The 144,179-nt window shown below is 39.4% G+C and overlaps 1 protein-coding gene and 1 long non-coding RNA gene across 2 annotated transcripts; one reads left to right on the forward strand and one right to left on the reverse strand.

Annotated features, from left to right (window-relative positions):
- Window positions 1–33,115: 33,115 nt before the first annotated feature.
- On the reverse strand, window positions 33,116–117,887 carry LOC120303752 (RING1 and YY1 binding protein). Its single transcript, XM_039333489.1, has 5 exons — window positions 117,754–117,887; window positions 116,524–116,649; window positions 47,938–48,114; window positions 47,298–47,393; window positions 33,116–37,157 (listed from the first exon to the last, which is right to left on the reverse strand). The coding sequence occupies exons 1-5, from the start codon at window positions 117,783–117,785 to the stop codon at window positions 36,905–36,907; spliced, it is 684 nt and encodes a 227-aa protein (XP_039189423.1). The 5' UTR covers window positions 117,786–117,887; the 3' UTR covers window positions 33,116–36,904.
- A 287-nt stretch (window positions 117,888–118,174) lies between these two features.
- On the forward strand, window positions 118,175–120,643 carry LOC120303753. The gene is made up of 3 exons (XR_005555532.1): window positions 118,175–118,308; window positions 118,733–118,867; window positions 119,846–120,643. It is a non-coding gene; the product is annotated as an uncharacterized LOC120303753 (long non-coding RNA).
- Window positions 120,644–144,179: the final 23,536 nt, after the last annotated feature.

The following is a 144,179-nucleotide window of genomic DNA, read 5'->3' on the forward strand; positions in this document are numbered from 1 at the left end:
TGCTCGGGCATTTCCCCTGGACCGGATCAAGACGGAGGAGAAGAAGGTGAGAAGTAAGTAGGAAGGTTGAGGTGAAGGAGGAGAGGGGGTGAGTGAAGAAAAAGAGGGAAAGAAGTAAGTTGGTTGGAGGTGGGATGCGGTTTGGGGGGAAATGGGCAGGCAAGACCGAATGTGGTGTGTATCAATTTTTTTTATTTTTTATCTGAAGTATTTGTAAGATTGTTATGTATTGTAAAGTTGAAAATAAAAAATTTTTTAAAAAAAAAGAAAGAAAGAGACTGAGGGACTAATTCTTAGTCCAAGCCTTAAGGACAAATGCATATAAAGTCAAAATTGAGAAGACAGCAACAGACAGTAAGTGCCGCCTATGCAAAGAAGCTGAAGAAACAGTGGACCACCTGGTAAGCTGTTGAAAGAAGATTGCACAGACTGACTACAAGCAGCGGCATGACAAAGTAGCAACAATGGTGCATTGGAAGATCTGCAAAAAATATCATTTGCCTGTAAGCAAAAACTGGTGGGATCATAAAATAGAGAAAGTCATAGAAAATGATAAAATTAAACTGCTCTGGGACTTCAGAATTCAAACAGACAAGCACCTGCAACATAACACCCCAGACTTACCAATTGTCGATACGAAAGACAAAAAAGTCTGGATAGTGGACGTGGCAGTGCCTGGAGACAGCAGAATAGATGAGAAAGAACTGGAGAAGATAACAAAATACAAAGACCTACAAATAGAAATAGAAAGACTGTGGCAAAAGCAAGCAAGGTAGTACCAATAGTAATAGGCTCCTTGGGTGCAATCCCAAAACAACTGGAGCACCACTTGAACACCATTGGCATTGACAAATTCGCTATTAGTCAATTGCAAAAGGCAGCCTTACTAGGAACTGCTTCCATCCTGCAACGATATCTGTAATACCATCAAACATCCACATCTGCCTAACCCAGGTCCTGGGTAAGGACTCGATAGGTAGACAAAATGCCAAATCCAGTCTGAACATCTGGCTGACTGTGCGATGATCCATCATCATCATCATCATCAACAACAACAACAACCCCCTGCTCAGGCAGGAAACTATTCTATAGAATAGAACAGAATAGAATAGAATAGAATAGAATAGAATAGAATAGAATAGAATAGAATAGAATAGAATAGAATAGAATAGAATCTGGAAGGGACCTTGGAGGCCTTCTAGTCCAGCCCCCTGATCAAGCAGGAGGGCCTATACCATCTCAGATAAGTGACTGTCTAGCTTCTTTTTAAAAATCTCCAGTGATGGAGCATCCACAATTTCTGGGGGCAAGCTGTTCCACTGGTTAATTGTTCTCACTGTTAGGAAGTTTCTCCTTAATTCCAGGTTACTTCTCTCTTTGATCAGTTTCCAACCATTGTTTCTTGTCCTGCCCTCTGCTGCTTTGGAAAATAACATGACCTCTCTTCTTTGTGGCAGCCCCTCAAATACTGGAACACTGCTATGATGTCTCCCCTATTTCTTCTTTTCTTTAGACTAGCCAAACAATGTCCTGCAGCCGTTCTTTGTATGTTTTAGTCTCCAGGCCTTTGATCATCTTAGTTGCTCTTCTCTGAATTTTTTCCAAACTCTCAACATCTGTGATATGGTGACCAAAATTGGCTGAAGTATTCCAGTATATCATGAATAGCCAAAGAAACAAACAAATGCATCATTGAACACAGCAGTTCAGAGTTCTCACTGAAAGCACAAATAAGCTCAGACTCAAGTAAATACATTTTGGAAACATTATACAAAGATCTAGCTTGTTTGATAAGTACCAATAAAGGAGAATATTTGTATTTTTCTTGCAGACCTTTCATTGCCCAAACTGAGTAACATCATCAGTGTCAATTTAACTCTTTCTTTTATAAAGTTGAACTAATTTGAGCCAGTTACCTGTTTCATAACATATATTTGGAAGTATTCAAGAAGTATACTTGAATGCTTGTCCATGTTTCTTACAACTGAAGTGTTTTTTTTTTTGCTATTGCATCATACCACATCTACATATATGATAGTCAGTTTACTGTAGTGATTAAAGCATCAAGCTAGAAACCAGGAGACTGTGAGTTCTACTGCCACTTGAAAGCACAAAGCCAACTGGGTGACCTTTGGCCAGTCCCTCTCTCTCAGACCTGTGATGAAGCAATGGCAAACCATTTCTGAAAAACCTTGCCAAGAAAACTACAGGGATGTTTCCAGTCTCTTAGAATCGAACATGATTGAATGGAAGAAAAAAAAAATTGTGAAAGGAAGCCAGTTTTTATTTGTCTAAGTTTTGCATAAATAGTAAGAGATAATCCTGCAAAAATGTTGAAATAATAATAATAATAATAATAATAATAATAATAGTAATAGTAATAATGAAGTTGGAAGGGACCTTGGAGGTCATCAAGTCCAATCCCCTGCTCAGGCAGGAAACCCTATACCATTTCGGACAAATGGCTGTTCAGTCTCTTCTTAAAAATTTCCAGTGTTGGAGCATTCACCGCTTCTGGAGGCAGGTTGTTCCACTCGTTAATTGTTCTAATTGTCAGGAAGTTTCTCCTTAGTTCTAGGTTGCTTCTCTTCTTGATTAGTTTCCATCTGTTGCTTCTTGTCCTGCCTTCCGATGCCTTGGAAAATAGCTTGACTCCCTTTTCTTTGTGGCAGCCCCTGAGATATTGGAACACTGCTATCATGTCCCCCCTTGTCATGATTGACACTTAGAGAATCAAGTGATCAATAATGATTTTCAAGGGACAACCTTTTTTGGATCTGAAAGTTAAAACCCAATCAAATAAACTGAAATTAGCTAAATCATATTTACACCACTGATTTTATCTGAAAGCCTGCATATACAGTAATTTGCTGGTTTTGGCCTATTCGCTTTCTTCATGAGTAAACATAAACTTATTCATATAGATAAAAGCTAGGTTACCTTGTTTTAATTTTTTTCCTGGACTTATTCCTTAAAATTTCTATTTAAAACCACATACTTTTATAGAAATATGTCGTACTCTTTGATAAAACTCTGTCTCACCTGGAGTTAAAGAAAATGGAAGTGTGGATTCTTTCTTTTTCATTAATTCTAATGCTGAACACTTTCAAAACAAACCAAAAAAAAAATCTCTCCCCTGGGAGTGGGGAAACTTTAGGATCAACCAGTGAGACTATTCTATCACTTCTTTTGGAAGCCACATTATACTTTGCTTTCCCAAGAAACAAATAACTTCCTCCAGGATCTGTTGTGTTCACTTCTCTTAGGCTGGAGATGAAATTTTGTTCCACTGCCTTTATATTTCATTATTTCACCTATGATGAATGGATAAATGAATGTGAATAATGGCTGCAGAAACTACCTTATCACCCATTTAAGTTGTTACTAAATCTGTAAAGTCTGAAAAACACCCCTAATATAAAGAGGGTTCTTCCCCTACACATTTTCCATCACATTTTCATGACATGCTGTTCTCCTTCATTCATTACTGAATAGTTCATGCTAATTGTTGGGCCTGCTTTACATTACTGTTGGTTTAAAAGCTACTAAAAATAATGCCATGATTAAGGAACATTAATAGTCTGCCATAAACCAATAAGCATCACAGCAAACAGCAGGGTATTGTCTAATTATGGGTAGGATGACGGCTGTGCCCTGCTGCAGTATCTTCTCATCTTATATAGAACAGGAGAAGATTCCGGTCTCCAAGCCAGCTGTTAATGACATGACATTTCCACACTGTAACAGCTACACTGCAAAAACACCCAGGTTAATTGTGGCATTCTCACAGCAACAGAAAAAGAATGAGTTATTGGGCTGCTGGATAGTGAAATAACAGCAATAACCTTCTACATTACTCATCACCTGAGGCTGAGCTGAATTTCTTTGGAAGAAAATTGCTGAAATAATTAAGATTAAAAAAAAGTGCACAAACAAACCTACTACACTCACTAAATCATCAGTTTCTAACTCTTTTTGCATTCTTTCAGAGAGGTTCAATGCTAATTCTCAGTAACAGTTATTGTACTGTATCTTCATACTGGGGATAGTTGAGATAGACCAAGCTTGAATTTATTTGTCTGTATGTACCTGTTAAGATCCACTTGCAAAGAACAGTTTTGATTTGCTGGGGATTGAATGATTCATTCAAATTATTTGTACAAAACATGATTTCTTATGTACATATTTAATTTCTTATTTTAGCTCCCAAACACTTACAAAATGTAAAATCAAAATGGGAAAAATGTTGATTAAAACAGTAAAGACATAAAAAGACACATATTAAGGAAAATTTGCAGCTGGAAAGGCCAATTTTAAAAGTTAATTAAAAAAATGTAAAGTGGTCTTTCTGCCCAATACTTCAGAGGTAGTAAATCCATAGAGCAGATGAAGCTCTACCACAGCCTTGTTGTCAAATAGAATCTGCCAATTATGGCAGTTGTGAAAACAAGACTTCATCAAAAGAGCATCAGGATCTGAATGGGTAAGCCATGGAGAAGTCTATTTTTGATCAAGAGGTACCAAGATTCAGGTGGGTTCACATTGGCAAATAAATAAAATAATAGAATAAAATAAAATATTAGAATAAAATAATAAAATAAAATATAAAATAAAATATAAATAAAATAAAATAAATCTGCATTTCTTTCTATCAGTTCTCAAACTGATTAAATAAACATTACTTCCAAATTATTAAGCAAGAGAGTTCTGTAAAGTTCTTATAGATGGAGAACAATGAACTGTAGAAGTAGCCACTGCCCTGATTGCCACCACACAATCATCTCTCTGTGGCCTACAGCCTCCCAGACTTCTCAAACTGCAGTGAAATCCCAAGGAAAGAGATCCTGAGGAAATTCCTCCTGTTGTCCTGTGTTAGGTGGAAAATAAAAGAAGCTTCAAAATCATGAATGAACTTGCATTAGAAAACACCAGCACTCTGCCACCTGTAATAAACACAAGAAAATAGAAAGAAATATCACAAGAATCTAAAAAAAGTATTTGTGAAGGGGAAAATCTTTTTAGGAAAATGAAAAGACATAGATCAGTCCAGCAATATTTCAGATCCTCTCTAAACTCATTATTTCCTTTAATATGCTAGTACTACTCATTTCAACAAACAAGTACCACTCATTTCAATCAACAAAGAGACTGGAAGCTAAAACATATAAAGAATGATTTCTGGAATTGGGTATGTCTAGTTTAATGAAAAGAAGGATGAGGGGTGACATGATAGCAGTATTCCAAATCTAAGGAGTTGCCACAAAGAAGAGGGAGTCAAGGTATTCTCCAAAGCACCTGAAGGCAGGACAAGAAGAAATGGATGGAAACTAACCAAGGAGAGAAGCAACCTTAAACTAAGGAGAACTTTCCTGACAGTTAGAAAAATTAATTAGTGGAACAACCTGCCTCCAGAAGTTCTCGGTGCGCCAATACTGGAAGGTTTTAAGAAGAGATTGGACAACCATTTGTCTGAAATGGTATAGAATTTCCTGCCCGAGCAGGGGGTTAGACTAGAAGACCTCCAAGGTCACTCCCAACTCTATTATTATTATTATTATTACTATTATTATTATTATTATTATTCATCACACAGACAGCCAGATGTTCAGACTGAATTTGACATTTTGTCTACCTATCGAGTCCATACCAAGGACCTGAGATAGGCAGATGTGAATGTTTGATGATATTACAGATATTGTCACAGGAGGGAAGCAGTTTCTAGTAAGGCTGCCTTTTGCAATTGACTAATGGCAAATTTGTCAATGCCAATGGTGTTCAAGTCATGCTCCAATTGTTTTGGGATTGTAACCAAGGAGCCTATTACTATTGGTCAAGGCTTTTTTTCTCATAGAACACCCAGAACGGAGTTCCGGCACCTTTTTTGGATGGAACCTTGTAGAGTAGGCAAGGCAGGTTGTATGACGTGTGTGAGTTCTGGCACCTTTTTTTTTTTTTTAACAAAAAAAGCACTGCTATTGGTACTACCCTTGCTTGCCTTTGCCACAGTCTTTCTATTTCTATTTGTAGGTCTTTGTATTTTGTTATCTTCTCCAGTTGTTGTTGTTGTTGTTGTTATTATTATTATTATTATTATTATTATTATTATTCCTTTGAAGGTGTCAATTGCCTTGGCTCACTCTTGGGAAAAGGACTCTTCCAACATATGAACTTTTCTTACCTTTTAACTTTACAATAAAAAAACTAAATCACTGAAATAGAACTGTTTGAATTTCCCCACACATTACTGGGCTACACATTTCAATGGAGAGGAGGATTTATAAGATTTATACTGAGAAAGATGCCCAGAGAAGAAAAAACAGCTGAAAATTAACTTATCCTCAACTATTAGGACCATATGGAAAGGGTTAAATAGTCCTGTAGCTCTAATCAAAATCAGCCCAGCTTTCCAGCAGTATATCCATCTTATTCCCTCACACCAAAGCCCAAGGAGCTGGAAGAGAAACTTATCTTCCTATGGAGGCAGCTGTTTTTCATGTTGTTTTGTATTTGGAATACTTTTTTTCTCCTTCAGAGTTGGGGGGAGAGATGGGGGGGTTGGATTTGGCAGGAGGGTGTATTTGGCTGGTCTGCAAAGAAAATCAGAACCCTGAATGGAAGACTGAACATAAACTTGAACTACGGCCCCCATGCTGCCAATTTAACCCAAATACTTTGGGAACCAACTTTAAAGAATGATTGTGATGATTAAACATATTCTGGAAGAAGATTGAGGTGCCAGCTGGCAGGATTTATAATGGGACCAAGATGACATTTTATTTTATAATTGTTTTCTGCTTTGACCGTTCAACTATTTTTCTCTCTTAAGATTATTCTTGATGCTAGGTGGTTTGATGAAAACAACATGAATTCAGCACTGCAGTATATATGGTACGAGAGCAGACAAGGGAGGGAAAGATAATTGAAATATGACCCAGTTCTTATTTAAGAAGGAAGACGCAGGAAGATTACTAGCACTTTTTCCTTTCATCCCAACTGTCCATTGGAGTCTCAAGGTGTTTGACAGAGAAGTATACAACAGTGGCAACTTCATGACCATCCCAAAGGCAAATCTAAATAGTCTTTTATGCCACTGTGTTGCCTCCAAAGCTCTGCCATGAATTTTCCTAACACACTGCAACAACCCTAAACAGCAGGAAAATGAAACAGGTCATCTATACATCTTCCAAAATGGATACCCATGCAATTTTATCAACTCCATCCACTACAGCACAACCACCGCAACCATTAAATGGATAACAACCTGCCATACATCAAAAATACATCTCAGAAACAACCAACAGATTATTACAATCACATGCTATTACTATAGCACACAAATCAACGAAAGCCCTCCAAAACATCTTAAGTAAATCAAAAGAAACAATATCCCAGAAGAAAAAAAAGGAGTCACTTACAACAATCAGTGTAAGGTCTGAAAAAGTATTATCTAGGACAAACAGGCAAAAGACTAGCAGAGCATATCCATGAATACCAACCAGCAGTTGGAAGACATGCTTAAATACAAGGACAGACTTCACCATAATTTCAGCTTGGAAACTGTGAGCATCCTTGATCAAGTCAAGTCTGAAAAATGCCTGAGAATTCCTAGAAGCCTGGCACTTAGACAAGCAATGGGGTGGCGCAGTTTTGCTATGATGCATCCAGCCCGTGGGCTGGCAGTTTGACACCCCTGGCCTAACTCTATGTTCCATTTGTGGGTTTCATCCCACCACGTTTCTGTAATGGCAACAATATCATATCTGCCCTCATTTACTTGAATTTCTAATTCACCTTGTTTATTGTTGGTGTATAGACATTTGAGTCCTTTTTGACTGAGCCTATGTTTACTTTCTATATAACCTGTGCTGTGCCTGAGTTCCCCTACTTCCTTACTACCTGTTTGATTAGTGCACTTGGTATGGCACTCACTATTAAAAGCCTGATTTTACTTGACAACAAGGTTGATATTCTTACCCACACAAACATCTAGTTACATGCACTGATAACCCAATCAACACCCATATAAGCAGAGATTAACATGAAGATTAATATTAGACCAACAATCAAGCAATAAACAATACCCCCAATTAAGGAAATACCACCCCATACAAGCAATGCAACAGTAAACAACATTCTAATCAGGAACCATCCAGAGCACTTCCACAAACACTGAAAGAGAGAGCCACTTGTATATAAACAGAGAGTCAATCCCACTCCCTTCTAGCACTGATGTTGTTATTTAGTTGGGTATTGGGTGAAGGGTAATGAAAATCTGCAAGAAAACAACCAAACTCAGAGAGTACCAGCTACTCCACAGTTCAATACTGAACTACAAATATTCTTTTCTATTGACACCATTTCCAAAAGGCAATGCATATCAATTCCTCTACCTTTCAAAAATACTCTCATTTTACTTTTCCTTTGGGACACATGGTGGTGGCAGATTTATAAATATATCATGTTAGCACCTAAAAAAGCCTCTAAATTCTACACTGTATTATTAGGGAGACAGATCATGCCAAAAGCTGATGTTTGGTTTTGTAATATGTCAACTTTCCAACTGCTTATTTTTATCAATTAAAATAATCTTCATGAAATTCAACTAATTTCAACAGGAGGAAGCTACAAAAAAAATATTGATCCTTTCAAGTGCTAAACTGAGAATTCAGAAACACTAAAAAGTAGAAATGTGCAACACTTTGCATTCCAAGGCAAAAAGGTGCTTAGGACAGACTGGAGTGTGAATATAGCCTCTGTCAGCAACTTCTTACGCCAAGCGTATGCAATCCTGGGAAAAAGACTTTTGCAGGATCAGAACATCTGACAAGCACATCTGAGCCCTTTCTCCTCAGCCATTTTCCAATTGTCTCCTTTTAGCTCCAGGCCTCCCTGTCTTTTTTCTAATGCAAGATGTAAATCAGAAAGGAGAGGTGAGTGATTGCACTAGCCCCCACCTAAGCAATTGGAGTGCCATAAATCAAGCCAAGCTAAATAAATAAAAAAAAAGTGGATGAATGATGCTCAGCAGCTGGAGCTTTTGCCTGATTGCTATCAACTTCTATAATTCAAATCAGATGCCTACCACTCTTCTTGGCTTTTACTCTAATGGCTACCTGAGCTTCCCAGTCTCACAGAGAAGAAAATCTAAGGGGACTTTCATTACTGCAGCAATGGGGACCTGTTCCGTTTGGTCTTCCAACATTCTGATTTATACTGAGACTGTGTGTGCAAAACCAGAAAATGAGTTTGTTTTCTGAATCTGTTAGAGGGTACATTCCCCTTGGGATTATGCCTCCTGGAAATTCTTGTATTTAATACCTAACTTCAAGGTGAAGATTGCAAAACCTTACGCTGTGGTCTCCAGGCAAATCCCAGAGCATGGTCTCAAGAGACAATATCTCGTACCTACTCAGCTATGGTGGTTTAAGACCAAACATGAGCAAAAACATGAAAATCCACCAGGTATTCATTTAATTTTTTTTTTTTGCCACTTGTTGAATATTGGAAAATATGAAATGCTTGGAAATTTTGCTCTTGCCAAAGCTGAAACTTCCCTGAGATTCTTTGGGAGTTTATTTTGGGAGTCTTGTCCCAGCAGGGAGTCAATGCTAACTATGCCTTTAACCCTGAGTCAACATCTGACAATGTTAGCTGCCACATATCTGGCTTCAAATTTGAGCACATTCAGTACTTAACCAGCTGAAGAAAAATAGTTGTAAAGGCATTTGGGGAGAGACATCTGGGAGAAAAAGGGTCGAGGACAGGGGTAGGCAACCTTGGCTCTTTTATGACTCGTGGACTTCAACTCCCAGAATTCCTGAGCCAGACATTTGGGGAGAGACATCTGGGGGGGAAAGGGTCTAGGACAAGGGTAGGCAATCTTGGCTCTTTTGTGACTCATGGACTTCAACTCCCAGAATTCCTGAGCCAGCCATGCTGACTCAGGAATTCTGGGAGTTGAAGTCCACAAGTCATAAAAGAGCCAAGGTTGCCTACCCCTGGTCTAGGACAACTTGCTGCAACCAACTCGCCACTGCCAACATGCCATGACCAACTCACCATGGGACAACTCACCGCAGGACAACTTGCCATGGGACAATTCAATGCTGTATTGTTTTCATTCAGTTACTTTTATCATTGGTGATCATGTTTTCTTCAAAATTGTAACTATTGTATTTCTGGATTGACTTTATTTTAGTATTGTTGACCACAGTTCCGTCGAAATTAACTTTTGTATTTGTTGAATTCTCCTGTGGCAAGTTAGCTGTGGTGAGATAGTCATGGCGAGTTGCCCCACTGCACACTAAACATGGTTTATTAAAAGAGGAGCTGTCAACTAGGGGAGAATGAAGAGCTGGCACACAGGCTAATTCTTTGTAATTCCTCTTGGTACAAATAAATGACTTGAGATTGCTCACAAGTGCTCCATACAGTTGTTCCTCATGAAGAGACTGCAAGACAGTGGTCTCCAGCAGGTTTAGATGAGGAAAAGCTTTTCTTTGCACAAACTACAGTCAATATTTCCTTTTCTAATTGATTTTGGAATTTTTTTTGTTAACTGCTTTTCAGCTAATAGAAACCTTTGGATACACATATTTTATAGCACTAAGTGAATTTCCTTGTTTAAAATACAAATTTAAGTACTTTATTAAAAAGTCTTGTTTTTTTGGGGGGGAACAGCAAAAAGGTGATTAGAATGTAAATTTTGGAAAGGTACCAATGGACTAAGGGTCCAGAGAGATTTGAAATAAAAAAATGAAATTAATTATAAGAATTCTTCTAGTGGGAAAATGCTGTTGTGGTATTGAACTTTGAGGATTGGATATTACAAGGAACCAGAAGGAACTAAAGATTACAATTAAAGGAGAAGAACACTTACATTTGATATAACCAACGCATAATAGAGCAAAATATTTTAACACTGGATGTATTGAAGGATATTTATGAACAATGACCTAAGACAGAATGCCCTACAAGTGTCTTTTATCATATTTAGTGATAAAAATAACAACCTGGTGCCTTAGGCCTCTGCCTCATTCTATATAACAATAGTATAGTAGTACTACTATAGTATTCTGGATAGTAGTAGGATCAGCTCAATAACTTTCTTGCTTTTAAATGAACTTGGACATACTCAAGTAGTTCAAAAGCTCATTAAATGCATGAATTTTTAAAAAGCAACCTAACAACATATAGTCCAATATGATCACATTCTATTTTATGGAACCAAAGATACATTTTTAACTTTTCAGTGTTGTTCTGGCTATTTGTACAATTGCTTATTTGGCCATTATTCTATTATTTTCCATTTGGTCAGGATAGTTTCTGATGGGATCCATACTTTTAAAAGATTTTCACTGCTGTTTTTTTTTTAAATACACTGTACAAAGAAAGAATAGCTTTTGAGACATCTATTTAGCACGCCCACCCAATAATAAAACAGCTTTCTTCAGATATTTTAGACCAGGCATGTCAAACTGCCGGCCCACGGGCCGGACGCATCATCCTAAAACCGTGCCCACCCCATTGCCGGCAATGGAGAAAAAGCTCTGATACGTTGCGCGATATCATGTGATGTCACGAGTTTGGCATGCCTGCTTTAGACTATAATCACCCATATGATTGTGCTGACTAGGGCCAATGGAAGTGAACGTCCAATGCACTTTAAAATGCTTGATAGGCTAGAGTTGGAAAGTTCATTCACTAGCTCTGCAGGCTGTCCCTGGTGTCTGCACACATAAACAGTATGATACTGTGTGGAAGGCAAGTTATGCAAACACACATGCAACAGCCTTGAAAATGGATACAGAAGGATGCCACTTTACCTCTTCAGGCAGCAGTGCTTTGCAAACCACCTTTTTCTGATGCTTTTCACAACCATAATGCTTATTGAGAATTAGGACACTGTCCAAAAGTTTTCCCAGGTCCTAGACTTAGAAAGCCACTCCTAGGCCATTGAGTTTAACTTTCTTCCCAGTAAAATAATTGAAATGAAAGCATTGCTAACAGTGGCTGTTCAGCCTCTGCTTGAACTCATCCGGTAAAAAAAAAAAAAGCTCAATATTTCCCTTGGTAATTGGCTCCCCTAACAACCCCTTCAGCTGAAATCTATTTCCCTGTAAGTTCATTATTGTATATCCTGCACTCTGAAAGACAAAGAACAGGTTGGGTTTTTTGAAAGGGCTCTTTTCTCACTCTTCAGCTGCTTTTTTCTCAAAGTCCCCTTGATGTGTTTTGAAAGTTTCAAAAATGCCCACAGGCCCCCAAAGTAGTAATTTTCAGAAAAGGTGCTAGGATTGACTGTTCCACTATCTTTGGTCAGCGGTTCAAATCTCACCGGCTCAAGGTTGACTCAGCCTTCCATCCTTCCGGGGTAGGTAAAATGAGGACCCAGATTGTTGGGGGCAATGTAAATATATATATACATTGCTTACTGGTGTACACCGCTTAGAGAGTGCTTGCACTTAAAGCGGTATATAAGTCTCATTCATAAATAAATAAATAAATATTTAATCCATCTTCTTGCCTATATTGATTTTGTAAAAAAAAAATAATTAGGGCAAAGGGATGTAATTAAAAGTCATAAATCAAAACCTCATTTCCATTTCATTTTCTCCAAATCTTATTCTAAGCTTCTAGTTATCTGAGTCATGGTCTATATATACTATTATATAGCCATACAGTGGAGATGGCCCATGGGCAGATGCTGATCAGAAATGGTTGTAGGACATCTGGATTCAATGGAAGACAATGGCAAGCCATCCTTAGCTCATGTTTGTGCTGAGATAATGTGCTGTGGGAGGCTACATATCTCTCTCACCGTTTATCATTCATATCCTTCAGTCCTAATATGCACATCTTTGCTATGTTCTTTCTTCGTTCCATTTTGCAAGCAGTGGGACTGACAGCTCTCCTATTTTTTCCTTTTTTCTTTAAGTTTTACAAGATTTTGCTTGAGTTCTTGTTTTCTTCCATAACCTGAACACAGGGAAGGGAGTTTACTTAATTTTTTCTCTCTTCTTCTCTCTTGGCCAAAATAATATACAATCAGAGAGCCTAGTAACTTATAAGAACTATAGTACTTTATGGATAGCAAACAATAACTCACAGAACCACTGACCCCTAAAGGGGCTAATCTGCTGTTGTGTCCTGGTAAGGTTCAACTTTTCATTGTAATAAAGTAGAAAAAGAAACAGTTTTTAACTGCGTATATGCAGTTAATTATTATTTGAAGCATACTCATCTCATTTGCAGATATGTGATTGTTTTTTTAAAAGATTATTGATTACTGTTTTTCATTAATTAATTTAACAGTTATACAGGTATCAACTTGGAATTTTGGCTCTTTTGAGAAAGCACTGTGGTATATAAGGCAAATCTGTGTTTAAAAACAAATCTACAAACTGGGATCACTTTGTGAATAGAATACATCTGTTCTAGGTAGGAACAATTGGTAGAGGTTTATGCATGGATTTCTTTCTGCAAGACTCTCAAAGCAGCAGTCAAGTTGTCACTGTAAAAGACGATAAACATACAAATTAAAATATTCATGATGTGAAGTACCTTGTAACTTTCTGTGGAGTCATGTCACCAATCTGCCTTGCCCCCAAAGATTTGTTTCAAACATTTCAAACAATTTGCTATCCAAATTGTTTCGCAGCGCCCTCCTTTATTTTTGTACTCTAATGCCTGCAAATAGTGTTATTGTCACAACATGCTTGTCAGGCACCCATCACACATGACATCTCTGTTACTTAGAAACTTCCTACTGGATTGATAAGTGCCGCTCAATGATTATTTTTAAAATCCATCCTTCCGAGGTCGGAAATATGAGGACCCAGATTGTTGGGGGCAATAGGTTGACTCTGTGAACTGCTTAGAGAGGGCTGTAAAGCATTGTGAAGTTGTGTATAAGTCTAAATGCTATTGCTACATACAGAAGGCATTTTAGATCCAATCATGATACCTGCCATCAAATCCCGTGTTAATAAGTAAAGTTTCCATGGGATAAGTGGAAAAAAGCAGCAAACAGTGCTACATGTGATCTATTAGATACTGTTATGTACTGTATCCTGATTTTTTTTATAGGAAGCTGCATTAGTTTCCAAATATTTTTGAAGTTATATAATGCATATAGCATAGGGTTTGGCAACAGGATGCCTCCAGATGTTTTGGCTACAAGTTCTACCAACCCCAGTCAGCATAACTAACATGGTAGGTTGAAGTTGAAATTGTAGTCCAAAACTTATAGAAGCCTCCAGATTTCCAGCACTTGTTATAAACTGACACTATGACCTTTTAGTGACTAGTCAGTCATCTTACTTGCCTTTAGTTAATTCAAAAGCAGTGTTGTTACAAGACACAAACAATTCATTCCCCTCTCTTTATGAGGAAACAAACTTGTTTATAAAGTTCAGCTAGATTTAAAATATGGATAATATGTGCGGGCTATAGAACCAGGGCTTTTTTCCTCATAGAACGCCCAGAACGGAGTTCCAGCACCTTTTTTGGATGGAACCTTGTAGGGTAGGCAAGGCGGGTTGTATGACGTGTGTGAGTTCTGGCACCTTTTTTTAAAAAAAAAAGAAAGAAAAAAAGCACTGTATAGAACTAATAGCAAAGTTGGAGAGGTAAAGAAATAAATGGAACTGGAACAGCTTTGGTATTTTATTAGTGAAAACAATAAAAACTAATGAAAAACTTGTGTAAAATGAAAAGGAAAAGCAAGAGATTAAGTCAAGAGAAAAGAGAAGGGATAATAGCACTCTCCAGGTAAGAGGACTACAACTCCCAGAATTCCCCAATCAATGTAGGCATTGTTGAACATTTTGAGAATTGAAGTCTAGGCATCTGGAGGGTAGCGATATGCAAGGAATCTGATATTGCTCAAATCACTATTCCCAGCCAATTGTGAGTATTAGGAGTTGTAATAACTCACCTGGGCTTGAGTTCACCATCCCTCCTCAAGAAAACTGGTCTTCAATAACTGTTTAGGGATCCAATTCTGGCTCATAATATATGAAAAATGACTTACATAAGCAACATTACTTCATAGAAATGTGCAGTTAAAATTAAGAAATGGGTCTTGGGACTGAAGATGGAAAAGACCAAGTTAGTATTAAGAAGAAAACTATTTTTTTTCCACTCATCATAGTGATAGATTCCTAATCTGTCTGGAGACTCTGAATGGATAGACATGGCACCACTGTCTGTAATAAGCATCTTTTAGTGTTTGAGGATCACCTTTAATTCTGGTAAAAGACAACAACCACACTGATTAAAGCAAAGAAAATAGATAGGACAATACTTTTCCTTTAGTCAGGGACAGGATTTTCATTTCCCTCTTTTCTGTGGGGTAGAAATTTTGGGGTTTTCTTTGATTTTTAAAAAATGTAATAAACTTACTTTAGAGCAGGGGTCTTCAAACTCGCCCCTTTTATGACTCATGGACTTCAACTCACAGAATTCCTCAGCCAGACATGCTGGCTGAGGAATTCTGGGAGTTGAAGTTCATGAGTCATAAAAGGGGCGAGTTTGAAGACCCCTGCTTTAGAGCTTATGTTTCATTTTTTTGACAACTGTAGAGATCTAGAGGGCAGAAAAGCAAGTGTGGGATCCTCCTTTCCTCCCTCCCATGTTTACACCACCAATCCTGCCTAACTGACTCTGGGCAGTTTACAACAAAACATAACTACTATAGTCTGTTTTCACTATGTCAAAATCATGATTTATAAACCTCAGTGAGTAACTTGAGGCATTGCACAAGGCAACATGAAACAAGTTACATTATTATTTAACAAGATTGTAAGCCTAAAGAGGGTATTTGGGAGGAATGTGACTTTTACCATAATTGCCTAGTTAAATAGTCCCTTCACTTTAAAAGATGACAATCCTACCTGTGAAAAAACTAGTATATCTAAAAAAAAAATAGCTCTGGATTTACCTTCTTCTAATGGGCCCTTTTTGTTTTCTGAATGTAAATAATTTTTTTAATCCAGTAAATACCTAATCTAGTACCATGAATTGAATGAGTATATTCATTAGAAGCTGTATGCTGTTGTTATTCTGAATGTGTACAGGTACCCTCATGATGTTATGATCAAAGTCTTGAGTCTCATAGCCTTGCCTTTGTCTGAAAAACATCCAGATGATTTAGTTTCTCAAGCATCTACTCTAGAAATCTAGTTTATTCTTATTAAGTTATTTATCATATTTTTTGGCAGAGCTCTCGGACTCTTGCTGATGCCTGATTGCCTCACATTATATAATCAGTTTTGTTCATCTTGTTACATCCACATACAATTTTCAAGCAACGAGAAATTCCATGGGCTACATGACTAGGTTTAATTTGCTTCCACTGACAGTATACAGGAGACTTATGCTGCTTTATTTATGCATAAGCAGAATGGGAAGAAATAAATAATGAGGCTTTTCCCCACCTTTGTCTCTGTTTCTAATCACTCCTTTCATAAAAATTAAGCTTTTACTCTCTTTGTTGTCAATTAGTTGACTCTCTTCTTTAGGCTAAAAAAAAAAAAAAAAAGAACTGCCCTCAGAAAACTCTGCTGGATCATTCATTCCAAAAATGTAAGAAATATTCCCATTTCCATTGAAGTGTCTTCTACAGGTGAAACATCAATGAAAAGCTATGGGCTAGTAGTCATGAAACAGTTTTCCAAAATAATAATGGAGCAGCAGCATAGTATTATGTGTGAAACAGAACACATAGATCTGAACTATGCACAAGTAGACAATGGATTACAGGATCCGAGATGTTACTGAGTAATGATAGGCAGCATATACATTTAATAAATACATAAAAATAATATAAGAACTGCTTATTTAGAGGAACCTGCTACCTACAGGCAGCCTACAGAAACCGTGGCTTAACAGTATTTTTTAAGTTCATTTTTTAAAAATCCCTTATAGCCTAGCCTTTCTACACAAATAGCTACAGAATGAAACTCCCACAATCAATAACAGCTGTATTCAATGGCTACACAGATGGATTTACTTCAACACAACCCATGAACAAAATAACAAAGATATATTATTCTGATTCTTGGATTAATTATTTTTCTTATAATCCATAAACAGTGCAAATTTTTGTATCTGGCAAAGAGCCTGAAAAATATATCAAACAATGTACATTGAACAGACAAGAACTACAACTCTTTATAACAACTCTAACTCTGCTTTAAAAGCAGCAGTAAATCTTTTTATTAGAAGGAGGCAATCTTTTCCTTGCATCCAAAATTGTCCTCAATGAACATATCCTCAACTGACTTATATTCTCTCCCATCCCACTCTCCCCTCATCTACTGCCAGTCTGCATGAGGATTAGAGTTTCAAACAATATGGGATGCATTGCTGAATGAAATCTCTATGTTGACCTCAAAACATCAAGCTGGACATTGCAGACTTGAAATATATATGCTCCAGCTTGATATGCAATCCTGCTGATTCAATTTGATTCTTGTATACCTAGAAGTATTAGCTAGAGTTAAAGGGGGCAACATCAGACACATAAGAGTCATGCTTAACTCTGCTCTGCTTTTTAATATAGAGGGTTGCTTCAAATTTTAGTGATAAATTAAAAATCTACAGTTTGAGATTAAGTGCAGTTATATAGTCAAAAATCAATGGGCTTAGTTAGACTATAAAATAAAGAAAGTAGTAACTGAAATGCTGTCTCATAAAATTGGAAGGTCTGACTCTGAAGAACCTAAAGAACAAAATGAATTTTCCCTGTGATCTAGGACTTCTCAAAAATTTCATTTAGTAGTAACTCACTAAAATTTTTAAAAAGAGACTGGACAGCCATTTGTCTGAAATGGTATAGGGTTTCCTGCCTGAGCAGGGAGTTGGACTAGATGACCTCCAAGGTCCCTTCCAACTTTATATTATTATTATTATTATTATCATCATCATCATCATCATCATCATTATTACAGATCATCGCACAGTCAGCCAGATGTTCAGACTGGATTTGGCATTTTGTCTACCTATCGAGTCCTTACCCAGGACCTGGGATAGGCAGATGTGGATGTTTGATGGTGTTACAGATATCGTCGCAGGATGGAAGCAGTTCCTAATAAGGCTGCCTTTTGCAATTAACTAATAGCGAATTTGTCAATGCCAATGGTGTTCAAGTGGTGCTCCAGTTGTTTTGGGATTGCAGCCAAGGAGCCTATGACTATTGGTACTACCCTTGCTTGCTTTTGCCACAGTCTTTCTATTTCTATTTGTAGGTCTTTGTATTTGGTTATCTTCTCCAGTTCTTTCTCGTCTATTCTGCTGTCTCCAGGTACTGCCACGTCCACTATCCAGACTTTTTTGTCTTTCTAATAGACAATTGTTAAGTCTGGGGTGTTATGTTGCAGGTGCTTGTCTGTTTGAATTCTGAAGTCCCAGAGCAGTTTAATTTTATCATTTTCTATGACTTTCTCTATTTTATGATCCCACCAGTTTTTGCTTACAGGCAAATGATATTTTTTGCAGATCTTCCAATGCACCATTGTTGCTACTTTGTCATGCCGCTGCTTGTAGTCAGTCTGTGCAATCTTCTTGCAACAGCTTACCAGGTGGTCCACTGTTTCTTCAGCTTCTTTGCATAGGCGGCACTTACTGTCTGTTGCTGTCTTCTCAATTTTGACTTTATATGCATTTGTCCTTAAGGCTTGGTCTTGTGCAGCCAGAATTAGTCCCTCGGTCTCTTTCTTCAATTTTCCTGCTCTTAGCCATTGCCAGGTTTTATTATTATCTGCTTTCCCAGCTATTTTTTTAATGTATTGGCCATGTAGTGCTTTGTCTTCCCATGCCTCTATTCTGTTCTTCATTTGGTCTTTCTTGTAGGCCAGTTTGGTCTCTCCAGTAGTCAGTAAGCCTTCCTGATATACTAATTTCAGTGCATCTTCATTATTGTTCTTCAAATATTCTTCCAAAGCCATTTTTTCTTCTTCAACCATCTGATGTACTTGTAGCATTCCATGCCCACTATTTGCCTTGGTAGATAAAGTCTGTCACTATCACTGCATGGATGAAGGGCATGATTCATAGTCATTATTTTTCTGGTCTTCCTATCCATTGCTTTTAGTTCTGCTTGAGTCCAGTCCACTATTCCAGCTGTGTACCTAATGACTGGAATTGCCCAAGTGAGTGATTGCCTTTATGGTATTTCCTCTATTGAGTTTGGACTTTAAGATCTTCTTCACTCTCTTGATGTATTCACCTCTAATCTTTTTCTTGACTTCAGTTTGCTTGATGTTGTCAGCTTGAAGGATACCCAAGTATTTGTAGTAATCTTCCTCATCCAGACTCTTAATGTTATTTTCGTGGGGCATCTTGATTCCTTCAGTTTTCACTATTTTTCCTTGTTTGATAGTAAGTGTGGCACATTTATCCAAGCCAAACTCCATTACAATATCTTGGCTATATATACAGACAGTGTTGAGCAGCGATTCTATTTCAGATGATGTTTTTCCATACAGCTTCAGATCATCCATGTAAAGGAGATGGGATAGTCTGGCAGATGTTTTTGATGTTTGATAGCCATGTCCTGAGTTATTCAGTATTGTTGACAGAGGAAACAGTGCAATAACAAATAGTAATGGTGATAATGAATCTCCTTGAAATATTCCTCTCTTGATATTAACCTCTCCCAGCTCTCACCATTGATCTGCAACTGTGTCTTCCATTGTGCCATCGATCTTTGCACAAATTTTCTGATGTTTCTACTGACTCCTGTTATTTCTAGGCACTTGATTATCCAGTCATGTGGCAGAGAGTCAAATGCCTTTTTGTAGTCAATCCATGCCACATTCAGGTTGGTCTTCCTTCTCTTGCAGTTTTCCAAGATCATTTTGTCTATTAGGAGTTGATCTTTTGTTCCTCTGCTATTGGGGCGGTTTCCTTTCTGCTCAGGTGGAAAGAGATTGTTTTCAACTAGATGCTGTTGTACTGCATCAGCTACCACACCAGTTAGTAATTTGAAAGTTGTTGGTAAGCAGGTAATTGGCCTGTAGTTGCCTGGTGTTGCCCCTTTTGCTGGATTTTTCATTATTAGGTAGGTTTTCCCAGTTGTTAGCCACTTTTCAATTTCTCCTCCTTGTAGTATATTGTTGAACTGCTTGGCAATGAGTGGGTGTATAACAGTTAGATGTTTCAACCAAAACCCATGCAGTTCATCTTCACCTGGTGCTGACCAATTTTTGATTTTCCTTGCTCTTTTTTCTACCATTTTTGTTGTTATTACTAGTTCTTTCATTTCAACTTCTGTTTTATTTGCATCCACCTCTTTTAACCAAGCCGCATCCTTGTTGTATTTCTTTGGGTTATCCCATATCTACTTCCAGAACTGCACTGTTTCTTCCTTGTCAGGTACTGACTGATTCCTTGCAGTTTCTCCATTGATGGATTGGTAGAAATGTTTCTGATTGGATTGAAATTGGAGGTTCTGCCTATAGTTTGCAATTCGAGCTTCATATCTACTGATTTTCCTGGCTACAGCTGTTATTTGTTGCTTTATTATTTCCAGTGCTTCCTTGATCTTCCTTGTTTCTAAGTGGTATTTCTTGATTAGGTATTCTTTGGTCTTCTTGTTCTTCAGCTTCTTTTCTTTCATCTGTTCTAGCTTGCTTGCATGTGACCTTAACTTGCTGATCTTATTTTCTAGTCTAACCTTCCATTTTTCTGGTGCACTGTTTGTTTGTTTTTCTTCTTTGTTGATTTTGCATCCCAGGTATTCAGTTATAACTGCAGCTGTGCTGTACATTAGTTGGTTTGTTTCTTGCAGTGAATTGGTGCTTATACTTGATATTGCAGTATTTGCATCTTTTAATGCTTGTGCTAGCTGTTTCTTTGGAACAAGCTTCAATGCAGGCAGCCTTATTCTGTTGTTTTTGTGCTGTTCTAGATGCTCAGTTATTCTTTGTTTCAATTCTTTTATTTCTTTAGTTAGAGGGTTTTGTTCTTCCTGAGGAAGAGGTGCCTGGTTTCCAAATGAGAACAGTTGTATATCTCTGCTGGATTCCTTCACTGCCAACTCCCCCTGGTTTGCCTCTACATTCTGAATTACTTCTGGTAAGGCTTTGATTTCTTTGCCCTGGGTAAACCTTTGCAGTTCGTCCAATTCTGTTTCTGTGAATACTTTATTTTGTATTATAAATCGGCGTTGATCTGCTAGTCTCTGTTCTGTTATTTCTGATTCTGGATGTTGTTCTTTCCAGAACTGGTGCATTCGTTTTAGATATCCTCTTCTTGTTGGACTTGATCTGTAGTAACAGATCATTATTTCTTTGTTTTCCATCACTGTGTATCTGCGACGGGTAAACACCTTTTCTTCCAGTAGTTCTGCAGCTGCTGGCCCTGGTTGCTCAGCCAACAGTCCTGAGTCCTGTAACCCATTTTTCACCAGATATCCAGGAACTCCAATATCTAGCGCGGACCTTGTTAACCCGGGCGACATCCGATCCGGTATGGCATTCTGAAATATTTTCAGTAGAAATAGAAGTGATTAGAGGAGGCTGTTCCTTGGTTCTCTTGAATCTCAGAAAGTTGAGAAACAACTTAAAAGAAAGATATTGGTATTAATGGTGGGTAAAAAGTAATCATACAGAGTAGTGCAATCTTGCATTTACCAGCTCACAGAAATAAATCTCCTTGAGTTCAGCAGGGCTTGTTTCCAAGCAAAGAGCTTGAAAACTACAACCAAAATCGATTGCTCTGTTGAAAATGTTGGAAGGGGCAGCTGCTGTTGATTGTGAAATTTTGAGCTGTGGTCCATCCCAGGGACAATATTTCCCACGATAGCACAACTGTGCATTTTCCTGTTCATACTAGCTGAAAAATTACATGATTTACAGGAGCTGTGCAGGTAACATCAAAGTTACATGACTGCTGCATTCTTCTTCTTTGCCCTGGAGTTTTACAATCAAACAAAAATGTAGTGAATTTCTTAACAAGAAGTAACATTCTAACTTTGGTGGCTGACAGCCTTTGAAAACAATTCAGAAGGAATGGTTTAGCCTTCTTCAAACCCCCTCCCCCAGAAACATCACACTTCTCTCCTGTTTGTTAAAGGAGCTGCTTTTTATGAAACTGAAAAAAAGTGTAGTCGCTTGAAGAGTTATACCAATTTTACTAAGAATCTTCCTAAATCTGTGGCATTTTTATTTAGACTCAAATAAAGAAAAGAGGGCTGACAGCTTTAATAAAGGACAGATGTTTAAAACATATTTAAGCATACATTTTCCCCACTAGCCATTTTTAATGAAACACTGGAACATCCATGAGAAGATAACTGAATGAATATAATGAATAATTATAATGAAATTCACAAACTTCGATTTCCTGTGGATCAAGCAGCTACGATGGCTGCTTTTCACAAAGCAGCCCGTTCCTGGGTTGTGTAAAAGCCGCAGGACTTTTACAATCAGCTGTCCGGCGGCTTGAATCTCTTCCCTGGGAGAAAGGGAAGAGAAGAGCTGCCCAGGTAAAGGTAAGAGCTCCCCTGGGATCCCCATAATTTCAGGGATCGGAGGGTAGAGCTCCCTCGGAGCCTGAGCCAACTCCGCACTCCAGGACGTCTTTGTCCCGAAGTTCTGGGATGAAGCAAGGCGCCGCTCCCACATCTGCTTTTTTTGGAGGCTTGTGAGTATTCAAATGCAGATGGAGCAGACCAGGAGAAAGTGGATTTAAGATTTATTGTGACTTCTGCATCTTCCCCCCCTTTTTTTGTTTACTTTCCCTTTTGAAGAATGATGTTTTTTTTCTTTTTTCTTTCTTTCCCCCCCTTTTTTATTATTGTTAACCTTCTTATTAATAACCCTGTACTCTGCTCTGGGAAGCGGGGGGGGGAGGGTTGAGGGTGGGTGGGTGGGTGAGTAATGATAATATAGTCATGGCAAATGCTTGGACATTTCCCCTATGCTGCGTTCATGTGTGTGAGAGGGATGAGAGGGGAGGAAGGAGTAGGGAGGAAGTAGGATGGTTAGAGGAGATGGGGAGGGGAAGAGAGTAGGAAGGGAGGAGAGAAAGAGGAGGGAAGTAGGGAAGGTTTAGAGAGGGTGGACGCAGCTTGGGGGGAATGGGCAGGCGGTACCAATGGTTAATTGTATTTTGTATGAATAAATGGAAAATAAAAACTTTTTTAATAAAAAAAAAGAAATTCACAAACTTAAAGAAGCAGCTATTCTGAATAATTTCCCTTTAATTCCCCTCTTCCATGTGGGTTCGTCTGGACTATTATGTCTTATTTCTTCATATTGAAACATTTATCTTGTCCCTCAATACAGATTCCACAAGCTTGCATCTTTCCTGTTTTTAAAATTTAGCCTATCTGACTAATTATGGCCACTTAATACATCCTTAACGCTATTGGTTCTGCGGCACACAAATGTGTATTACGCAGTGAGTGTCTATGGAGGTTCTCATTCATTCACTCTTCTCATTCATATGTATTATGCAGGGAATTTCACAGTACTTAAGTGAAATCTGACAGCATTACATGCTTCAGATACTTCCAAGTCATCAGCTTACTAGAAGGCCAAGAAGCAGTGATGAGAATTTTCTGTTCTAAAGAGTTATGTTGAGGAGACAGTTTTATTAAATCTCAGGACAGCTTCATTTCAAACAGGCAAGAAAGGAATGGCCTTCAAAATCCAAACAGGATCCACCAATATTTGTAGTTTTTAAACCAGTGCTTCCTAAATCTAGGTAAAATACTGAAAATTGGATAGAAGTGGGGTTTTTTTTGGGGGGGGGGGAGTAACAACACAGGAATCCATTAATGGCTTTGTAAAGCAAATGACTGAGCTTTAGTCCATCAGTCAAAGCAAAATGCTATTTGAAGAAAAGACAGACTATTTAAAGTCCTTCTGGTTAATAATTCATGATGAAAATCCTGTGGTATCTGGAAGCCATGATGCAATATTGCCATTCCCAACCATCTACATGCACGAAGTAGGATTTTTCTACTCTTGCCTTCACGAAGAACACAAAATAAAAATGGTTTTGGGTAATGAAGGAAAAAGTTTCAAAATCACTTTAAAGGATTGGGGCACAATGGCTCAGTGGTTAAAGATGCTGAACTTGTCAGCTAGAAAGCTGACAGTCTGGATTTGATACCATGTGACCGGGTGAGCTCTCTTTACTTGCCCCAGTTTTTGCTTACCTAGCAGTTCAAAAGCATACGAGTAGATAAATAGGTACCACTTTAGTGGGAAGGTAACAGCATTCCATGCACCTTGGTATACAGTCATGCTGGCCACATGACCACGGAAGTGTCTTCAAACAACACTGGCTCCCTTGGCTAAGAAATGGAGACTTTTACCTTTAACTGCTTTAAAGGAAAAGACGGTCCAAGAGACTTGGGATGTTTTTAGGATATAAAATCAGACAAGATCAATTTTATTTCTGCCCCCATGGTATGTAATTTTTAATTTACTTTTAGATCTAGGTGCCATTAGAAATGGGGGAATGTAACAATAATAATAATCTATACTTGAATCTGCAGTATTTCCTTAAAATTTCAAATTTATACAGTACATATTATTGTTCAATCCACTTAATGATAAGAAGGTTAAGATTGTCTATTCCTGCTCTTCAGTGTCAGGTGTTTTTCAGTAATGAAATGTTCAGATTCTCTTTTCCTGGTAAAGATACCTCATAATGTGGAAAACAACACCAGCCTATATTTTTTACATCTTTTTCTTTGGTCTCTGCTTATAAGTACAGTAAGTACGGTACAAGACCCTTTTTTCAAGAACAACAATCTTATAAGGTAGGTTGGGCCAAGGGATCATGATTGACTCAAAGTTTCCCAGTGAGTTTCTATGGCTGAATGTGGAGTAGAACTTAATCTCCCTGATCCTAGTCCAATACCTTAATCCTGGGCTGCACTAGCTGTTACTAATTTGTGCAGATGCAGTGCAAGAGGGAAAGTAAGCACCCTGTGCTGTCTCCAGTGTATCAGAGTAAAAGTTCAAATGGTCTTCAGAGAGATTTCATTTCATCCTAGATCTGATCTGTGCTAAAATTTCTTCTACTTTTATTATGGCAAGCATCCCAGCCCTTTTCTCTATTTCTTACTAAATTAAGGAGTTGCTATGATCCTATAGGTATGTTACAGTAAGAGGGTACTTGGAGAGATAATGACAACCTTGTGAGCTCACTTTGTAGTCAACTGTGCACTAGGGCATTGACAGAACTATTGAAAGATATTGGAGTGATTTCCCAAGTACTTTCAGGAAGGCTATCTATCTAACTTGAATCTATCCAGTATTGGATGGGTATTATTTTAATGGTCCTTCACCTCTGCTGAAGTTTATGCCAACTGTCACTCTAAACTGGGTAAAGAATTGTCTGTCTATATCAGCAAAGTCAAAGAAGAGTCCTCCATTTTCAAATCAACAACTCTACCCATATAAAAATGCCCTCTTGCATGTCTGAAGGAAAACACCAGCTGGGACAGGCAAGGACCATTCCTCCATAGTCATCACAAGAATATAAAATCCTGAGCAACTCGTGATTGAGCAACTTCACTATGGACAGAAAATCCTTCAAGACAAGGAGCCCAAGACAATCCAACACCAAGCCTGAGATTACCTGTCATGTTCAAGAAGCAGAATGGTTATGTAGAAGTGTAGATAGTACATTTACAATATAAGGCCCTGATTCCAAATAAAACAGCAAGAATTTAAAAATGGCAGATTTCCAAATGGTCAATAAAATAAAATTCCTACAGCTAATAATTTATCTCCTGATCTCCAACCCTAGGCTACTGTAATATGAAGGAGCCGAGTAAGCATGGATGGGTGTGTGGTGAACAGTTCTTTTCTGTCGGTCAGGTCAGCATTTTCATCCAAGATTCAATCCTAGATAACAGATGTTTTATCAGCAACCAGCCTAACAATGAAAAATGGGACCTTAAAGTTGGAGAACCACTATCGGTGTCTGGTAGGAACATAACCAGCACCCTGCTGGATCAGATCCTAACTGATCTAGTCCAGTAGTCACACTCTCACAACAGCCATCTGACTTCACAAGGAAGCCCACTAGTCTCCCAGCAGATGTTTTTCAAGGTAGTTCCATTGCATCAAGGCTAATAGTCTCTTCGGCTTCCTTAGGTGCAATTTGAGAGGACAGTTATAGGTCTCTTGTCCTCTCCCTGTAATGGCTGGACATCACTGTTCCACCATATTTCCCGTCAATTACTTCTTTAATATACTCTGCTAGGCTGTTTTCCTCTCTCTCTCTCTCTTTTTTTTAAAAAGCAGTTTTATTAAAAATGGCAGCTAAAAAGAAAAAAACTAATACGAACTAAACAAATTAAATAAAAAAAATAAAGTGCAGAAAAAATTAGAAAAAAAAGTCAAGAAAAAAAAACAAATAAAAAATGACAGCCCCCATCATGTATAACAATTTTACCAACTTATCACTTTTTTACAAAATACAACACATGATCTCTTCTTCCCCTATCTCATCTCTTATCTTATAAACAAATTCTTAAAGATTCCGTGTTCAGTCCTAATCAGCAAAAGTCCATTAAGGGTTATCAGAGATAACAACAAATCTATTTTAACCTTGATAAACCAAACAAATTTGTATTCATAGCTTTTAACAAACTTGATCCTCAGTCTCTTCAAATAATGTCCTAAAAATTCATTTCTTTTCATTTTTTTCTTTGTCTCTTCTCAAGTTCTTCAAAACTTAACTAGTCTCTTTTATAGATCTCATGTAGGAAAGTTGTCCAGGTTGGTTATTTGTATATCCATTTTAATCATTAAGATATCAGCCAGTCCAGCACAGTATCTTTTCCCTCTTGTATCCTTCTTGGAGCCTGTTGTTTTTAAATCCACTTATAGATCAGTCAGTCTTGTCCAGCAAAACTTTTCCATAACATCTTTTAAACACAATCGAACTATAGAGACAGACTCTCTTAAAATTCTGGCTCCATTATTCAAAAATGTTCTTCAGTATGTCCAATGTTAAAATATTTTGCTCCATTCTGTACTACTAAATTAATGTGTTTTTTTCTTTGAAATGAAATCTTTAATTCTCTCTCATTCCCTTTAGTGTTAAACCTTCAGTCTTACCCTGTTATACATTTTTTAAAAGAAAGCATTTTTCCATGGGAAGGATTCTTATAATTCATTCCAAAATCTTATTTCAAATCTATCTAGATCTTTAGTCTGTTTGTAACTTTCCAAAATCAAAGTTCTAATAACCCTTTGATGTTTATTCTAAAAAAACCCACCAAAATTAAGTCTTAAACTTGTATTTAAAACGTCTTTCACTAATGATTGAAGGTGCTGTAAAGTTTTACATTTGGTGCTGTAAACCTTATGTATCCAAAGGTTCCTAATAGCTGAAGAGCAGTTAACAATTTCCAAAAGTGATTAGAAAAAAGAAGTATGCAAACCCAGCATCCTTTCGAAGGTGCTGACCAGAGTTTGAGAAAAAAGATGACTATTTCATCATCTCCCAGAGCTCTAAACCCACTAGAGATTGCTTTCTTGTGATCTCTTTATGAGGATCAATTCCATAGCCCACTTGCTTTCTCAGGTCTCTTCCTTATCCAATAAGAAAATATGAAGAGCCAATCTATTTGCCAGGTCTTCATTTCATCATGGTCATTCACTCTACTTTTAGTGGAATTGATCTTCAGCTCACCATTTGTTTCCTCTAAGTCTGCCAGGTCTGCTTTTATTCCGACAGATGACACTCTTTAAAATAACTTTCAGGCATTCTTTACCTTAAAGAAACTTTTATTCGAGAAACAAAGTATCGGCACTGCATAGTCAAAACCAAAAGCTAAATTCCCCTCCCCTGGGTAGGATGTAACAAAGCACAATTCCCTCCTCCAATAAACAGTCATAAATCACATTCACTTGATGGCTTTCTCCCCAGCTCTCAGAAACTCTATCAACTCAGGGCCCAATGACCTTTGGTTCCCATGGCTGAGTTATTATTGTTATGACTAGCTGGAGTATCATCCACATTCCCCCTCCCAGCATCAACTAACTCTAAAAGCAATAGAGGAAAAATGGTTGCATTTCCATCTGTTGTCAAAGCAAGAACATCTGATTTTAGCAGCGTTGACACTAGGAGGAGGAGAAGAGGAGGAGGAGGAGGAGTAAGAAGAAGGGAGGAAGAAGGAAGAGGAGAAGGGGAGGGAGAAGAAGTAGTAGTTAACACTTAATTTAAATAACAGGTTATTTTTTAAAAAATGAAGTAGATGAAGCATAACACATATAGAATAACTAAAGCACAACAAATACAATGTTTCATAGAGACATTCTTTGTAATGAATTCATTAGGGATTTTTCAGGAAAGCATTCAGTTTGAATGGCAACCCACATTGTTCTTGCAATCATCATCAAAGTCCTTATTTTGCAAGGGAGCAGTTTTCCGTGAAGATGACACAGCATATTTCCCCACTTTGTTTTTAGGTCTTCTTCTCACCCTCCATTCACAGAGTGCATGTTGAATTTCTGTACAGTATATGCTACTTAGCTACTGGATTATGCTTATATAGCATAATCCCCAAATAGGCTAATTTCTTCATGTAATGGAGTAATTTGAATGATTCTATCTTGAATTTTCCATACAAAATGCAAAGAAGCTAGGGAGGAGAGGAAGAAGCTGTAAAGTTTTTATTGTTTGGTTTCAACTCCTAGAATTGCCATCCAAGAAATGCGAATGATCTTGGTGGCCAAGAATTCTGCAGTTCTCACATATCTAGATGGCCCAAATTGATGAAAAATGCTCCAAGCAATGTAATTCTCTCTGTATAGGCATAATTAAGCAATCAATTCTACTCAAAGTAAAATTAAATACAAAAAGTTACTAGCAACAAATATTAACTTCATAAAAGAATGTTAATGCAGACCAGCCTTGAGATGTATAATCATATTTTTACACTTAAGACAGAAATAATAGTCTATTTTGAACCTGTATTAAATGCAACTGTATGAATAGCAATTAAGAACAAGAGGAAAAGAGGAAAAAGTGCAAAATGAAAGAAAAGAAAAAGGAAAAATAATAAATAAAAATGACTTCCCTTCACACAAGGGAAACTTTTATAACTTAACACCTTCTCTAGTATTAAAAGTAAAAAAGAAATACTTTCCCCCATCTCATCTCTTTATCAATAAACATATTGTAAAAAATCATTATTCAGTCCTAATCAGCACAAAATCATTACTAGAAATAATAACGTATGTTGCAGGATCCAATCTGCAGTGGTCACCAGGACTAGAGGTTTAGTTTTTAAGCAAAACCTCTGGTCCCAGTGACTGACCAAGATTAAATCCTGCAACATTATCCTGGGACATGTATTCTTTTGTATTCAAACTTACCATTTTCTTTGAAAAATAAAGCAAAAGAGGTCTTTCCCCATTTATAAACAAATCTTCAAAACCTCATCATTCATTCCTTTTTTTTTTAAAAAAAAAATGTTAATACTGATCAGAACCCACAACAGTTGTATTTTAACCTTGGTTGAATAAGTTGATTTGATATTCCTTCTGTTTACTTTTTAAAAGCTTAATCTTCAGTCTAGTTAAATAATGTCCCACAAGGTGGTTTCTTAATATATTTTTTTCTCTTTGCTTCCTTTAGGGATGGCTTCAGTTATTTAACACATCCCTTTTGTAAATCCAAGATAAGATAACTTTCCAAGTCACTCTTGTGATTTATTATTTCTATGTCCCCTTTAGTTATGAATGCATCCGCCTGGTGTTAGTTGTAAATCCATTGTGGCATCTTTTTCAACGTCACTTTGGTAGTCTAGCATTTTAAAATCCATTTTCAAATCCACAAGACCCATTTTTCTTGTCACCCTTGTAGTCTGGCATTTTTTTTCAAAATCCATTTTCAAATCCACATGAGCTTCAGTCTCTTATTTTATCCAGTAAAATCTATTCCTCTTCTATAGTCTGTTAAATACATTCTTATAGTGTCAGAGATTCTTGAAAGTAATTTTTGAGTACATTGTTCCCAAGCAGCCTTAATTTCCCCTGCAACCAAACAATACTGTCCCATTATGTTAACAAGTGTCTCCTCATTTAATTGTAATCCTTGTTTTGTCTCTGGTTCCCTCTAATCAACCTTCAAAGTACCTTCTTGTCTGTTTGTTTATTTTCCAATCAATACAACTTTTCCAAGGGAAAATTTCTTATAGTTAATTTTAAAATAGCCATATATACTTTTACAAAATTTTAAACAACCCATAGGAATTATTCTTGCAATTCCAGCTGGTCGCTTAGCTTTCCAAAATCAATGTTCTATTCTCCTTTTCTAATTTCCAAAAACTCTCTCTTTTTTTTTAAATAATTAAAGCTTACACAAAACTTTTTTCATCCAGGGTGGAAGGAAAGTGAGATGATATTTGCTTTTCAGGAGGTTCACAACATCCAAAGAATCAAGCAATTCCTAAGTGAAGTGGGTGAACCAGTGTTCAAATGAAGGCGCTGAATGGGATGAATTTCCTCTGGATCCAGAGCTGTCAAACAGTTGGAGATTGCTATTTTATGAGTAGCCTCTGAGCAAACCTGTGGATAATCCTAGTGGTCTCCTTGATCTGGAGAGGAGTTTCAAAGAATCCGTCCATTCACTGGCTCACTTTTCCACCACAGTCATTAGTTCGGAAAGAGTCACCTTCAGTTTGCCATTGCTTCCCCGGAAGACCCTTGTTTCATAATTTTCGTAATTTTTTATGATAAGCATTTTAAGTTTGCTGCTCTTTTAAACCAAGGATTCTCTTATTGCCCTATAAGAAACAACCCCATACTATACATTCAGGATTAAAACTTAGAACACTCCTATGAGTCTCATGCATTACTTTACCATCTTTTCTTTGGTAGTGGTTGCTCAAGGGAAATTGGCTCTAGCAGAAAATATATATTCACTGCTCTGATAAAATATATTTTGTATCCATTTTAAAATTTTGTTATTAAATGGCACTTTAGATGTAAACAACTTATGTTTTCCTTCCCCATACTTATATTCAAACTTGTGTCACCTTGTTTTTTCCACTCGTACTTTTTCACACCATCCTTAGTGAATGTGTTTACTTTTTAAAAAATAAGTTTACATTCCTGCTTTTTCATTCTTTTCACTTACACTTGAGAGTTACTTACGCTTCAGTCATCTTTTTTCCTACACTATTTAGTTAAAACTATGATTAAGTCTTTCCATGTGTTATGAAATTAAGGTGAGCATAAATGCATTGCAGTAACCCAGGAAACAGAGCACCTATACAATGTCAAAATGAATACCCACACAACTTTATAAAAAAAAAATCCCTGACGAGTCAACCACTGTAGCACAATCAATGCAAGTTATAAAAAACAACATTAGGAGCCCCAAAGGGGATGTTCACCATTGGAAGTGGCTGACTGGATAAGATCTCATCTCCAAGCTGTCCATTTCCTTGGTTCTAGTTTTTATATAGTTTTAATTTTTTTTTCATATTTCATTCTTTTTACTCTTTGTAAGCCACTCAGAGTCGACTTGTCAAAGAGATGGGTGGCATATCAATTTGATAAATAAATAAACACTACCATACATCAAAAATATCTCAGAAACAACCAACAGACAATTAAACCACACAGCATCACAGTAACACATAAACCATATATAGCATCACCTCAACAGATAGACCAGCTAAAAACTTCTAGGACATCATAAGTAAACCAAAAGACCAAGAAGACCAAGAAAAAAAACAGGAGTCATCTACAACATACAGTAAATGGGCTGTAACAGCCACTATGCAGGACAGGCAGACTGCATCCAGGAACACCAACTAGCAGTCAGAAGGCCCAATGGAAACACCTTAATTTTGCAACACATGGACAGACTTAAACCTCAGTTTCAACAAAGAAACTGTGAGCATTCTAGACCAAGCAAAAAATAAAAATTAAAAATTAGGGAATTCCTGAAAGCTTGGCACTGAGACAAACCAGCCATCAATAGGGAAATAGGGATAAACCATCTTTATCCATTATTCAATACATTAAAAAAGAGAAACTAAAAAGAAAACAAACACACCAGAATGCTTCCTCTCCAGTCATCAACATCAAGATAAACAGGGATTAACACCAGATAAACAAGCAGTAAACAATATCCTAATCGAGGAACAACCAACTTAATCAAGCAGTAAACAACAGCCTAATCAAGGAACTACCAAGGAGGAAGCAACACCCCCACCAACAATGTCAGGGTAAGCTACTATTTATAAGTAGAAACAAACCCCACTCCTTTCCAACACTCAAGATGTCAAACAACCAAGATCAGGATTATATAGATTTCCACAAATTACTTTATAGCTGAAAACCGTCATGCACATTAGAACAGCTCAACAGAAACAAACTTCAGATCCCTAATGATAGCGTCTACATGACATACTCCTTGGGTTTAATGATTTATACTTTATACAATTCTGTCTCTGTAAAAAGAGTAATTCCCTGACAGTTGAAAGTCTGAATTGGCAGTTGTGATAGGATATAGAAGCAACCATCAAATCAATCTAGACTGTCTGTATCTTTATTCTTATAGTCCCTACTGTTTGAACTAACTAGATACAACATAGCCAAAAAAGAGTGTTTCAGAGAACAAAAATTTAAATTTATCAGTGTTCGTTAAGTATATTTCAAAATTTGAAAATGTAAGTGCCTTAGGTACAGAGTTTCACAAACCTTCTACAGTAATGATTTTTTTTCTGTACAATTTGAAAAGGATATCCACTTCAATAGAAACTTATGCCTATTAATAATCTGACAGAGCATTGGATCCAACAAGGAGCATGTGGAAGAAAATTCTCTTAACACATGTCCCCAAGATATTAGTATTAGTAATGTATATGCTTTTACTGGAAAGAATGAAAATGTACACATTTCCAAGCTTGGCACATCATGGATATGATCAAGTGTAAGAAGCAAAAGCGTTAATATAAATGGCTTATCTGGATCATCAGTACCCCAAAACATGCATAATTTTCATATATAAATGTCATGTTAAACATGCAAAATAAAATAAAAAGTTTACCTAGACAGATACTAGCACAGCAAACTGACTTGGTCCTTTCCTCAACACCAAAGAATAGAAAATCAGATTTAATTAAATGTTACTATTTTATTTGTGAAAAAACTACAAGCAGAATTCATAAATAGACATTTCTATTTAAAGCAAGAAAATGATAAAGTGGCTTCTAATAACAGTCGTGCACATGCCGGTAACAGGAATATATTAACATCTTTTATTTGCTAGACAAAGAGCAGTGTCCAATATAAATTTCCCGAAAACATTTAAGACCTGTGAATTTTTCTGACCAGTTCACAAAATCACCATTGACACTTTTAGCATGAAGATTAAAAACAAACCTAACAGGACTGTCAGCTCTAAAGACTTTACAGAGCAGAAAACTTCCAAAGCGTTATACAAGCTGTCTTTCTGGGCAAATGAAAAATATAGCTCGTATAATACATTAACATAAAAATTCACAAGATAAAATTATGTTTTGACATACTTAAACAAGCATTCTCTATTTGTCTCCAAACAAACAAAGCTAAAGAAATAATGTAACCATCTTTACACAGTAAATTAAGGTTACAAGTCGTACACAAGAACAGAACTGCTTGCGCATTAAAAACTGTTCAGCTCCATTGTCATATTGTAAATGTTGGCTCTCAAATCATTTTTTTCAGTTACATACAAGCAAAGGTTATATAGTCAGCAAGTAATAACTTCAATAATTTATGGTAACAGTTTTAAAAAAGTAGACTGGAAATGGTACTGGTAAGGCAGATGTATTTCTATGAATATAGCCACTGCCCAATTTTAAAATAGAAACTGAATTTGAATAAGCAAAATGCTTTCAATTAAAACTGCCCATCTTAAACATTTTTTTTGCTTTTCATTGTTCTCTTTGCATGACTTATTTAAAATATTCAAACAGAGGAAGTCAAGCAAGCTGTTGTGTGCATGGGTGTAAGTGTAAAAAATTAACTTTGAAAATGTAACACTGTGCTTTTTCCTTACCTGCTTTCTGTGCCACTGGCTACGAAGCGTTTCTGGCGCCCTTCTTATACATGAATATTTTAAAGCATGCTCTCCAACTACTGAATAGTTAAATGAAATGCAGGAAGTTAAGATAATCCAATTTTTTAATCTCATGCTTTTAAAAAAAAAGGATGTTTGCTTGGTTACAACACAACGGTAAGAAATGCGGCCCAAGAAAGTTTGAATGCTTAGCTGACAATTTCAGCCAAATGCAGTTTCAATCACTCCACTTGCGCCGAAGATGGATTTGCATACTTTATTCTAACAAGCTAATATAGCACAGAGGCACACATAGGGGGAGAAAAAAAGGAAAAAGAAAACCCAAAGAGGATTTCACTGAATTGGTAAGCCAATGAGCAGCTCATTACGGTTAAAGCTTTTATTCCCTAACCTAAGGGACAGGTTTCATCCACCAACTCCTGTTGCTTACCCACTGGAATGACAGCCCACAAGAAGCCACCTTAGGAATGAATGGAGCAGCAATAATTGGAGGGTGGTATTCGGTGTAACTGGTCTTCTTAACATACACACTGCTTCCTCTACCCCACCCAAGGCTGTATTCTAGCAAGTACAGAAGGAAACACACCATTTGTATATACTGGTGCACTTCCAGCAGACATGCTCAGAAATTGGGTCTCTGCTGGGAAGGAGCTAAATGCATACAGGTCTAATTCATTCAGATGTAAGTTTTTTTTAAAAAAAAAATCTGTGCAAATCACACACATCTGGGACTAAGTTGAAAACATCTCTAAAAATTATTTTTTTCTCCAAAAATAAATTATGGCTGACCAATTTACCCTCCCTGAGATCCTTTAAAGGAATAGTCAAACTTGTAAAAGGAATGTTTACCAATGTTAAAACGTGGATTGATGTGGACTATTAAAAACTACAATAATATTGTATTATCAGAGCTTAAGAAACATCTGTTTTTCCTTTGGTTCTTTTTTTATTTTTCAATAAATACATTAAAAATAAGTTTTCAAAAAAGGAAAAGAATAGATATAAGAACAACTGAATGAGAAACCCATCAAAATGGATGCAGCTGCAAAGGCACTGCTCTGCTACTCTACCTCTTTGAGCAGAATTACTTTATTCAGTTAAGCATAGGTTAAAATTTTCAGACTGATATAAAAGAAGTTTGTGTTTGCGGCTTTAAAGTGATAAAACACAACCATTTCATGCCTCTCTAGAACAGAAATAATTTATATTATTCAAACAAGAAATGAGTACAGTAATTGTCTAGCACCAAGTTCTGCCAAGTGGCCCTTTGAGAACACCTATATGGTAATCATTCTGATAAAACTAAAAATGGTTACTGAAATTATAGCAAAGCACTCTGGGTCGCCTAAAAAGCACACAATGAAGAGTTTGAAGGTATTTTTTAAGTGTTCCGTCTTCTTTCTAGTGTTTTATGCAGAAAAACATACCGGCTAGATAAAACTGTAAGACTTTGGATTTGTAAATAAACATTCTCCTAATAGCTTTCAAAGCGAGAATTGAAGTCCATTTGCCATTCTGATGCTCCCTTATTAGTATAAGATGTCTTCACAACTTTAGCTCTCACATCAAGTTATGTTAAAGAGATATGTCTAAGCACTGATAATCCTAAGGAAATGGAATTAAATGAATTAAATTACTAACAAAAAAGCAGAGTCATATATAGAAAATTTGCACTGAAAACAAGTCATGTGACAATAGATCTCGGTTCATGTTATTATTAGGGGAGCACTTATTAAGGCTTTGGACTGCCTTCTACTACAAAAGCTGTCTGACAAATGTATCCCCACGGATATTCAAAAAACTTTCCCATCACCAATATAAATCTGGACAATAAGAGAATGAGATTTGTTATTCAAAATAGGCAGTGTTAATGTGTGCAGCCACAAGGTACATTAATACTAAGCATTTTGAAATTGGTGTTATTATTGTTTTTTAAAATTTGTACACTGTGGTAGGAAAGGGCTAGAAATTTATTGTTTTCCGATATTCTAACTGGAAATGACTTGGAGCACCCTTTTGGATTTCAAAAAGAACAGAAAATAAGAAAATAGATATCTATTTTTGTCCAGTACTCTTCAGCCAAAGCACAAGAGAAAAACCAGGTCCTGTTTCTGTTAGAACCTCTGGGAACACTTTGTTGATCTAAGACTGGTTCCAGTTCGGTTTCAGCACTCGTGAAACGGCACTCACTGTCCCAGATCTTAAATTGCTTAGCTTCACAGTGTTTCAAGCACCAGCGTTTCCATGTATTGGTTTCAAATAACCCTATATATACTTTATTTATATATATATTTATATACTTATATATATATATATATATAATTTATATCAAAACTGATAGTACACAGTATAACTGGAAGAGGGAGATTTGAACTCAAAAAATATGCTGAAAAAACAAGGGGGAGTTTGTGAATACAATAAATAAAAACCCTCCTATAAGCCCGCCCTTCCCCTTACATCACATTCCCTCACCCAAAACAAAACTAAAACTGGTGGTAAGATTCATGGAAAAACTGTGCACAGCAGATTTATAAAAAAGTAGAGTCAGGAGCACATCCAATTATAAATGATTGTTAGGAAAATCATATAAAACAATGGAATACATAAACATCAGAAAGTAATTCTCAGGGTGCGAAATTCCTTGGTAGCCAGATGCCCACAGTCAGACCAAAGCGTCCCGGTGTCATCAATTAAGGGAAGGATATCCAAAAAGCATGTTGAAGCACAAGGAAAAAAGAAGAAGTGGCACTGGCAGCTTTCTCAGGTTGTCCCAGTGGACAGGTGGAACATTTGAATTTCATACCCTGATTTCATAAGTTTCCCACAATTCCATGTGCAATTCTCAGAAAGATTCATCGTTGACTGCTGACATGTCGCCCTTTGGCGTAGAAGAGCGGGATGAGCCCTTGTCTGTGCTCTCGGAGCCCGAGCTACTCTGATTTTGCTGTTCAGATCCAGCACTGGAGGTCACTGTGGATGAAGATGTGGAGGAAGAGCGAGTCTTTTCTTTAAAGTCTGTGATAATTACTGTGACATTCCCTACTGTGACTGCCAGCTGCTGAGCGGTACTTCTGTCCACATTTTTCAGTCTGGGCCTACAACAACAACAGTAAAGAGTAGTAATAGTGGCAGCAACAATGGTAACAACAGCAACACAGAATATAATAATGGATGAGCCTTCTGCTAAGACACTTTTATTCAGCTTATACAGAAGAATTCTAAAAACTGCAGATGTTCTACATTAAAACAAGAGAAGAAAGAAACACTATTTTCTCCTCCCAGCCCCTACAGCATCTGATCATTTGCTGTCTTTAAATGCTTAGTCTAAAAAGGCTGTGCTAGCAGCATTTTCAATTCCCAATGGGAAATGTAGTTTGGGAATCAATTTTGGAGCTCTGGAGTTGTAGAAAATTATTCTCTGTTGCATTCAGCCAGAAGTATAGTAATATGCTAAAAATACAAAGGTATCAAGAAAGCTTTTGAGAGTCCCTTTTGGAATACAGACATTCTGTGCTTGGAATCCTTCAGCCTCTTAAGCTCCTGAAAGCTGCAATTTTGTAGGACCCCCCCCCCCCAAAAAAAAGCATCTGCATGTGACAGTGTAAAGGGCCAGGATCCCAACTGTTGCAAACCTATGAATGCCAGTAAAATTTGGCATATTTCCCAACGGCTGGAATGCACAAGAGAAAAACCCCACATAACCTTATAAAAATGGCTTACAAAGTCTTTTCTGAATGAACTGCTGAACACATGCTATGGAATATAAATACTGGCCAACAGAACTGCACAATTTAAAAAAAGGTCTTAGAACAGTGTAAGTCTTACTATAATCTTACATTTATGCCATGATATTAAGCAATCAAACCAATTAATAAAGCATTAGCTCACATTCACATATGGTAAAATGTTCAGTTCATAATTTTAATAGAAATGCAAATTGATACTGTTCATTATTTGAGAAACTAAACAAGATCTCCGTTATCATGTCAGAAAGAAAAAAACAAGGAAGGTTTTGAGCAAACCTGAATAGCTCCTTTTAACAGCCAAAATAGTTACTTTAAGAGACAGTATAGGTTTATTTCAGAAACAAAGCTTTAAAAATTAAAATGCTCAAAGTAACTATTATTTATTCAGACAGTAGCAAAAATATTTTTAGAGTTGCCAAAGTGATCCACTTGAGCTGGGAATCAGCTAAGTTCAATAGGTTTTTGCCAGAAAGCAGACAATGTGGACATTAGTTCTTATTACCCACATTAATGAAGTAGCATCTGAAATAATTTGGTAGGCACTGAAGTTGGAGGTGAAAACTAACACTGTTAACTATCAGATGATTTTTGATATGGTAGCTTCTTTCATTGCTTATTGCTATTTTATAGTATAACAAATGGGATGACTGGAAAACTTAGAAGAAAGATTTCTTTTCTATATAGAGTGCACCAAAAGTTAGTTGCACAGACCAATCACAATGTTTTATTTTTTTTCAGAGAAAATGTTATTGTACTTTGAAATGTTCAAAGGTTATGAGTTAAACAAGTAAATAAATGTTTAGAAGAAACTGGAAACCATTTGAACAATTAATTTATATAATAAATTGTCTATGGAGCCCAATTTGGATCTACTCTTTATATGCTACTGTCATCAAATATGCAAGATAACATTTCAAATTGTGATTCAAAAAACCTTGTGCAGGTCTATTGACTATTAGTCCAATACACCCAATATTAATGAACCAACAAAGGTAAATCTTGGGAATAAACAGAACCACAAGGCATTTATTTCAGGGAAATCTTAACTCAAGCTATGGCAAAACATTCACCAATTATTTAATGAAATCTGAGAATTCTCTATGCTGCTGAAAGAACAAATATAATCAAAGAAATTAAACTCCTACAGTGCCTTTCTTGACAGAAGTAAACAGGGTGTTTCATTGTTTAAAATCAGCCTTCAATCTAGATTTAAAGAGGTTTATATTCCACCAATCATTCTGTTACATAACCTGGATCTCACCAGAAAGAAAAGCACTTGAAAACAAAGAGGGATTCAGAGGCCACTGTGAACAAGTGCAGTTCCATTCTTATAGCGAAAGCAGAGGCACAAACACACATTCATAATAGTCAATTACAATATTAACGCATAAGAGGATGTTATAATTTTAGATATAGTTAGAAATATTTCTACATAAGGTATAGACAGTATGGAAAGGGCTCCTTGTAAGGGAGGCATTCATTCCTTAAGCAGAGGCTTATTAACATGATGCTTAATGATTCTATGACTTTCCGGAGCCACTGAATAAATTGCCTCTCATTAAATGACTATTCCAAACTATTTGCAAAGATCAAGAGCACCTCCAAGGCACTATGATAAACTGTTCAAGAGGATGAAGCAACAATATAGTAGTATAATTCAGGAAAAGAGAGAATTCTGAAACTGGGGTAATACTCATAAGTAGAAATAAAACTTACTCAACAGGAATGGGTCAAACTAAAGGAGAGTAGGAGTGACATGCACGAAATGTATTGAGAGCCAGGAATTGGAACATGAGGTTCCTGACAAAAGCATTTGGGTAACAGAAGGAAGGGGAAACAAAAAGTATTATTGTGATGGTGTGCTACATACTATCAAAGAAGAACATCAGGATTATACAAACCTGGTACAGGTTACAGAATCTCAAAAGGAGAGACACAATAATAATGGGAAATTTCAACTACCCAATAATCTGTTAGAAAAACAACTGTGTCAAGAAGAGTAAGATCTTGAAATTACTCTTATCTTGCTGACTGTTTCATGTTCCAGAAAGCTAAAGAAGAGACAAGATTTTCCTAGTTCTGCTTGTAATCAATAGGGAAGAGTTGGTTGAAAAAATAAAAGCAGTTTGAGAAGAAGTCGCTTTGAGAAGAAGTCATGGCAACATCTTAAGATTTAAGATACTATAGAAAGAGAAATTGGAAGACAGCTGTTTGTGCACAGTAGATTTTAGACAGCTAATTTAACAAGCTAGAGAAATACGATTTCTCAGGGAATACTTGGCCACTGAGAAGAAGATTAAATATCTAGACAAGATTAATTACATCTGAGAGTCATCTCAGAACCCTCTATTTATGATTTTTGAATAATCATGGAGATCAGGCTAAGCACTGGAGAAGGACAAATATTGTTTCTATCTACATAAAAGGAAAAAATAAGAATCAGATTAATCAATGACAGCGATATTACATATTCAACTAGAATCGTTCATTTAACAATAGTTTGAATGTATGACCATCTTGGAATAACTGCTTACAATCTTTACTGGCATCATCCCCATGGTCATGTGATCGCAACCCAGAGTCTTAGCAATCAGCTTGCATTAACTATGGTTGCAGTGTTCAGTGATCATGTAATTGCTATTTGTGATTGTTCATTGAAGTTGGATTTGCTTAACAACCACATGCTTTGCTTAATGGTCATCATAAAAATGGTCACAAAATCAGATTTAATCATGTGGTGACTCAAGTTATGACTCCACTGATTTACACCTGCAGTTCCAGTTCTAATACATAATACTCTTTCCTCCTACTTATCTTACAACAACAATCTGGTGAGGTGGGTTAAGCTGAGAGGAAGTGACTGTTTAAGGCAGGACTAGACCTCCTGGTTTCTATGCCAGGACCTTAACCACTACACTAAACTAGCTTTGTTTTGGATTGATCAAATTAATTTAAATTAAATTAAATCAAATCAAAATAAATTGGGTTGACCAAATCAATACTTCTACATTTCTACAAATTGGGTTGACAGCTGCCAATCTAAATCTCACCAGGACAAAGTTCAATTTTCATTGGCTCGCTGGTTGACTCAGATTTCCATCCTTCCAAGGTTGGTAAAATCAGGACCCATATTGCTGGGGGGCATATGCTGACTCTGTAAACCACTGTGAAGAGGTATATATGTCTAAGTGCTATAAAGTTCTGTGATTAATTGAGTCAACTGATGATTTAATAATAATAATAGTAGTAAAGTTGGAAGGGACTTTGGAGGTCATCTAGTCCAACCCCCTGCTCGGGCAGGAAACCCTACACCATTTCGGACAATGGCTGTCCAGTCTCTTCTTAAAAACTTCCAGTGTTGGAGCATTCATTTACTGCTTCTGGAGGCAAGCTGTTCCACTGATTAATTGTTCTCACTGTCAGGAAGTTTCTCCTTAGTTCTAGGTTGCTTCTCTCCTTGATTAGTTTCCACCCGTTGCTTCTTGTCCTGCCTTCAGGTGCTTTGGAAAATAGCTTAATTCCCTCTTCTTTATGGCAGCCCCTGAGATATTGGAATACTGCTATCATGTCCCCCCTTGTCCGTCTCTTCGTTAAACTAGACATACCCAATTCTAGCAACCGTTCCTTATATGTTTTAGCCTCCAGTCCCCTAATCATCTTTGTTGCTCTTCTCTGTACTCTTTCTAGAGTCTCAACATCTTTTTTACATCGTGGTGACCAAAACTGGATGCAGTATTCCAAGTGTGGCCTTACCAAGGCATTGAAGTGTGGTATTAATACTTCACGTGATCTTGATTCTATCCCTCTGTTAATGCAGCCTAGCACTGTGTTGGCCTTTTTGGCAGCTGCAGCACACTGCTGGCTCATATTTAAGTGATTGTCTACTAGGACTCCGAGGTCCCTCTCACAGTTACTACTATTGAGCATGGTGCCACCTATGCTGTACTTGTGCATTTGGTTTTTCTGGCCTAAATGTAGAACCTTGCTTTTTTCACCATTGAATTTCATTTTGTTAGTTAGTGCCCAGTGTTCAAGTCTGTCCAGATCCTTCTGTACCTGAAGCCTGTCTTCTGGAGTGTTGGCTATTCCTGCCAGCTTGGTGTCATCTGCAAATTTGATGAGTTCCCCATCTATCCCTTCATCCAAATCGTTGATGAAGATGTTGAAGAGTACTGGGCCCAGAACAGAGCCCTGGGGCACCCACTACACACTTCCCTCCATATAGATGCAGTTCCATTGAGGACCACTCGCTGAGTACGGCCGGTCAGCCAGATACGGATCCATCTGGTGGTGGTTCTGTCTACCCCACATTTTTCTATCTTGTCAAGTAGTAGGTTGTGATCTACTTTATCAAATGCCTTACTGAAGTCCAAGTAAATTATGTCCACAGCATTCCTCTGATCCACTAATTTTGTCACTTGGTCAAAGAATTTGGTTCAAAGGGTTCATCTGCCAAATCCCATCTTGCTCTACTGAGCAGTAATATCTAAGGGAATATTATTAAATGGTTCTTCCCAAATTATTCACTCAGTTCTCAAACAAAACATTTCAAATTAACCAATTCCTTCATATATAAACAGCAGACTAGAAGTTGACAGGGTAATTTAAAGCTATCCTAAGCCTATCTATAAATTTCTGTTGTCATGGGCAAAATGGTACATCATAGGGCAACAAAATTTTGAACCAAAGCAGTTCAAATGGGCTAACTTCTAAAATGAGTCCAAAACGTGGGACCCATGACTCCTGAGGACATTAAATTTGGAAAAGATATGATTGATACTGCACCTGTGGTTACCTGATCTTCACTTTCAACATGTGACAATATCTCAGCCACTCTTGCACTTTCTTATTCCCTTCCCTGGAGGAACGTTGTCCATGGGGTCGCGATGGGTCGGACACGACTTCGCAATTAACAACAACAACAACAAATGTAGCAGCAGCCATTTACCTGCCTGCTGGAATGGAAAAGAACAGAAGGGAAGGGAATCTGCTTCCTATCAGATTCCCACAAGAAAAACCATGTATCTCCAAAAATAAGATCAGATCTTATATTAATTTTTGCTCCAAAAAATGCATTAGGGTTTATTTTCCTGTTAGGTCTTATTTTGGGGGAAATACAGCACTAAATGCGTCCATCTGACTGATGATCTTAACTGGGGCTTAGTTTTGGGGTAGGGCTTATATTACAAGTGTCCTAAAAATCACACTAGGGCTTATTTTCTGGCTGGGTCTTATTTTCAGGGAAATACAATACAAAGGGAAATCTGGAAATCTGTCCTGCTTCCATTGTTTTTTTTGCCTACTCGTGGTCTTTTTGTTTCTGTTTAGGTAAGGAAATATCTCTGAAAGGATTACCCAACAAGGCCCAGGTTGTCTACTAGCTTTTAAAGATAACAAAATGGCAGCAAAAAAAAAACAACAATTCTGCTTTTATTGTTCTAAACTTTGCTTGCCCTATTTCTCTTATTTCAACTACAATCTCTTGCCATCCAATCTCTCTTGGATTTTGTATTACCAAATCTTCTATCATCCATCTTGGTTTTCAGAGTTGTTACAACAGACAGTTTCAATCTAGCTATGATGCTTCAGAAAGGCCAAATAGCTATATCTTATTTGTTCTGATTTTGAAAATTTAGACCTGATGGAAATGCAGGCTGAAGAAAGTCTGCTTTCACTTTATGGGTAAGATAGAATTTCAAGCCAGGACTTGAATAGCTCAGTATCAGCCTCTAAACTGTCTAGTTAGTTTAGCAGCAGTCCTAGAGGACGACTGCTAGAGGAGGGGAACATTTACTGCAGGCTTCTTATAGCTTAAGTAGATAGAATATCTAAAAATTATGTCACAAAGACAGAAAAATGACACAGAAAAAATGGAAAGACTATTCCACCTCTTTTTAAACCAATAAAGCTTTGCAGTATTTGCCAGCAGTGTGCTGCAGCTGCCAAAAAAGCCAACTGAGTGCTAGGCTGCATTAACAGAGGGATAGAATCAAGATCACGTGAAGTGTTAATACCACTTTACAATGCCTTGGTAAGGCCACCCTTGGAATACTGAATCCAGTTTTGGTCACCACGATGTAAAAAAGATGTTGAGACTATGGAAAGAGTACAGAGAACAACAACAAAGATGATTAGGGGATTGGAAGCTAAAACATATAAAGAACAGTTGCTGGAATTGGGTATGTCTAGTTTGATGAAAAGAAGGACTGGGAGTGACATGATAGCAGTGTTCTAATATCTCAGGGGCTGCCACAAAGAAGAGGGAGTCAAGCTATTCTCCAAAGCACCTGAAGGCAAGAGAAGAAGCAACGGATGGAAACTTACCAAGGAGAGAAGCAACCTAGAACTAAGGAGAAATTTTCGTGACAGTTAGAACAATTAATCAGTGGAACAACCTGCCTCCAGAAGTTGTGAATGCTCCAACCCTGGAAGTTTTTAAGAAGAGACTGGACAGCCCTTTTTCTGAAATGGTATAGGGTTTCCTGCCTGAGCAGGGGGTTGGACTAGATGACCCCCAAGGTCCTTCAAACTACTACTACTACTACTACTACTACTACTTCTTCTTCTTCTTCTTCTTCTTCTTCTTCTTCTTCTTCTTCTTCTTCTTCTTCTTCTTCTTCTTCTTCTTCTTCTTCTTCTTCTTCTTCTTCTTCTTCTTCTTCTTCTTCTTCTTCTTCTTCTTCTTCCTCCTCTTCTTCCTCTTCTTCTTCTTCTTCTTCTATCTCCTCCTCCTCCTCGCACAGTCAGACTGGATTTGGCATTTTGTCTACCTATTGAGTCCTTACCAAGGACCCGGGATAGGCAGATGTGGATGTTTGATGTTATTACAGATATTGTCGCAGAATGGAAGCGGTTCCTAGTAAGGCCACCTTTTGCAATTGACTAATGGCGAATTTGTCAATGCTAATGGTGTTCAAGTGGTGCTCCAGTTGTTTTGGGATTGCACCCAAGGTGCCTATTACTATTGGTACTACCCTTGCTTGCTTTTGCCACAGTATTTCTATTTGTAGGTCTTTGTTATCTTCCCCAGTTCTTCCTTGTCTATTCTGCTGTCTCCAGGCACTGCCACGTCCACTATCCAGACTTTTTTGTCTTTCTTATCAACAATTGTTAAGTCCAGGGTGTTATGTTGCAGGTGCTTGTCTGTTTGAATTCTGAAGTCCCAGAGCAGTTTAATTTTATCATTTTCTATGACTTTCTCTACCAGTTCTTGCTTACAGGCAAATGATATTTCTTGCAGATCTTTCAATCATCATCATCATCGTTTGCACAGAACTGTATTAAAAGATTATAAACAAAAGGAACTTCCAGTGCTGCATAATGCTAAAATATTTTCATTCTGTGACTGTTTAATTGCCAGCATCTCATGAAAGGCAAACTGCAATGGCAGTTCCTCCTGAAGAAATTAAGTACTGGAAAATTTAGTTTATCAACTGAAAGAAGCCTTTAAATCATGGGTCTTCAAACTTGGCCCTTTTATGACTTGTGGACTTCAACTCCCAGAACTCCTTAGCCAGGGTGCCTGATTTATATTAAGCAAGATGTTACCATTTTTGGTGGGCACACTATATACTTGTTTAATAATGAATTTAGATAGCATTTAAGTGACACTAATAGCTATTTCATACACAATCTTTGTAACAAGTAGTTTATAGCTTCTCTTCCAAATTAAATTATGATGCAATTGCCTTTATTTTGTTTCTCTATTTTCTATTTTGTTTCTCTATTTTCTATGTAAGAACAAACGAGAAAATGATTGCACTTTTCTTTTTTGTAGTAAGCAAAAATAAAGTTTATATATATACAATTGAGACCAAAATTTCTGTTGTTAAGTGAGACATTTGTTAAGTGAGTTTTGGCCCACCTTTCTTGCCACAGTTGTTAAGTGAATATTGCAATTGTTTAATTAGTATCACAGTTGTTAAGTGAATCTGGTTTCCGCATTGACTTTTCCATATCTGAATTTTGATCATGTGACCATAGGCATGCTGCAATCATCATAAGCGTGAAAAACAATTGTAAGTCACTTTTTTCAGTGCTATTGTATCTTTGAACAGTCACTAAATGAACTGTTGTAAGTTGAGGACTACCTGTATTACATTGAATAACAATTTTGTTTCCTTATCAAAGATGTAATGTTAGCAGCCTTTAGCCTCCACAGCCTACAGTGGAGTAGCTCTTACTCTAAGTTACTAAAGAATGGAATGGAATTAAATAAATAAATGAACTTTATTTGCATACCTTGTTTATATAAAGGCATTCAACCCAAATTCAAAATATAGGGACTACCCTTTCTCATTATAGTAAGAAACCAATAATACCCAGTTGGATAGGTATCAAATAACTCATCAATGTTTACAAGGTGGCTGATCTTGTAATATTAATCTGGCTAGCAATCTCTAAATCCCAGAAAATATAAATTAGGTATTAACCTAGACCATGGGTCTGCAACTTTAAACACTCAAAGAGCCACTTGGACCCGTTTCCCAGAGAGAAAAAAACACTGGGAGCCGCAAAACTTGCATGCGCGCGCACACACAAGGGGTGGGGAGCTTGATTGAAGAGTTTAATTAAAAAGAAATAGAGGCTGCTGTCCATGAGTTCTCTCTCTCTCTCTTTCCTCTCCCTCTCTCTCTTTCTCTTTCCTCTCCCTCCCTTTTCTTTCCCCCTCTCTTTCACTTTCCCCTTTTTCTTTCTCTCTCCCTCTTTTTTCTGTCTCTCTTTTTCTCCTCTCTCTCTTCTGTTTCATCTGTCTTCTCTTTGTCTCCTCTCTCTCTTTCTCTTTTTCCTCTCCCCCCCTTTCATCTCTCTTTCTCTCTCTCTGATCTTCTGCTCACCTGGCAAGATGGCTTCAGGCTCTTCTCCAATAAGGTTGGGTCTCTCCTGGCCTTCCTGATGAGACGCAGCAAAGGGAGGAGCCCCGCCCAATAAGCTTGTCAGCTCATCGGAATAGTGTGAGGCCATTCTCTTTTTTACACACACACACACACACACACACACACACAGAGAGAGAGAGAGAGAGAGAGAGAGAGAGAGAGAGAGAGAGAGAGAGAGAGAGAGAGAGAGAGAGAGAGAGAGAGAGAGAGAGAGAAGGGAAGCGCTGGGAACTGCAGGTTGCCGACCCATGACCTAGACTTTGATGTGGACCAACAATGTTGACTTGGGCAGTTTATTCAATTTATGCTCTAAAAGGTAATCTGGCATATTTCAATTGAAAGTTCAGGTCATCTCTGATGATTATGCAATAGTTACAAAATGCTCACTTATGATTTAGCACAAGTTAATATTTCACATTTTAATTTACTATATATTCTGTGTGAATGAATGAAACAGAAAAACTGATAAGGTTTAAAGAATTATCACAAATATTATCACAAGCCTCAAAGTCGTAAATTAAAGGATGAGCTGCAGGGGGGAAAAACTAAAGAAAAGTTCCTTTATTTCCATAACCTTATTATACTCAGGCAATTTTTTATCTTAAAAAGTTACCTTGAGGTGTGATTTGAGTCACTGGTCTTTGTTGTATTCCCAGACTGTATACTGTTTGCTTCACTAGGAGGATCTTTCACAATATCTGACTTTGGCCTGAAAGAAAGAATGCCAGATGAAAAATTAACACATTATAAAGATACTGGTATTCTGGGAATATCATTCCTGAAACTGGGATAATTGGTAACCCAGAGGTAAACTTTCATATATACATACACACAGATACATTATTATATAATGGATGCAGGTTTTATGCATTATTCATCTATGAAGCAATGAGAATAACTCAATAAAGTCATATGGACAAGAAAAGAAAAGAAATTCATCTAATGGTTTTAATAAGACTTATATTTCTTCTTACTATGGGAAAATTTGAAATTTAATTTAAAATTTAACTATGAAATGAGGGCAGCATCCAGGAAAAACTTAATTAACTTGAATTAAGTGGTAGAGATGACATAGGGAAGGAGAGAATTACTGTGTGATCACAATTTAGAAATCATTGCAAATTAGGATTGAGAATTCATCAAAAATTTGTCTAGAATTTCAAAGCTGGGAGAACAAGTATGCACATGTATAAGAGCTACAGATACAAATACGTTTGTCCGCATAACTTTTAATGGGGGATCCAGAAACATACTTAGTCTTCTTGTTGGTATTCTTCTTTATAACACTTTGACTAACTTCTTTTTCTTTGTCTGTTTTTTTCTCTTCTTGCTTTTCCACTTTTTCTTTCTTTTCCTTTTTAGGAGGTGGTGGGGTAGCATATTGCTGAGCAACTTGTTGTGCTACAAGCTGAGAATTTATCCTAGGTTTCCTATAAGATGAGAGAAAATAGAAAAGAAATACTCATTGTCAGTGACTTTATTAAAACAAATGGGCAACTGGTGAAAAAAATATCAATAAAAGAAGTGTTTTACCAAGTAAGCAATGCTTAATCTTAACTAGCAAAAGTGTAAGGTCTAAAATTTTAAAACACTACATTCACCAAAATATTGAACATCCTTTATATTAAAATAGAATTCTAGCCCATGCTTGTTTTGAAGAATACTCATACATTTTTCAAAAATATATGAATGTAATAATTCAATTTAAGATGTGCAGGTATGAAGTTGTTCTCTGTGGGCCACTGAAAGCCAAGAAACCATACTCTGTACATCATGAACTTTTCAAAGTCATTTCATTATTTCGTTACATGGACATTGCTATTTTGTTAAACGACTAAGAATAGAGTTAGTCATGTCTCATTTAACTATAATTCTTCAGAATAAATCCATCTTCCTTAAATTTAAAAGACTGACAATTACAGCTTAGAATCTGTCAATCAGAGCAAAGTTAAAAACAAACAATACATTCAGAGTATCATAATTAGAAGTCATGTCTCTACCAGCCTCCAACTGGTACTGATTCTGAACAGTATTTTCTGCAATTATTATAACATACTGACACTTAAAGCTGAGAGCAACTAGAAAACTACAATTTGCAAAGACTTTTTTAGAATTTCTGCAAACAAAAGACATAACATTGGCCAGTCATCATCACTAAGAAGGAACCACTATGTGGCAGCTAGTAACCTATAATCCAAGAGTAGGAAAACAAAGTTCATAAAGTCTTTGATTCAGGTCATGGTTCCTTTCTTGGCTATATTCTGATTACCAGATTTTTAAGAATATGACAGAAATGGAAAAGTGCAGAAGTGTGCTACAAAAATGACTGAAGGTTCAAAAATCTTCCTTCCAAATACCATTTGGAACGTTTTAGTCTGGAAAAAGATTTGACAGGAGATGTTATTGAGGTGTATACAATCATACATGACTTCTTAAAGAACTGTAGTGAAGGAAAACTTGCCACCTCATGTAACAGCATGTTCCCTCATTGGCAGCTTGTACAGACAAAACGCTCCTCCTGATATCTACCCGGAAGCCTTTTTTTAGTTTTAACCCAATCTATTAATCTCTGGAGCAATAGGGAATAAGTTAATTTCTTCTCCTGTATAACAGCTCTTCAAATATTTTAAGATTACTATTGTATCAACTTTGTCTTCTGTGGGCTAAAAATACCTAGATCTTTTAATCATTCCTCACAGGGCTAGGTTTCAAACCTTTCACTATCTTATTGGTTTTCAGCTCCACTAGATATACTAGACCAGGGGTGTCAAACTGCCGGCCCGCGGGCTGGACTCTTCACATGAAAGCCACGCCCACCCCATTGCCGGCAATGGCAAAATCAGCCCAATACGTTGCGCGACGTCACGTGATGTCGTGAGTTTGACATGCCTGTACTAGACCATGAAATCAATCCCACAGGATGTCTACAGCAACTTTGTAGCCCCATTGCCTTACCAACAGACAGCTTATCTCTGCAACATCATCCTTCTTAGTGTCTACATTAGTACTGCTCTGAATTTGCTCCAATGTTATTGTCATTTTTGAATGTGGTAAAAATGTGGCAAAAATTGGACACAGTACTTCAAACAGAATCTAACCAGGACAGGATAGAATGCAGCACTTACTTCCTGTAATTTGGACCCTCTGGTCCTGTTGTTGCACTCCAAGATAATATTTGCCTTTAACAATTGCATTACACTACTGACTTGTTTAATTTGTGGCCTACAAGGATACCCATATATCTTCCATAAAGATAAAGATTCCTCTGTCTAGTTCTGTCTGATTCTAGGGGGCAGAGCTCATTTATGTTTCTTAGCCAGGGAAAACAGTGTTGTCCGAAGACACTTTCGTAGTCATGTGGCCAGAATGACTATATACTGAGGCACACAGAACTCATATTTACTGTCAAATCAGAACACATCTGATAGAAAAGCTTACTGCTAACAGAAATCCCAATTCATATTGAAAACAATTCCTTACACCGATCTTTTTTTTGTAAAATGAATTAAAGATCTGTTAATCAACTACAGGCAGTCCTTCTTGACTTACGACCAGTCATTTAGTCACCATTTGAAGTTCTGAGAGACCTACAGGAGGGAGCACTTACTACTTGGATTCAAACTTCCAATGATTGTTGCCTATGACATGATCACACTTTGAGTGCTCATACCATACAGTCCAAGTGTTGGCCACTCCACATTGATGTTATGTTAATGGCACCTGACTAAAGATAAATTTAAATAAATATAGGTGTTGCTTTAAATTGAATTTCTAATTGGGCAGGATGAAATGGCACTTTTTACTTTTTAAGCTTCTTACTTTGCCTTAAATTGGTAAGAATATTGTTGAGAAAATACCTAGCTCACATTTGTTCTTTTCTCCCGATGCTACATCCTCCAAATAACTTCTTCAATCTATTCCTATTCTTCATGCTTAATTTAATTTCTTTCAATTAAATGGGTCCTCTATCCCATTACTTTAAAACAATCAGGATCTTTGCCTTGAGTTAAATCACATTAGTAGGACAAAATAAGAACTTTGTTTTCCTTCACAAAAGCTGAACTGCAAACTTTCAAATGCTGAGCAAATAAACATTTTGTGCTTTATACTATTCATTGATCGTTGCCAAAGACTTCATACTTCAAGTAAGTAAAATACAGATGTCTTCAATAGACCTTCACAATTTGTGCAATTACAGATAGTCCTTGACATTTAGTGGCTGTTCCAAGTTACAATGGCACTGAAAAAAGAGAGTTATGACCATTTTTCACACTTATGACTTTTGTAGTATCCTCATGATCACATGATCAAAATTCAGGCACTTGGCAACTGTTTCATATTTATGACGGTTGAAGGGTTCCAGGGTCATATGATCACCTTTTGTAACCTTTTGACAAGCAAAGTCAATGGGGAAGCCAGATTCACTTAACAACCATGTTACCAATTTACAAACTGCAATGATTCACTTAACAAGTGGCAAGAAAGTTTGTAAAATGGGACAAAACTCACTTAACAAGTGTTTCGCTTAGCAACAGAAATTTTGGGCTCAACTGGTTGTAAGTTGAGGACTACCTGTATAAGCTAAGAATTAGATATATAATATTTTGCAGTATTATTGTATTTATATCCAAAATATCAGAGCCACAATTTTAAGTGAATTAATACAATTAAGAATGCTAAAATTAAAAGAAAGAAAATGTACATGGCATAATATCATAAGCATGAGAGTACAAGAATTTTTGAAACTTTTACTGCTTCAATATACAAAAGAAAAAGGAACAGACATTTTGAAACACAAAAAAGGAAACGTCTTTGTATTTCTGCATTTTTAAAACAACAGAATATTTTTTAAATACATAATTAAAGTGTGGGGACCTTGGTTGTTTACTTGCAGAATTTCATTGCTCAACAAGATAACATCGTGGATGCGCGAAAGGAGTGGGGTTTTCTTAGATAAATAATCAAATAGCAAACAACAATCTAATCATCAAAGAACCACCAAGATCATTCCCCACAACACTGACAAGGAAGACACTTGTATATAAATAAATAACAAAGTCCACTCCTTTTTAATGTTACCTAGTAGGGTAATGAAATGTCTTGCAGCAAATAATCAAGCTCACAGAGCATCAAGGACCCCACAGTTCAACCCTCTGCTACAAATATATCCTTCTAAGATCCCTTCCGACTCTGCTGTTCTATGTTCTTTATTCTATTCATATATCATTAAACCTTCATAGGTTTAATACTGAACAGTGTTTCCATTAATTAATATACAACATTAAAACCAACCATTAGAATAATTCGAATAATTTGACAGACAGCAAACACATTTTGACAATCCATCAGCCATATTGTCTTTACAACAGTTAAGAGTTAACTGTGCTGTCCCTCGTTTATAATTCCTAATATGATACAGAAGCATCCAGAGCAGTGGTTCTCAACCTGTGGGTCGGGACCCTATTTGGGGTCGAACAACCATTTCACGGGGGTCGCCAAACAATGCAGTCCACCATTTCCCCCCCCTTTTCCTTAGCTGTGCTAAGAATAGAGTCTAATTCTATTGGCTTTCAAAAGCCAATAGGAATTGTCCAGGTTGTTTCTGCCCTGCTGAGCCCGCCAAAACTCCCATTCTGCAAATGGTGCTGCACCAGTTGAGTAGTCCTTGACTTACAACCGGTTGAGTAGTCCTCGACTTACGACCGGTTGGGGGTCGCGGCATTAAAAAGGTTGAGAACCACTGATCTAAAGTCACTGGCATCAAGATGGATTGTGCAATCTGGCAATAAGCCTAACCCTTTTTAACACTTGTCACATACATTGCACACATATAAAATGAGTGGTTTGCTTGATCATGCATGTTATTCTATGGCTTGTGACCTTCACTGTGGGTACCCTCATACAGTGACAAGTGTGTGAAATGGTCTTTACAAGTCTATATCTTACCCATTTTAAATTTCCAACAAAAAAAAATTGACTACAAATTCTTTTTGCATGCCTAATAAACGTGAAAGAAAATTCAATTGACTAAGTTTTATCTTAATATCATAAAAATCATACAATGTAGGCATCTGCAGAATGTTAAAGTCTTATATCATAAGTTATATGCATACCTACAGGGATATGCATGGATGCCATACATAAAAAGGATGGGAGCTTGCATGAGGCTGCTGTTGCATTATTTAATGTGGGATATTGTAATTTTTTAATTCAGGGGTTTTGCAATTAACTAATATTTTGCAAAAAAATTATATCCATCTTAACCAATATCCAGTCACCTCTAGGCGCCATGGGCAGCTTGTAAATTTAGTAAATAAATAATACTCTTTGCTTTATTAAAAATACACAACAGTTGGAATAATCCAAATCATATTTTAAAACAAGTAATTTAGGAGGTTGGCACCTGGGCCAAATGTAAAACCAAGATATATTTAAATGAATACACTGCCATGTTACAATGATAGGCAATCCAAATTCCTCTTGTAATAACTAAATGCTTGGCAATTAGACTGATCTAATATTTTAATATGTCAATCTGCCTTTGACTACAATCAATCAGAAAGATTTACTTCAATTTTCAAATATGAATTATCCCAAGGTGTAACTCATATGAATGACTGAAATTATATTTTCATCCTAATAGCTGCAAATATCATGTGCAGCCTTTTATGAAATAAATTCAAGACAGCTACTAATAAAAATGAAACCAAGTCCCTGCCATTATATCTAAGCAGTAATTCTGCTCCTAGTGATTTATGACTTTGTTTCTTGTGTTCCATAGAGAAACTGGTAAAAGTACATGTTAGTGATAAAACTGAAAGTCAGAAAGTTACCACCCCACCCCATCATATGATAACCACAATTTGGAAGAAGAAAACCTAGAGTATTGTTTTTCACATTTTGTTTAACAGCAATCTGCTAAAAATAACTTAACAGTTATTAGCATACAAATTCTTTTAAGTCAATTCATCAATCTGAAAATGGTATTCATTTTAATATTTACTTTTCCCCAAAAACCAGATAGGATTTCTAACCATCAATTTATGTTAATTTTTATCTGAAATAAAAAAAGTTGATATATTTCCACCCCAAAATAAAGAGAGTTTCCTTGATGTTATTATACCAACTTATTTAAAGTGTTACTATTGCTACTACAGTTGTGTCAATCAGTATCAAAGTGCTTCTGGGTTAAAAGGATTGATCGCTGACATCACCATTACTCAGGGGGACGCCCAGTTGAGGGCTCCTTTCATTTCTCCATTAAGTTGTCCACTGAAATGGTACCCATTTATCTACTTGTGGTTGCCCACTTTGAAACTGTTGGGTCGGCAGGAGCTGGAGCCGCAGCAACCAGGTCTCAAATGTGAGCCTGCCAGTCATCAGTGGAGTATCCTAACCTCGTGAGCCACAACACTCCTTTTATTTGAACTGTTTAAAGCAATAGATTAAAATCCCATTTTATCTGTTTCTGTCATAGAAACATTATAGCTTATAGATAGCATATGATGCTTACCCTAATTGATAACATTATAAATTAATAAATTGTTGAACAATATCATTAATTTTGTATGAAATACATATTATGCAAGTCTAGATATATTCGTATTTAGACAAAGCCTGTTTCAAAAATGACTACTGTACCATTTGTCTGAAATGGTATAGCGTTTCCTGCCTGAACAGGGGGTTGGACTAGAAGAGCTCCCTTACAACTGTTCATTATTATTATTGAGGATCATCGCACAGTCAGCCAGATGTTCAGACTGGATTTTGCATTTTGTCTACCTACCGAGTCCTTACCCAGGACCTGGGATAGGCAGATGTGGATGTTTGATGGTATTACAGATATCGTTGCAGGATGGAAGCAGTTCCTAATAAGGCCGCCTTTTGCAATTGACTAATAGCGATTATTATTATTATTATTATTATTATTATTATTATTATTACCATATCAAATGCTTTTTTCATATCTGAGATCACTAATACAGAACTTACTTTTTCTGAATGTACATACAAAATGTCAACTGATACACTAATATCAGATACCTGTGCAGGATAAGTAATAAAACGTAACATCCTCTATTATCTATATACTAGGGTTACTGTTAATATTGCTGCATCAACATTTAAGAAGAAAATCAGATAATAGATGGCACAGTCAGCAGCCTTCAAATTTACATGGCTATAATCTTAATTGAAGGACCCTGGGAAAACTACGTAAGATATATCATTATATGTTTCTGATATTATGTTTACAAAGAAGTCAATATGACTTAGACCACTCAACAGAAAAATCATTTGTTAGGAACTTTTTCTAAATTCTATTACTGGTATCTGTAATTTGCGGGGAGATAAAACATGCATTATCATGTTAATAATAATAATGATAAAGTTGGAAGGGACCTTGGAGGTCATCTAGTCCAACCTCCTGCTCAGGCAAGAAACCCTATACCATTTCGGACAAATGGCTGTCCAGTTTCTTCTTAAAAACTTCCAGTGTTGGCGCATTCATCGCTTCTGGAGGCAGGTTCTTCCACTGGTTAATTGTTCTACTGTCAGGAAGTTTCTCCTTAGTTCTAAGTTGCTTCTCTCTTTGGTTAGTTTCCACCCATTGCTCCTTGTCCTGCCTTCAGGTGCTTTGGAAAATAGCATGACTCCCTCTTCTCTGTGGCAGCCCCTAAGATATTGGAACACTGCTATCATGTCCCCCCCTCGTCCTTCTCTTCGTTAAACTAGACATACCCAATTCCAGCAACCGTTCCTTGTATGTTTTAGCCTCCAGTCCCCTAATCATCTTTGCTGCTCTTCTCTGTACTCTTTCTAGAGTCTCAACATCTTTTTTACATCGTGGTGACCAAAACTGGATGCAGTATTCCAAGTGTGGCCTTACCAAGGCATTGAAGAGTGGTATTAATAATTCACGTGATCTTGATTCTATCCCTCTGTTAATGCAGCCTAGCACTGTGTTGGCCTTTTTGGCAGCTGCAGCACACTGCTGGCTCATATTTAAGTGATTGTCCACTAGGACTCCGAGGTCCCTCTCACAGTTACTACTGTTGAGCAAGGTACCCCCTATACTATACCTGTACATTTGGTTTTTCTTGCCTAAATGTAGAACCTTACTTTTTTCACCATTGAATTTTATTTTGTTAGATAGAGCCCAGTGTTCAAGTCTGTCCAGATCCTCTTGTATCCTAAGCTTGTCTTCTGGAGTGTTGGCTATTCCTGCCAGCTTGGTGTCATCCACAAATTTTATGAGTTCCCCATCTATCCCCTCGTCCAGATCGTTGATGAATATGTTGAAGAGCACTGGGGCCAGAACAGAGCCCTGGGGCACCCCACTACACACTTCCCTCCATGTAGATGCGGTTCCATTGAGGACCACACGCTGACTACGGCTGGTCAGCCAGCTATGGATCTATCTGGTGGTGATGCTGTCTAACCCACATTTTTCTATCTTATTGAGTAGTAGGTTGTGATCTACTTTATCAAATGCCTTACTGAAGTCCAAGTAAATTATATCCACAGCATTCCTCTGGTCCATTAATTTTGTCACTTGGTCAAAGAATGCAATAAGATTTGTCTGGCATGATCTGTTTTTGACAAACCCATGTTGGCTTTTAGTAATGACTTTGTTTGCCTCTAGGTGTTCGCTGATTCTTTGCTTGATTATCTTTTCCAGAATCTTCCCAGGTATTGAGGTCAGGCTGATAGGTCTGTAATTTCCTGGGTCCTTTTTTTTTCTTCCTTTTTTGAAGATGGGAACTACATCAGCTCTTTTCCAATCCTCTGGTAGTTCCCCAGTGCTCCAGGATCTTTGAAAAATATAGTTCAGTGGTTCTGAGATCACATCTGCCAGTTCCTTAAGAACCTTGGGGTGCAATCCATCTGGTCCTGGTGATTTGAACTCATCTAGGCTGGACAGATTCTCACTTGGTAATGTGTAATCGTAGAATTATATTATACAAAAACTGATTAATTTCTTTGTCAGTTAAAGCTAAAGTATTATTCTGATTTACAATCATCACATTTTATACAGGACATTCTTAATAGGAGAGGTAATATTACATTGTTGCAACCTTTTCAACTGAGAAGCTAGTTAAGTAGCTTTACAAGACTTTATGAATATTTTGGCTTTATATACAGGTAATTCAATGAATATTCTGTTTAAGATTCTATTTAGCCCTTCTAAAAGTTCTACATAATTCTGGTGTAGATCATCTTATATGTGTGCTTATAGGTTTCTTAACATTTTTGTTCCCAAATGATTTTTTTTCTGAAATTATTTCTGCATATGATGTTAGAATATTTTCTGGAACGGCTCTGTTTCAAGCCTTGAAAATTCAAGTTAAAAGATAAGAGTTGTAAGAGCTGCAGCATTGTGTATTCATGATATCATGTGTATCTTGCAGGTTCTGGAGTTTTGTTTAAAAAAAAACTTCAGTCATTCATGCTAAAGAATTGCCATTTACAAATTAGAATATGGTACCTAAAGTTTATTCAACAGTGTGACCATGTATTTTTCTTAGGAGGCTCTCAAGGACCAAGAGTGGCTAGGAAGAAAGTTTAAAGCAGGAAGGAGGGGGTGGGTTCAGGGATAGTAGCATCTTGTCTTATTTATCATTTCTGTAAATGAACTCCCATGGCTACGGGTTAAGTGGTGAATAGCTGTTTCCAAGCTGTCTGGCTTCTCTCCATGAATTCACAGCTGCTTTAATACAGCCGATCGTGCATGTGCACAGCAGGCTCTGACAGCAGCCTGCCAAGCTTCTTCCCTCTGCTCCCTCAGCATTCATCACAGTCATCACAACACAGGCAACCCTGCCCAAACTACCGCCGGCACAAACACTGCCAATTCTCTGCAACAGCACAGGAAGTGACTGTTTAAGATCTAGGGCAGTATAAGCATAAGAAACAAGAATGAAAAAAGAAAAGCAGAATATTGCCAACTAGAAGAGGCCAAGATGGGATCTTTTAAAGAAGGTACTTATCTTTCTTAACTTTTTGCTCCTCAAATTCATTATTCTGAGGAACAGCACTTCGAGTGTCTTTCTCATAGAAGTGCTTAATGATTTAGGTGTCAGGGGCTTCAATTCTGTCTTGACACTTAGCATCTGCCTAGACTTGTATCTGCAGTTTTCTTGGCAAGATGTTCAGTGGTTTGCCACTACCTTCTTTTCTAGAGTGACTGGCCCAAAGTCACCCAGCGTGATTTGTACCTAAGGCAGGAGTTTTCTACTTTTTAGAGCTTGTACCTTAAATCACTACACCAAACTGACTCTCACTTAATGAAATATTACAGACACAGGAGAACCCTACACAACAAGTAACTTTTGATGCTCTATATTAAGAAGGTAATAAGGGACAATGATTCAATGACACATCCTCTTAAATTGAATTGCCATAAAAAATAAAATAAAATAAAATAATAATAATAATAAAGTTGGAAGGGACCTTGGAGGTCATTGAGTCCAACTCCCTGCTCAGGCAGGAACCCTACACCATTTCAGACAAATGGCTGTCCAGTCTCTTCTTAAAAACTTCCAGTGTTGGAGCATTCACCGCTTCTGGAGGCAGGTTGTTCCATTGGTTAATTGTTCTAACTGTCAGGAAGTTTCTCCTTAGTTCTAAGTTGCTTCCCTCCTTGATCAGTTTCCATCCGTTGCTTTTTGTCCTGCCTTCAGGCTCCTTGGAGAATAGCTTGACTCCCTCTTCTTTGTGGCAGCCCCTGAGATATTGGAACACTGCTATCATGTCCCCCCTCGTCCTTCTCTTCGTTAAACTAGACATACCCAATTCCAGCAACCGTTCCTTTTATGTTTTAGCCTCCAGTCCCCTAATCATCTTTGCTGCTCTTCTCTGTACTCTTTCTAGAGTCTCAGCATCTTTTTTACATTGTGGTGACCAAAACTGGATGCAGTATTCCAAGTGTGGCCTTACTAAGGCATTGTAAAGTGGTATTAATACTTCACGTGATCTTGATTCTATCCCTCTGTTAATGCAGCCCAACACTATGTTGGCTTTTTTGGCAGCTGCAGCACACTGCTGGCTCATATTTAAGTGATTGTCCACTAGGACTCCGAGATCCCTCTCACAGTTACTACTATTGAGCAAGGTACCCCCTATACTATACCTGTACATTTGGTTTTTCTTGCCTAAATATAGAACCTTACTTTTTTCACCATTGAATTTCATTTTGTTAGATAGCGCCCAGTGTTCAAGTCTGTCCAGATCCTCCTGTATCCTAAGCCTGTCTTCTGGAGTGTTGGCTATTCCTGCCAGCTTGGTGTCATCTGCAAATTTGATGAGTTCCCCATTTATCCCCTTATCCAAATCATTGATGAAGATGTTGAAGAGCACTGGGCCTAGAACAGAGCCCTGGGGCACCCCACTACACACTTCCCTCCATGTAGATTCAGTTCCATTGAGGACCACATGCTGAGTACGCCTGGTCAGCCAGCTACGAATCCATCTGGTGGTGACCCACATTTTTCTATCTTATCAAGTAGTAGGTTGTGATCTACTTTATCAAATGCCTTACTAAATCCAAGTAAATTATATCCACAGCATTCCTCTGATCCACTAATTTTGTCACTGGTCAAAGAATGCAATGAGGTTTGTCTGGCATGATCTGTTTTTGACAAATCCATGTTGGCTTTTAGTAATGACTTTGTTTACCTCTAGGTGTTCGCTAATTCGTTATTTGATTATCTTTTCCAGAATCTTCCAGAACTGTTTTATTTCATTGTTTCCAAAGGTCAGGTAAGCAGGAAAGAATCCATGCCCCAGGCTAACAACCTTTGTTAGCCTGTTTAAGCAAAAACCATAACCAAGACAAAATCTTCATGAATCCGTGAATCCTAAACTGCCTTCTTTTAATTTACTCTTTTTAAAAACATGTACCTGGAATATATCTGATTAACTAACTAATCAGATTCATTCTTCATTTTTGAAGAAAGGTTTAAGGTTCAAAATGATTGCTTTAAGCTTAACAGAATCTGTTATGTTCAGAGTCAATCTTGTCACTGGTTCCCCCCCTCCAACATTTCCAGGTATATATTTGAACTTTTTTCCACCAGGCTCACATTGCCATTTCTATTCTTGCACACCTGCACTTCTGTCCATTTTCTCCACCAAGTGCTAGCAGAAAATATCAAGGAAATGGGTTTTTTGCCCGATTAAGAGTATCTCTTATTTTAGATAGATGGTTAATCCACACAGGGCAAATATGACATCTATTTTATCGTTTAGTAGTTTGCTTAATGACCCTAACAACCCCAATTTGGACTGGAATTTCCATCATTAAGCAATACAGTTGTTAGGCAAACCTAACATGGCCTCACTGCTTAGGGCAGTTTTGGCACTTCTGGTTGCTCTCATTAGGCTAGGAGTACACCATCCTTAGTCAAGGACCTTACACTTCCTTTGCCCTGTTACATTCACCTCTGCTTTAACGCCTCCAACTCTCTGCCCCATTTAAGTACACTGCATTTTGTGGGCTTTGCTATCTGACTTCCTGATCTTTCCCATCATCTTCCTCCTGCTGCCAGGGCATGCCTACCCTGACTCTCACAGGCCAAGCTGGACATGCTTCATCAGCAAGGGGAGAAAGAAGGTCAACTGGGAATGCAAGGCAGTGGAGACGTACGTAGAGAGCAGAGGTGTGGGGCAGAGTGCTAGTGTGAGGGTAGAGCACAGGGGGGCAGAATTTAGGGGTGGTGAGGCAGTGGCATGGCAGTCAAAAGAGCAAAGAAGGGGTGGAGATAGATGGGGGGGCATAGTTGAAGTATATCCTGTAATTGTAACTGTGGCTGGACTATCAAGTGCCTGAATTTTGATTAGGTGAGGGCAGAGGTGCTGCAACAGTGTAACTTCAGGGATTGGGTGTAAAACCAATTGTTTGACAAGGATTATCTGCATTTTTTATCAGTTTTAATTTGAATGGATGTGGGATGTTACATTAAGAGTTGTTCAGAAATAATCATAAATAAAAAGGAATACAAGAAAAATTAGTTACAAAACCCAAAGATCAGACAACATACACAAAAACCTACAAGCCTCTTCCTTACTGTAGATACATTCTGCTTTTCTTTTCCATTCTTAACCACACTTCTGATCTTTGTAGTCACAGAAATATTCTTATCCGTTTGCCAATGTCTTTCTAGAATTAAACCCTACTTTGTTTCTTTAACATACTGTTCATCCTGATTCCAAGAAACAAATTGTGTGTGTGTGTGTGTGTGTATACACACACAGATATATATATATATATCAACTTTATTAAAATTCTACACATGAACATTAAAAAATACAAAAGCGCATAAAGAGAAATATACCTGCAAATACAAAAGCATAAAATTATATATATTTCTTCTCACTCCTACAGGTGGTATGTACTTTCCTCAATCTTAGATCCTCTACCAGAGGCCTGGGAGTTTGAGAGTTCTGTGCAATATTGTAGCTGTTTGTAGCGTTGCACTCTTCTGGGTAGTTTTGATGTTATTCCTGGGATCTGTTGGAGCCACTCCCCCAGCTTAGAAGACACAGGCCTGAGTATGTCTACCACTACTGGGATCAGTTTGGCCTTTACTTTCAACATCCTCATTAGTTCTTCCTGCATGCCTTGGTACTTTTCCAGCTTCTCACAATCCTTCTTCCTGATGTTGCTATCACTTACATCAGTAACTCTATCACTACTGCTGTCTTCTGGTCCTCGACTACCACCCCAAAGTCTAGTTCTGAGGTTCCCAACCCGGGGTGTGAGACGATATTCCAGGGGGTGTGAAAACTTGGGTTTTAAACATTATAGCGTATATGCATAATTTGTTGCCGTTATTTCAAACTTTTGTAAGGGGTGTGAGAATATATCAGAAGCATTCTAGTGTGCGAGGTATAGAAAAGGTTGGGAGCTGCTGGTCTAGTTGATTGACCAGTAGCTGCCTATCTGTCTGCATCTGAAACTCCCATGGAATCGTAGCCCTGTTAGGAATCTTCTATCTAGATTTGGGAGGATATAGCCCAAGCACTGTGGAGATGTTTCTGTACGCAATTCCAGTTCCTTAGGTTGGTGCCATCCAGTGTATGCTGTTCCTATGCACAATCTGCACCCGCTTCTACGTATCTGGTGCTTAGTGCCTATTCTTGTACTGCTATGATCAGTGCCTCAGTGCTGTCTTTTAGTCCAGTCCTTTCCAGCACTGGCAGGATTTCATAATATCTGCCATCTCAGGTATCTGTTGATGCTACAACTCATACAGTTTCTTATCTTGCCATGGTACTTCCTCTGCTTGATCTTTCTCTCATCTCTGCTGCCACCTTAGACATCCTCTCTTTCTCTCTCCCTCAGCAACTTATCTCTGGGTACCATCTTACTGAAGTACTCCTGGATGTGCTGGCTTTCATGCAGGACAGTGGCTTTGCACTCATCAGACCTTGCTTCTCTAGTATATCTCCTTAATATATTTCCTTAGCCTGGTAGCCAGTGCTGTCAGACTTTGTTCAGCAGGCTTCAAATGTCAGGTCAGCTTCAAATGCCATTCTAGGGCTTCAAATGTCAGGTCAGGTCAGGTCCTTATATTTTTTTTCAGTAGCTGAATCTAGATTGTCTAGTGCAAGGGAAGATGGGAGGGGACTATCCCCACCCACTTTCCCCTGCACACAATTGCCTGGTAGCAAGCCCAACTGGCAACCTGAATTAATTTGGTTTAATCAAGACTTATGTTGTTAATTCTGAATTTAGTTTCTAATTATGTCCCCCCCCACGGTTCATTAGACCTGGATGGATTTTTGATTAAACAATATACAATCACTGATGACAATGAATCATCAGTGACTGGCATTAGTTCAGATAGTAGTATACATAGTACTATCAGTATTAGTTTTAAAACCATTGTGCCAGTATAATGAAGACTATTTGTCCTTCGGATTCATTTCATCTTAAGAAGTGACATGTCCCAGTGAGAATATTTGTAGAATTAAATCAATGCAAGTTTTGCAACATTCTTAACATATGTATGCAGGAAAATTCACTTGTATTGAAAAGTTATCTCCTTTAAAGAAAAAAAAAATAACATTGTGGGGAACCAAAATAAAAAAAATGGGAATAAATTTGAAATATTTAAAATGAGAAAAGGTTGCAAAACTTGCATTGATTTAATTCTACAAATATTCTCACTGATGAATTGAAAAGCATTTTCCATCACTTGATGTAACTTCTTTGGATTCGATGAGAGATCCAATTGTGCCTGAGAGTTTAGCAGAATTAAGTGCTGCAGAAGATGACAAGCTGATAGATATCAGAAATGATGAGAGGACTGAAACTGAAACACTCATTAACAGATATGACTTCATTCTGGTGGTCTCTCTAAGAGGAAAACCCCATTATCACAAGGATGGCAATTAGAGTACTTCTTCCTTTCTCAACATCTTATCTGCTTGAGGCTGGTTATTCTGCTATGAACACAATGAGCAGCAGCAACAACAATTCACAGCTTCAAATACTGGAAGAGAACTTGAGGGTGTGCTTGTCAACCAACCCACCCTCAAATAAGCAACATCATGCAAGAACAACCACAGATTTTCCACCGTTGTTTTTTTTTTTTAAATAATATAATGATTAAAATTTTAGTTACTGAATATTAAACACAATCTTAATACTACTTCTTTAAAATAAGTCATCCTGAAAAAAATGATGGTATGTCTTGATAATTTTAGTGTGCTGTGAGATTTTAAAGAATGAAAACTATTGTTTTAGAGTAATAATGGGTATTAGAACAAATTATTAAAAAACTATGAAATCACAATTCTTTATATGAGGATTGATGGCATACATCTTTATATGGTAAAAGTTTTCCTTTTGTCCAGTTATTTTTATATTACTAATAACAAGCTGATACTTTTAACTCCAGGTTGGAAAAAAAAAACAATTGCCAAGAAATTGAACTTCAGCTAGTCCTTGTATAGCAACCACAACTGGGACAACCACATTAGGGGAAGTGGTCACTAAGTGAAACTAACTCTGCTTATGATCTTGCTTACTTTCTTTGTTTAACTGACCTATGAATATTTTTCATCACAGTCTAACTATGAACAGTTGCTACAAGCAGTCCCTCATTGAGGACTATCTTATTAGTTCTGAAGGAGCTGGCAGATGTCATCTCAGAACCATTTCATTTTTTAGATTGGGCCCAGTGTTCAAGTCCGTCGAGATCCATCTAGATCAGTGGCTCTCAACCTTCCTAATGCCGCGACCCTTTAATACAGTTCCTCATGTTGTGATGACCCACAACCATAAAATTATTTTCGTTGCTACTTCATAACTGTAATTTTTCTACTGTTATGAATCGTAATGTAAATATCTGATATGCAGGGATGTATTTTCATTGTTACAAATTGAACATAATTAAAGCATAGTGATTAATCACAAAAACAATATGTAATTATATATTGTGAAATATTTATTTCTAATTACAAATAAATGAAATTTTGTCTTGAAGCATGGGTGCCGAATCACACCTTCAGCTGTTCCACCTATGGCTCTGAAGGGAGACCTGACCTTTTCTCTTCTCCCCTTGTCCTACAACACACACACAAACACAAACACATTTTCGGGGCTCTAGTGCCAGCCCGGCCAGACCTGAGCAGAGGCCCTCAAGGAAACGTTCCCTTGCCTACCTGGCTCACCACCCGGGAGAAGGCAGCTGTCGGATCCGGGGTGAAAAGGCTTAGAGGCAGCAGAAGGAACCCTGCCACCAGCCCGAGCAACTCGCCAGTTGGATGCTTGGCAACTGGTATGCATTTGTGATGGTTGCAGCATCCTAGGGTCATGTGATTGCCATTTATGACCTTCCCAGCCAATTTCCAACAAGCAGAATCAATGGGGAAAGCCAGATTTGCTTAATGACATGATTTACTTAACAACTGCAGTGTAAAATCACCGAAGAACAAAAGGAAATGTTGAATAGACCAATAACCACAATAGAATTAGAAACAGCATTGAAAAAAAAACAAAAAAACAACAAATCACCAGGCCCAGATGGAATTCCGGTTGAGTTTTATAAAAATACACAAGAGTCACTACAATGGATAATGTTGGAGATTTACAATGAGGTGCTGGAGGAGACGAAGATACCGACAACTTGGACTGAAGCAATCATCACCCTCATTCCTAAGGAAGACTCAGATCTACAATAAATTCAAAATTATAGACCGATTTCTTTACTGAATACAGATTATAAGACATTTACAACAATAATAGCAGAAAGGATAAAAAATTTTTTGAATAACTACATCCACCCAGATTAAAATGGATTTCTACCAGGACGACAAATAAAAAATAATACGAGAATAATAATGAACACTTTAGAATTTCATGAAGTCCATCCTGAAAGACAAGCTACACTGGTTTTTCTTTTTTTTCTTTTTTTTTATAACAAATTTTATTGATTTTTTAACTTTTACAACAGAATGCTCAAGACACACTGTGGTTGTTAGGTGGTCAATCATCCAAAAACAAAATCATATAATAGCTCAAGTAAATACATTAAATGTTCCCTCTCTATTTCCCTCAAATGATATTCCTATTTAACATAATCCATTTCTACATTACATATCTATAAATCCTAATCCTGTTTTGAGCTTTATTAATTTACAATTACCATAGTTCAATTTAACCTTAGATAAATGTATTATCACTTCGGGTATCCCTTTTAAAATACTAATCCAGATATATTCTAATTCATAATCTCATAAACCATTGATTTTATCACAGATCTCTCTTATTACTTCAAATAGCATTTAAATCTCATTCAAATAATTAACATATCTAAAAAAAAGAACACACCTATTATTACACAAAACATCGTCTTACTAACTTAACACACTCAATTAGTTGTTAAAGCTATCTGAATTTCTAAAAGCCTCTTTCATATTCTTATTCTCATTCCATTACGAAATAATTTTCATACAAATAAACATATTATTCAAGAAAATACATTCTTACTCTGTTTAACATATATATTCTAATAATCACAAATTTTCAACTCTAAATCTTAATCTTTAAATCAGTCCATATTTCTCAAAAACTTTTTAATCCATTACATATAATTTTAAATTTCTCTTTTTAGTCTTATTCTGGCTTTCTTCCTACGCCAAGCAGGCTTCCATAACAAAGCCTCTATTTCAGCAAATAGATCTCCCGTTATTGCTTGTAATATCATTTGAGTCAGTAAAAGACCTCCCATCCTCTGTTTTTGATGCCTGGTTCCTGTCTGCTGGATAAAACACTCAATCATGTCCAATTTTATAATTAATAGTTGATTATCAAGGTTGTCTTAATTCTCCAACAGTTGTAATTTCAAGTCCATTTCTGTTAGTTTTGCAATTGCAGATAGTTTAGTTACAATCATTTTTTGGTCATCCAAAGTCTCCATAGGTTGTATGTAAATTAATTCTTCTTCTGTAGCTTTTTGGTCTGTAGAATGATCAAGTAGAGTCTGAAGGTCAGTTTGTAAATTCACAGTAAAATTTCTGTTTATTATTTCTGCAGTTCTCTCTTACTTGGAAACATATTTCCTCAGTAGCTTCATACATTTTTTCCAGTATGAGTTTACAGTTGAATTGTGAATATGATTTCTCCATTTCAGTAAGTAACACAAACAAAAAACAGTTACAATTAAATTTCTCCACAAGATGTCCTCAGTAAACTATGAAAGTCTCTTCCAGACATCAAGAATGAGATTAGCAAAGTCAGAGCTATGGAGTCTCTTTTCCGGCTTCTCGTAGAGATGTTGTTGTTTTTTTCAAACAATAAAGATTTATCCCTTTAAAAAAGTAAGTCCAAGACATAGGAAGACACTATTCTCCAGCTTACAAGATATAATAATAAAGTTTTATGACAAGGATTTTTCCAGGGCCCCCAAGTAGCCAAGAGTAAAAATAGTCAATAAGAGGTTTTTTCCTTTGTTATGGAAAGCTCTTTTCCCCAGATAAACAAAGGCAGCTCTTTCAAAGCAGGGAAGTAATTCCAAAAGGCTTTTGACAGGAGAGTAGTTAGGCAGGAGAGGGAAAAATCTCACCGGGATCATCCACGATAGTTTCTTAACGCTTAGATGTTCTTTTGACTTTCAGCTGGAGCAGCTAAATAATCGGCCATGTTACTGGCCGATCTTTCTCTCCGTCAGCCCTGAGGAGCTGCCTCGGACCGCGGACGGAGCTGCCTCCTCTGCCCGCAATCAATGAGAGTCCTCCTCATCGGTAGTCACCCCTCCAGGGTGACTTTTCGACCTGATTAAGGGTCTACCGGAAGAGGAAAAGCAGGTAACAAAGAAAGAGAGAGCCTCTTCGTGTGCCTACAGCCACTGCAACCCAAACCGGAAGTCTACACTGGTTTTTCTTGATGCCCAGAAGGCATTTGATAATCTGAATTGGAATTTTATTATAACACAATTGTACAATATGGATTTTGGGGCAAAATTTGGAAAGATGGTTGAGAAAATATATATTAAACAAACAGCTAGGGTAATTATAAATGAGGAAATGACAGAAAAAATTGATATAACCAAAGGAGTAAGACAAGGATGCCCACTTTCCCCTCTTCTATTTATTTTATCATTAGAAATACTCCTGACAAAAATCAGAGAGGACTAAGAAATAAAGATGTCAATGCTGCAAATACTGTATATTCTTGCTTTGACAATATGCAAAACTGTCTGGCATTTATTGGGTTAATACTTAGCTCAGACTGAGCGGGGAAAAAGCCCGGGAAAGAAAGAGGAAGTAAACGTTTGACCTTCTCACTAATTGGATAATGTGACCTGTGACTGCATGAGAAGGGAGGGGTTGAGCAAGGAAAGCTTTGATGCCAGCGACAGGAAGTTCAGATTCTGGCATAACCAGTCCAACATGGTGACCGGCAAAAATTGTAGCTCTGCAAATAAAGACTTTAGGAAACATGCCTGAAAGTTCTTTGAAGTGCTTCATTAGTCGGAACATGTGACATCATGCCAGAATCCACACTTTTTTCAAACGATCTACGTCCCGATCTATCAACAGCTGCTTCTATGATTGAAAGGAGCTGGCAAAGTTTCGGGGGAGATCTCATCATGGAGAAAGAAAGATTGCCTGAAACCAGCCCCGTAGCTGCAGCAGTTTCCCCGGGGGGGAAAGCGACAGCCAGCAAGCTGGGGGAGAGAGAAATTTGGCAGATTTCCCAGCTGAGAGCGAAGACTTCAAAAGCAGCATGGACAGATAACACAGTTATGGGTGAGTCATTGGAAAGATTTCAAAACTTAGAAATGAGAAACAGAAAACAGTCCCTACAAAATGAAACCTTCATCCCTAAGAGAGAGAATCCCAGTTTGAATCCTCTGCAACAAAGGGGAAATTGGGTTCCCCAGCAAGTGGCTGATCCACGTCCTCTGAACTTACCACAGCCAATAGAGGCCTTGCACTGTCTTGGGGTGGTACAGAAGCCAGGAAATCAGCAGCTGGGGGGAGAACAGCCACAGCAAGGAGGTTGGCCACAGCCCCCAACCGTGCAACCCCGGGGCATAAATCTGCAGCCAGGTTGGGGCCTACAGCAACTGGGGTGGCCACAAGAGCGATGGGGAGCCCAGCAGGAAGCCTGTCAGACCCTGCCTTTGCCAGCCAGAGACCCCAACCCTGAAGAGAGGGTGAGTTCCAGTCTGAGGCATCTGCAGCAATGGGTAGATGGGTTTCCCCAGCAGATGAATGATCATCAGCAGCAGAGGGCACCACCACCCCCTGCAGTCCAACAACAGAGAAGACCACTACAACCCCCCTCGCTCAGCCACCATTGGGAGGCCTACAGCAGCAGGGGGTACCATCCAACCCCGCTGGCCAGCAGCCATGGAACCAGCCCCAGTGGGGGCCACAGCAGCCTGTGTTTGCACCACCCTTCAATGCAACATTCGATGGGGACCCAAAGAAGCTGATTTTTTTCCTCAACCAAGTGCGTTCTCATCTAAATCGCTGGGCCTATCTCTATCCGGAACCAGGGGCCATGGTTGACGTCACTGGGGCCAACCTGGAGGGAGAAGCATCTGAATGGCTGAACAATCTATATAGCGAACAAGCCCTCGAATTGGAGGATCCCCATCTCTTTCTCTTAGGACTGAGAGAACAATTTGAAGACCCATCCATCGGCCTCAAAGCAGCAGGACAAATTCACAAAATAAAACAAGCAGGGAGGCCTGCCCTGGAGTACGTGTGAGAGTTCCGCAAGATGGCAGGTCGAATAGAGGGGTGGCCTGAGCAGTCCCTCATCCATCACTTCATCGAGGGATTAGATGATCACCTCTCCCAGGCTTGCATCTATCGAGAAGTACCTGATCGGCTGCAGGAGTGGTACCAGACGGCCGTGAAGCTGGATGTTAAGCTCTCTCGCTATAAAAAGCCTCCCCCACAGGAACCCGAACAGCAACCAGAGCTACCTGAACAGCAATCACCCCCACGAAAGCCTTCAACCACTGCAAGGGCTGAGAGACCCAGGCCACCTGCACGCCCTTCCTTCGAGTGTTTCCGGTGTGGACAAGGAGGACACAGAGCGGCCACCTGTCCAGTTCCCTACCCTCGACTGCAGAGCAAGCCAGGACCGGCGATACAAAAGAAACCTGCTCAGCGGCTACCAAGAGAAAAATCTAATCGACTCACGCAAGAACCAGTCGCCCAGGTTACACCCCACACACAGGAGGATGCCAAGACTCCAGGTGGACCTGCCCCTGCTCTTCCCTTCTTTGATAGCAACGATGAAGGAGAAAACGACCCAATGGTGAGTCAACAAATCCTGCCTTTTTCACTGCCCGCCAAACTTGTAATCCCTACGTCTGGGGCACAAATAGACTTAAACGTACTAATTGATTCGGGATGTACCCGCTGCATTATTAGTCTGGCGTTTGCCATGAAAATGGGCATAAGGGCAAAACATCTTTCCAAACCGATGAGATTTGAGCAAGCCGATGGCTCCCTGATGGGAGGGACTCTTATTACACAATTAACGGAGCCCTTACGCCTAGAAATAGGTGCACACTGGGAGTTTATTCGTTTCCTGGTGGCTCCAAAGAGGACCGAGGCAGTGATCCTGGGACTAGCCTGGTTGGACAAATGGAAGCCATTTATCTGGTGGGAGAAAGGAATGAGAATTGTGAGACTACCTATAGGGCCTGATCCCCCCATTGATTCAACAGATGTTACCGGGCATCTCAGACCACCCAATGAGCGAGCGCACATGGCCGTCTCACTGACCCCAGGTGAACCAGTCATCCCCAAAGAATACTTGGACCTGGCGGAGGTGTTCAGTGAAAAAGAATGTGATGCCCTACCCCCTCACAGACCCAATGACTGCTCCATCGAACTGGTGCCCGTAGCCAAACTCCCACGTCCGAGGATGTATGCTATGTCCCCCCTCGAAATGGAGGAGATGCAGCGATATGTGAACAAGAACCTAGCGAGGGGGTTTATTGAACGGGCCAAATCTTCCGTGGGAGCCCCTGTGTTGTTCAAAGAGAAAAAAGATGGGTCTCTTCGTCTCTGCGTAGACTACAAGGGACTCAATGCTGTAAGTGTGGAAAATAAATACCCCCTCCCCCTCCTAAAGGATTTATTGACCCACCTGGCTAAGGGGAGTGTCTTCACTAAGTTAGACCTAAGAGAGGCATACTACCGGGTGAGAATAAAAGAGGGAGACGAGTGGAAAACTGCCTTCAACTGCCCTATGGGGAGCTATCAGTTCAAAGTCATGCCATTTGGACTACAGGGGGCCCCAGCTGTATTTATGTAGTTGATTAATGAGGTTCTACATGATCACTTGTACAAAGGGGTTTTGGTGTATCTTGATGATATCCTGATATAAAACACAAAAACTGCTTTAAAAAAGACTTTTGAAACCTATAAAAAGCAGGCTGATAAAAAGAGGGCTCCCCAAAGAACATTCCAAGTTGGGGAAAAGGTCTATCTGTCAACTAAATATCTACGCCTCAAATTGCCCAGCAAGAAATTGGGACCAAAATTCTTGGGACCTTTCCCCATAGTAAAGGTCATCAACCCAGTCACAGTACAACTAAAACTCCCTAAACTGTTGGGGAAAATTCACCCAGTTTTCCACTGTAGTTTGTTGAAGCCTTATCGGGGCTCCACTTTGAGACCTCCTCCAAAGAAGGCACCTGGACCCCTCGTAGTGGCAGGGCAGACCCACTATGAAGTGAAACGTATTCTTGACTCCAGAATCTTTAGAGGGAAATTACAGTACTTGGTACAATGGAAGGGATCCCCATTGTCTGAAGCCACCTGGGTGAAATCTAGTGAAGTGAACGCTGACAGATTGATCGAAAAGTTTCATGTGAAACACCCCAGCAAACCGAAAGATAACCCTTAACATATGCTTTTGTTTCCTTACAGGATCTGTCCTTCTTGTAAGGGGGGCCGGATGTCAATGCTGCAAATACTGTACATTCTTGCTTTGACAATATGCAAAACTGTCTGGCATTTATTGGGTTAATACTTAGCTCAGACTGAGCGGGGAAAAAGCCCGGGAAAGAAAGAGGAAGTAAACGTTTGACCTTCTCACTAATTGGATAATGTGACCTGTGACTGCATGAGAAGGGAAGGGTTGAGCAAGGAAAGCTTTGATGCCAGCGACAGGAAGTTCAGATTCTGGCATAACCAGTCCAACATGGTGACCGGCAAAAATTGTAGCTCTGCAAATAAAGACTTTAGGAAACATGCCTGAAAGTTCTTTGAAGTGCTTCATTAGTCGGAACATGTGACAAAAGGGTTTACAAATTAAGAAGGAAGAATATAAGGTCCAGGCCTTCGTTGATGATTTGGTGTTTATTTTGGAAGATCCATTAGAAACCGGCTTTAAATTGATTCAAAAAATAGAAGAATTTGGTGAGGTAGCCAGACTTAAGATTAATAAGAATAAATCCAAATTAATAACCAAAAATCTTACAAAGGCACAAGAAAGTGAACTGAAAGATAAAACAAAGATAAGTATAACCAAGAAAATAAAATATTTAGGGATCTGGCTTACAGCAAAATGTTCCTTGATTAAGGAGGACAATTATGATAAAATATTATACCAGATAAAAAAAGATTTAGAAAATTGGGAAAATTTGCAAATTTCATTTTTAGGGAGGACTGCTACGGTCAAAATGAATATATTGCCAAAAATATTATTTCTGTTCCAAGTTATTCCAATAAAATTAGGGAAAACATTCTTTCAAGAATTAAATAAATTGGTCACTAAATTTATATGGCAAAGGAAAAAACCCAGGATTAAATTAAAACTCTTGCAAGATATGAAAGATAAAGGGGGATTGGCGTTACCAGAGTGGGAAATATACTACCAAGCATCGAGCTTAACTTGGCTAAAAGATTGGATGGATTTGAAAAATACTAGAGTTTTAACAATAGAAGGACATGACTTGCAAGCAGGGTGGCATGCGTTCCTATGGGATGAAAAATATAAAATACACAGATACTTTCAAAGACACGTAGTTAGTAATGCATTGCTACAGACTTGGGAAAAAATAAAACAAAAACATTATATAAGAATTCCAATGTGGTTATCCCCAACAGAAGCTCTGAAATACCCAAACCTACTGGATATAAGTAAGATAATTAGATACAAGGAATTAGTAAATGAACAGGGAAATTTGAAAACAAAACAAGAATTGGAACAAGATATAAGCAGAGAGATTGACTGGTGGACATTTACACAAATTCAATCTAAATATACAGAGGACAAGAAAATTATATGAAATACAAAAAAGAGCCGCAAGAATTGGATAAAATTATACATGGAACAGAAATAAAATTAATTAGCAATTTATACAAATACCTATTGAGATATAAAATGGAAGACGAGGTTGTCAAAGACATAATGATTAGATGGGCAAAATTTTTGGGATATAATCTAGAATTGGAGAAATAGGAAAAAATATGGGAAATAAACATAAAATTGACTATGTCAGCAGCATTCAAGGAAAACCAGCTGAAGATGTTTTACAGATGGCATCTTCCACCAGCAAAGATGTTGCCAAGATGTTCCAGAACAATTTGCCAACATGTTGGAAATATAAAAAAGTACGTGGAACATATTATCATTTATGGTGGACATGCCCTGTTGTGAAAAAATACTGGACTACAATAAGAAGATGGATCGAAGAAATAATAGACCAACCCGTAGACTGGAAACCAGAGATCTTTTTGCTGGGTATTTTAAACAGAAAATACAGTAAAGAAATACGGTACTTAATTTTACATATAACAATGGCAGCAAGAATAGCATATGCACAGTTCTGGAAAAATGAGAATATACCATCAGAGGAAGAAGTGATAAGAAAAATCCTGGACTGTGCTGAGATGGACAAATTAACAAAAGAGATAAAAGAAAAGGAAGACACAGAGTACTGTCTAATTTGGAACAAGTGGTATGACTGGTTGGAGACTAGAAATAATAGAGGAGAATAAATGTGGAAAGGTCAAAAGTGGAAAATGTGTGTATAATAATGTATAGTAATAATAATATGTATTATTCTTAGTATGAAGTATAGTATGAAGGAAGAAAAATGTAAATAAGAAACAACGGGGCAACAAGGACAAATATTCTAAAGAAGAATAAGGGGGGGAAATGTAAATAATAGATTACCGTTATGAAATCGCTGTTAAAAAAAGGGGAGGAGTATATACTGTGTGTGTATGTATGTTATGTTTTGTTTTGTTGGTTTAAAAAATAAAAAATTAATTAAAAAAAATTCAATGATTTACGTAATAACTATGGCAAAAAATTGAGTGCAACTCACTTAACAACCACCTTAGCAATGGAAATTCCGGTCCCAGTTGTCATAATTTGAGGACTTCATATACACGTATGCATACAGTCAGTCTGTCTCTCTCTGGCTATTTTTATGAAAAGCAAGTTTATTTCACTAACAGGAAACATTACATTCTCCAGCATGATGAATGAAGAATCCACCAATGGGTTATTTCAGTCCTCCTGCTCAATCAGACCAAGTTGTCAAGTTGTCACGCCCCCTCATTATCTGGCGTCCATTCAGTTTTCATCTTGGTCTTTGCCCACGAGGACGTGATTTCTTGACTTTCCCTCGTTGGAGCAGGTCTGATTGAATTATTTAGCTTATTGGTGGATTCTTAGACAATAACGGTGTTAGTGGACTTTAATTCTTTTCTGAGTATTTCCTCTGTCTTTCTCTCCCCTCGAAGTTAGGATAGAACTTTTTCTAGGAGGGGGGTGATCTTCCCCTTCCCTGGAGGCAGCATTCTGCTGAATCATTTAACTTTAGAAGTGGGGAGAAGTTTAAATCCCTTGGCAGGGGCTTGCAAGGAGGTCACCGGTAACCTCCAGCAACACGCTGAGCGGTCGCCATTTTTAAAGCCTTGTGGCTTCTTCCTGATCGGGCTCGGTCAGGAATCCCTATAGCGGCCGCCATTTTGGATGCATGCAGGTTTCACTTTCAAAATAGCTTCTGTTTACTGACGCTCCTAAGAGCTTGATTCAGCTAGCGACGGGGAAAATACTGTTTTAAGTTTAATAGTGCTTGTAGCTGCTGCAGAAGGGATCGGAGCCTCCAATAGCCCCACAGTCGTTCCTTTTGGGGGTTTGTTGAATTGTAACAAAGGGTTTCATCAGCTTCCCTACCCCCTCCCCCAACATCTGTCTCCTCATAGAACTTGGTTAAGTCCGCTGTTTCGGAAGAAACTTCTTCCAGCACGAGACGCCATTTTGTTTAAAAAAAAAACCTAAAGTAGCCAATTGCATATGTTTCACTTAGTGTACTAATCTTTATTGATTCCCTTCTTACATTGAGTCCTAGTTTCAGAAATCTAGACACCTGGGAGCACAAGTGTGGAATCAACAGCAGTTCTCTTCAGGCCTGTTCGCTGTAGCGATTGTTCTGCCCCTCTGCATCTAGTGGCTGCTCCAGCATCCTGACCATCGCCACTATTGTAGGACACGTGTGACTCATCGCCTACCATTGTGGACGGAGGAGCGCTTCGGCGCTGAGCGTGAGTTCTGGTGGCCAGTGAGCAGAATCACACTAATCCACGTGATCCCCTGCAGACCGAGTCAAGCCAAAGGCAACTTTGGGTTGTATTTTGATGAAAATGGCAGAATCAACTGAGCCACGTCCCTTAGACACGGATGTCACTTCCGCCCCAGCCGAGCCGGCACCCGAGCCACCTTCAGGTAAGGCCAAATCTAAATCTAAGCACGGCAGGAGGGTTGGCGCAGCAAGCAACAGACTGGCTGACCGCATACACAGAGTCCTGGAGAAGCAATTCTCAAAGGCTCAACGCCTGCCCACTGAGAAAGGTCTCTTACTATCGACCTCCACACTACCGGATATGGGAGCACCTCATTCGTCTACATCCACAGCGTAGTCGGAGATGGTGTATCATCAGGTCCTGACCTGGACCCTTGGTCAGGTAGGTCTACCTTTATTTGGGCAGGACCTTAATTTGCCAGGTACGTCAACAGCTCCCGCCGCTATCATGACACCGCCTGCTGCGGGGTTAAGGCTTCTGCTAGAGCAGTCCGTCTTCGACCAGCTCCAACTATGGATAGCTCAGGCTGTGGGCCAAGCCATGGCATCAAAGGGCCAACAGCAGGCGTCTCCCTCTCCAGGGCCTTCCTCTTTGTCGGCTCCAACAACCGCCAGACGGCCTTCACTGGAACGGTCAGGTATGGTTTCCCCATCCCATTCTCCTGATTCTGATTCCAATGTTTCGGATTATGTGGGAGGCAAGGATGGTTGGTCGGATCACGAGGAGCCTACCTTTGAATCCCAACCTATGGCAGAACTGTTCAATGCTTCGCTCTTTCCTGCCTTGTTGTGCAGAGCATGCGAGGCAAGTAAACTTTCTTCCCATCCAGTCACAACCGATCTGCCCCCCTTTGATCAGGAGACTAATCCCTTGTTTGCTGTGCCAGTAGACACACACCTTCATATTCCCTGTCCCCAATTATTTCTCCAAAATGTTCAGGAACAGTGGGAGTCACTAGCTGCTCAGCCGTCTCAAGGGGCAACTGAGCGCAAAATAGTAGACATGTCTAAGGCATTAGTAGACCTGTTAGAGGTTCCGAAGGTGGATGAATCTCTAGCACCTCTATATTCAACTGCCAGTCTCCCCGCGGATGTATCTGATGCCCTTAAGGCAGAGGTTAAGAAATCTGACATGGCCTTATGCAAAGCGCACTTGGCATCTGCCTGGGCGGTCAAGGCAGCGACAGCAACTTCCTTCTTCGCAAGGATATCGATTACTTGGCTGCGTCAGTTGCAGGATAGAATTCCGCTGGAGGAGACTAGGGTTCATCAGGACTTAACTAAATTACTGGCTACATCCAAATACATGGCTGATGTTTCCCTGTATTCGGCCAAACATTCAGCCCGATCAATGGCCTCCAGTGTAGTCGCTAGGAGACGTTTGTGGTTGAAAAACTGGAGAGCCGAAAGTAAGCACAAGTGGCGTGTGGCCACAGCCCCCTTTAAGGGCAGCAAGCTGTTTGGGGAGGCCTTAACACCTTATTTGGTCGAGAACAAACAAAAACAAGAGGTAATCTCTCATGTGGCAAAGAGGTCCACCAGACGGTACATTCCTTACAGACGCCAACAATCCTTTCGGGCAGGGATGACAGCAGAGTCTGCGCAACCATACCGGGCACCTGCCCCTAAATTGGAACGCTCCTTTGACAGGACAAGTTATAGGGATAGAACTAGGTACCAGTCACAAGCCAAGCATTCCTTTCATGGCAGACGTGGTTGCCCCTTCCTCCGAGGCAAATGACTCAGAAGAAGTTCTTCCCATTGGCGGCAGACTAACTTATTTCATACGCCAGTGGGAAAGCACGACCTCTGATTCCTGGGTTCTGCAGACGATCAGAGAAGGTCTGTCCCTGGAATTCAAATCCATCCCATTAAATCACTTCGTATCCTGTCCAGCCATGAGAAACCCGGTAAAAAGGGGTCTCATGGAAGATGCCATCCAACATCTGATCTCCATCAGGGCAATAGAGGAGGTTCCCCCAAGTCAGGTGAAGCAGGGATACTACTCCATCCTGTTTGTGGTCCCAAAGTCTACAGGGGGATGGAGAGCAATTCTCGATCTCAAGGGATTGAATCTCCACCTTTACTACAAGAGGTTCAAAATGCAAACACTGCACTCTATCTTAGCCAGCATCAGGCGGGGGGATCTGTTGACCTCAATAGATCTGAAGGAGGCGTATTTACACATCCCTATCTTCCCAGATCATCGCAGATACCTGGGATTTTGTTATCTCAACTGCCACTTCCAGTACAGGGCACTTTCGGCCTTTCCTCAGCCCCCAGGGTCTTTACCAAAATCCTGGCAGTGTTGACAGCTCACTTGAGACTGAACCCCATACGGGTCCAGTGTTATCTGGACGACATACTGATCCAGTCCCAGTCAACCTCAGCCGCCCATTTGGACCTGGCCCTCACCATAAGGACCCTTCAGAATCATGGGTTCCTGATAAATTTCAAGAAGAGCCAGATGAATCCCTCTACCCGCCTGCTTCATCTAGGAGCGGTGATAGACACCAAATCGTGTCATGTATACCTGTCAGAGGAGAGGCGCAGCAGCATCAGGGATTTGGCTCGCAAGGTGTGCAGGGAAAGGGCTGTGGCATTGGCCACACTTTCTCAACTCCTAGGCAAACTGATATCATGTATATGGTATCACATGTGGTTCCGCCCCAGGCGCCTAATGGACCCAGATCGGTTCCAGGAGGAGCTTGGGGAAATACCTGACTCCCTTGTCCACAACTCGTCCGGGTCCCTGATTGCAGCCTGGAATGAGGCGGCGTCCGGGGCCCTGGATCGAATTGCGCCTTTGCGTCTTTTATGAAGATATTAAACCATTATGTGGCCAGCAAGCACATGGGGCCGACAGTGTCCCGTCAGCAGCCACAGCCTGTCAGCGCCTTGACCGGTGCACTCTGGTGCTCCACATCCCGCTGTGAATACCAGGCCAGCCCTCCAGCAGCAGGCGGAGTAGGGGAGGGGGGCACGTGATGCAGACTGCTGGACACGTCTACTTCGTCCCATCTGTTTTTGCTTGCGGTTGGAGGGCAGGTCGCTGCTGGTCATCTCCTCAGCCCCACGCAGATCTTGCCCTTGGACCGGGCATGGAGCCTGTTCCCCTCGCACCTTGGCCACGCCTTGGGCCGCTGCCGCCCGGAGCTGCAGGCCTGCCCAGAACAAAGGAGGCAAAGCGGCCAGCTAGGAAGCTTGAGTAGTGGTAGAGCATGCCCAGGGCCAGCAAGCAAAAGACCACCCCGAGCAGGGAAAGCTGAATCCCCATCAGTGCCATGGGACTGCCCAGTCAGGTTTGTATGCCTCCCATCTCTGTTGGGCCTGGGTGGCCATGGCTTTCCCCATTCGTGGTGACCTTTTCCTGCTGGCCCTGGGCGTGCTCTACCACCTCTATTCGGGGCTTCCTAGCCATGCACTTCGCCTCCTTCATGCTGACAGATAGTCCTTAAGAGAGCTAGAGCCATACAACATATGACTTTATACAGAACTGACACGAGGCTCACCAGAATAAAAGTGCCCTAATTTGTTAGAATGTGGTTTGTTGTCAGAATGCAGAGATAATAACTTCATATGTTTTATAACTATGTTTGGTGTCATCTTGCTGTAAGAAGATTGGCTTCAAACTGATTTGGCAATATACATATATTCAACTTGCTTACATGCAGTAGCTGGGGTGGGTTAAGGCAGACTCAAAGATGGCTTATATTGATAATCACCATTGTGACTGTAACAACTAGTGGACTCCTACCATTTAAAATACTATCCCATGTCAATAAAGATTCAATCAGGATCCTGTATCTTAATAGTCAAGGTATACTTCCCATCAATCAGAAGAAAATATGAGACCAGGAGTTTAGGAAAAGCTACTGTAATGAAAGGTAGAAAGTAATGATTTCTTTTTCTCCTGTGCAACAGCATCATATTTCCTCATAAAACAGGTAATAATTTAGCAAACCACATCTTTTGTTCATGTCATAAGTAAGCCTGTTTTTGAAGCAGGCTTTTCTATGTCTCGAAAGAATAATATTTATTGCCTTAGCAAATATAATTAAATCATACACATAGGGAAAACTTTTTGATAGAAATCACATGGCTGGGTTTGGAAAATGTCTTGGGGTAGAAGACAAAACTCAGTTTTTAATGCACCTATTAGTAGAACTTTTCCCTTTAACTGGGGTTAATCAGTATAGATTCCAGAACAAATTTCTCTCTCATAATTTCAACGCATTGAGGAATTCACAGTTTGAAGAACTCTCCTAGAGAGGCCACCTAGAACATCATAAATCTCTAACATTTCCTGAAGATTTGTTTTCAGATAAGCACCAAACCATATGTGGAACAGCTGTCAGTATATTAGGAAAACAGAGGAAGAATTAAATATTTCACATTTTCCATAAAGTTCTCTCTCTCAAATGGAATATTCTTTATATTCCTAATTTGAATAAATACTTCACAGGCTGATTACCATATTTTAATCTACTGGAATATTTTAAAAAGGAGCATTTACAAACATGTTCAGATACTAATACATATGAATAGAATTACATTTTAGAAAATCCTTAATTTTATTCATACTTCATTTTTTTTTACTATTTCCCTATTCTTTCTCATCAGTCCCTTTAATTCCTGCTGAGAATATTCCAGAAAACCAGAAAGGAAAAGCACTGAAATATAGGAATTAAAAGAATTTAGCTACTGATCTGACTGAGACAAATTTTTATTCCCAGAAAATCCATAATACAACAAATATAAGTCCAAATTTAGTTCACCTAGTATTTGGTCACTTGTGGGAAAAGACTGTAACAAAGTCAGGTGGAGTTGCATTTTTTTCCAGAGCAGCAAAGTCGCCCTAGATAATTCTTATTTATTTATTAGTTTTTGGGATTGCTTGATTCCAAAAAGACTTTGGGCAATTTATAATTTTAAAAGAATACATAATATGAAAAAAACCCCACACAAGTCCAGACAAAACAACACAAGAAACAAGTAAAACATTGCAAGGAGTTCCACAAATAATTTTGATCTTTTTAAAACACTTTATAGAAGTTCCTTTGAACTTCCCAATATGTCCTAGAATGATCAAATGATCTTACTATTAATACTTAGGCTTTTTAACCTCTAGGAAAAATATAAGAAGCTCTTCACCCGCATCATACATTTTAGAAAATGCATCTTTTTCAATACATTTTCAATTTGTCTTATTGAAAATCTGTTCCCTAAAATTGATTGATGGAAACATGGAGTTAGAAAAGCTATTTAGGCCACTGATTCTAGCCCTCTACTGAGCACTGGAATCCATTTTATTTATATATATATTGGGTCCCCGATCTCTAGTGTCATAGCGGAGGCTGTGCTGCAACAACTAGAGCGCGTAGTGATGGCCCAATACCAACCTAAATTCTGGGCCCGCTACATTGACGACACATTCGTGGTCATCAAAAGGGAGCATAAAGCTAACTTTGTGGGCATACTCAATTCGGTATACCCTGACATTCAGTTTACGGAAGAGGAGGAGAACCAGGGGAGACTGGCGTTCTTGGACGTAATGGTCCACCGCCAGCCAGATGGGAACCTGAGCACGAGGGTATACCGAAAACCTACGCATACAGATAGAATTCTGCATTATGCTAGTAACCATCCTATGACCCACAAAGTTAGCTGCATAAGAACGCTATTTATACGAATAGACTCCCATTGCAGCACAGCCAAAGCTAAAAGGGAAGAAAGAAACCATCTCTTCCAAATATGCAGATGCAATGGTTACCCTACCAGGTTCATCAGACGCTGTAGTATACCACCCAAACCCCGGATGAGCTTGGATATGGAGGAACTCCCGTCACAGATAACCCGTGTCATCCTTCCGTACATCAGCAATGTTTCAGAAGCAACAGCCAGGTTGTTAGCCCCTCATAAAGTGAGGGTGGCTCACAGACCTGACCAAACTTTAAGATCCAAAGTGATGCGCCCAAAAGACCCGCTCCCCAACACTGAAAAATCGGCAATCATATATAAAATCAACTGCAAAGATTGCCCCGTTAATTATGTTGGAGAGACTTCAAAAAGAATGAAGACTAGGGTCCATGAGCATAAATTAGCGGTGAAAAGGGGGGAACAGCACTCCCAAGTATGGGCGCACATGGCGGATTCTGGACATTGCTTTGATTTTGATAATGTATGCATCCTGTCTGGTGACAACACGAAAGAGGGCCGGTTACTAAAAGAGGCATGGCTCTCTGACGGGGACTCTGTCAACCGGCACATCGATTTGTGCCCAGCACATCTAACTTTAAGAGCATGGAGCAGGCGAGACCACCCACCCCTAAGGAGACACCCTGCGACAGTACCACGTAACCCTAGGGAAGAAGTTATGGAGGGGATGAATTTTCACCCCCCACAACAACAACAACGGCCCATGGACATTCAGGAGAATAACCGACGATTGAGGGACTCCTCCCCCCCTGCTCCAGGACCATGCACACACTCCCGGACAGTGAGAGAATGGTTGCATGATGAGAAAGAGGCAATTAGCCAACAAACAATCATTCCCGACCCCCCCGAAACCCAAAACAGCGATGATCCAGCAGCATCAGGAAAGAAGGAGGATGGAACTGGCTTGCCCTGTGATGACAGCCCACCAACGGAAACAACAGAGCGCAATGGGAATGCCCGGGAGGATATAGAGATCGAGAGCAGTGTGAATGGGGGGGAAATGCAAATAAGGGTAGAATGTGACAGAAACTGTAAAAAAGATCACTGTGTTGATGGAGGGAGGGATATAAAGGAACCAGGCATACATATTCAAAAAAGGAGGGCACACAAGAGCTTGTGTGAGGAGGAAGGAGATATTCAAGGGATTCAATCTGACGTGGAGTCCGAGAACATTGATAATGGGGTGAAAGAGCAAGTAGATGTCAGATAGAATGGCAACGACAGAAATGGAGTTTATGCAGCCAAAGAGAGGGAAATGGAAAGCAAGGGATGGGGAGAAAGGCTGAGAGTGCGCCCCCATAGAATGAGGGATGACAATTGGGGAGCAAGTAAAGATCAGAAGAAGGAGGAAGGTAGGAGACACGGAGGTGTGAAGAGGGAACAACTTAGAGATACGAATGACCAAAAAAGGGGAGGAAAGGACCTCCCTAATTCAAGACAGTGGGAGTTAGAGGGGAATAATGACACACCCACAAGCAGTAAAAGCAGGAAAATAGGAGTCATCAGTATGGAAGCCGTAATTAAAAAGCAGTTAAATCAATTAGGACCTACGACAAGATCTAGAAGCCGTGTGCAAATGACGGCTCACCTATAAAGGCACTCTCCCACAGACCAGCATTAACCCTGACGATGTCAGAATTAAACTTTTATAGTTTATTATATTCCTGGTGTTCACGTTTTATTGGTAATTGACTATATATATTACCACACATTGCTGCTCAAAGCATGAAGCTGAAAACACCAGCCTGAAGATGACGAATGGGACTTCATCTAAACGTCGCCAAGACACTTCCAATTTTACGCGGGAGAAAACCCGAACAACCAAAGACCTACATACAAATACCCGCGAAAACCTCAGAAAATAAATAATCTATCTATCTATCTATCTATCTATCTATCTATCTATCTATCTATCTATCTATCTATCTATCTATCTATCTATCTATCTACCTCTCTCTCTCTCTCTCTCTATATATATATATAAACTCTTAATCTTTTTTCTACAGGGCTTAATTTTTGTCATTGTTCTAAGCAGGTCATCAAGAAAGAAGCTCACATGACTGCAACTTCTGCCTACCAGCCCAGGGACTTTGCTTGTGGGAAGCTGACAGAAAGGTTGCAAATTGCGATCATGTTTCCATGGGATGCTGTGATGATCAGACGTCCAGGGCCATTGCCAAGCATCCAAATCATTGTCATGTGGCTCAAGAGTTCTGCAATGACTAGAACTTCCAGCATCATTCACAACTGCCACTTATTTAACATCAAGTTTGAATGGTTACTAAAAGAGTAGTTGTTAACCAAGGACCACTTGTATTCAATTTTAAGTCAGTTACTATTTCAAAACTGTAATACTATATCCTTATTTTATATTTGTGCATTTGATTTTTGTTCCCTAAGTGAAGAATTCAGTTTTTGTCTTTGTTAAATTTCTTAGTGGTAGTATTAACTCATTCCTTCCACTTATCAGTGTCACTTGTACTTCTGTCTTCATCTTTTTTTAACCTTCTAAGGTACTAGGCATTTGATTGTATTTTTAAACTATGAGTATTTACTAAACATTCCTTCCACCTCTTCATCTAAATCATTAATGAGAGCATCGAAGAGTAATTGATCTAATACCAATCATTTTGGCACCCTCTTTATAACCCTCATTATTTTGATGAGGAGCCACTGATTACCACTTTTTGGATAGTTCTCAAATTTGCTAGGTGTCAATGCTGCTAATATTGAATATTCTTGCTTTGACAAAATATGCAGAACTGGTATTTTTAGAGTTAATTCAGATGACAGAGAAAAGGGAGGGGAAATAACAAAAGCCCAGGAAAAGGAACGGAAGTGAATCTCTGCCCTCTGGGCTAATTGGAAGATGTGACAGATCACAAAAATCTAGGAGCACTGAAAACTCCCCGCAAATTGTCCCCAAAGCAAGTGCAGTGGGCACAGTACTTTAACTGCTTCAACTTCACTCTAAAGTACATACCAGGAGGAAAGAACTTCCTAGATGATGCGCTATCCCAGCTACCCCAATACAAAAGCGAACGGGAAGAGATTAACGAGGCAATTATCCCCAATCCACAAACTGACGTGACTGCAAGATAAGGGAGGGGTTTAGCAAGAAAAGTTACATGCCAGCAAGAGGAATTCAGATTCTGGCATAAACCTCCATGATGTGCCGTCAATTTGTAACACTGTTAATAAAGGCTTTAGGATAAACATGCCTGGAAGTTCTTTGAAGTGTTTCATTAGTCAGAACCATGACACTAGGTACTTGTCAGTCTTTCAAGATTTGATCAGGAAACAGACCCCCAAGAAGACCCAAACTAAGATTTATATTAACATAATCTTGCAAATCTATGTTTTTCCATTCCTCTTATACACCAGTAAGTTAAGAAGGACCCAGCCTGAGTCTCTTCATACTTTCTCAAGGCCCAAGGAATATAGTTCCGTCCCTTTTGTTTTTTGGAATAGGTTCTGAGTATTTCTCTCAAAGCTATCTACATAGCTTTTTATAATACCCACCTAAATATCATGCCTTCCAATATTTAACTAGCTGGCTAATAAATATGTCATAAGGTGCATGATAAAACATATTCCCACAATTTATTAAGAAGGATAGTTTTTTAAAAATAAAATTAGTCTAAAAACATTTGATTTAATGGACCAAACTTACCCTGGTCTGTTCTCTTGGAACAGACTGGAGTTTTTACTAGATTGTAACCTATGCTTGGGGAGCGTGATGGCTCATTGGTTAAAGCCACTGAGCTTGTCAGCTGGAAAGCTGACAGCCCAGGTTCGAAACCTGAGGCCATACGATGGGGTGATCTCCCATCCTTGCCCCAGCTCCTGCCTACCTAGCAGTTTGAAAGTAAGTGGATAAATATGTACCACTTGGTTGGGAAGGTAATAGCGTTCCATGCGCTGGCCACATGACCATGGAAGTGTCATGCTGGCCACATGACCATGGAAGTGTCTACGAACGTTGGCTCCCTAGGCTAAGAAACTGAGATAAGCACCATCCCCTAGAGTCAGACATGACTGGACATGAGAAACCTTTACCTTTAGCCTAAACTTATGGCTCTAGTGGAACTTAAATTTGTTAAACTCCAACTAAATTACAGCTATAGGTTCCACCTGTATATATTTTTAAGGATATAATCAACAGGAAATAGAGACTGAATTCTTGGAGTGTGGGTTAGTAAAGAATCTAAGTTTACAGCAATTGTCAGATCCCCCGTTTCACCTTTTTGGGGCTCTGCCATTCTAGTGGGAGAGGGGAGGTTTCACTTGTTTGGAAGGGGGCTAGCAGATGCATTTCCTTTACTTTAGTCTCTCTGTCTTTGATGTATCCCTTTTGGTGTGAAGAAGAGGGAGGAATGTGCCAGGGGCCATCTGCCTTATCTCCCCTCTGTTGTAAAGGCACAGCTATGCCTGGCTCTTGGTTCCCATAACAACTTTGCACCTGTGGATTGGCTGGAAACAAACTGGATAGTTGGGCTCTAGGGAGGGGTTTTAAAAGGGATATTTTAATGTAGCATTCTGCACGGGAATTCTTTAGATCTTGCCTTGCCTTTCTGCTTTCACTGACTCTCCTGTTTCAAGAGTTCTGCCTTCTTGGGAGCATTAGCTGAGGCGGGACCTTACAGCAACTTTACCTGGGAACAAATCCTACAGAATTTTGTGGAATGGTGTAGTATATAAAGATGTCTGTTGGACAAAAGATAAATTTTTTAGAGGACAATATTCTTTTGGATTATATATCTAGTACATGGAATTTGAAACTAGACAATGTAAATGGATTCTCTATGCCCTTACTAAGGCTAAAAAACTTGATGTTGCAACATTGGAAAGATAAATGTTTGAACCTGTTCATTCAATGGATTGAAAACCTGATCACACTTGCTACCTATGAACATATTTTCTATAGATATGGGTTTTGTATGGACAAGTATAATGAAATATGGCATCTATTTACATAAAATATAACAGATAAAAAGAATACTTTATAAATTATTAGAAATTAATATCTAAGTAGTTGAATATTTACATTAGGTAAGTATATAACTCTCTCTCTCTCTCTGTGTGTGTGTGTGTGTGTGTTGGAAGGGACCTTGGAGGTAATCTAATCCAATCCCTTGCTCAGGCAGGAAACCCTATACCATTTCAGACAAATGGCTGTCCTGTCTCTTCTTTAAAACTTCCAGTGTTGGAGCATTCACAGCTTCTGGAGGCAGGTTGTTCCACTGATTAATTGTTCTAACTGTCAGGAAATTTTTCCTTAGTTCTAGGTTGCTTCTCTCTTTGGTTAGTTTACATCCATTGCTTCTTGTCCTGCCTTCAGGTGCTTTGGAGAATAGCTTGACTCCCTCTTCTTTGCGGCAGCCCCTGAGATATTGGAACACTGGAACATCCTTCTTTTCATTAAACTAGACACACCCAATTCCAGCAACACGCACACACAATTAATCAGTGGAACAACTTCCCTCGAGAAGTTGTGGGCATTCCAACACTGGAAGTTTTTAAGCACATAATGGACAACCATTTGTTTGAAATGCTATAGGGTTTCTTGTCTGAGCAAGGGGTTGGACCAGAAGACCTCCAAGGTCCCTTCCAACTCTATTATTCCGTTATCTCTCTCTCTCTCTCTTTGTGTGTGTGTGTGTGTGTGTGTACAACTATATATAAATACAATTTAATTGTTACAATAGTACAATGTCTTATTTTCTTTTTTGTTTTTTTCTTTTAAGTCCTTTTTAATTCATAATTTTATGTAGTTACATTGTAACAATCTTTTTGTTTTGTGTTGAATAAAAATTAAAAAAGTTTCAGTGAAAGTAAGTCATACTTACATATAAATCAATTCCATTGATTTTAGTTTTAGTAATGAACAATAGCCTGTTCCAAGACTGTGGGAGAATGACTGCTGGTGGCAGATGGCTTTGTTTTATATGGCTAAAAGAACTTCTATAGAAGAAAGCTTTCCTAACTAAAGAGAATTTTATCCAAGAGTATAAGGGTGGACCAACTGGTAAAATCATCCTTAAAGAGTCCCTGAGGATCTGAATCTCTAATATCTGTAAATTTCCTGTCTCTTTTTAACATTATTTTGAAATTATTATTTCAAAATTCTCACGTTCTCACATTCAGGATAGCAAGAACTTTGTAGACTCTTGGCTTATTTATTCACCATAAAATACAAAATGGTTTACATTTAAGGCGAGTGTGCAATTCATATATATTTTTTCTTACAACCAGGAAGCATCCTTGCAACTTGAAAATAATACATATAACAAAGGAGTCTAAAACTCTATAGATAAATGATAGTAGAACAGCCTTGTTATAAATATATCCAGATAGACAAGCCTCAAACTTTTGAAAAAGATAGAAGAATTTGGAGAAGTGGCAGGACTGAAAATAGAGAAAAGACCAAAGTGATAACCAAAAACCTTACAGATAAACAAAAAAAATCAATTGTAAGAAAAAACAGATCTTCAAATAACTAAGAAAGTTAAACACTTGATGATATACTTAACAGCAAGATGTGCAACAATAAAAGAAGACAACTACATAAAATTATTAAAACAAATAAAACTAGACTTGGAAAAATCTACAATTTTCAATGCTAGAGAGAATAGCAAGAGTGAAGATGAATATTTTACCAAAATACTCTTTTTATTTCAAACAATACTGATAAAACGGGAGGAGGGGGGAAATTCTTTGATGAATTAAATACATTGATCTTGAAATTTATTTGGCAAGGGAAAAAAGCCAGAATTAGACTGAAAATGCAACAAGAAGCGAAAGAAAATGGAGGATTCAGACTGCCAGATTGGGCTTTATATTATTAAGCATCTGTATTAACTTGGTTAAAAGAATAGACAACTCTTAGACATAAAAGATTACTATACCTAGAGGGGCATGACCTACAACTTGGATGGCATGCCTTCCTATGGTATGGGGAAACTTTCAAAATCACTATATAAGAAACACACTTCTTCTAGAGTGGGAAAAGGTAAAAGCGAAAATTTACATGAAAATACTTGATGGCTTTCAACAATGGAAGTGTTTGTTCACCCAAACTTAATTAACTATGAGAAAATTGTGACTTATAAAGACATTTTGAATATTGAAGGGAAATTAAAATCTAGGCAAGAACTGGCAAGATAAACGAGGTAGAGAGAAAGGAGTTTAACATGTATTAGTAACTAAATATTGGAACTCAGACATGTTGCTGATAAAATATTAAGGATTTGTGATTATTAAAAATTAATAAAATATTCTTATAAAAAAACTTTATTGAACACCGAACACACAAAAGCTTTTAAACAACACTTGCTTTAGAGGATTCAGCATAATGTTTTAAAACATATCTTGGGTGTACCCCACATATTAATGAGATATTAATGTTTAATATCTAAGGAAGAGAATGATAGAAATCCTTGCACAGGATCTTGGACAAAGTTGAATTTCAGTTGCACTAGAGTCATGTTGGGTATCATGTGCCAAAACTGTCTTGTACTCCATACTGACTGTTAGCAGGGAATGCAGATCTGCTGCTATTACAGTGACCAAGGAAGGCAATATATTCAACTCTTTTCCTTCTCTTAGAGATGAGTTGGTAGAGATTAATGTTCATAGGCCCATCTATTTATGACCATAGTATATGCCAGACTATAACTTGGGATGGAAGAAGAGTAAATGGTAAAAATCATGAATATATTTGTTTCTGTGAAACTAATGGTAATGGGAAGGATGTAATCTATCTGAAGGTAGTCTGACGTGATGAACTGACGTGACTATTGCGTGCACATAGGAAAAGTGAAATTTGCAGATTTATGATCACTGCATCTTTATGAACTGTGATAATGAAAGAACCAGGTATGAGTTTGGGGGAAAATTAAAAATGTATGAGATATGGAGATAAGATATTTTACTACGTAATATAAATTTATGGGTGGAAATGAGGGAGATAGAAAAAGTGACTGTATCATTTGCAGATCCACAAATTCAGATAAAAGGTATGTTTCAAACATATCTGTAATCTAGAGCTTTGCAAAAAAGTTGAGAAAGCTTAAAAATGTAAGACAAATATCTAGATTGCATGATGCAGGAAACAAAACCTCCTAAGATAAGTAGGTAGGTGAACAGTAGCACAATTTCTCTAAGGTTCCTAAGAAATATTTCCTAAGGTTATAGTTTAACTAGAAGAACTCTTCGTTTAACAACCACAATCGGGTCTTGCAACTCAGTGGCTAAGTAATGTGGTCATTAAGTGAAACATCATGTAATAGAGTTACATCGTTACTTCTGTTGCGATCCTTAATTCGGCCGAGATCCTTAAGCAAATCACTGGTTGTGAAGTATCCAAATCTCAATCACATCACTGTGGGAACATTCCAATGGCCTCAAGTGTGAGAACTGGTTGGAAAATTACTTTATCAACAATGTTGTAACTTTGAATGGTCACCAAACAGGGCAGTCATTAAGTGAGAACTACCTGTTCTCTAACCTTAAAAGTAAGGCAATGGGGAAAAGTGTAGAACTGAGTAAAATAAGCAGCACAAAGGGAGTAAAGACAGAGCTAGCTAAGAACCCAGAGACAGAGAGATGAGGCGAAAGAAAAGAAAGAACATTTGGAAATATCCCCTCCACCCACCTACTCTAGCTGCTTATCTGCAAGAGGTGAAGAGAAAGCACTTCACTTTTACTAGGAATATCAGAGAAATAGCTAGACGTGAAAAGGTGAAAATTTATCTGTGAAGAGAAACTGAGAAGCATTTTAGAAGTGACCCAAGAAGAAAAAGATGCTAAGATGAGAGAGAAAGGAGAAGGTAGGATTGAAGTCCTACAGCAGCTAAGTAGCTACAGGAGATTTTGGTTCCTAACCAGGGGTGTGAGACAATATTCCAGGGGGTACGAAAACGTCGGTTTTCAAAATTATAGTGTATATGCATAATTTGTTGCCGTTATTTCGAACTTTTGTAAGGGGTGCGAGAATATATCAGAAGTGTTCTAGGTGTGCCGAGTATAGAAAAGGTTGGGAACCACTGATCTAATGTATTGTTCCACCATTGAGTTCACTTTCTCAGCCGCTCCATTCGTATTCAGATGAAAAGCTGATGATAATCATTGTGTGGATCTGATCAGCTTAAGAAAATCTCTTCAAAATTTTGTAGTAAATTGAACTCCCTATCTGAAATAATCTGTTTGGTGCTCTGTGAAGACGGTATATATGTTTAAGAAACAGTTTGGCTAACATCTTGCAGAGGGGAAACTGGAACAGGCTGTGAAGTGAGCCTGCTTTGAAAAAAGGTCAATGACAGTCCACATTACTGTATTTCCCCTACTTTCTGGTAATTCCACAATAAAATCTATGACAATTTCCTCCCAGGGGGATTGGGAGAGGTCTGCTACTTGCTGCAATAATCCAGGAGGCTTACCAGGGCATTTTTTCATGGCTGCACAAGTTGCACAACTCTTCACATAACTTTCAACATCCTTTTTCATACTTGGCCACCAAAATTGCCTTCTAACCAGATATAAAGTCTTTAGGAACTCAAAGTGGCCAGCCTGTTTGATATTGTGGCTGCACTGAAATGTTTGAACTCTAAGTGTTCCTGGCAAGTACAGTTTTGATCCCTTCCAGGCTAGCCCATCTCTATAAGTCAATATGGTTTATTTTCTTGGAACCAGGAATTGGTTTTTAATTCCTCCTTAAGTTTTTTTTGTCAACAGGCTATCTGGTTCAGTTGGTTTTGCCTGTAGTTGGCTTCCAGGGGCTATCTGAGAGATTGACTGTGGTTGAGGAATGATTGAGTTCACAATCTCCTCACGGCGACTTTTATACTGGGGCATTCTGGACAAGGTGTCAGCCAAGAATTTTTTTTCTCCTTGGAAATACTTTAAGGTAAAATTGAAAGAGTTAAAATACTGTGCCCAACGAACTTACGAGGGATTTTCAGTACCTCTAAATTTTTATAATCAGTCCATACTTCAAAAGGCACCTTGCCCCCCTCGAGGAAATGACACCAGGTTAGCAGGGCCCACCTCACTGCAAAAGCTTCCTTCTCCCAAACAGCCCACCTTCGCTCAGTGTCCGTTAATTTGTTGGAGGTGTAGGCACTTTGTAAGTCTCCCCTTTGGTTTCTTTGCAAAAGGACTACCCCCACAGCAAGATCACTAGCATTGGGTTGGATGATGAATTGCTCCTCTGGGTTGAGGTGTTTGAGAACAGGTTCGGCTGCAAACAGTCTTTTTAAGTTCTCAAAAGCAGCTTGGCATTCTATAGACCATGCCAGGGGTTGACAAGGACATGGCTTCCCCATTTTTTTTAGTCTTTAATAGCTCAGTAATTGGCAAAGCTATCTCAGCAAAAGAGGGGATGAATTGCCGGTAGAAATTTGTGAATCCCCAAAAACCTGGAAGTTGTTTGCGGGTCCATGGGGGTTGCCATTCTATTACAGCTTTAACTTTGGCTGGATCCATCTCCACCCCTTTACTGGAAATTCGGTATCCTAGGTAGTCTAGACGCATTCGATGGAATTCACATTTTCAGAGTTTTGGTAAAGCTTGGCGTTCAGCAGTTTCTTGAGTACTTCACGCACTAATATGCTCTGCCATGGTCTCTGTGTAAATGAGGATGTCATCCAGGTAGACTAGAACCCCTTTGTAGAGATGATCATGCAGCACTTGATTGATCAATTGCATGAATACGGCAAGGGCCCCCTGAAGACCAAAAGGCGTAACTTTGAACTGAAAACTCCCCAGGGGGCTGTTAAAAGCCATCTTCCACTCATCTCCTTCTTTAACTCTCACTCGATAGCACGCCTCTCTTAGGTCTAATTTGGTAAAAAAACTTTCCTTTTGCTAAATGGGCTAGCATGTCTTTCATTAAAGAGAGAGAGTACATATTCTCCACGCTGACAGCATTTAACCCTTTAAAATCCACACACAATCTCAGTGATCCATCTTTCTTCTCTTTGAAGAGCACAAGAGCAGCTATATGGGATTTACTTGGCTGAATGAATCCCCTGGATAAGTTCTTATCAATGTACTCTCTCAGCTCTTTCAACATCCAGGAGGTTCCTAGAGTACATTTTGGGCTTGGGAAGTTTGGCTCCTAGCAAAACCTCAATGGCGTAATCAGACCTTCAGGTGGGAGGATGTCACATTCCTTCTCGCTGAATGCCTCAGGTAAGTCTCAATATTCGCTTGGGATGAGCTGTATCCCAGGCAGGGAGTCTATGATGGATTTCAAGGTCTCAAGGGACTGTCTATGGTCCTCATTTGTTGTAGCCCCATGGGTGCTGCTGACTGGGGTGGGAGGCAAGGGTCCCGTAGCCAATCTTAAAGTCCTTACTCCATTTTCCCACCAGATCATAAACTGCCACTTATCAAGCCAGGCTAATCCCAAAATTATGGCCTCAGTCATTTTTGGGACCACTATGAAATGGTTGAGTTCCCAATGTTCTCCCATCTCCAGGCATACTGGTTTGGCACGAATGCCTAGCTTAAGCACTGTGGGGAGGTTGATTAAACATCTGGTGCAACCTGAGTCAATTAAAACATGCAAGTCCATCTGGGCTCCTGTCTTAGGGACTAAGAGCTTCACAGAGATGCAAAATGTGGGACACCCAATGGTGATTGGGTCGTTTTCTCCCTTGTCATTGCTGCCATAAGGGGCAGGCATAGGCAAGCATTCAGCTGGGGGTCTCATGCTTCCCCTGGGGATGAGAAGTAACTTGCACAGCTTATTCCTGGCTAGCACTGCCTGAGGTTTTCTCTTGGGTTTTGTGGAGGCAGTAGGTGCACTCTTAGTTGAAGGAAATGGTACTGGACAATCAGCTGCTCAATGTCCAAGCTGCCCACATCTAAAACACTTGATTGGGGATCCAGTAGGTACTCTAGAAAAGCTAGAGGCTGTGGCAGGTGGGGGTGTTGAGACACTTGACGTCTTTCTTGGGTTTGCCTTGGTCTGGATCCCGATGCTGTGGGTCTTTGGTAACAGTCCAGCTCTATGTCTAAGGTTATAGCCAGGCAGTACCATTCATGGAACTGGTCAGGGATACCCCTATAGGTAAACACATGGAATAATTCATGGTGTAAGCCTGCCTTGAAATAGTCAATCAGTGATTGCTCAGACCACTGCCTGATTTGTCCAGTCACATTTCAGAATTTCCTTACATATTGTTTCGCAGGCTGGCCCCTCTGCTTCAAATTATGGATTTCCTTTTCAGTTTGTGGGGCTTGGGATTTGTCTTCGAATCTGACTCTCAGCTCACCCATAAACAGATTGATGTCCCACAGCTCTGGTGCTTGCTCATCATGTAGGGTAGTCACCCATTTGGTAGCTTCCCCTTCCAAGTTTGCTGCTATGGCATCAACCATTCTGGACCCGTCTGGGTAAGCATGTGCATAACGTTTCAGGTGAGCCCACATCTGATTCAGGAAGAAAGACAGCTTCTTGGGGTCCCCATCAAATTTGGGTTTGATAGGGGGCAAGTCCATAAGTTGTTGCCCCCAGTAAGCTTGCTGTATGCCTGGCCGCTGACGCTGGGGTCGCGGAAGGGCCCATTCCTGAAAACCCCTTGGCTGGACCCTTGGGTTGGCAGGGCATCGATCTCAGTCAGGGCTCCGCCAGCGCACTGGGCTCGATGTTAAAGCTAGTCTAGGCAGCAGGGAGGCAGCACGAGCCATCACTATGGGACTGGGGCTTCCCCAAGGAGGTGGAAGGGTTGGGGACTGCCTGTTGCCTCGTCCACTGGAAATCACCTGGCGGGCAATTGGCTCCACTTCTCCTTTCTCGAGTCGGTCAAACTTCTCCCTCAGGCATTCGACAGAATGACTGTGGATGGCAGTCAGATACCTGTGAATCACTCCCCTGATTCATCCCACCCAGCTGGCCACTTCGCCTTCCTCAGCATAGGTGAATGAGAGCCGTGGAATGAGATCTGCAGCCTTAAAGATGTTTTTCCGCTGCAGGCCAGCATTCAATTGCCAATTCCCTCTGAGGGTAAATACTCCTTCTTGCTGCATCAGCCTCTCCGATGGGATGGCCTGGGCTTTTGGCTTCACTCCAGCTGCAGGGGCTGCACTCTCTGCCTGGGCTATAGCCTGCTTTCCATCAGCTGATGTCGTGCCGAGGCCAGTGGCCAACTCCCCCTTTTCCATCTTGGTATCTTCCCTGAGTCTTTATCGTCCTCCTAAAAGGGTTAGGTAGGTGACTGGGGCTCAGGACTCCAAATTTTAAAGAGACTTCGTTTAATGTCATAGTTCCAATAGATGAGATCAGTAAAACAGAACTCCAAAGCAATACGTTTCCTTAAAGAACATGCACAGCCAAAAGTGAAACCAAGTCTGGAGTTCTCTTCCAAGCATTACAATGTTACAAAGTTGAACTTCCCATCCCAGCACTATGTCATTATCTACGTTCCCCAACAGAATACTTTGGCGGACATTCTAACAGAAGGCTTGGCCTGCCAAGAGTCAGGCAGCAATGACCTTGGTTCCCACAGGACAACTTATTGTTTAGTCTAACCTTAAAACCACTCATCCCCCCCAGTACTGTGGCAACCGAAAACGAAGCGAAAATGGCTTCAGCCAGGATCGTTGCAGTGTTGACACCTACCTTTATCACTCTGAATGACATACAAATACTAAGTAACAAGCTATTGAAGTCCAATTAAGAGATACTAAACACTTTAAAAAAATCTAAATAGCTTGAGTAACAGTTTAACTTTCCTTAAACTATTATTTGAAATATATAGTTTCAACTCCAATGGCAAACTGTTCTAGGTCTAGCCTTTGACATAAAAAACAGAATTGGTTTTCTTACGCACAAAATGTTCAGATTACAAATAAATAAAGTTCTTATATAGTAAAGCACTTATTAATATCAGAACCAATTAATAGTAGAAAAGTTCTAGTCTATCTTCAACACTGTGTGACTTAATACAATGGTTCTCTCTCAACTCAAACTATCTCATAAGTTTATGTGAAGAAAAAAATACAAGAAGAGAGAACTGAAGATGCTACTTTGAACTCCTGAATAAAAGGGAGGACATAAATCAACAACTTCTGATGATGCAACTCTCCTCTCAGAATACCAAGGAAGATATCTGATCAAGAAAATCAAAGAAGATTATACAACATAAATTGGATATAAAAAATATTATTTAACTTTTTTATAACTTGTATATAATTTTTGATATTTTATGGATTGTTTTCTCTTTTTTTCTTTTTTTTCTTTTTCCTATTTTTTTTCTTCTTTCTTTCTTCTTTTCTTTTTTCCTTTTTAAGTATTTTTTCTTTTTAATGTTTATGTCACTTATATTTTATTATTAACTATTTTATAAGTTGTTAAAACTTGTTTAGGTTTCTTAAAATTTTAATTAAGCCTATATTCAGCTCTGGGAACCTCGGGGGAGGGGATGGAGGGGGTGGTTTGGGAGAGGTTGGGTGAGGGTTGTTTTGTTTTTTTTTTCTTTTTGTTTTTTGTTGTTCTTTTTTTGTAAAAACTTTTAAAAATTCTCAATAAAAAAAAAAGAAAATCAAAGAAGAAAGAGAAAACTGTGATCTCTTTCTGAACATTAAAAAGATTATGCTCATGACCACTGCAAGGAATGGAAACATCAAAATAGAAATTGAAAGTGAATGCAGCCCAGAAATAAAATGTCAGTTTGTACTGGGTTGCACAGCAATGATCAATATGAGCCACATATGGAAAAAGCAAGGACATCAGCCTGGCAACCAAATGTAGGTTAGTCCACTCTGTAGTGTTCCCTGTATCTACCTATGGTTGTGAGCACTGGATCTTAAAAAAAGCAAGGCAGGAAAAAATCAGTTCATTTGAGCTGTGGTGTTAGAGAAGGCTGCATATTCCTTGGACGTGAAAGTGACTAACAAGCAAGTACTGGAGCACATAACACCAGACATGTCATTGGAAGGCAAAATCACAAAACTCTCTTACTTATTTTGGCTATGTCATGTGGGGGAATTCACTGGAGAAAGCAATTATACTTGGAAGAGTTAATGGTAAAAGGAAATCAGACTGCCAAAGAACATGAAGGTTGGACACTACAGAAAACCTCAAAGTGGTGCAAGATCGGAAGACATGGAGAAACTTGGCCCATAGAATCACCAAGAGTCGAACATGACTGAATGGATATCATCATTGTCAAATCAACAACCCAAAAATCTTGTATATATGCTATATAGTCAGATTGAATTAAACTCAATTTAATACTTTCCGACCCCTGGAAGAAGGGTGGAAGGAAACGAAGAGGGCCTCGGAATTGCGGAAGGCAGCCGTACGTTTGATGTAACAACGCTCTACGAACGTCCAGAAGGTGCCATTACCGTTCCAGATCATGAGATGGATTAGGGCAGAAATCTGGAAGCATGATTTCCTGAGACCTGTGGAATAGAGAGTTAACCTTAGAGACAAAGGTAGGGTCTAAACAAAGGACCACTTAGTCCCGGTGAAAAATGCATAGGTCGTCCCTGGTGGAAAGTGCAGCTAACTCAGATATCCGTCATGCGGAAGTGATTGCCACCAGGAAGGCGACCTTGTGAGATAAGAATCTCAGATCACATGTCTTGAGAGGCTCAAAGGGTGGCCTGGTGAGTGCCTAAAGAACCCATGACAGTTCCCAAAAGGGATACCTATGCATTACAGGGGGCTTCATGTTTGTAGCACCCTTGATGAACCAGCAAATCAATGGGTGTTGACCAAGGGATACTGTGGTATCACAGGTAAGTAGAGTGGAGAGAGCAGCGACTTGTCTGCGTATCATATTCGGAGCTAAGGCCGTCTAGATCTTCTGGAAGGTAATCCAATATCCGTGGGATCGTTAAGTCTGATTTAGTCAAGTGATGGTTTGTGCATCACAAGCAGAAATTCTTCCATGTGGCCTCATAAATATGGTTGGTAGCGGGCCATCGGGAGGCCTGGATCATGGAAATGACACCTGGTGAGCAGGAATCCTGGGATAAGATCCTGCGCTCAAGTGCCAGGCAGCTAATTGGAGCCACTGAGGATCCGCATGATGCAGGGTCCCCTGGCTGAGCGAGACTCGATCCGGAGGAATCCTCCATGGGGTTACTATGGAGAGGTTCACGAGGTCGGCAAACCACGGTCTCTGCGGCCAGTACATAGCCACCAGAATCTCCACCCTCTCCTGAAGGAGCTTGCGGACAACCGGCGGAATAAGAGGGAGAGGAGGAAAGGCGTAGAGCAGCTTCCGGCCATGGACTCCGGACAGCATCCGCCCTTTCTGGGAAACGGGAGAAGAACCTTGGTAGTGAGTGTTCGTCGGGGAGACAAAGAGGTCTATTATCAGTAAGCAGATGGAGATCTCCCCAAAGAGGTCCGGATGCAGACACCATTCCAAGTGGTCCATTGTCGACTTGCTCAGGAAGTCTGCTTGTCTGTTTGCCTCCCCTGATATGTGGTCGGCCTTGATGGAGGCAAAGTTGGTCTCTGCCCAGGAGCTCAATAATTGGGCCTCAGTTAGGAGGGCACGGGATCAGGTACCCCCTGCCGGTTCACATGGGCCTTTGCTGCCACATTGTCTGTGAGAATCAACCTGTGACACCTAGCGACCTCGCTGCGCAAGTGAGCTCCATCCAGTTGATATTGTGCCTCAGGTCTGAGCGGGAACATCGGCCTTGGGCCCACCGTGACCAAAGGTGTGTTCCCCAACTGAACAGGCTGGCATCTGTCTTGAGGGTGAGTCGGTTGGGCTCCTTGAAGGAGGATCCTCTGGTCATAGCTGGAGAGAGCCACCACTTGAGAGATCGCAAGGTGTGATGAGGGACTCTTACCCTTCCATTGGAGGAGCTGGTGTCCTGCCTTTGGAAGGGGAGTAGGAACAACTGGAGGTTCCTGGAATGTAGCCTGGTTCATGGAACTATGGCTATGGGCGGTATTTTCCCTAGCAATTGGGAGAGGATGGTCAACATCGCTGTTCGGTCTCTGCATATGTTGAAGACCAACTCCCGGATACTGTCCCGGCGTTCCTGAGAGAGATAGACCTGGCATCCTACCATGTCTATGATAGCCCCTAGGTGCAACAGCCTGGTCGTAGGGATCGTATGGCTCTTCAGGAAGTTTACTGAGAATCCGTGATTCTGAAGCACCTTTATCACCAGTCTGAGGTCTGACTGGGTGGCCTGAATTGACGATGACTGGATTAGAATGCCGTCCAGGTAACACTGGGCTTGGACAGGCACCAGTCTCAGGTTAGAGGCCAGAACTGCAAGGATCTTGGTAAAAACTCTCGGAACCGAGGACAGACCGAATGGGAGTGCCCTGTACTGATAATGGTGACCCATATAAGTGAACCTTAGAAAGCGGCGGTGGTCAAGAGAGATGGGGATGTGGAGATACGCTTCCATGAGGTCGATGGACGTCAGGAAGTCTTCCTTTCTTATGCTTCCCAAGATGGACTGGAGCGTTTGCATCTTGAATTTTTTGTATGCAAGATGATAGTTCAAGCCCTTTAAGTGTAGGATGGCTCTCCATCCCGACGCCTTGGAGACAACGAAGAGGATGGAGTAAAATCCCCGAGCTCTGTGACATTCGGGTACTGGTTCTATTGCCCTTATGTTCAAGAGGTGATGAATGGCCTCTTGCATTAGTCTTTTCTTTATGGAATTCCTTGACTGGGGGCAAGATATGAAATGCCCCAGAGGGCTGGAGACGAATTCCAGGGACAGGCCATGACGAATGGTGTTTAGGACCCAGGCGTCCTGGGTGGTGGCCTCCCACTGGGGGGCAAAAAGGAACAATCTGCCCCCTATAGGAGGAGCCACCCAAGAGTCACTTAGACCATCGAAATGGGCGTCCACCCCCTCAAAAGGGCCGCTTGCCCTGAAATTGTTGCCTGGGTCTGGGAGCCGTTCTGTCCGGCAGGCGGCCCTGCCTGGCTGTAAAGGGACGGTTGGGTTGAGTATAGCCAGGGCTGGCTCCCAACTGAAAGGACTGTCTTCGGGCGTAAGGGTTGACCCGTCTATCGGTACATTTGATAAGATGGTTGAGTACCTTGTGTTTGTCCTTGTTCTCCATCAGGTATGGTACTAAGGCTTTCCCGAATAGTTTACCTTCCTGATACGGAGCTGCTGACAAGCACCATTTAGATTTGGCATCAGCATGCCAGTGTTTTAACCAGAGCATGTGACGTGCTGTCACATTAGATGCCATGGCCCTGGAAGAAAATCTGGCGGCATGTAGGGTGGCATCGGAAGCATATTCCGCAGCCGTCATTAGCTTGCTCAGGCCGTGATGCGTACGAATATCCTCTGGGGAAATCCTGGCCTGGAGCTGTCGGAGCCAGAGGAAAGAGGAGCTAGTAAAAAAGGATGCTGAGTTGGTTGCTCTAATAGCCCACGCCGCAGCTTGAAGGAACGTGAGTTCCCATCTGCAATCCTCTGTCTTTAGGGCCTCAGATATATCCCCTGAGATAGCGGTGGGGGATACGAGAGGACCTACGGCAGTGGTTCTCAACCTTTTTAATGTCGCGACCCCAACCGGTCGTAAGTCGAGGACTACCCAACCGGTCGTAAGTCGAGGACTTTCCTTGCCCAGGAGCGCTGCACATGTGTGGTGCCGCCCCCTGCGCCAGTTGAGGTATAGCTGGCAAGCAGCAAAGATGGCACAGGCCAACCACCGGCTGGGCCACCAGCTGGCCCAGCCCAAGGGAGGTAAGGCACCTGCCGGGCCCCACGCGCGCCAGCAACCCTCCCTGCACCCGCCAGCCTCCCACCTCCCACCCCTGACCCTCTTTTACTTACATTTTTAGTAGTTGCTCAGCAGGGAGGAGTGGAAACTTCCAGACAGCTCGCCTTCGCTGCAGACAACTTGCAGCACCGTTTGCAGAATGGGACTTTTGGCGGGCTCAGCAGGGCAGAAACAGCCTGGACAATTCCTATTGGCTTTTGAAAGCCAATAGAATTAGACTCTATTCAAGGGAATCTATTCTATTGGCTTTCAAAAGCTAATAGAATAAAACGGAGTAGCACAGCTAAGGAAAAGGGGGAAAAATGGCGGACTGCGTTGTTTGGCGACCCCATGAAATGGTCGTTCGACCCCAAATGGAGTTGCGATCCACAGGTTGAGAACCACTGACCTAGGGGCTCATCCACCGCGGGCATCTCCAGTGCATCAGCCAAATCTTGGACAACGCTGAACAGGTTTTATCATTCCCACTGGGGAGGGGAAAGGTGTCCAGGGAGGCCCACTGTTTCCAGACCGCATTGAGAAAAAGGGGCAGACAGGACACATGGTGTTGGATTGTTACCGGTTCGGTGAAGACAGGATCTGCCTCTGAGTCAGGTGCAGTTGCTATTGCTGTTGCCAAGCGATCAGGCCCGATATGAGCTGTGGAGCTGGCCTTGCGGAGCAGGGGTAGAAAAAGAGAAGGATTAAAAAGACCACCAAAGGATGGTGGTTCGGGGGAAGGTTCATCCTCGTCCAACCATCGGGCATCTAGCTCTGGATCGTAGTCATGAGGGGATGAAGCCCTGGTATATGGAAACTGGGACAGGGAAGAAGGAGCGTGATATGCCGCGGGAGTCGATTGGGCAATCAGGAGAGAAATAACCGACTCCGCCCTGGGCACTTACGACCTGGCCTCGAGAGCCCACTCTACCACCTGAGCAATTAGAGCCTGAACGCAGTCCTTAGGGGGTAAGGGTGACCAGTTCAGCTGTCCTGAGTCCAGCGGCCGTGGGAGTGAAGGTGGCTTCTGGAACCGGGAGCTGAGTTCATGGAACTGGTGGAGATTGAGAGATATCGCGATCTGGACCAGGTGGAACTGTGGAAGTGAGAAGTTCTCCTGGTGACCAGACCCCCTGGGAAGAGTAGAAGGGCCCAGGGGTAAATCAAAAGGAGGGGCCTCGGCCTGTTCAGCCTCAACCCTGGCCTGTTTTTGTGCTTTGGAGAATTCTTTCTCCAGGGCCTGGTGTCTCCTGCTGGCATGCTTCTCTGCCATTTTGGTGGTCTTCCCGGCAGAAATGGCCTTGGCCGAGATCCTGCCGGCTGCCTCCTGATTGGAGGATCTGTGCTGTTTTCAGCCCAAGGAGGTAGGTAAGGTATCCTTGCTCATAGGGACCGAATTGTCCTCCATCTTGGCAGAATAAACACAGGTGCATGAGAGGTTACCCCTGGTTTGTTTGAGGAGGCATAGGCGGGAAGAAAGAAAGGGAGAAAAGAGCAGGGGACGTACTGGTCGCCTTGCTCCCCTGGTCACCAGACCGGTACTGCTTGAGTGACCGATCGCGTCTGCAGCCGCGCAGTGTTGCCAGGCCAGCTGCTTGGAAAGATGGCAACACGGCTTATGCGACAGACGGGTCTGTGAGACGGCAAAGTCCTTGCCCGCAATGAGGTGACCAGGTCTGGAGACAGCGGCTCAAGACCTTGAGGGAAAATTGGCAAGGAGAATTTATATGCACTGTGCCTTTATTATTCTGGGCAAGAAGAAAAGGAAAGGTAAAAGGTGCTGCACCCTAGGGATCTGTGAGGAATCTCTTACTGTGGCCCACAGAGGGCTTAAGACCTTGAGGCCTGTATGTCAGCAGAGGTGCGGAGGAGAATACCTCCCAAAATGGCGGCAATGATCTACAGGCTGAACTCCTCTCTTTGCGGAGAGAATGCTGGAGACCAGGGGTGAATCTCCCCTTTTGGCCTGACTGACTCTGCCCACCCGAGGCAGATAAGCAAGGGGGCGAAGAAGAGCAGAGGAGGGAGCCCCCTTCTCTGCGTGCGTCCCTCGGTCGATAAATCAGATGGCCATGCAGTCCTCAAGATGGCAGCCGCATGAGAATGTCACCCAAGCCTCAGACGTGGTAAAGAGGACAAGCCAGCTCGTGCAGCCTTCAGAGAAGGTCACTGGCAAAAAGGAAGTGTTCGCGACCACCCAGAGGGCAGCCGCCGGGTCCTAAGGCCAGGAGGGGCTCGTCCGAACGAGCCGACTCTCAGCTGGCTTGAAAGCAGCCGATTCTCAGTTGGCACGTATGTGTTTGGTTGTTGGAGCTGCGGCCGCAGGCTCCGCCGAATGTAAAAAAAAAGACTGAGAGACTTAACTGAGGAATTGAGGAAAGGCAGGGGAGCTACAGCACTGATCCCCCTGCTGTTTGGGAAGAGAGGAGAAGGTAAGCCTTTCGTTTTGAGGGAAAACAGAAAGCCTGGGGTGTTGCTGCCAAAGGAGAAGGGAAAGAACAGAAACCTCCGTTCAATAATAGAAGGGGGGGAAAGGGAATCTGGAATATGAGCAGTCAGCCTGGAACAGCGCTGAATTCAGCGCTGCCCAGGAGACTGAGGGAAAATTGAAAATCCATCAATGGTAGTCTACCTGTCTAAGAGCCAAACTTGCACGTCTGTCCTGGACAAGATCAAGTTGAGACTGGGACACCCTAGTCCAGGACAGGCGTAGCATGTTTGGCTGACTTGATCTGATTGGGCAGGAACACAGTCTAAACCCATTGCTGGATTCTCCATCTCCTGTGCTGGAGAAGACTCTCGCAGGACTGGCACAAGCCACACAAAGCACCTTTCTCCTCAGGAGCTGAAAATCCTTCCCGCCATAATCCAAGCAGATTTTCAGCCTCTGAACAAAAGACACTCACCTGCTACCTGCAAAGGCATCCCATATTCTTTGCCTTACTCTGCTACCTCTCCACTCAGGAGCTGAAAGTCCTTCCTGACAAAATCCAAGAGGGAATCCCTTTGGTCTCTGAAGGCTGGCTGAAAGAGCTCCCTGCCAAAGGATTCCAGTTCTGTGCAATTAAGCATGAAGGATTTCAGTTCCATGTGAACAAGAACAGAGCTAAAATCCTTTGGCAGGGAACTGTATTAATCAGCGCCTAGACAGGAGTCCCCTCAGCAGATGGCAGCACCCTGCAACCCTCCCTGTCAGCTTCTCCATTGATGTTTTGGAAAGCTGGCAGAGAAGAATGCAAATGGCAATCATATGATCGAGGGCCACTTAGCAATTGGTTAAAATCAATTGGTTAAAAGTATGAATAAGCACCACAATCACATGACTGTTGGGGATGTGTGTCCAACATTCTATAATGGTCAGAAGTGCATTACAAACAGACAAGCACCTTTTCATTCAAACTTTTGTTAAGTGAATGATCGTAAGTTGAGGATACCTGTACTGATGACGGAAAACAACTACGAAGAAGTATCCTAAAGAAAAATGGGTTATCTGAATACTTTTTAACCAGGGTTCAGGTTTGTGCATGAAACAGATGTGTCATCATCATAATAAATTGTGTTTAAGACTTGGAGGGGAGAAATATGCCCATTGTATTCTTTTCAGAACTCTTGGTAGCCTCTGTTATTCTCAAATATGGAATTCTTCTATGTCACTTGCAGATGTTGGGGATTGGGGTACTGTGCTTGGGGACAGGAAAGATAGTTCAATGGCCTTCAATATCTTTCTCCCAGTGGTGGGATTCAGACGGTTTCACCACTTCAGCAGGAACGGTAGCTAATTTTTTGTTGCCCAGGCCCAGAATGGACTTCCAGAAGCGGCATCCACACACAGAACCAGTTGTTCACATATTTGAATCCCACCACTGGTTTCTCTGTAGTTAATTCTCTTCCCTCTCTGTTAAAACATCTCCATATATCCTCTGGGAGAGGACATCTCTAGGTTCAGGGTACAGCATCATCAAAATGCTGCATTATGACCCCAGGATGCAATAGATACAGTCAAAAACTTGTACCAGATGTGAAGACTTTTAGGATCTGGTTGTGAAGAAACAGGCTGAAACTGAACCCAAGCAAGATCAAGTTGTTATTTGTACACCAAGGGGTAACATTTTTCCTGAGACAACAAAGATCTTCCTGGACTCATGTGTATTGCTGCAAAAGCAGGTGAGGGCCATGGCTGAAGAGTCTTTGCCTACTGCCATCTTTATTGATTTATCTGCATAGATTTAAAGAATGTTCTATTCCAGATAACTCTGGGTACTTTATATAACAAAAATATTGATACAAATGAACTGTTTTGTAACGTTCAAAAGAATGCTTTCTGAACAACTTTCTAGGAGGGAGACTTTGTTAATTCATATCAGAAGTTTTGCTTTTATTCTAATACCATTTTGATTGTTTTATATCCTCTTAGAAACTTGCTCTGAAATATCATACATTATATATGAATTTATTTGCTAAACAAATTTGAGATAATATAGCAAGCACACAACCATATAATCAAGTTTCTATATTACAATCTTATAGCCACATCAATTTTTTTCTCAGCTATTCTGGTAAATGTTAACTTGATATTTTTGTTTAGTATTCAGCAAAATTCAAACCAATTGTTTTCTAAAATATGCCTTCTTTTAAAAATGAAATGGCTTTTATTTGTTGTATATTACAAAACTGTTATTTAGAATGAATGGAACCTGCATAACTAACCTATGACATTCTATCATAGGTCAAAAGCTCCTCATACACTTTTCCAAATGACCTATATTTTTCAAGAGACCCAATGACATACGGAATCACTTATAAACTCATGAAGTAGATTGTTGAGTTTCATCATCTTTTAGCTGAAAAAAAAACAGACTTACAAAAACTAAGTCTAAATAAAAATAAATAGTTTTCCAATCAAATGACCCAGTCTAAGACTACTACTTTCAGGTCATTTGGCTGGTTTCTTCTTCCTATAAAGAAAAAGAGACATACAACAACTAAGCCTAAAGAAAACAAATAGTTTCCCAATCAAAGCAGTCTAAAACTACTGCTTTAAAACCATCTGGCTGGTTTCTTCTTCCTATAAAGAAATCATATGAAATTCTATTCAGATTCTCCAAAGATACAGTAACGTACAGATAAACAACATTTTTGAAAAGGTGGATTGAGAAAAAAAGGGAAGATTGAAAAAGGTATGGTCGGATGGTGTTAATTACATCCTCAAAAAGAGAGACAGAGACAAGAAGTTTCAAGAATAAAAGACAATGATTGGGTATGAAAAGATGTGGTAGAAGCCAGGATGAAACGATATTGGGAGGTATAAACTCAATTTAACTTTATTCCCTTTTCTGTTATTTTCTGCCTTTAATTTCCTTTTTCTCATTATTTACTCTTCTTCTCCACTTTATATAATGCTGCTTATTCCAAAAAGGAATGGCATAATAGATATGTACCTATGCATAAATTCAGAGTAAATATAAGCATAGAAGATAACAACTCCTGGAAACATTTTGAAATACTTTTAGCGTAATCTGAAGGGGGCATTTTCAAAGCAACACTTATACTATTAAGAGCGTTGTGTAGGTTTTAATACGTTCTAGCCTATTAATCTTTAGGGCACAGCGGTGCAGTACTTTTAGATGTTATAAAAATCAGCAAAAATTGTATTTTTTCTTCCTCTTCCAAATGTTCCCATAACAAACCCTGATAAATAGTTGAAAAAATATCTTTCTTATATAAAGAATCACTTTATGATTAAGACATAGAGATAGCATCCAGGAGATGGGAGATATATTTTTGTTTTATTTAAGTTGTAGAAACATGCTTCATGTGAAAGAAACATGAAGAAAACGTGCTTACATTTAGTTTAGTTGTTTTTTAAAAATAAAAAAATAAATCTGCAAAGAATTCAACATAGATTTAATTCTGTAGAAGAGCAGGCAGAGCTCTAAGCACGCCATCAGCTTAGAATTGGTATATTGCTGCAAGTGGTCCAAGTTCAACTTCTTGAATTCTGTTGGCCCTTACACCTGCAGCCAATTTAGTACCCAACTTTTAAGCTGGCCAGATTCTTGTGTACAGACTTAAAGCAATAAATCTTTTGAACTATAACTTAACTTGTCCTTTGTGCCCGACAAATTCTTGACTAAAGTTTACTTCTTAAAAAATGCAGTCTTTATATTTTAATTCACATGCTTTTCCATTATGCTAATTTTAACTCCACTGAACTTTTACTTTCATGATTACTACACTAAATACAGGTGGCCCTCAACTTACGACAACTGAGTCCAAAATTTCTGTTGTTAAATGAAACATTAGTTAAGTGAGTTTTGCCTCATGTTACAACCTTGCTTGCCACAGTTGCTAAGTGAATCACAGCAGCTGTTAAGTTAGTAACACCGTTTGTTAAGTGAATTGGGCTTTTCCATCGACTTTGCTTGTCAGAAGGTCACAAAAGGGGATCCCGTGATCCCATATAGATACTTAGTTATCTATAACTAAATCCAAAAGTGATAAGTCCACTTAAAGATAGAGTATGAAAGTTTGTTTGGTGTCAAGGACATACTGGTTTTTTTATCACAAATTGAAGACCTCAATCAAAAAACAGAATGGTGCCAATATGGAAAAACTCCTATTTATGTACTATTAAATTATTTCTTCCATCTTTCCCAAACTTTTTTTTACTTATAAACAACACTACTTAATTTATCCACCACCTGTAAAATAAACTTTCCTTAAAATTGCTCTGCTCTATAATAAATTTTAGGTAATTATACAGCAATTCTGTGACACATACTAAGTTGATGTTTCAATTTTGAACAATGCCATCAGCTTCTGCTTTCTGAATTATCAGTGGAGAATAGCTGACTAGCTTCATGTGGATACTTTCTTAACTCCTGAAGCTAAAGCATCTGTTGGGAAGCACTTTGCCTTCAAGATTCAGAGAACAAGAAGGAGGCATGTGACTAACCAAACAGCCATTCAGTGTTTCCTTTTGTTTCTAGCCTGATCTCAATTAATAAATTTTCCTCTAAGGCAGTGATGGCGAACCTATGACACGCGTGTCAGTGCTGACACGTGTAGCCATTTGGGGTGACACGCGCAGGATTTCATGCGATTTTATGCAATTCATCCTCGGCTCCTGCACGCCGAGGATGAAATTTTTTTTTTGTTTTCGCCACGGAAGAGAAATCCCCATGGATACCTGGCGGGTCACCAGGTTATGTGGGACTCGAACCCACTAAAACTCTCCCATTATGACTACCGCCCCCCTAGAGCAACCGTACCACTATGGCCTTGGATCCAGGAAGGATGAAAGAAATAGGCTCTGTGCTGGAGGAACGGGGGGTGGGACGTGTGATCTCCCCCACCCACACTCACTCATTCACTGTGTCCCCGCCGCAAACTTCAGCCTGCGCCGCCGCCGACTGACAGGCAAGCACAGGCACAGCCCCTTTATCAGCGCAGGGGCTGCTGATAAGACGTGCGTGCCGTGCGCACATACTTCATCAGCACAGCTGAGAGTACGTTAGGGAGGACCCCCAGGAGAGGAGCACAGGAACAGTGTGCACCTTTCTCCAGTCAGGCTGCAATTAGTGAGTGCCACACAGTAAGGGGGACCTGTGAGCGCCATTAGCAGCAACTATTGGGGTGCCATGGACTTGTAATTGCCCACAATAACTGAGATAAGTGAGGGGGAGGCTGTGTTAGGTTAGTTAACCCCTAATTGGCTAACAAGCTATCCATAATTCTATCTGCTGTCACTGGCCCATTGATGGAGCACCCAAAAAATAAAAAACAAAGGTTAAGTAAAGGGAGTGGTAGTAGCAGTGGCCGACCCTTTCAAGAGACATGGAGCGAGATGTATGGTATTATAGAAAAAAATGGCAGATCATTTTGCGTTCTATGTACTGAAACGGTAGTAAGCAGAACGTGGAATATAAATAGACATTTTGAAACTAATCATTCCCAGCTCTTGGAAAAAAGTGAGGATGAAAGGAAGGAATACATTTCCAGGAAGCTACACCTTTATAAGAGCCAATCTAACTCCATCCTTAAATTTATAAAAGGCTGTACAAATTTAACATCTGCAAGTTTGAGCATTGCTCACTCCATAGCTCAGCATGCAAAAGCACTTAATGAGGGAGAATTTATTAAAGAAACTCTCCTAAGATGTGCGCCACTTCTATTTCATGATATGCAGAATAAAGATGCAATTATTAAGAGAATATCTGAGTTACCACTCAGTAGAAATATCATAAAAGACCGAATAATGAGACTGAACACAAACGTACAACATCAATTAAAGAGAGACATAAGGAATTGTAAATATTTTTCCATCTGTCTTGATGAAACTACTGATGTCATGTCACATGCTCAGTTGGCCATTATTGGTCGATATTCTGATAGTCACACAATGAGAGAAGAGTTGATAAAGTTAGTATCAGTTCCAACAAGTACATCAGGAAGCGAAATATGTAAGGTTGTTATGCAAACATTCTGCGACCTAAGCATTGATATCTCTAAAGTTGTGTCAGTGATGACAGATGGTGCCCCAAACATGGTGAGGAAAAAAGTTGGATTTGTGAAATTGTTTACAGAAGCTATTGGACATCCGATTGTGCCTTTTCATTGTATTATCCATCAGGAGGCTTTATGTGCCAAGGCAGGATTCACTGACTTAAATGACTTAATGTCAGTTGTTACAAAAATAGTTAATTTAATAGCTGCTCGCCCCCTTCACAAGCGAGAATTTTCAGCACTTTTACTGGAGGTTGATTCCACCTACAGTGGACTGCTGATGTACAATAATGTAAGATGGCTGAGCCGAGGCAAGGTTCTTGAGCGCTTTGTGGAGTGCTTTGAAGAAATTAAGGTATTTCTTGAAGATAAGGATCTGGGAAACTTTCCTCAGCTCAATGATGATAAGTGGGTCAACACCCTGATGTTTTTTACAGATCTCTCTGTTCATGTTAATGAACTGAACTTAAAGTTACAAGGTTTTGGCAAAAGTATTGATGTTATGTTTGGATACATAAAAGCTTTTGAAAGTAAAGTAAAAATTTTCAAGCGAGATGTAGAAACTAAAATGTATAAGTATTTTCCTCGAGTACAGAAGCATTTTGAGAAGGCCAGTGCAGCTGTACGAAATGAAGTGGAACTCTTGCATATGAAGTGCCAGCATGTTTTAGACTCGTTACTTGACCAGTTTACTGATAGATTTAGTCAATTTAGAAGCCTAGAACAGACCATGAGAATAATTAAGTATCCTGATGTAGTAGTCTACAATAGTTTGGAATTAAATGGTTTCCAATGGACGCAAATAGATGATTTGGAGATGCAGCTTGCAGAATTTCAAGACAGCATCTGGGCTCAGGTGTTTGTCGACTTGAGGTCAAAGCTTGAGAATCTGGAAAGGGGCCGCTTGGAGAATCAAGATGAGTGCCACTACGAACAGGAAATTTGGAGTGCCTGGAACAGACTACCAGACACTTTTAGCACCCTGAAAAATATAGCAACAGCTTTACTCACAATTTTTCCTTCTACGTACTTTTGTGAGACCTTATTCTCAGCATTAAATAATATCAAAACCAACAAAAGAAACAGATTGACAGATGAGGTTAGTAGCGCTTGCTTGGGCCTGAAGTGTACAAAATACCAACCTTCAATTGAAGATTTAGCCAATGAAATTCAGCAACAAAAAAGTCACTAATATGCAGGTTAGTTAAAGAATTCGCCCTCCCCCTCACTTATCTCAGTTCACGGCACCCCAAACAAGTTCAATAATATCAAGGACAACATATGAAATCGACAGATTGATGAACAAAGAAGTTACTAAGCAGGTATGTTAAATAATTTGTTTTTGGTTTATTAAATACAATTATATATTGCAATTATACATTTTTGTAGTTTAAACTATAAATTGCGCAAAATTGTGTTTTTTTGTCGAAGTGACACACCACGCGAGTTATGCTCGATTTTTTGCCGAATTTCGACACAGCACGCCGAAAAGGTTGCCCATCACTGCTCTAAGGTCTAGAGAAGTCTCCCCATTGTTTCTTACACTATATAATGATGAAACTATCTAAATGAGTAGGATTATTAATTTTATCTTGTACTTTGAAACCAGCATATGGGACTTGTCAAAATACTATGCAACAATCAATTAAAAATATAGACTTTACATATCTCTAGGAATATTGTAATCAGTGCTAATAATGATCTTAATTCATTCACTATATTATACTGCTTATGCTCAAGGTTACCATTTTCCAAGCATAATACAATACAAGCATAAAAATACTGCATTAAATCAATTTATTCAAAACAAACTACGATTGTTTTGTATATGTCTCTTTGTGTATACACAAATAAATAAGTACAAAGCAAAAAATCTTTCCTAGTTGTAGTAGCATAACAGAAAAATATTATTTACAAACAATAACTAAATCCAACCAACATAAATATAAGTATTGTTAATTCAATGCCAGGATGAAATGTCTAGCATTACAATATGGTTCACCAGATGGAAGGGGAATCCAGAAACTATAATTATGAAGGCATAGGGGAAATATAAAAAGTTTGTTTCACCCAACCCCCCTTTCGTATTTTTCCCAGTTGCCTGGTCATTTAATATTAGTCACCTCTCCTCATTCTCCAAGCACTCTTATCTCTCTAGACATAGTTGATATTAATTAAGAACACTGAATGATACAAACTGTTGAAAGAGATAAAACAAAAGATCAGTTTTCATAATAAAAATGTTACTATTATCCACTCATATACCAAACAACATTAACAGCAGAAGTACTATATATCTAAAAGTAAAAATTAAGAGCTGTTCCTTGCACAAGCCGCATTCTTTGCTCCTATCATTCAAACATATGAACCTGGATCATTCAGAATTTACATAGTATTTTTAAAAAATAGAAAGAGCTTTAAAAAATGTTGTTGGAAGTTTCAAAATCCAAAGTAGTTCTTAACTTATATACATGGCTAACTCCTGAAATATTTATGCAGCTTTCAGAAATTTCAAGTATTTTTACAATATTGTATTTTCAAGCTCCAAAAAACAAGGTGAAAGTCTAAAATGATAAGCACCACATTGTCTCCAATGCTTTTCAACTCGTGTTTTCATTACCTCCGTCTATTTCTAACTTGCTCTGCTTTTCTTTATATTCTTGATTGTGAAACTCAATACAGTACAAAGTAATGGAGTAACTTATACTGTAATATTACTTAAAATAGTTATAAAACAAGTGTGCTTTCCTTTTTCCTCTTGTTAACAGGAAATCCTCTACTTATGACCATTCATTCAAAGACCATTTGAAGTTATGGCGGCTCTGAACAAAGGAATTTGTAATATGTCCCTGAAGTTACAGCTATTAAGTGGCGAAAATCTGGGGCAGGGATAGTTCAACTCTTCCCACCTTCCTTTCTCTCCCCATATATATGCCCCATTGGCTGCCCTGTGCTTGCTGATTCTGGAAGCCTTGCTGTTCTATATTCATGGGTTCTGTGGCCCTTGCAGGCATTGCTACTCGCAGCTGTCCTTTACCATTTTCTTCCTGCCACTACTGACAAGACATGCCTTGATTGGGCAATATTGGAGGAAAGATTCTTTGCCCACTATAGAAGAATGGTCGCTTAAAGTTTCTAATTTAGCAGAAATGGCCAAAATTTCTGCTTATTTGAAGGATCATTCACAAGAAAGATGTATCTCAGTGTGGAGAAAATGGATAAATTATGTACAGAATAAATATGGGATTAGAAAGTATCATTTAGTTTTTGAATAACTTATAGTTTAAAATGGGAATTGTTTATATTGTTATTTTTGTTTTTAATTTTCTTTCTTTTTTTTGAAATTTTCTTGCATTTGAGTTAAAGTATTTTATGGATTTGGTTATTGGTATAGTTGGATAAGCTTAGTTATTTGTTTGCTTATTTGTAACCCTGTAATCAGCTCTGGGAAGTGAGGGGGGGTTGGGGGGGAGGGAGGGAGGGAGGGATATTGTATTGTAATAAAATGGAAAATTTGAATAAAACTTTTCAATTAAAAAATAAAATAAAAATAAAATAAAAAAACATGCCTGACCTGCTTCTTTGTGAAGCAGCTACTGGCTTCCCAGGCCTTCTTCCCAAAACTGTGCCCAGCCCTTTTCTAAATTGCAAGTGCCCTTATTCAAATTGCATGCAGCCTTCTCATGAAGTTTTGGAAAGCAGGTGCACAAAAGAAGCCCCCAGCCACCCCAGTGTGAAAGAAGGGTTTGTCTTAGAACAGGGGTGTCAAACTCGCAATGCCACGTGACATGTCGCGACGTATCGACTTTTTTGCCATTGCCGGCAATGAGGTGGGCACGGTTTTGCTATGATGCATCAGTTTGACACCCCTCTCTTAGAACAATCTTTCTTTTGAACTGGCACAGATAAAAAAGGCAGATGCACAAAAGAAGGCTTCATGTTATTCATATTATATTCATATTCATATTATATGCTGGCATGAAATAAGGACCTGGCTAGAAGGTGCACAAAAGAAGGCTCTCTACATATGAGGCTTTCTGAATGTTGAGTCTGGTGGTTTCTTTGCAAGACCTGGGCCAAGGAAGGCATGCCTGATCAAGTTTCAGGAGTAAGAAGGTACCAAAGGTCAGCTTAAGCAGTGAAGCCCAGGGTGGCAGAGACCTTGCTGATCAGGGTGGCAAGGACAACTGCAGCTAATACTGGACTAGGGCTTCCCAGGGCATTACATCTTTGTACTGTGCTATTGGGGGGGGGGGGTTCTCAGGTTGTTGCAGGTTTCCACCATGCTGTGGAGGCTTTTTAGGGTGCAGCAGCTTTGCATTGCACTACTAGAGTTTCCTACTATAGCAAAAGCACTTAGACTTATATACCGCTTCACAGTGCTTTATAGCCTTCTCTAAGCGGTTTACAGTCAGCATATGGCCCCCAACAATCTGGGTCCTCATCTTATTCATCTCAGAAAAATGGAAGATTGAGTCAACCTTGAGCCAGTGAGATTTGAATTGCCAAACTGTAATCAGCAGAAGTAGCTTGCAGTGCTTTATTCTAACCACTGCCTCACCACTAGGATTTTGTGCGATGTGGCTGGGACGGGCTAGGGTAGTTGAGGCTTCCAGGAGTGCGTGTGGCTTTGCTATGGCATAAGGCAGAATGCAGGATGGCCAAACAGACAGAGGTGGGGAGTTGATAGGTGGCTAGGGGAGTTGAAGAGGAACCAGCCCTTTACTTATCAAGGCTTGGGGCGGTGGGGGGGGGAGGAGAAAGCGGAGCTCAAAATGGCTTATATTGGGGTTGGTCCTTAGCTAACAATTGACAGAATTTGCTTAATAACAGCAACAGTGAGTCTGGGATTGCCGTCACTAAGCAATGTAGTCATGTGACATTGTGCATTATGATTGCATCACTTAGTGAAAGAAATTCCATTCACAATTTTTCTCATAAGGACAATCGCTATCATTTTACTATATCACTGCTGTTGTACTGTGTATTTTAAAAATACAATGAAAATGTAAAAGTCATCTTTGATTTCAGATTAATAACATGTTTACATATTTGAATGTAAGTATTTAAATATGTTTCTGATATGTAAAGTACCTAAGATGATCAGCAACGTGTTGTAAGATATGATTATATCTTGTAATTATTATATGCCCTTCCCATATCAATACAACAAATCCTTATTTTAAACCATTATTTTATCTTATACTTATTAGAACACTGCAGAATTTCCCAATGCTTTCACATTTAGTCATAAATACCAACTTATCAACATATCAAAAATGTAGTAGAAAAAGCTCACAACAACTCCCATAACTCAGTTCAAAATCTATTAGAAAGCATACAAAATTATATAAAACTATAGCAAACCAACACTGATCTGAACTGGTCTACAATACATGGTGTGCATTAATTCCTCCTTATTGTTAAAGGAATGTGAAAAAGACAACAAATTATTACATGGGATAAGAAGTAGTTTAATGTACTCTTTAGAACAGCTGATTGCTCTAATTCATATATCCTCCTGCTGCTGCTACTACCCGGTACAAATAGTAATTCTAAATTCAATTCAGATTTAGGTACAAGCCATTTGTCCACCCCTTATTCACAACATATCCCTCTTCCTCTAAATGCTACACATGGATTACACAATGCTATACAAGGCATCTCCTCTAAATAGCTCAATTAATGGACAATATCACTACCCCATCTTCAGGGATTTTTAAAATTCCAGCATAATCAACAAGTGGGAGGGGGAGGCACAGGTGCAAGAAGGGAATTCTATGAATACTATTTGAGGTGCCTGTAAGAAAGGCGGGTCCCTAATCAAATACATTAAGTCACGTTAACTTCTCTAAATAATTTTGGAGGAAAGGGATAGAAAAGTCTGTTTGCATCAATCCAATTTCACAATTCTAAATTTCCTATCTCTCAATCAATAATATCACTCAATTTGTTAAAGATTGCTATTAATACAAAGAGGCTGAATTAGATTTAAATTACCTTATCAGGAAAGTTTTCTGTATGAAAACATGCAAACCAACTGTTGCATTAGATGTAAATATTCTGAGTAATAGCCAACCAGTGTGGCATTTTGTACAAGTATCTATTAAAAAAATTAAAAATTCCCCTAGAAAACTTACGTCATATACAGTAACTTATAACTCCAAGCCACAACTAAAAACTCATATCTTAAGCTCAGATACATACTGTTATTTAAACTGTTTGCCATATTCAGTTTCACTCTATGGTAGTTAGAATTATATAAAACATGAGTATCATTGTAAATAATGTTACCTTAAATTTGTTTTATTTCAAAAAACATACTAAATGCATTATACTGATAAAGACACATAAGAGGTCTTGAATTTAGTTATATAGATGAGGCGATCAGCTTCTGCATCTCACGGAAACATTTCAGTCAGCTATATATGGGAGGGCTTGAAGTTTGTTTTACTTTATAAATGCAATTGCTCATGGGAATGAAATCTCCATAATAAAGTCTGCCCAGCCCTATAGAAAGGGCTTACAATTATTAATCTCAAACATTGTGTATCTAATATACGCAGAAATCACAATTGATTAACAACATTAAAATAAATTAAGACAGTACTTATAATGTTCCTAAAAAAAAACTATGGAGAAAGTTAGCACAGTAGTCTTATATCCGAAGCACACTGAAATAGATCATGGAATGAAGGGGTATGTATTTCACATGAATTCTCTACCCTGCACCAATGACTCATTTAACTAACCCAAAGGATGTCAGATATTGCCCCTAACAGATACAATCTTATTATGGACTATATTTATCTGAGTTATATTTATCTAGGTTACTTGAGGAACTGACTCTCCCCAATTACATCTGCCTGTCCCACTAGACTTGGCAGAGAGGGCATGTTTTGTGTCCCATCTGCTAGGAACTTACATTGGTGGCCCCAGGAGGCAAGCCTTCTCTGTTGTAGGGTCTGCCTTTGAAATCTTCTCTCGCCACCTCCCTCCCAAAGTGAGGCTAGCTTCATCCTGCTAATGTTCCACAAGTCCCTCAAGACCTGCCTGTGTCATCAGGTTGGAGGTCCCAGGGGAGCAGGGATATTTTTAGATAGCTCTTTTATTCATTTATTATCTTTCCTATATCTGATTATTTGCATTTTTAAAAATGATTTCTTAAGAATCATATTTTAATTGTTTTTATATATTTTTTTAATTTTATTTTATTGTTGTATGTCATCCAGAATCCTCTGTGTGAGATGGGCAGCTATATAAATTTGTAAAAAATACATATTCATTCCCCAGTCAACTGTTCTGTTGATCAAAAAAACTCTAATTACTGGGGAATTAGTTGAACTTTTTTATTCCTTAGACAAAGGCCAACCAGACAGAACTTAGCAAAACTCCTGTCCATCTCTTCAGTGGGCTCTTACACAGCCCTGCAAGGAATGTATGAAAGAGACCGAAAGAGGTGAGGGTGTGTAAGAATCTACCATGAAGAACCAGATAATACCATATCATAACTGAAACAATCGTCCAAAGCAGGGTGGGAGTAGAGAATAAGAAAATAATTGTATTTGGAAGAAATAGCCTTCCAGCCTCCTTCATAGCAGCTAAAGCTAAAAGAAAGAGATCCAGACAACTTGTGACACGTGGTACCAGCATATAAAGTTGAATTACTTGATTGCAAAGAGGTGTCTCAATCATGCACAGTGTAAACATAAACACAGACTATATCCATCCAAAAGCTGCTGGTTGTCTATCCTTAAAAATGTAGTCTAAAATGCTAATCTTAAAAATATTCTAATAAAGGAACAAATGAGTATCAACAGGTTTGAAAACAAGAGCTACAGGTGGATTCAGTGACAGTACTAAAGTCTCTTTACAATACTTATTTTCACAAGGTTAAATCAGTACTGTTTAGAAAAGTATAAAACTTGCAAAGATAAATACATTGTCTACAGGAATCAAAAAAGGCCTCATGTCACAGAAAGTTTTCACTTATGTAGGATTTTCTTTGATTAAAGTAAATATCCAAATACTATGAACACATTCTGAACTGTTCCAAGTCACTTAACTCCCCAAATAACCTACTGCCTACAAATTAAAATTTCACATAACTATTTCTATAGAAAATAATTAACATAAAAGTCTGCAACAACATATGACAATACTTTCATCATAAAAAAAACTCTGTGAGGATATAGAATAGGTAACTTCTAAACTTAACTACCTAAAAGAAATACCAATAACAGCTTTAGTATTTTGAAAGAATTTCCAACAATCTGGATAACAATCAGAGTAAAAGACACCCAAGTTCTCATAAATCTGTTGTTATTTCTACAGCACTGTTGTAAACATCACATTTTATATCTAATATTTATACTTTATACTATTCTGGAAGATACAGACTTAAAAAGTATCCCGTATACTTAAAACACATATGCAAATCTGAATGTTTATACTCTTCTTACTGTACTATATAATTCCACATCCTAATATATTGATAAATTGAAGATGTTAATGCCCCTTTCTCTTACCACCTCTTATTTTATTCGGCAGCATCCCTGAAACCAAAATGGCACAGAAAAACCCAAGCTTCCAATTATATATAAATGATCCAAGAAATACTCAGTAACTTTTTATTTATAAATGGGCCATATAAACAATCAAACATATCTTTACAAATATTCAATTTTACTGAAAGGTCACAACAAAAAATACCAAGTTTAAACTCCTGTCCCTTCCAGTTATTTCACGCTGCTACCACTATGGTAAATCAACAAGTCAACTTTATTACAATTAAGAACGAAGATATGACAATGTACCTTGTAGAGGTGCCTTTCCTGACATCACATATGCTGCATTTGAAGGCTTCAGCGCTGTTTCTAAAGGTGCAAACACTACAATCCCAAAAACCTTCATCAGCTATAGGTTTAGCTTGCCTTTTGGGTCTTGAGAAGTGCATATATGAAGAAGGATAAAGAAGGAGAGAAGAAATAAAATGTGTTAGAAACAAGATAATAAAACAAGACTATTTCATGTTACATTCTGCTTGCCTGCTTTTCTTTTCCTCTGGCTAAAAAAGTAATCACATTTTTGGAAAGAGTTAAAAGGGAGGGGAAGCAGGAAGAGGTGCAAAACATTTATAAACCTGAACCACACTGTGCTTCACTCTCACCAGATACATATTCTGCCTTTCCCCATTACTATATCCCTGAGTGAGAGAGGACAGGATAACATTTCCTCTCAATCTTCAATTCCAAGACAATCGATTTTCACTCAACACGGAGTGCCAGTGAATCTAGAAGGGAAGGGAAAAAGGAAGGATGGTGAAAGGCATCTGAGAGGGCTTGAAACCCTCCCTCTTTTTTGTGGGGAGGGGGAGCTTAATTGTACTTTAAAGGATTGTAGGCGTGTCCCTCCATGCGCCCCCTCTGTCTGTCTGTCTGTCTCTTTTACCTTGTTAAATCTCCCTTTGTCTGGAAGAAGTCAGTATGAGGAGATGTATGTGTGTGAAAGAGAGTGAGGAGCCGCCATAGCTGCTCTAACACCAGATTAGCCCTGGCACCGACACATATACATACACAGAGAGGAACACAAACATTTGCTCTCCGCTTTGCTTTTACACACTCCCTCCATCTTAAGAGCCACCCTGGGCACAGAATGCAGCCTCCCCCTCCCCACGTCTTACCACACAAGGAGCTCCAGCTTTTCCTCCTCTCCACCCAACACCACTGAAAAAGGAGTTTTCTGTACCTGGCTGGAAGGGAGGCAGGCAGGCAGGCAAACAAATAAGCTCTCTTCCTTACCCACTTCCTCCATCTTAAAAGCCCCCTCCTCTGCCACTACTATTACCACCACCACCACTACTACCACTCTGTGGCCTAGTCCCCACACACAGCGCCTCCCCAGAGCATAAGGCGGAGATGGGTGCTCTAGCTGGTGGCACCCGCGCATACTCCCTTCTATTCCCTTTCCACAGTCCCTCCATCTTAGGAGAAGCCCTCTCTTTTTAGCCCGCTCCGCCAAGCGCCCCGACTTCTTTCCCTTCTCACCTGGTCGGGCTCTTCTTGTCGCCCATGGTCATGGATCGGTGGAGACGGGCCCCCTCCTCGCCTCGCGCACCCGGAGCGGAAGGCAACGGGGCTGATTCCTCAGACCAGCAGGCTCCGGCGGCTCCTGAGCAGCCGCCGCCGCCGCCGCTCCTGCCACTGCCAGGCTCCCGCTCCAGACTAGGCAGCGCAGGGAGCGCAGCCCCGCTCTTCTCCCCTCCCTCCAAGCCAGGCAAGCACGGCTACAGCGGGCGGAGCTCGCGGCCCTCCCCGGCCAATCCGGGCAGCTCGGCCTTGGGCTCCGCTGGCGCGAGCGAAGGGAAACGTTGAACCCCCCCCCCAAAACACACACAAGCGCGCTCCCCCCTCAAGACCGTCAGCCGCGGCGGCGGCGAATGGTTCCCTAGGCAAGGAACGCAGGTCGCCCCGATTTCGTGCGAGAACCGAGAGGAGCGTGTCGTCGTCGTCGTCGTTTGGGCGGCGCCTGGCCACCCACAAGGCCAGCATGTGACCCCGCCTCGGTTCAGCCGCCTGCCGCTGGGAGCCGAGAGGTGGCCGGTGCGGTGCGGGTCGGATCCGTCCCTCGGCGAGAGTAGTGCGGGGGGGGGCAGGGGTGGTAGGAGCGGGGAGGGGAGAAGGCGTACGCTTCGCCTTCTCCTGCGCCGGGCGCGTTGGTGTGTCTGCGCCTGAAAGAGGGAAAAAGTGCGGGGAGTCGGTCGGAAGTGGACGCGGAGGAGCCCGCCGCGTCTCTGAAGTTGCTCGCCCCCTCGCGCGAAGGTGCCTCAAACTGTCGCCCGCCTGTCACGCTTGCGTCGAGTAGCCCGGATTTAACCCGTAAAGCGTGTCACCTGGCTCGCGCCGTGGCTAGTAGTGCCCTCTCTGACGCTCACGTGTGCCAAGCAAGGGAAGGGGGCCCGGCCGACGGGTTAGCGTTATAGCGTTACCGAAGGAGGAACCGAGCCCACCTTTTTTTCCTCTTTAGCCCTGCTGGAACCTTAACGGAGAGAAGACATGCCCACCATCACACCTTGATCTCCATCACACCTTGATCTCCGGGACTGCGTGTAATTACTCTGCCTTGCCTTCTCTGGAAACTACCTCCCAAAAAGGAGGAGTGGTGCGTGCCAACACTCACATACACTTCGTTAGCCACCGGTACCACAACCTCTAGTCTAGAGTTTTCTTTTCAATCACGTTTTCTATGAATTGAGAAATGTGTCAACCTTTGCTCTTCCTGTGTCATTACCTGCGAAGCTGCATTATTCAAGGTTACTTTGTAAGCAGCCCTTGATACGCTGCCTGTAAGCCCGTCACAGAATTGCATCATGCATGTAGAATAGAATAGAATAGAATAGAATAGAATAGGGCTGGAAAGGACCTTAGAGGTCTTCTAGTCCATCCCCCCTTCCCCCCCCCTCAATCAGGAGAACCTATACCATCTCAGACAAATGACTGTCCAGTCTCTTCTTAAAAACCTCCAGTGAGGGATCATCCACTGGTTAATTGTTCTCACTGTTAGGAAGTTTCTCCTTAATTCCAGGTTGCTTCTCTTCTTTGATCAGTTTCTAATCATTGTTTTCCTGCCCTCTGGTGCTTTGGAGAATAATTTGACCCCCCTCTTCTTTATGGCAGCCTCTCAAACTGGAATACTGTTATGTCACCGTTCTTCATATGTTTTAGTCTCCAGGCCTTGTATCATCTTAGTTGCTCTTCTCTGAACTTTTTTCAAGGTCTCAACTTCTTTTTTGTAGTGTGCAGTATTCCAGGTGTGGTTTCACAAGGGATTTATAAAGTGGTACTAATACTTCGCATGATCTTGATTCTGTGCCTCTGTTTATACAACCCAGGATTACTTTTAACCAATTAAGGTGGTTAAAATGCAGCAAATTTTTAAATTTCTGCCATCTCAGGATTACATTGCCAGTAATCTGTTAACAGATCATAACAGGAGAGCCATGTCAGCCTATGGTGAAAAAAAACTAAAACCTGGCTTATACAGGTTATTAAAATGCATAATCAGCATTCTTCTGATTTATGGCAGATACATTTGTCCCATGTATATATGTTTACTTGTGAATATTTTCATCTATTGCAGAAACTAGTTCAAAATTAGACATACTACTACTAGAGACATGAAGTCAGAAAACCTTATCATCAAGACCATAAAGACACTTTGAATCCACAAATCACAGAGAAGAAAGAATATGCTACCAAACTACCACCTCAAAGAGCTTCTTGGTTTCCCTCAGAAACTGGATCTTTTGCATATATTTCTTTGTTGCCAACTAAGCCATAGATACATTCATTTATTGCTTATTGCCTATCAATCTGATATCTAAAGGATGAGAGGCTTCATCCAGGAATATTTTTTCCTCTCAGTGTAAAGTTTTGTAACGTGTAACCTAAACCTTGGAGTGTGACCTCCAGAAAATCCCTGAAAATTAAAGATTTCAATATCACATAACAGAACAATTATTAAAGCTAATTTTGTTTTGTCATCTTAAAATGTATAATTCTAAGTAATTTAAATTTCTGTTTAGTCTTGCTTTTCCTTTATGAAATAAAGAGTGTAAAACAGTATTTTTTGCTACTAGAGATTTCTTTATGTGTAACCTGATTCTGATTTCAGAAGCAGAAATCAGTCATTGTTTTTAAGGTGACCAACCGTCCTCCTTTTGGGAGGACAGTCCTCCTTTTTTGAGTTCTGTCCTCCCTCAAAAAGTGTCCTCCTAAATGTCCTTCTTTTCCATATACTGTCCTCCTTTTGGGAGGACAGTCTTCCTTTGGGGAGTTCTGTCCTCACTTGAAAATGTCCTCCTAAATGTCCTCTTTTTCTATATTTGAAGACTTAACTGCAGGGCTTTTTTTTCCTCATAGAACGCCCAGAAGGCGTTCCGGGACCTTTTTTTGATGGTTTTTTTCAACTTTTGCCTGAGCTGTGCTACTCCCCCTATTGGCTTTCGAAAGCCAATAGGAATTGCTGCTGAGCGTGCCAAAACACCCAGGCGGCAAACTTTGCATGTGCAAGTTGCAGGAACTTTGCACCCCTCACTGCTACCCAACTACATCATCTCTTACTTAGTTCCGCAGATAGCTGGAGAAGACTGGAGCGGTAAGTTTCTCTTGATCTTCCCTGTTCGGTTCTACACGGGGATGCACAGGGTAGGCGGTGGTGCTGGGGGGTGGCTGCAGGGCCGGAGCCAGCGTGGCTGGTGCTTTGCCTTTGTGAGCTGTGGGGCCGGCTCTACGGGGATGCGCAGGGTGGGCGGTGGTGCTGGGGGGGCAGCTGGGGGGAGGCGGTTGCAGGGCTGGAACTGGTGCGGCTGGTGCTTTGCCTTTGTGAGCCATGGGGCCGGCTCTACGGGGATGCGCAGGGTGGGCGGTGGTGCTGGGGGGCGGCTCAAGGCCGGAGCTGGCTCGGCTGGTGCTTTGCAAGCCACGGGGCCGGCTCTCCACGGCAGGGGAGCGGTGTTGGGGCGGCTGTGGGTGGGGGCGCGGCGGGCAGTTGACCTTCCATGGACTGCGCCAGCTGGTGGTCTACGCAGTGCTGACCTGCGCTGCCACCACCTCACCCTGCGCATCTACGTGGCCATCCTGGAGCTCCTGGCTCACAACAACTGCCTCCACCGCCCACCCCCGCGCAGTCCAACCGTGTAGATTTTTGGACAAGTGAGAAATCGAGATTGAATGTTGACACTCTAGCTGCAGCACTTGCCGTAAAATTCAATATGAAGGATATTTCTTGTTCAGATATTTCCAATATATTGTTAGAAGATGATAAATTGACAAAAAATATTCATGCAATGGAAAAGTACTCATTTAAATAATTAATAGGCATGTAAGCATAATTACAATATAAAATGTTATTGTTACAAATGTTTTTTTATTATGCATTGATCATATTATAGTGTATTCTGTATTATTGTTGCAATAAATACAATGTTTCTTTTATTTACGATATTTTTTCTTCAATTTATTTGTGTCTTCCTTTTGGTTGTAAAAAAGTTGGTCACCTTATTGTTTTGCCTAGATTTCTGTCCTCAAAGAGCAGCATGAGGAGAGAAAAAGTAATCTCCAGAAGTAAGCAATCCTGTGATGCTCCTCAGAGTTCAATATTGTCTTTGGACTGTTTTCCTTCTTAAATATCAATCTGAACTTTATTAATCCTCTCTAGAAGAAGAAAAGTATTCTGGAGATAAAATATGTAATACATGTTCTCTCTGAATATTCAGTCACAAACCCAAAGACAAACCCATGACACAAAATCCATGATTCCAAAAAAAATAAGGGTGAAGGAATAATTAATTAAAACTTGCCATGTGGTAATTTGCAAAATTTAGTTAACCAGCAAGTTTACCCAAAGTTTACAGATGCTAATGTATTTCAGAGGTTTAGGAGATTTGCCAGTATCATAACCACTGCTAAACACTCCTGTGTCAGTATAATTATGCTACCTCATGGTGCCAAATAGAGATGGCTTTTATGCATTTACTTGTGGCCTATGTTATGAAAAGTAGACATCCAGAAGAGCCTTTTAATTTTAGTGCTTAATCCAGACTTCAGTCTGCCTTTTCTATAATTAAAAGCACAATAAACAAATGGAATTTAGTTGCAGATCTGTGCATCTAATATGTAATTCTCCTTCATCACATGTTTGTGGAAACCAAATATGCTACTTACCAAGAAAAAAACAATATTTTATTATTTTCATAAAATAATGCCTAATGAAGCATGCAAGCAAAATAAAAGCAAAAATGAAATAGAATCATACACACACACACACACACACATATTCTATACATAACTAAAATAGGGCGTAATCACAAATAAGTATTCACAGGTTAGAACCTAAGGATTTTGTGAAGACTTGTTTAACATGAAGTGAAGTCTTAATAACTTTTTTTAAAAAAGGAATCTTTTTATGTCCATCTACAACCTCTTGTAATAATTCATATGATCAATTGAAAGAAAGACGTAGCCTAACAGCCTTAAGACCTGGGCCCCAATGTTTTAGATCAGGGGTGTTGAACTGGCAATTTCACATGACATGTCGCAACGTATCGTGACTTTTTTCTCATTCCTGGCAATGGGATGGGCATGGTTTTGCCATGATGCATCTGGCCCGTGGGCCGGCAGTTTGACACCCCTGTTTTAGATTGAAGGTGGTTAGTGTTGGTGCAGCACCCCCTTCCCACTTGAATGTGTGGTTTTTAACCTATTTTTAATTCTTGTATAATTTTAATTGTTCTCATATTTATAATTGGTTTCTATATTGCTATTTTTATTACTTGTAAGCCATTCAGAAACATTCTGGACAGTGAGGTGAATAAATAAAGAAGTAAATTATTATTATTATTATTATTAATAATACATGCAATTCAAGTATTTATTAAATAAATATGGACAACAGTTGACAACTTCTAATTGCAAGTTCTGGATGCTGCTTGTCCTGATTCAGCTCTTCTGTGTGATTACCTTCTCCATAACAGACAGACAGGCAACCAAAAAGTGAAAATAAAGAGCACCAGTGCCTGCTGCCTTGCTTACAGATGCATCTGTCCAAAGGAAAAAGAAAAGCTCTGTAATCATATTAAGCCTATGTATGGAAGAGACATTTAGGTAGAAAAGGGTCTTGCAAGCTGCATAATCAACTAGACTATATACAACTGCAAATCATGTTGAATATAATAGAGAAAGGCATTTTGAGAAGGAGAAGAGATTGAGGGACAGGTGAATGGAAGACAAGTTGTATGATGTCCAGAGTTACTTGTTTTGTGATATGGGCAGCTATATGAATTTGATAGAAAAATAAATACTAAAACTTTTTTTTTAAAAAAGGAATAAAGAAAAAAAGAGAACTAGCATAGATAAGCTGAACTTTGATAAAGACATCACATTTGTATCTTCCATGAACAATAAAATGAAAGGCTATATAAGAATCAGTAACTAGTTATCAGGAAGAGAAAAAGAGGAACTCATGGCAATTTTGGGAATTGTGGGAAATAAATAGTGAAGATCCATAGGTTCTAAAATCATGTAAATTTAAGCATGGTGGTGTTATGTGAAAGATTTAATCTGCATTCAGAAGAGGAATGCCTTCATGTGCTTTTGCAAATGGCAAGTTGTCTAGCTGGTGAATCTTTCAGAGCAGTTTGGGTGGTTGAACAGTCATTATAAGAAACTGACCTTGGACTTTAAATTTAGAGCTTATTTTGCTCTTCTTTGCAGAAAGCATCTTGTAAAACTGTAAATAAAAAGAGTTCACAAAGAAACTAGAACTCTGGATAATACTGATAAGATTATTTGTTTTTCCCATGATACAAACCTTCTGAAGAAGAAATACTAAAGTAATGAGAAATTGTGTCCAGGAATAGATTCGGACAAGCCCATTCAAATAATAAAAATGCCAATTCATACCCTCCTTTACTGTATGTTAAACATCATTCCATACAAATGCAGAATAATGGTGAGATGCACTAGTATGCCTGGGCAGACTATAAGAACAATAATTTATCATTCAAAAAGTTGTGGCTTTTTTTTCATTACAACATTGAGCTTTCTTAGCAAAAGATTAATTATGTAATTCTTTAGTCTTTGTTTCTTAGCTAATATTATAATATTAGACACTGAAGGCTTGCCAGCCCTTCTTATGAGAGTGTAATTTCACATGATTTATAACATGTGTGACACATATGTTATTCTGCTCATGAAAGACACTCTTAATATGTAATTTTTAGACCCAGTTTTGAGTGTTGTATTTTTATCTAAGAACTTGATTGTGCAACTTTAAGTCTCTCCAGAGATTTCAATTTTGATTCCAGAGATCAGAGAACAATTCTTAGATTAATATAAAGTAGCAATGACTGTGATCTCATGATGCTATTATCAAAGGTCACACTTCTGCATCAATGACTTTCACAGGATAGTATAAAGTGCTGCCATTCCTGTTGATTTATGCTGACATTTTAAATCCATCTCTCAATTCTGCCAAAGTTCATACAAGTGCTTTTCCTTACCTGCTGAGGGGTAATCTTGTCTGCAAAAGGAGAGAAAAATGATTAGGCTTGCCAGAAATGTTTGGATTTTGTTTAGCACATCTGTATTCCCAGTCAATTATGTTTTATTCAATAAACTATTTTATGCAATACATTGTGTAGGCTAATGTAATGTATATACTAGCTCACTTTTCACATAGCACTATAATGGAGTGATGGTAGGACTATGATATCTGAGCTGCAAAATTCCAGATGTTCATTAGACTTTTGGGTCCCTCCCCCATGCTATCTAATGCTTGTCTGAATTTTTGCAATCCATCTATGGGAGCCTTAAATGAAGGGTCTATGGACTAGCTAGTAGTTTAAGTATTCTATACCTGTAAAACCCTTATTACCTTTTAGCGAGAGGCGGGCACTGGTATTCAGAGGACAGAGCATTTCATTGTCTTCAGTCAACATTGAGTATAGATTCTTAAATCAGAAAAGGGTTTTTGAAGCAAATTTTCTCTATTGGGTCTAGAATTCAAATCTTCTGCCCAAACTCCTGGAGAAGCCAGCAAGGTAAAATTAGCAAATATGTGTGGATAGAAACATTAGAGTTCTTTTATCTTTTTTCAGTGCTGCTTTGCTTAGTTGGGTAGCTTTATCATTATTTCCCTTCTCTGTCCCTCTCCCTCTTTGTTTTGCTTGCTGGATTGTCAGTTAATGATTGCTTATTTTGGTATGCAGATCTAAGTCTAATGGCTGATAATATATTTTTCAAGTTCTTATTTGTTGCCTTTATTAAAAAAATAAAGCATTGAGTTTGTACTGAATGCCCCTGCTTGGACTTGGTAACCCCTACTTAAAAAATAAAATTGGAACAATTTATTGTGTCTAGTCCTGTAGATTTCCTATTCATTTCCATCCAGATTTCATAGGAAGGACACCTATGTATTTAAGAACAGATGGTAGCAGCTTAACTATCAGCCCAGAAGGGAAAATTTTACTTTGAGGGAACAGCAACACCTATACCTTGGGAACTTTGTTTTATTTATTTCTTTTAGTATATTCCACCCAGAGTCACATTCATGTGATTGCACAGCTATATAAATTTGATAAACAAACTGAAAGGGATTGATTGAAAATAAGGCATGTTTAAGTGTGTATTGATGATAACTGGTGACCTCACAAGATTGGTTTTTTTTTAAATACGTGTATAATCTAATGCCACAGTCACATATAAAACAGTGTCCAAGGGCATACATTACCAGTCCCTGCTTTACAAGATGATCCTCCAAATCTTTTGATAACAAAGGGAACAGGAATTGATAAAAATGTCTTCTCACAGCTGTAAATTTTGAATTTTGGATGGATGTGGTTTTCATTTTCCTTCATCTATTAAAGTATTTTCTTTTGCTTTTGTTAAGTAGATGTGTCATGTCTACCTTATCAAATACAAATACAAATTCAGCTGGCAGAGGGCTTCTCCTTGGTTTCAAAGTATGCGACCCTTAAAGCAACCTCTAACCAGGCATGTCAAACTTGTGACATCACATGACGTCGTGCGATGTATTGGGATTTTTTCCCCATTGCTGACAGTGGGGTGGGCACGGTTTCGGTGTGACGCATCTGGTCCGTGGACTGGCAGTTTGACATGCCTGCTCTAACCTGATTCTTTCTGTTGCATTCTGGATTCTCACCAGCATAGAACTGCTGAGATCCCAGATTTATTTACCAGCACCTGGACTGCTAGCACAGAGGTATTTTTCAAACTGCTATGAAATGTTACAAATGTTTCTGTAGTAAACTTATTACAGTTGATTCATCATTATGGTTTGGTCTCGGGTTTTAAGATTAATGTAAATAAGACTAAAATTTTACCTAAAAATATGTCGAGTCAGGAGAAGCAGATTTTGGTCAACTTGACGGGTTTTGAGATTGTTAATAAGGTAAAATATTTGGGGGTGATGCTGTCTGTTTCTAATGCAAAATTATTTAAAAATAATTATGAAAGGTTGTGGGTCAGGGTACAGAAGGACTTGAAGAATTGGGAAAAGTTGCAATTATCCCTCATGGGAAGAATTGCAGTGATAAAAATGAATATTCTACCCAAGTTTCTTTTTTTGTTTCAAATGTTACCAATTTTGAAAAATGAGATTAATTTAAATGAGTGGCAGAAGGGTCTCAACAAATTTATTTGGGCAGGGAAAAAACCAAGGGTTAAGTTTAAAATTATGCAAGACTTCCGTGAGAGGGTGGACTTAAGGTACCAAATTTGAAATTATATTATGATGCGGTGGTTTTAACATTAATTAGTGATTGGGTAAATTTGACAAATTCTGAGATACTTTACTTAGAGGGATGGGATTTACTTTATGGGTGGCATGCCTATTTAATATTTAATAAAAAAATAGATTGGGCTTTTAAATCTCATATTTTAAGAATTTCTTTACTTAGGATTTGGAGAAAATATTATAAAAGTGATTTTAAAGTACCATTATGGGCTATACCTTGGCACGCGATAGAAGGAATAAAAAGAGGGGTTAAAATGGATATGGTGTCTTATAGACAGTTACTTAAATGGGATGGACAAAACTGGCAATTAAAATCACGGGAAGAGTTAGCACAAGAAAATTTTACTTATTCTTGGTTCCAATATAGGCAACTATTAGATAGATGGAAGATGGATTGTAAGGTGGGTTTTCTTAGAGAAGATGAAAATCTTATTAAGCAACTGAAGGATCAAAGACAAACCCACATTAAGAGAATTTATGGGGTTTTAGTTGAATTGGACTCAGAAACGGAACTAATTAAAGATTGTATGATTAGATGGGCGCAGAATTTTGGTGAGCCAGTTTCATTGGACACCTGGGAAACTATTTGGTTGAGAAATGTCAAATTTACTCAAGCACAGAACTTAAGGGAGAATTTTTATAAAATGTTTTATAGATGGCACCTTGATCCACAAAAAATGTCTTATATGTATCCTGACGTGCAACCCAAATGTTGGAGATGTGGTTATAAGGAGGCTTCCTATTATCATATTTGGTGGTCATGCAGAGAGATAAAAGCATTTTGGATTAAAATATGGTGGAATATCCAGAGAATTTTTAGAAGGAGGGTAAAATTTACTCCGCAATTATTTTTGTTAGGTATTGTTACAGATTGTGATACAAAGGAGGTTGTATTGATGTTAAATTTGATCACAGCCACTAGGCTGTTAGTAGGACAATACTGGAAGAAGGAATCTTTGCCTACATTGCAGGAATGGTTTCTTAAAGTAGCTTATCTGGCAGAAATGGCAAAGATTTCGGCTTTCTTAAAGCAACAAACGCAAGAGAAGTTTTTTGCTGTTTGGGATAAATGGATAAAATTTATACAATTTAGATGGGGTATACAAAAATATTATATAGTTTTTTCATAAGTTTTATTTTCATATATATTATAGATAATTTTTTTATATATATAAATATAAAGTTTTTAATTTAATTTTTATTTTTATTTTTTAAGCCTATATTCTGCTCTGGGAAGCTCAGGGGGGGGGAAGGGAGGGTTTTTTTTTTTTTTTTTTTTGGGAGGGCTGGGGGATGGGTTTTTTTTTATTATTATTTTTTATTTAATATATGTATTGTTTAGTTTTATTTTTCTGTATATGTTGCCTCTTGTTTTGTATTATTTTTCCTTTTTTGTAAAATTTATAAAACTTTTAATAAAAAAAAAAAAAAGAAATGTTACAAATGTTATAAATCTATGCCAGCATTAATGCTAACTATGAATGTTCTCATTATTTCACTAACCAAAGTATTTAATTTATTTAGTCCAGCCTTGAAGTTTGCCTTTAACTGATTTGGGTTCTTAGAAATGCCTGTCTGTTGATAAGTGATTTAGTGACTGAATATTCTCAAAAATAAATGAGATTTGAGGATATAACAAGGAATAAACTTTTCTTTATTACTGAGCCACCATATAGTAGTTCAATGATCAGCCTAGCGTACTTGATTAAAGGAAATCTAAGTTCAGATTTATACACAAACTATGGAACTCCTTGGTACAATAGACTGGTCACTGAGAAGGCAGTTGAATAAAAAATGCACCACAAACTAGCCAACCAAATTTCTGCAGGTCCATGCCAAATATAAGAATCTGTGACTCTCTATGGAAGCAAAAGTTGGATTTTGAGGAAGCAGAAAAAGAAGAGTATTGATTCTTTTGGTGTAGACAAAGACTCCTGAGTATACTAGAGAGAGCCAAGAAAACAAACAAATGGATCATCAAATAAACCAATTCAGAGTACTCACTCACAGCACAAATGCCCAGGCTCAAATTATCCTACTATGGCCACATTATGCAAAGACCTAGCATTCTATTAAAAGCTCTGAGGCTGGGAAAGAAGATGACACAAGCAAGCAGCTATAGTAGCAATGGAAGACCTGAAAGGCCTGGTCAGGGACAGATTGTCATGGGGGGGGGGGAAATCTATGTATCTATTGCTACAAATAGGTATTCACTTGCTGGCATATAATCAATGAATCAATCAATCTCTAAAAAGGTTAGTGTATGGTTCAGTGAATTGTTCAAATGCAGAAAATGGTATTGAACAAACCATGATTGTTAACCATAGATATGTATGAACACACTTATCTCTCAATGTTGTCTATCATATAAAGCTTTTGTAAGGATTAATTGAGAGATAGAATATTTTGTGTTAACTGAGCTCCTCAAAGGAAAGATAATGAACCTGATTGCTTTAAAAACCACCATAGAAAATTCTGAAGATGCCTCTAGGGTCCTCCTTCCTTATTTCAAATATTTCTTTATCTGAAATACGGAGGACTATACAGCTTTCAGGCTATGCAATACATCAGCAGTACCCAGGCTTTGCGGCTTGGTGGCCTGGCTGGGGGAGGACAGAGAGGAACTGGGCCACGCAAGTTCTGGGCCAGTGCACAGGCATATGAGTGCCTGCCAGCCCATTGCTTGCGCAAGTTGAGCTATGCATGTGCATGCACACTCCAGCCAGCCATTCACACAGCCCAGTTTTGAATAGGCCAGGGCCCAGTAGTGGGCTGAGATCCAGGGGTTGGAAATCCTTGCAATACATTACTTCTGGAACAGGATGATCTCCCTCCCCTTTTCTTTAATTTAAACAGATGGTAAGTAGAATCTGGCTAATCTTCTCTGAGCTCAGCAGCTAGGTCTAACTAGGGACTAACTAATACTTGAATTGCAATCAATCAAGAAAGCTCACACGTTAACCCAGGAGTGTCAAACTGCCAGCCCGTGGGCCAGATGCATCACGCCAAAACTGTGCCCACCCCATTGCCAGCAATGGGAAAAAAGTCGCAATATGTTGCAACATGTCATGTGATGTCGCGAGTTTGACACCTGTGCATTAACCTATGGCTACCATTCCTAGGCTGCAAAATCCAGGCAGCCACTAAATAGCAGCAAATAGTAAATTTCTTTTTGCTGCCATCTAGTGACTTCCTGGATTTTTGCAAACTAAATGTGGTAGCCCTTCTGTAGGCTAGATTGGGGAAAAAAACATCCTAAAACGGGTAGTCAACCTTGGCTCTTTTATGACTCATGGATTTCAACTCCCAGAATTCCTGAGCCAGCTGTAGAACTATATGGCACAGCTTTGTCTATATCAGTGGTTCTCAACCTTTTTATAGCTGCGACCCTGGTAGTAAGTCGAGGACTACTGGCCCGGGAGTGCCGCGCATGTGTGGTGCCGCCCCCTGCGCCGGCTGAGGCATAGCCGGCAAGGGGCGGTGGCAGGCAGGCCCGGGTGCTCCCAGGCGGCCGCAGCAGGCAGGGCGACCACCAGCTGGGCCACCAGCTAGCCCAGCCCAAGGCAGGTAAGGCACCTGCCAGTCCCCACGCCCCAGCAACCCTCCCTGCGCCCGCCGCTGCCCCGCTAGGCTTACCTTAGCCGCCGCCCATTCGGGGCGGTGGCAGGCAGGCACAGGCGCTCCCGGGCGGCCACAGCAGTGGCGGCGCAGGGCAACCACCAGCTGGGCCACCAGCTGGCCCAGCCCTAGGCAGGTAAGGCACCTGCCGGGCCCCACGCGCACCAGCAACCCTCCCTGCGCCCAACGGCCTCCTACCCATGGCCCTCTTTTACTTACTTTTTAGTTGCTCAGCAGGGAGGGAAGCTCTGCAGACTGTTCCCCTTGCAGCACCATTTGCAGACTGGGACTTTTGGCGGGCTCAGCAGGGCAGAGACAGCCCTGGACAATTCCTATTGGCTTTTGAAAGCCAATAGAATTAGACTCTGTTCAAGAGAGTCTATTCTATTGGCTTTCGAAAGCCAATAGAATAAGAGGGAGTAGCAGAGCTAAGGAAAAGGGGAAAAATGGCAGAAAAAATGGTGGATCGCGTTGTTTGGCGACCCCCGTGAAATGGTCGTTCAATCCCAAATGGGGTCGCGACCCACAGGTTGAGAACTGCTCGTCTATATAGTTCCTAGGCATCAAAAGCACTTTTACTCTCTTCCATAAAAAGAACATCCAAGATGTTCAGCCATTTTATTGTGAAGAGTCTTGATGCCTTTTCTGAATAGAAAAAGATAGAAATCGGATGAATTAAATTCTATTAACTGTATCCCTTTGGTACTTAGTAGGACATCTGAACCTAACCATTTTGGTTTGTAAATGATGATTAAGATCTGATGGATTGTTTAATAATTTTGGTTAAAACAAAATATGGTTGTGTATGAGATATCAGCCCACCCAATAGAAATTGATTGAAATTAATAATGAAATCTAGCCATGCATGTTTATCTATACATTCAAAGGGATTTTTATCTGAGAAAACATTGTGAATATCAGATCTATTATTAGAAATGAAATATAAAGTTGAATCCTATGCGTACCTATCTGAGAATAAGTGCTATAAAATACAATAGGAATTACTTTTGTGTAAACATCACCAGTTGTACCACATATTATGCACCCTCTTATAAAGCAATAGGACCTCTTTTCCACCAAGAGTGAAATAAGGCACCCATGCCACCTTGCTTTGTCCTGCTTCGATTTCCTCTGCAGCCTCTTCCAGAGCATCGTCTGGCACTTCAAACAACTGGAAGAGGCCATGCATTTCATCAAGATGAATCAAAGTTACCTCTCCCAGATCTAGGGCATGATTACTATACTATAGGTTGTGCAAACCCAAGCAGTTGTAATAATTCAATAAATTATGAGTAAACATGTCATGAAAACATAGTCTCTTGGTGATATCTCTTCTGTTCATAGATATCTATGAATTCTATGGCTCTTCAAGTTGCGTCTTTTATTTCTGGAAATCACTGTCCCTCAAGAGAAGAGAGTTTTTCAGAAATTAAACCAAACCTTTCTAAAGAAAAGAGTATGTATTTGTTTGTTCATTCATTCATTCACACAATGTTTATAGCACATCCCAGTGCTAATGGATTCTGGGCTGGGTACAACAAAATCCCCTGCCTCATGCACTAAAAACTCATATAAATAATCTAAGGGCCAAAAGCCCACCTTCACCTATTGTAAAAATAGTTGTAAAGTTAGGCCACCTTTTCTCTGGGAGGAGAGTGTTGGTTGCCCTTCAACTCATGAACCTCATGAGGAGAAAAACCACAACAGGTCCTCTCCAAATGGCTAGGCTGGATGGGCAGGTCTGAGTTTGTCAAGACTTCACCTGATATATACTGGTGCTGTATACTACAAAGGGCTTTAAAAATGATAATGAACACTTTGAATTGGGTTCAGAAGCTTACTGACAACCAGTGCAGCAACTTAAAAAAAATGTTATCCTCTCATACAAGGCTAACTCGTCAAGAGTCAATGTCAGGCCTCAGAATTAAGCCAGGGAAGAAAATTGACAGAGCAAAGATTTCAGGAATGCTGCTTTACTGATGTATGCCAAATGGAAATAAGGCAGAGTAATTCTGAACTTATTTCTCCTGTCTTCCTCTTTCTTAGGGCTGAATTTTCCTTTATTTTCTTTTCACAGTTCTTGTTGTTGGTATTGTCTATTAATATTATCTTCTTATTCCTCTACATGTCTTACATTAGGATAATGATCATAATCTGAGTTACTGTTGCTGGGGGCACTTGTTTCATGAAGAGTCATCAGTAGTGTACTAGCTGAAGTTGGGTGAAGGATTCCCTGGCCACACTTCCATTTGCTGTTTAAGCAGGAGCTACAAATCCAGAACTCCCAAATTTTAGGTGAATTTGATGGGAATTGTACACCATCCAGAATAATTACAGAAGCAGATGTTACAAGATTCCCATGATATCTATTGAAGACAAGTAGTTCTGTCCCAGCAGGATTTAATCTAGATTTGTTTGGTCCCATCCAGGTCCTTATAGTCTCCAAACATTAATTCAGACTTTAAAGGCATCAATGGCTCATCTTGGGGTGGCAAGGTATAATTAGATGTTATCAATATGTAATGAATCTCATCCTGAATCAATAAATCACCATTCCCAGCAGTTTTATGTAAATGTTAAATAATAAAAATAAAACCCCAAGGAACCCACATTGGACAGAGTTCTAAAGAGTTTGAACACCACTTATCATGACCACTGACTAGAAGTGCTAATAAATGCAGTAGCAGAATCACCGCAAAATGATATCCCCAACTGCACTCATTTCAGAAGCACACCATGGTTATTGGTACTGAAAACTGCTGAGAGATCTAACAGGATACACTCCCCCATCCACCCCCAGGAATAGCCAATACAACCCCCATGTATCCCCAGGAATAGCCAACACTCCAGAAGGTAGGCTTAAGGCGTAGAAGGATCTTGACATACTTGAACATTGGGCCCTATCTAACAATATGAAATTCAATAATGAGAAAAGTAAGGTTGTACAGTTAGGCAGGAAAAACCAAATACACAGGTATAAAATAGGTGGTACCTGGCTCAATAGTAGTAACTGTGAGAGGGATTTGGAGTCCTAGTGGACAATCACTTAAATATGAGCCAGCAGTGTGTTGCAGCTGCCAAAAAAGTCCTAGTTTGCATTAATAGAAGGATAAAATCATGATCATGTGAAGTGTTAATATCAATTTAATAATGCTTTCGTAAGACCACACTTGGAATATTGCATCCAGTTTTGGTCGCCATGATATAAAAAAGATATTGAGATTCTAGACAGACTGCAGAAAAAAGCAAAATGGATGATTAGGGGACTAGAGGCTAAAACATACAAAGAGCAGTTGCAGGAATTGGGTATGTCTAGTTCAGGGGTTCTCAAACTTGGCAACTTTAAGACTTGTGGACTTGAACTCCCAGAATTCCTCAGCCTTGCTGGCTGAGGAATTCTGGGAGTTGAAGTCCACAAGTCTTAAAGTTGCCAAGGTTGAGAACCCCTGGTCTAGTTTAATGAAAAGAAGGACTAAGGGTGACATGATAGTAGTCTTCCAACTTCTAAGGGACTGCCACAAAGAAGATGGGGTCAACCTGTTCTCCAAAGTGCCTGAAGGCAGGACAAGAAGCAATGGATGGAAGCTAAGGAGAGAACCAACTTAGAAAAAAGGAAAAATTTCCTGAAAGTTAGAACAATTAATCAGTGGAACGACTTGCCTCCAGGTCTTGTAGCTGCTCCATCACTGGAAGTTTTTAAGAAGAGATTGGACAACCATTTGTCTGAAATGCTATAGGGTTTTCTGCCTGAGTAGGGGGTTGGATTAGAAGACTTCCAAGGTCCCTTCCAACTCATCCCTGATGGAGATCACTATCTCTGTGCCATAAACAAATCTGAATCCCGAACGGAAAGATTCAGATAATTTGTTTTATTTATGATCCTCTGTAACTGATTGGCTACCATTTTCTCAACCACCTTTATGTAAATTTTCATATGAAAATGTCAAGATGATAGTTTTAGAAAATATGTAAGCTTTCATAATGAAAAATTGACTGACCATTATTGCAGAAATAGTAAGAAATATAAGTTATTATTTATGGAATTGCAGAACAGTTCATGACTTCCTTATTGCTTGTGTGTTCCTCTTTTATACAGTCTACTAGGCCAGTAACATGTACCCAGACATCTATTTACATATTGCTCAACCATTTATTTAGGGGGGGGGCATTTTATTGAATGTAAAACATTTTCTAACTACCTCGCATAATTTTTTTCTTGATAGCCTTTTTTTTAAATCCTAGGTTTTGTTTCTATCTTCAAAAATGGAAACTTACAAATAATAACAGTTAAGTTATAAAAGATTTTAAAACATGTCAATATCTCAGTATCTATGACACTCATATAAATTTTTAACGTAACTTTAAATCATTGTTTCCATAAACTACACTATCTTTTTAATGTGCTATTGCTTTTCTTTGGAAGATTTAAATCATTAGAAGTGTGTTCGTGTGTCTACATCCATCCATATTCATTAATTTAGTTTTGCCAACAGAGTAATATTATGTATATGTTTTAAGTATGAAACACTACCAATGCTTCAGAAAAGTCATTTACAGTAGTATTTAACCTAAAAACAATTATGGATACACATTGCAGCCTGTATTTAAGTGAAATAAAATGTTGCTACTAAAAATGTGCAATACTCATTAATATTTGTCAGACTTCCTCAATCAGAGATAATGATATCATAACTACTGTATAGCCTCCCAGGGAACATACTGACTGCTGCTACTCTGAATGTACCAGGATGGGGAAAGCAAACTTAAGTATCCTCTACATTGTTAAATCAGTTCTACACCCTGACCAAGCCCAAACATCCATCTGGCAGTTTTATGCAATTGCTAAATACCATTCCAAAATAAAAGGTAAGATTATGTTACAAGCTCATGGGGAAAAGATCTTTCAAGAGTTATTAGCCAGAAGAATTCTGTGTCATTGTCAAACTATCTGGGTTGCCAAACTTAGGACAACTACTACATAGCAGCAAGAGTTATTCTCTATGTATTTACTTTTCACTACAGCTATCCTGATTTTAGCAATGTGGATCCTGTAGCTTTAAGACAGGATGAAAACCATCCCTGCCATTTCAGTTTTTCCATGCACAGAGGCTACCATTCTTCAGTACAGATTATTGGCCTAGATAGGTGTTGACTTAATTCAGGAAGCTAATTGCTCTCTTTTAATACTATAAGTAGATAATAATTAGATGTGGTCCAATCAGTATTTTCATTGCAAGGATTCATAACATTAAATTATGGAACGTACAAACCAGAGCTAAGGTCCACTATTGAGACTGAAGGAGTGTGCAGATGGTAAAGGCACTCTAATGCAAATCTGTGGTCTCTCTCCTATTGAGTTTGCAATATTGCAGCCTGAATGTCGCCTGTGTTTGAATGAGCACCTTGAGACAGCTCTAGGGAGCATAGGTCAAAGTTTAGTGATGTATGTAGTTGTCTCACTAATGGGCCTTATTGATTATAATCCATAGAAACAACAAAGAGCTCTGACTCCTCCCCCATCTATTGTGATGCTAGCAACCAAGAAAAACTACAGTGGCCTTTGAGCCCTGAACAATTTGTAGGACAGTCAGGCTCTCAGTGTGAATCGACATCAAGGCAGCTTATAGATTGCTACAACAGGGTAATGGAAAATGATAAATGTGTCTGAGAAGAACCTCTGAGGCAATGATATCTAGAAGCAAAAATGCAAAAGGAAAACAAAACCTGTTTAAAATATGATTTTAAGTGCAAAGGAACCCAGTGCATGGGGAATCCAGAGTAAAATAGAAATACTGCATCCAGTTTTGGTCACCACTATGTAAAAAAGATGTTGAGACTCTAGAAAGCATACAGAGAAGAACAACAAAGATGATTAGGGGACTGGAGGTTAAAACATATGAGGAACGGTTGCTGGAATTGGGTATGTCTAGTTTGGTGAGGAGGAGGACTAGGGGTGACATGATAGCAGTCTTCCAGTATCTCAGGATTTGCCACAAAGTAGAGGGAGTCAAGCTATTTTCCAAGGTGCCTGAAGGCAGGACAAGAAGCAACAGAGGGAAGCTAATCAAAGAGAGAAGCAACATAGAACTAAGAAGAAATTTCCTGACAGTTAGAACAATTAATTAGTGGAACAACCTGCCTCCAGAAGTTGTGAATGCTCCAGCACTGGAAGTTTTTAAGAAGAGACTGGACAGCCATTTGTTTGAAATGGTATAAGGTTTCCTGACTGAGGAGGGGGTTGGACCCCAAAGGTCCCTTCCAACATTATTATTATTAATAATAATAATAATAATAACCCCCAGTGAGGCACTACCTTGACATGGCCCCCAGTGAGGCACTACCTTGACGTGGTTGTGGGGCTTGTGTACTCTAAGGAAGATGAGAGCTATGCCAGAGGTTCAACCATACTGGACAGGTCTCATCAGAGGAGTCAGACAAAGAGTGTCTCTCCCATAAAAAATATGGTGAGACGTAAATTTCAGAATGCCATACTGGCTCGGATGTCGCCCGGGTTAACAAGGTCCGCGCTAGATATTGGAGTTCCTGGATATCTGGTGAAAAATGGGTTACAGGACTCAGGACTGTTGGCTGAGCAACCAGGGCCAGCAGCTGCAGAACTACTGGAAGAAAAGGTGTTTACCCGTCGCAGATACACAGTGATGGAAAACAAAGAAATAATGATCTGTTACTACAGATCAAGTCCAACAAGAAGAGGATATCTAAAGCGAATGCACCAGTTCTGGAAAGAACAACATGCAGAATCAGAAATAACAGAACAGAGACTAGCAGATCAACGCCGATTTATAATACGAAATAAAGTATTCACAGAAACAGAATTGGACAAACTGCAAAGGTTTACCCAGGGCAAAGAAATCAAAGCCTTACCAGAAGTAATTCAGAATGTAGAGGCAAACCAGGGGGAGTTGGCAGTGAAGGAATCCAGCAGAGATATACAACTGTTCTCATTTGGAAACCAGGCACCTCTTCCTCAGGAAGAACAAAACCCTCTAACTAAAGAAATAAAAGAATTGAAACAAAGAATAACTGAGCATCTAGAACAGCACAAAAACAACAGAATAAGGCTACCTGCATTGAAGCTTGTTCCAAAGAAACAGCTAGCACAAGCATTAAAAGATGCAAATACTGCAATATCAAGTATAAGCACCAATTCACTGCAAGAAACAAACCAACTAATGTACAGCACAGCTGCAGTTATAACAGAATACCTGGGATGCAAAATCAACAAAGAAGAAAAACAAACAAACAGTGCACCAGAAAAATGGAAGGTTAGACTAGAAAATAAGATCAGCAAGTTAAGATCACATGCAAGCAAGCTAGAACAGATGAAAGAAAAGAAGCTGAAGAACAAGAAGACCAAAGAATACCTAATCAAGAAATACCACTTAGAAACAAGGAAGATCAAGGAAGCACTGGAAATAATAAAGCAACAAATAACAGCTATAGTCAGGAAAATCAGTAGATATGAAGCTCGAATTGCAAACTATAGGCAGAACCTCCAATTTCAATCCAATCAGAAACATTTCTACCAATCCATCAATGGAGAAACTACAAGGAATCAGTCAGTACCTGACAAGGAAGAAACAGTGCAGTTCTGGATAACCCAAAGAAATACAACAAGGATGCGGCTTGGTTAAAAGAGGTGGATGCAAATAAAACAGAAGTTGAAATGAAAGAACTAGTAATAACAACAAAAATGGTAGAAAAAAGAGCAAAGAAAATCAAAAATTGGTCAGCACCAGGTGAAGATGAACTGCATGGGTTTTGGTTGAAACATCTAACTGTTATACACCCACTCATTGCCAAAAGTTCAACAATATACTACAAGGAGGAGAAATTGAAAAGTGGCTAACAACTGGGAAAACCTACCTAATAATGAAAAATCCCGCAAAAGGGGCAACACCAGGTAACTACAGGCCAATTACCTGCTTACCAACAACTTTCAAATTACTAACTGGTGTAGTAGCTGATGCAGTGCAACAGCATCTAGTTGAAAACAATCTCTTTCCACCTGAGCAGAAAGGAAACCGCCCCAATAGCAGAGGAACAAAAGATCAACTCCTAATAGACAAAATGATCTTGGAAAACTGCAAGAGAAGGAAGACCAACCTTAATGTGGCATGGATTGACTACAAAAAGGCATTTGACTCTCTGCCACATGACTGGATAATAAAGTGCCTAGAAATAACAGGAGTCAGTAGAAACATCAGAAAATTTGTGCAAAGATCGATGGCACAATGGAAGACACAGTTGCAGATCAATGGTGAGAGGCTGGGAGAGGTTAATATCAAGAGAGGAATATTTCAAGGAGATTCATTATCACCATTACTATTTGTTATTGCACTGTTTCCTCTGTCAACAATACTGAATAACTCAGGACATGGCTATCAAACATCAAAAACATCTGCCAGACTATCCCACCTCCTTTATATGGATGATCTGAAGCTGTATGGAAAAACATCATCTGAAATAGAATCGCTGCTCAACACTGTCCGTACATATAGCCAAGATATTGTAATGGAGTTTGGCTTGGACAAATGTGCCACACTTACTATCAAACAAGGAAAAATAATGAAAATGAAGGAATCAAGATGCCCCACGAAAATAACATTAAGAGTCTGGATGAGGAAGAGTACTACAAATACTTGGGTATCCTTCAAGCTGACAACATCAAGCACACTGAAGTCAAGAAAAAGGTTAGAGGTGAATACATCAAGAGAGTGAAGAAGATCTTAAAATCCAAAGTCAATGGAGGAAATACCATAAAGGCAATCAACACCTGGGCAATCCCAGTCATTAGGTACACAGCTGGAATAGTGGACTGGACTCAAGCAGAACTAAAAGCAATGGATAGGCAGACCAGAAAAATAATGACAATGAATCATGCCCTTCATCCACGCAGTGACATTGATAGACTTTATCTACCAAGGCAAATAGGTGGGCGTGGAATGTTACAAGTACATCAGATGGTTGAAGAAGAAAAAATGGCTTTGGAAGAATATCTGAAGAACAATGATGAAGATGCACTGAAATTAGTATATCAGGAAGGCTTACTAACTACTGGAGAGACCAAACTGGCCTACAAGAAAGACCAAATGAAGAACAGAATAGAGGCATGGGAAGACAAAGCACTACATGGCCAATACATTAAAAAAATAGCTGGGAAAGCAGATAATAATAAAACCTGGCAATGGCTAAGAGCAGGAAAATTGAAGAAAGAGACCGAGGGACTAATTCTGGCTGCACAAGACCAAAGCCTTAAGGACAAATGCATACAAAGTCAAAATTGAGAAGACAGCAACAGACAGTAAGTGCCGCCTATGCAAAGAAGCTGAAGAAACAGTGGACCACTTGGTAAGCTGTTGCAAGAAGATTGCACAGACTGATTACAAGCAGCGGCATGACAAAGTAGCAACAATGGTGCATTGGAAGATCTGCAAAAAATATCATTTGCCTGTAAGCAAAAACTGGTGGGATCATAAAATAGAGAAAGTCATAGAAAATGATAAAATTAAACTGCTCTGGGACTTCAGAATTCAAACAGACAAGCACCTGCAACATAACACCCCAGACTTAACAATTGTCGATAAGAAAGACAAAAAAGTCTGGATAGTGGACGTGGCAGTGCCCGGAGATAGCAGAATGGAAGAGAAAGAACTGGAGAAGATAACAAAATACAAAGACCTACAAATAGAAATAGAAAGACTGTGGCAAAAGCAAGCAAGGGTAGTACCAATAGTAATAGGCTCCTTGGTGCAATCCCAAAACAACTGGAGCACCACTTGAACACCATTGGCATTGACAAATTCGCTATTAGTCAATTGCAAAAGGCGGCCTTATTAGGAACTGCTTCCATCCTGCGACGATATCTGTAATACCATCAAACATCCACATCTGCCTATCCCAGGTCCTGGGTAAGGACTTGATAGGTAGACAAAATGCCAAATCCAGTCTGAACATCTGGCTGACTGTGCGATGATCCATAATAATAATATGTTAGCGAGGCTTGTGCTGAAAAGGAAACATTGGCTTTATTTGCAATATAATACTCCACACATCAAATGAAAGTTCTGGTGTGATAGGATTGGTGTGTTAAGATTCAGCAGTTTTGTGTGGGCCATAACTCATTCAGGCAGCAATTGGACAGACAGTCCTTTCTGGGAGAGTCAACAGATGGTAATATTTTGGGGTAGAGATGTTGGTAGTCAAAGACCTATTTAATCCTATTGCTTGTGCTAAACCATAAATTGTTTTAAATATAGCTGGTTGAATAAGTAATAATTGGCTGGAATCACATAACAAGTTTGTCAAGCAAACCCTATCAAAATTTAATACAAGATGTGAAATTAATGTCTTCTTACCTTGTTCTATAATCTGTAGCCAACAAGGTCACTGTGTATATGTAAACTGATTTGTTGCTCATGTTGTGTTTATTCTATAAAACAAAGATCTTAATAAAGCCTAATTTTAATATTAAAATAAATGTATACAGGAAAAAGAATTGCTTGTTTGCTTTTTTTCCCTCCTTCACTGTGTACCTTGTTTTAATAATAAATACTGTAAATTGCTCTGTTCTTGTAGGTCTGGCATTTTTTGCCTCCTTTAGGCCTTTCCATATGACATATAACTGGAAATTGGGGAAGACATAGTATTTTGGGTGAATATAAAAAGCAGGTCAGTGGACCCAGCCATAAACCTTTAATAAACTAAATATAATTTAAGTAGACACATCGGTCAACAACATCCTAGAGGGGACAAAATAGAGACTCTCTAGGCATTCAGTGGCTCTCTATGTTTCCATCCCTTCATAGTTACTCAGGGCGATGTAAAGGGGTAGAAATGGGTAGGACTTCCCAGCAGTATACAAGGTGGCACTGATCACAATCGTACCATCACGGATTTCTGTTTTTCTGCTCCAGTGGAAAAGAATAATAGTCAATGAAAAGGAAAACATTTAGATTCTTCACTTCCTTTTATAAGGCTGTAAAAATGTTAGCATAGCTACTGGATGACTGAGTAGTCATACATTACCAGTGCATGGAATTAACAAGGGAATGTCATAAGCAACCTATCTGAATATATCCTTTTGTAGGCACAATAGTTCTTGGAACTGACACACGTTATGGAGAAAAATGAAAAAAGTGGAGATAGCATGGTAGAAAAACACTGGGTGTCACCATATAATGTTAAAAGTAGAACGCATACATTCACTCCTGCTTTCAATAATGGATAATCAATCTTACAAACAAATAAACAAATACTTGATTTTAGCTTGTAGATATTAGCAAGATTTCTTGGAGGAATAAACCTATTTTTTCAGTTTTGTCTTTTCCCAACTTTTCTGACAGCCAAATTTGTTCCATCTGCATTTTATCCCTTCTTTGATAACTGCAGCAGGCTCCAAGTATAACAAACAATATGTGGTCAGTATATAATACATATCAGAAATAGGTTTGTATTGGAAAGGCGTATAATTCTAACTTTCTTTCAAAAGCAAACAAATCGCATTCCAAAGCTTTTAAGGACTAACAGTACATTTAAGACAAAAATCTTCAACCTTTGAAGACCAGTGGGTGTATCTGGAATTTTGAAATCATATTACATCATAGTTTTTTGATAGAAGAATATATCTGTAGCTCAGGGTTGAACTGTAGGGTTAGTATGCTTGCACTGATGATATTACCTAGTTGGGTAATCAAAGGTCTGCAAGCAAACAGCCAAGCTAAGAAAACACCAAGGACCCCACAGTTTGCACAACTTTCATAAAATGGCTGCTGTACTAGGCATGACCAATCACATTTCTTACCAAGAAGACATACTGATACGTTTTCCACCCACTCCTCTGCTTTGCATTTTCTGAGCTGCAGTCGCCCACCATTTTATAGTTCAAGGAATGATCAAGAGGCATTCTTCAAAGTAGAGATTATGCTTAAAGCTAGAGATTTGCTTCATAGGAAGGTAGTTTTCCATTTATTTATTTAAATTATAATGATTAGAAAGACATAAGATATATATGACAGGGAGTTGGACGGGACCTAACATTAATATATGAGACATATTTTGTTTAATTTTTAAGATTAGTGATATCCTTTGGAGGGCTGCTATTTAGTCTTTTTGTTTTTAAAACTTTTTTGTGTTATTTGGAAGATATAACATTTGGAATTCCACCTTCAGTTTACATTCTTTGTTGTAGGCATACCATACTTTTGCAGTAAACTTAGCATGTCACAGACGAACCACAGCTGCTACTGACGCTGTGTGCTTCAATTAAAATTCAATTTTAAAAGCTCCTATCCAATATTTAAAAAATAAAATTTAAAATGATCAGATGGAGTTCATATACATGCGACCTTCTGCATCGCCATCTCACCACAAGCCCAATTGAATATCTCATTTTACATTTTTGTAAATAAATCTCTGAAAATTCTATTAGGGTGAAAGCAGTATGGTACTTTTATAAATCTATATTCCTATAGAGCCATTTGTTGTAATGATTAAGGCATCTGGCTAGAAATGTGGGAGACTTTGTGAATTCCAGTCCTCTATTAGGCTCAAAGCCTGCTGGATGATCTTGGGCCAGTCACTTTCTTTCAGTCCTGAGAAGGAAGTAAGGACAAACCACTTCTGAAAATCTTGCCAAGAAAACTGCAGGGAGTTTTGCCCAAGCAGTCGCCAAGAGCTAACCTGAAGACAAAACAACAAACAAACAAACAAAAACAAAGCAAAACAAGCAAAAAAAGACAGCAAAACCGTATTCTTTGGTTGAAATATCCTGATTTAAATTGCATACTGCAGTAAAAGCTATGGTTTATAAAATAATCCAAAATTGAGTGGAGTTGCATAAACTCTTTACTTATAATTACAGTGATAATATTCACATTAAGACAAAACCAAATAAACAGCTTTATGGCTTAATGTGTCACATGAAACACATTGTTTTAGAATAGAGTTCCCCAACCTTTCTGGGTTGGCAGCCCGGAGCGGGGGAGGGGGAAAGAGGGGATGATTTTGTAGGAGAGGTAAGTGTGTGTGTGCACAAACACCCGTTCCTCGTGCAAGTGGTACCGAACACCCATGACACTCATGTGAATGAGGCCCCAAGTGCCTGCGATGCTCATTCGAAGGAGCCCTGAGCCTCCTCAGTGCTTGTGCGAGTAGGGCTGTGAGTGGCTGTGACACTAATAAGAGTGCAGCCACGAGAGCCCGCGGTGCTTGTATGAGTGAGGTTATGTACGTGTGCACATGTGTGCACACAAGCCAGCCACTTACATGGCCCGGTTGCAAATAGCCCACAGACTGCCCTGGTTTAGAATATAGGGTTCTGTAACTGGAACTAGAAAAAGAAACAAATTGTGTAGCCTTGCCTAACTATTGCTATCTTGCTTTTGTAATCAGCATTTGCATCAGGGACAAATTTCATCCAAGCGTGGGAAACATGTACACGGATATGATGTACTGAAGGAGGGAATAAGGGAGTATACAGGAATGATTGATGTCTTCCTTATATTGTAATAACTCTGTT

The sequence above is a fragment of the Crotalus tigris genome, unplaced genomic scaffold, assembly GCF_016545835.1.
Source record: "Crotalus tigris isolate CLP2741 ecotype Arizona unplaced genomic scaffold, ASM1654583v1 scf7180000017625.6296891, whole genome shotgun sequence".
Classification (NCBI taxonomy): Eukaryota; Metazoa; Chordata; class Lepidosauria; order Squamata; family Viperidae; genus Crotalus; species Crotalus tigris.

Bases quoted from the DNA above. Each gene is read 5' to 3' on its own strand.
- LOC120303752 (XM_039333489.1), bottom strand. From the start codon at position 117,785: ATGACCATGGGCGACAAGAAGAGCCCGACCAG. The intron at 116,650-117,753 runs GTGAGAAGGGAA...GCACTTCTCAAG, and splicing joins GACAAGAAGAGCCCGACCAG to ACCCAAAAGGCAAGCTAAAC. The intron at 37,158-47,297 runs GTAACTTTTTAA...TTGTTGTTGTAG, and splicing joins GACTCAAATCACACCTCAAG to GCCCAGACTGAAAAATGTGG.